This window comes from Notamacropus eugenii, chromosome 2 (assembly GCF_028372415.1).
Source record: "Notamacropus eugenii isolate mMacEug1 chromosome 2, mMacEug1.pri_v2, whole genome shotgun sequence".
Taxonomy (NCBI): domain Eukaryota; kingdom Metazoa; phylum Chordata; class Mammalia; order Diprotodontia; family Macropodidae; genus Notamacropus; species Notamacropus eugenii.
Window position 1 is genome coordinate 417,594,356 of NC_092873.1, and position 144,179 is coordinate 417,738,534.

At 37.1% G+C, this 144,179-nt stretch overlaps 1 long non-coding RNA gene across 1 annotated transcript; it reads left to right on the forward strand.

Annotated features, from left to right (window-relative positions):
• Positions 1–27,949: 27,949 nt before the first annotated feature.
• LOC140524124 (uncharacterized) lies at positions 27,950–104,506 on the forward strand. The gene is made up of 4 exons (XR_011973573.1): positions 27,950–27,992; positions 61,795–62,016; positions 97,731–97,938; positions 104,222–104,506. It is a non-coding gene; the product is annotated as an uncharacterized lncRNA (long non-coding RNA).
• Positions 104,507–144,179: the final 39,673 nt, after the last annotated feature.

The window sequence follows — 144,179 nt, forward strand, 5'->3', positions numbered from 1 at the left end:
TGACCTAACTGTTCTCTTGATACTTTTTCTGGGAGGTAATTGTTTCAGAGGGGGTAAAATCACAGGAGTCTGACAGTCCATCAGAAGTTCAAATTGCACCAAATGAAGGCTCAGCCAAGTTTGGGCTATTTGATTGCTTAACACATTAGTGGACTCACTCCAGTTCCCAGTGGTCAGGGATCCACATCACAAAGTCCCTATCCCATCTGGTACTAATTGGAACCCTTGTTGGTAGTTTCTAAAGGCAGAACAGGGAAAACGGGAGTTGTCTCTTCTTAGGAACAAAGACCCTGACACTAAAATGACAAGCATTGGACTCTGTCCCTTCCTTGTGATAGCCTTTGGTTTTGGTAATAATGACAGTAACAATAACAAATAACCATAATGATAATAATTGTTGGGATTAATGTGACACCTTAAAATTTTCAAAGTGCCTTATTAGTATTACCTTATTTCATCCTCACAATAACTGGGGAAGGTAGGGGCTCTTATTATTCACATTTTGTAGATGAAGAAACTGAGGGACATTGTCATTTGTCCAGGGTCACACAGCTAGTGTCTGAGGCAGGTTTTGAACTGAGGTTTTCCTGAATCTATAGCTAACACTTTTATCCATTGTACCATATAACTTTTTCTATGGCAGTTCTGAACTGATTACCTAGTGTGATACAGTGGAAAGGGAACTCATGTTTAATTGAGGGCATACCTGGGTTCAAAGGGCAGCTAGATGGTGCAGTAGATTGATGGTAAGGCCTGGAGTTAGGAAGTTTCATCTTTGTGAGTTCAAATGCAGATGCAGAAACTTATGAACTGGGTAACCCTGAGTAAATCATTCAACCCTATTTACCTCAGTTCTCCTTCTGTAAAATGAGCTGGAGAAGGAAATGGCAAACCATTCCTGTATCTCTCCCAAGAAAGCTCAAAATGAGGTTGAAACAACTGAAAAACAGCAACACAACTGAATTCCAATCCTAGCTCTGACACTTAGCCGTGTGACAGTTATTTTAACTCTCGGAGGCTCATTTTTCTGCTATGTAAAGTGGGAGTGGTTATGATAGTGCCACTGTACTTAAATGGCCTAAAAGATCCCTTTGGTCAGACCACATCCAGAATATTGTGCCATTTTTTGGAAGGACACAGATAAGTTGGAGAGCATTCAGAAGAAAGCAATAAGTGTCATAACCAATCATCTTTAAACTGAATAGGCTGCCTCAGGAAAGAGTGGGCTCCCCTTCAGAGGAGAGCCTCAAGCAAAACCCAAAAAATCACCTGCTGAAGTGGAGATTATTTTTTTTAGATACAAGTTGGACTAAATAGCCCCACCTCCCCTAACACTCATCTATCTGCTATGGGGCCATGCTGCACAAGTGCTCTGATCGGCAGTTATATAAGCGACTTTCTGTCCCCCCAACCCCTTTACTATCCCATCCCCCATGCCATCTGCTTCCATAGCCTGGTTATTTGCTTTTGTACTCTCTATGTCATACTAAAGTGTGATTGACAGACACATTACTCCCCACTTGCTGCCATCATGGTCTTTCTTAGTGAATATTAGCAAAAAACAAGTGTCCCTGCCCCCTGCTCAAACCAGAGGGATCACCTTACAGTCCCATTCCCTTAGTCATAAACTGAGAGTGTTATAAGCTATCTAGCCACCCCTATTTCAGAACAGTCTGGATATAAGTGGAAAGTAAGTATGGAGAGCTGAACTTAATGTTTCCTCCCAGGAGATTTTTCCTTTTTTTCTGGGTAGTAGTAAATTAACTAATCATTCCATAAATTAATTCGCAATTCATCTTCCCTGACCATCATATCATTCCTCCTCTGAAGTCTTATAATAGTTACTGTCTGTAGCACTCTCTAGTATTGCCTTCATTTCTAAGTTTATATACACATGAATATATGCTATGTGGAGTATTAAGGAAATCTATATTCAGATGCATGGATGAATATGATTGTAACGGTAATTTAAATGGGAAGATCTTTCCCATTCATTAATAGGCCCATGTGATCTGCTTAAATCACATGGAAGCCTAAGTCATGTGTGGTGGGAGGAACTTGTTGAATGAGTGGAACAGGAAGGGCAGAGCAGAAGCAGAAGAAAGTTGGTGAGAGAAATTGGAGTGGAGGAGAGAGGATGCAGGCAGGCACAGCAAGGCTCTTGAGTATTTGTTTGCTTGGGGGAAGACTCTATCAGGGGTGGGAAGACTTGGGAATGGCTCTGTCCCCTGCAGTGATAATGTATATTATCTTCTTGGTTACTATGATGGATTTGGCTTTCTGGTGTTGGGATTTGACTTTCTTGTGTCTGAATAAATATTCTGCTTCTTTCTTCTATATGGAGAGTCTGTCATAGTCTGTAATGCAGAACGACACCATCAAGTTCATAGTTGCCCTCAGTGCTGTGAATATTGCCTTGGCAATACAATGATATGGATGCATAGTTGTTCTATGCATAGCAGAATGTACCGTACATAGTAGACTCTTATTAAGCATGCATTTCCGATGATGGAATCTTTAAAGGCAATTAGCCCATTAAGGCTGTCTGGGGCAGTGAAAAGGATACTGGCTTCAGTACAGAATGATTCAGAAGACCTGAGCTGCAACCTGTTTAACTATGAAAAAGTCACTTAATGCTTAAGTTTCAGTTTCCACGTCTGTAAAATGGGAATAATAATATGTGTATTTCACTTATTCTATTTCACTACCAATGATAAAATACCATATTCTCTGAAGAATAAAAATTTTATATCAACCAAAGGGCAATGGAAGGACAACTAGGGGAAATAATCAGACTTCAACATATTCCCATTGATGATTTGTGCCCACAAAAATTTTTAAGAGTAGTAGATCCCTTATGGGGTTTTATTGGGGAAACTAGCTGGCACAATGGATAGAGTCCTGAAACCAGTGTGAGGAAGACCTGAATTTAAATCCAGTCTCAGACATTTACTAACTGTATGACCCTGGGCAAGTCATTTAACCTATTTGCCTCAGTTTCCTCACCTGTACAATGGGGATAATAATAGCACCTTTCTAGGTGCTATTGTTGTGAAGGATTGTTGTCAAGATCAAATGATATAATAATTGCAAAGGGCTTAGCACAGTGCTTGGTCCATAGTAGGTGCTATATAAATAGTAATTATTCTTAAAGGAGGTTCAGAAGCCTTGCAAAAGCGATGCAGAGGATGGAATGTTGGTATGGGTTGCCATTTATATCAGGTCACAGATCTACTAAAATGTAATACAAGTATTAATTACCTACCCATCTTAATCTGCTTGGAAGAAACAGTTTGTGCTCATCAAAACCATTTAATGGACATTCATTGTATGCAGAGTTCTATCAGGTATATTAGACAGGGAGGGAAAGATTCAACAGAAATAGAAGTCATAGTTCCTCTCCTTGAAGAGATTTCTTTTGCGTATAGATAACAGTCTATTCAACAAGAAACAATCTAAGAATATTTACAAGGGCAAATTCTCCAATAGTCAAATGGATCTGGAATCTTTTGGATATGGGTATTCCCTTGGAAGATACAGATTGTAACCTTCTCAGAAATTCAGCATGGGTAGGAGGAGAAGGGAGTTCTTCAGTTGTGCTGGGAAGGTCATTCGCTTTAAAACAGACATACACATTTTGATGATCCCAGTAGAGTAGGGCTGTCCATTTGTTAGACCCCACCCTTGCTTACATGACCAGCTCATCTTTTGGAATATAAATTTCTTCAGTGACATTCTTTACACTCTTCCACAATTCCTTGACATAAACAATGCAGAACCAAGACTGAGCACAAATTAATATAGTGCAAAGGATACTAAAAAAGTGCAGAAGGGAGAGGCTGGAGTAGATTTAATTATGGAAGCCTTCCTGGAGGAAGTAAAAATTTGAACGAAGTTTTAAAGAAATAAACCAGCACTCAGATAAAAATATACTAGTGTGTTGCGTTTATGTTCAACGTATTTAATGGCCTTAATCTATTTTCAGAATGAAACTTCACTACCATGATAATAGAACATGGCATTTACTTGATTTTCCTCCCCGATTTGTGGAAGAATCCTATAAATTCCGATATAAATAACCAAGAAAATTTTCCTGTAACTTAGCAGCCTAAAGCCAGTAACCTCTAATAACAGTCTGAGTGGCTGTTGAATCAGCAGGATGGCGCAGTTCCTCATGGTAAGCAAGCAGCTCTGCTCTTGCCATTGAGAATGGACATAAGCTTCTTCATTTTCGTGCTTCTCTTAAACCCTTTCTGGTAGTACATTTAGGGATCTAATAAACACACAAAATCCTTCCTACGGCAATTTTAAAGCTTTTCAGTAAATGTATCTAGCAGAGCCCCCGAGATTAGTGAAAACATTGTCCAGTTCTTCTAGAAGACTATTTAAAATATGATAATTGAGACCTATATGGGACATAATACCCAAATGTCCAGCTGTTCATACACATAAGCAGTGGAAAAAATGACCACAAAACCATGGCTTTCATCTTTGATGACTGCAAGCTTTTGGCTCCTGAAATTCATGGGAGCTTTAGGGTAAAAGGATATGAAGCTATTTTATCCTATGATGGGATGTAGGTGGGCTTAGGAGGGAGTTGAACATGAAAATGGATCACCCAGACAAGAGGATATTTCTTCAGTTTTGTCTTAACTTCATTTTACAAATCAGGTACTGCAGTTAACTTTTTGTGACCTCTTGGGGACTAACCATCTTAATTTTCTTACTTTCTCTGTCTACTACTTGGTGGATCCCAGGAGTAAGCAAAAAAGAACAGGATGTCAGCCTTCAATCTGGGCATGGAAGGAGAATCCATCTAAGATTTTGAGTACCTTCTAACATTTAGATTATTTCTGTTTTGGGTTTGATTGTTTTAATTATTCAAACTTCTTGCTTTTAGAATCATGAGGTGAATGCTCATGATAAGAGATTTCAAAGAAGGATCTAGCACAGCCTAAATTACTTGTTCTCTAGTAAATGTAGATGCCCAAAGAGAAATCCTGAGTGTAAAATGTGAATCCTCCCTGCAACCCCTTCATTTTGGCCATCTGAATAACTGTATACTAGGGCTGGGGGAAAGGAATAGGAAGAGAGCACAATGCCACATTTCCTTCATTCAGACTAGGAAAGCTTGAGCCTGCAGGCTGAGGATTTCCATGGTCTGTTACGCCCATTGATTCAGGAATAGTCTATCCCCACCCCTTCACCCCCACCCCCAAAGTGGCCCAGTCTTCACCATTCTGTGGAAATATTGACTAATAGCGTCAAATGGAAACTTGTCAATAAAACTCCCATGTTCAGGGAATAGTCTTCCCAAGGATCAAAAATAATGCAGCCAGTGAGTCAGGAATATAGTCATTTTAAATCCAGCTCTAAAAATAAAGTGAAAACTCTTGTTTCACTCTTAATCCACAGGAGCAATATCACAGGTTAGAGTCTAAAAAAAGCACATTGGGATTGGAGCAAGTAGTATTTTCCCATTTGGCCTCTATAAAAGTTCTTGGTCTGGGTGCCAAACCAGGAAATTTTATTTGATCCATAATGAAAACCAGTTAAAAGCAATATCAGGGAGAGTTGATAATGTGGCATGAGTTTTTCTATCACTTAAGACTCCATTTAAAGAACAAGGAAATCTTGGAGAGATGCTCCAGTTGGAAGTGAGAGAGAGGGTCAGTGGTGGTTGTGGGGAGAATTGTTTTCAGAGGCCTAGGTCAGCAGAATCTTGTTGTGCTGGCATGGGACAGTCTCTGTTTTATTAAACAGAGGAAAATTTATCACCCAGGACTTGGGGAAGATGTTTATAATGTCCTTAGGCACAATGCTGTTGGCTTTCTGAAATGTCAATTAACCTCTCCTGCAGATGAAAGGCTGCAGCTGCTGAGACTAGGGGACTGAATGAAAATTTCAAAACAAGATTGATGTGTTTAAAATGGAGCTATGCTATGGAGCACATTTTCTTTGCTTTTTACTTTTTCTTTCTCTCTCTCTCTCTTTCTTTCTTTCTCTCCTTTCTTTCTTTCTCTCCTTTCTTTCTTTCTTTCTTTCCCTTTCTTTCTCTCCTTTCTTTCTTTCTTTCTCTCTTTCTTTCTTTCTTTCTTTCTTTCTTTCTTTCTTTCTTTCTTTCTTTCTTTCTTTCTTCTTTCTTTCTTTCTTTCTCTCTTTCTTTCTTTCTTTCTTTCTTTCTTTCTTTCTTTCTTTCTTTCTTTCTTTCTTTCTTTCTTTCTTTCTTTCTTTCTTTCTTTCTCTGTCTCTCTCTCTTTTAACGTTATGAACAGGTATAGGAGGAGAGTCAGAAGGTCTCTGCAGCAAAGGGGCAAAAACAGGCCTTTTTGAAGTGGACCATTACAAACTCCCTGTCAGGAGACTATGTTGCCTCTCAATTTGACTGCTTTGTTAAAATAATAAGAATAGTCATTAAAATATTTATTTTATTTTTAATTGGTGGGATAAAACAAGCATTTCTATAACATAATATAATTTTTAAAATGCACATGAAACTACAAATCTATTATGTACAATTTGTTATTCCTTTTTCTGTGATTATGTAAATTTCTTCTTTTTCTTTTCCCCCTTTTTTTCCTCTCTTCCCTCCCCTCCCCAGAGATGGCTACTATTGAGCAAATAAGTCATTTTACTGTTACAATAACCATTTTATTATTTTAAGTTTTAAAGTATTTACAAAAAGATTGAACTGAAGGAAGAAAATAAAAGAACTTTGTTTTATGAAAATTGTTAGCCTTTGACTTTTATATTTGTTATGGTTGTAGCAATAAAATTAGAGAATTGAGAAGAAAAAGGTATCTTAAAGAACATCAAGTTTGATCCTTTCCTTTTAAAGAGAAGCAGCCATTTAGAGAAATTAAATGACTCATTAAAGGTGGTAGATCAGGTGGGTGGCAGAACTGAGACCAACATCCAGATCTCCTGACTCCCAGGCCAGTACTTCATGAACACCAACTCACTAAAACCACATAGTGTCATTTACAATGACTCTTCTTGGCAGCCTGTTGAGTTGGCTCTCCAGCTGTCAAGCCAGATGTCTTTGACAGCTGGTGGGTATTTAGACCTTTAAATCCCTAACTCAAGCAAAGAGATGGTGAGACACGGAGCATCTGACCTGCAGATTGCTCATTCTTTAGTTGTGTCAGAACTTTGAAGTTCAAAGATAAAAATCTGAGTCAATCACAACCCTTTTCTTTGGCTATGAGGCAAGACACCTACTCCTTACCCCCTCCCTGGAACCATCAGACCAAGAGGCAGTGAATGAGACTGAACCAGTCTGTGGTTATAGTCATGACACATTAATTCTTTCATATCACTGGGTCTTGTTCTGTGTACTTGGGATAGGGGGTAGGGAGGGAGGAGGAAAGTCAAATGAAAGTCCCTTCGTTTAATCAGCTAATTGGTTTTGAGTCAGTCTCACCGCATGTCCCACCTCATCTTCATCTTTCTTTGGTTATATGTATACAAGGAGAGGTGATTTTTTTTCTTGTTATATTTTCCCCCTTTAGGAGGGAGCAAAGTCCAGAATTTTGAGAGAATAGGGTTTTGGAAGCTTTATCCAGTGGAGTAAATGTCTATCATGATGATCAAAGACTGGAGATCTTGGTACATGTGGGAATGCTTGTACACCTCCTCTGTGTCTGTGGCAGATGTAAATTTCCAGAGGGTAATTTCTTCTCCAGCTTAACCAGGTGCACAAGGAGAGCCAAGAGGATATGGAAACATTTTGACTATAAAACTTACAAACACTATGCCAGCTTCTTGGTACCTTCAGACAAATGGATGTCTTTATGAGGGCTGGCTCAATTTCATAAAGCAGGCTAGATAAATCCCCATAGTAAAGCAGTGGCTATCACTTAAAGCCCCCCTTTGCTTGGGAAATTTCTAGAATAATTGATTTAGAGTTAAAAGAGATCTTAAAGACCTTTGAGTCCAATCCTTTTGTTTTACTGATGAGAAAACTAAGGTAGAGCACATAGCAAAATATTTAAGGTAGATTTTGAACCCAAGTCTTCCTGCATTCAAGTTTAGTGCCCTAAATATCAAGCCATGCTGCTTCTCATTCCAATTCATTCTATTTAATGCAATTCATTTTAATTTAATTCAGTCACTATTAGTTTAGGCCTTTGTGTTGCACTGATTAAAGGTTTGCATTTGATATTTCATCTCTCAACTTTGGCATTTTTTTTGCTGACTATATCCTATGCCTAGAATGTTCCTCCTCCTTACCTCTTCCTTTCTGGCTTTAAGACTCAACTTAAATGCTACTTTCTACAAGAGACCTTTCCTGATTTTCCTCCACCTCCACTCATACTTACCCCCTACACTCCCCACTACTGGTTCTTTCCCTCTGAGATTATCTTCTATGTACATGATTATCTATCTATCTATCTATCTATCTATCTATCTATCTATCTATCTATCTATGTGTTGTCTTCCTAATAAATATGAACTTCTTGTCATCAGGGATTATATTTTTGCCTTTATTTCTATTTCAATTGTTTGTCCTTCATTCTCAAAAATGACCAAAGTACATGATGGGAGGATGATGTCTTGCTTTGCAAGTGAATTGAATTTAAGTGAGGCAGAGATATTCAAAGTCATCAGTTTCTCTCCTCCACAGTCTTTGGATTCCAGTGGCAAGACATAGGTCAGGATGACCAGTGATGGCCCCAGATGCAGTGGGATACCTTGGCCTTTTTAAGCTAAGATTTTTTACCAGATCTGTTTGTCAGAGACAACACTTGTTCAATAGTTAAAGACGAGGTAAGAATAGAGGCAAAAGATGTTCTAATTTGCCTTCGTAAAAGAATCAGACTGGGAGGGGGAAGACCCTTGGAGTTTTTGACCAGAACAGAAAATTGCTATTTATACTCACCATGAGCCATCAAAACCCAAACAGTGAGTAAGCTTGGGCTAGGACCTATTATTGGCCAATTAATATAAGCTTGAGTGATTTGGATTTAAAAGCATTTTCAAGTAGCTCAATTTGAATCACAATGGACTTTAACAGAGTTGGGATTTTTGGAGCTATATATCTAGAAATCATAAATGAAAACTACAAGAGACAAAAGAGTTAATTTTCCCAGTTCATGGAAAATGTTTTGGCATAGTGCCTGATACTTACTAACTGCCTGTAGACTAAGTACCTAATAAATGCTTTTCAATGAGCTAGTCATTGTATTAGATATGAAAAAATGATATGAGACAACACTCCTGTCTTCAAGAAGCTTATGTTTTTGTTGAAGAGACACAATTAAAACTCAGAAAGTGATCACAGAACTATGTAATGGTAGTATAAGGTTATGGGTTGCTCCTGCCACAATAAGACTCTCAGGGATACATATGAACAGATGTCTCCAGACTCTCTCCCATTCTTCTCCAAGGGAGACTTTGATTCCTGCCTGGAGAGGTTGGGGACACTGTTGGCTCACTTTCCTTTCCTTAGAAAGAGAACACCAGGCAAAAATTATATTTATCTGCCTTCCCTTAAATAAAGTTAGCCTGGGGGAAATGATTTTTAGGTTCAGGTCACTGTTGTAGCCACTTTCACTTAATGAGAAAGCAATGCCACAAACTATATCTGAAGACTTAACTCCTTTCTCACCAAATACTAATTATACAAAGACCATTACAAATGTGGACTAGTGAAAAAAAATCACTTAGCCCAGTTGATAGAAAACAGAGCTCAAGGAATTTATACAGATAAGAATATTCCAAAGTTTTTATTCCTGTTCAGTTGTTCACCAACTCTCTGTGACCCCATATGGAATTTTCTTGTTAAGTTTTCTTGGTAAGATATTGTAGTGGTTTGCCATTTCCTTCCCCCAATTCATTTTAAAGATGAGGAAACTGAGGCAGAGTTAAGTGACTTGCCCAGGGAACAAAGCTAGTAAGTGTCCGAGGCCAGATTTGAACTCAGAAAGATGAGTCATCCTGACTCCAGACTGGACACTACCAACTGCGCCACGTAGCTGCCCTATTCCAGAGAATACGCAGAGTAAATGAACTCTTCCACTGGGAGTGATATATCTCAGCTGGAGTGAGAGACAGATTTTTAGATCTTGCCAAAGGAAAACTCAAAGGCTCTAGGTTAGCAAACTGGAAATCAGAGACAAGTATAGAAAGCAGGTAGTCTATATGTTAACTTCCCCTCCAGAGAGCCTAGAACCACGTGTCCTCTTTCACCAGAATCCAGAAGGATCTCTCATCTCCCAAGCTTTCTCCAACTCTGTCCTTCACATAAGAAATAAGGGGTCCAATTTCTCTCTATTGTGGTCTAGCGGTGCTGGAACCCCAGAATCCAAAGGCAAAAGATACGTGTCCTGCCTCAAATTAATTCAACCCAAGCCTTCTTTCAGTCAGAGACAAGGATTATTAAAGCACCAGTTGGGGTGGGCAAGATTTTAAGTCTCCATTTTTGGCCAGATTTTAAGAGTCTGAGCATTTGTATCACTAATGCAAGCAAGCCAGATTCCTAAAGAATCTGAGCCCTTTAATGGAGGCAAGATGGACCTTTTATACAGTGAGACTGTGGGAAGATCTGGATGTGATCTAGGAGTGGCCAAGTGGTCTGGGGTGACTGGGAGGTAACAGATCCAGAGGAAACAGAGCAGGGGGTCTAGATGAAATCAATAAGTGACAATCACTGCTGGGGCCAGGTGCAGCAGATGAGGACCACAATGAAAGGGCAGTTGAAAGGACTCAGTGAGAAGGGCCAGGTGCCCCAGGAGAATGCCAGGGATGCGTGCCATGTGGGAAAGATCAGGGCTTTTTAGGGGTCCATCGTTAATGCCTCATCATTTCCATCAAAGAGGATTAGGAGAAGCTTGTTTCCTATGAAGGCTCACATCTTTTGCTGATTGCTTATGAGGCCCTTGGTTATGAGTTGTGCCCTCTGGCTCTGAAAAGACTATATATACTCTGAAGGGAGGTTTTGCTTTGGGGTTCAGTTTTGGAAGAAGCTTTGTGTACCAGATGAGACTCTGGGAAGCTGCTAAGAAGCCTTTGAAAACCTTTGAAGCTTTGAAAACCCAGATGTTGGTGTTTCCCTCTCTGGTAGCTATGTGTATGTGTATGTAATGGTCAGACAATGGGCAGAATGTCTGTTTGTGTCTGTATGTTGAATGTAATTAAAGTGATTGTTGACCCCTCAAACGTTGCTTTTCCTTTTATAAATGCCGATCTAAGAACCTGTGATAGCAGGTCCACCCATGTATGTTAGGGTGCTTACTGAGAGTAATATGCAAATGCCCAGGCTTGAACAGCAAATTATAGCAGACAATAATTGTAGGAATTTGTTCAGGAAGGCTTTTTGGTCAACTTCATGAGTTTACAGGGCACTGATTCTTTGGGATTTTTGTGAGCTTCTCCCTGCAGATGATATAGACATGTCCTTAGGTGACTCCCATAGGCTAGGTTTTAATTATGACAGACTGTGGATCAGTTATACATTATTATACCCCTTTCTGCCAGCCTATAAAAGGGAGTCAATGGATGCTTTTGACCTTCCCCCCTCCCTTTCTGGGTTATTTCATCTTGTCTGTGTGATTTTGAGAGAATAGGAGAATTAAGAACAGTTGTATCCTAAAAACCACCCACACTCCAGGGGACATTGACAGCTGTTTTGGGAGTAGGCACACATGCATTTTCCCATATAATATAGTTGATAGACTATAGACACCCAGGTCTTGAGATCCTGGAGATTGTAGTTGAAGTTCTGCCTCTGACACATACTAACTTTGTGATGTGACCACAAGGAGGAATTCTGCACATTTAGAAAAAAAATAACTCTTCCATTACTCAGGATTGCATATTGCTCAATTTTTTACACTTTTTTAAATAACAAAGACTGCCACTGAACTCTAAGGCAATTTAAAGAATTCACGTGATGTGTGAACTCTTTGTAGACAAAAAAAAAAGATCACAAAAGATTTTGGAGGTGACTTAAGGGGCCATATAATTCAGATGTGTAATATTTTAAGATGCAATTACAATATGAATGTGTATTGTATAAGGTTACAATATAAATCTGTGGTAATGTAGAACCAGTCACACATTTTGATAATAACTTTTGAGTTTATATATGAGTTTCTGGAATGTTTCAAAATAAAGTCCCCTAAATAAAAATAATCCACCCAAAATTAAAACGGGTTCTTATACTGTTCAATTCATATGGTTGTCAAATAGTCTCACTTTCTATGAAAGGGACAAGAGGAAGATGAAGGTGCTTTAAAAGCAACATTATATATAATATTTACAAAGTAAGTAAATGGAATTACACAGAATAAAGATTGTAAAACACAAATAGCTTTGAAGGTTTCCAAATGCCCATTGAGCAAAAATTTGAATGTCCGTTTGACTGGTATTCAAATGTCTCTACAATTTGGCACCAATAAATCAATCAACAAATCAGCAAGCAACACTAGAATCAGCCATAAGGCAAGAGAAAGGAATTAAAGGAATAAAGATAGGTAAAGAGGAGATAAAACTGACCCTGTTTGCTGCTGACATGACGGTTATCTGAAAAATCTGAAGAATCAACTAAGATATTAATTGAACCAATTAACAACTTCTACAAAGTTGTAACTGCAAAACAAAGCCTCAAAAATCCAGATTTCTATGTAATAATAACAAAACACAGGAAACAATATTAAAAAAGGAAATCTATCCCAAATAAGTACAAAATACATAAAGTATCAGAAGAATCAACCTCCTAAACCATATAAAAGACTCTAGATTTAATTACATCCTACTGTTCCTAAGGAGCAACATAAATGGTTGTATTTCTATCCAGGGCTCATGGATAGTCTATGCAGATAAAATAAAAATGGCAATATGGCACATATCAATTAACACTTTTGATGCTATACCAATCAAATTACCCAGGAGATACTTTATAAAAATTGATAAAATAATAACAAGATTCATTTAAAAAACTAAAAGATGTAAAAAAATATCAATGAAAATGATGAAATGAGGAATGAAGGGAGTATGGTACTTCCAGACCTCAAACTATATTATAAAACAAACTCATTAAAACCGTTGGTTATTGGTTAAACAATAGGCAGATAAGTGGCACAGAACAGACACGAGACATTCAGAAACAAAAGAACTCAATAACACAGTGTTCGATGAAGTAGAGAGCATAAATTACCTACTGGAAAAAACTCTTGGGAAAACTCAAAAGAAGTGTGACATAAAGTAGGTTTATACCAATGTTTCACACCACATTCTATAATACATTCTAAATGGATATATGACCTTAATATTAAAGATTATATTATAAAAAAATGGAAAGAGTAATATATCTCTCTCACAATTATAGGTAAAAGATGCATTTTTAACCAAACAAGAGAGGCAATTACAAAATATAAAATAGACAACTGATTATTTGAAACTGAAAAACATTCTGTATAGACAGCATTAATTCATCTATGAAAAGAAGGAAAATTGTTGAGTGGGAAAAATTTTTGTATTAAATTTCTCCAATAAAGTTTTGGTATCCTAGATAGATGAACAATATTCTGAATATATATTAATACACATATATGTGCATGTGTAATAACATCCATGTATGTATGTGTATATATATACATGTGTGTTATCGTATAAACATATGTTATATATAATGTGTGTGTATATATATACACATATATGACAAATAGCTATTCTCCAGAAGATAATCAAACACTATATACAAATAGTTCTCAAAAGAAGAGCTGCAAAATATTCACAAATACATGAAAAAATACTCCAGATCACTAATAATAAAAGAAATGGAGATCAAAATAATCCTGAGGTTTCAGTTTATACCTTGAAAATTGGCAAAAATGACAAAAATACCAACAGTCAATTTAGAAGGAGTTGTTGATAGACACTTAGGTGGAGCTGTGGAAAGGTAAAACCATTCTGGAAAACAATTTAGAATTATGCAAGTAAAGTGATTATATATTTGAACTGTATATTTGAACCAGAATCCCCAATATTGGGTTTATGACCAAGGAGGTCATCAATAAGAAAAAGTTCCCCAGAAACTCCAAAATATTTATAAGAGCACCTTTTGCTAAGAATTGGAAACAGAGTAGATGCCTATCAATAGGGAATGGTTAAATAAATTATGGAATGGAATATTACTGTTCTATAAGAAATGATATGTGTGTGACATATACAGTGTTATATGGAACAATCTATAGGAATTGATGAAGAGTGAAATAAGCAGTGCCAAGGAAATAACATACACATAAATACAAAAATGAAAATTAAAAGAACCACCTGCCCAAAACATCAAACTTAAATGTAACAAAGTTATAAAGATCAATTGGGATTTGAGTGAAGAGGCATGAGAAGCTAAACCCTATTTACCCCTTTGTGGAGATGAGAGGTCCACAGGTCTTACACACTTCACATGTTTTTGAACTTATTCAAAGTATTGATGTTTGCTAATTTTAAAACTAATGTTTTTTAGCTTTTAAAGAATTAATGTTATTTTTATTGGTAGAAGGATAAAAAGGTCCCAGAATCTCTGAACCACATCACTCAGAAATCTGTTCATGAATCGGTAGCTTGCAATATGCCCTATTTCAGAGAAGGAAGACTTTCACAAGAATGCTAGAGAAAAAGATACGTTCATTCCACAAACATTTTCAAGCTCCTACTCTATCCCAGGAAGTGTCATAGACTCTGGGGATATGGAGACATGGAAACCATCCGTGCATATAAGTAAACGCAAACTTTATATAGAGCAATAGTGAGGTGGTCCATGACCTCAAGAATGATCACATTTGGAGAGTTTTCATGTTGAAACTGGTCCTCCAGCTGTGCCTTGAAGGAAGCTAGGGAATCAGGTCAGGATGGAGGATATTCCTAGGAATGGGAAACCAGTGTTTGAAAGACAGAGAGCAAGACATATAATGCCACTTTGGTGGAACTGAAAGTGGATGGAACAGAATGGAATGACCTCTTTAAAATCAAGTTACTAAAAAGTGTCTAATTTCACACTTGAACTCATTTTCTGTGCCAGTTTGTTCTTTCCACTGAAATACACCCCCTCTTTTGCCTTCTCTGTAACTTCCTTATTCAAAAAGATTTTGAACATCTTTGTGGTTTTGGTGTCATGTGGAACTCTTTATTCACCTCCATGTTGTTGTTGAGTCATTTTTCAGTTGTGTCTGATCCCATTTGGGATTTTGCTGGCAAAGATGCTGGAGTGATTTGCTATTTCCTTCTCCAGCTCATTTTACAAATGAGGAAACCGAGGCAAACAGGATGAAGTAACTTGCCCAGGGTCACACAGCTGGCCTGAGACCAGATTTGAACTCATGAAGTTGAATCTTCCTGAATTTAGGTCTGGCACTCTATGTGCTGTACCACCCGTGATAATAACATTGTGGGTGTGCCTACAGTAGTGAATGTAAGTCTTATCCTAGAGCAAAAACAAGGTGGGATCCAGGCAAACTGAATCCAGCTCTCTCTTTGTTTTACCTAATCCTTAGCAAAATATCTTATTAGATAACAGCAGGCTTGAAACCATAGATGAGATCTTTATTCTTTTCCTTATGTAGAAAGTGATAACTATTTCCATCCTGCCCCTTCCTCAGCTCTCCTCCAATAGCTTTCCTGACTCTTACTCTTTTTATCAGTCATCACAACTATCTATCATGCCCAGAAACATCTGTGCAAAAAAGTTAATCTGCTGCTAAGCTTGAAGAGTGTTGATAAGTAGGATCTAAGAATCGTAAAGCAGCTGATTGTTGAAGGATTTTACATACCTCAGGTGCAGGGATAGACTGAAGTCTAAGGCCAAGGGACTTCAGTTACCCGAGGACAACAATAATCTCTCAGAAAGACATTAGCTGGGAGAGACCAGCAAATATTTTTGTTTTATGGAAATTCTGAAAAGAGTTCACCAGCCCCTGTTCTCTTACATAAGCAGAAAGCAGAAATAAGATTCATTCTCACTGTGATCATGTGGTAGCCTACGGAGTCTAAAGTTCCAAAACTTGTCCAGTAAATCCACAAAGTTCTGAGTGTGTTTATGGGACTTAAAGGATGAAAATTATTTTAAAAATCAAGTCTTGAAGAGGAATTGAAGAAATAGTGTACCCAGGTAATACTGCTTCTTTATAAATTTATCCTCCATTCCAATTATTTCAGAATGTAAGCACTGAATAAGTCATTCTCCAATCACTGACTCTCCCTTTCTATTTTCTGAACATGATATAGATTGGCATGGTAGGAAAAGAATTGGACTTGAACCCTGAAGACCTGAGTTTGAGTACCAATTTTGATATTGTGTGATTTGAGGGGTATCAATTAGCCACCCTGATGCTCAGTTTCTTTTTTGCAAGATGGTAGTGAAAATAAAAAAAATACTTATGTTACCTACATAGCTGGGCACAGTGAATAAAGTACCATACCTGGAATCAGGTAGACAGCGCAAATCCAGTCTTGGATACTTATTAACTGCATGACCCTGGGTAAGTCATTTAGTTTCCTTATGAATAAAACGGAGATAGGAAAGCACCTGCCTCCCAGGATTGTTGTGAGGATCATATAAGATAATAATTGTAAAGAACTTAGCACAATGTGTACTACATAGTAAGGGCTATATAAGTATTATGGTTATTATCATTATTCATTAAAGGACTATTATGAAGATCCAGAAGTGATTCAAGAATGATCCATGAGATGTCAGGTTTGTTATTATTTATAAAAGTGCAGTAACTCTAAGGTATTATTTATATGCTAACATATATATGTATATATACATATGTAATTATCTTTGCTTATCATAAAAATGATTAAACTAAAACCTCTTTTTAATTATTTTGTAGAGATATAATGGCAAAATCCTTTCTCCCAGACAGTGAGAAAGTTCTACTAAATATCATTTGATGAATGAATGAAAAAGTACTGATTGAGTGCTTACTATGTGCCAAGCACAAAGCTAAGTTCTGGCAATACTATATTCATACAAAAGTACTTAAAAAAAGAAACAATAAATCTAAGAAAAACACACCGAGGTGGGGTAGATTCTGTGCTATGTTCCTCTTTCCTTGAGCTTGTTTCTTTCTCTGCTCCCACTCTGAGGCAAGTAAGAGCCAGAGCTAAATCAGGTACCTCTCAGCTTGTCTGTTCAGATGGAGGTCCTCTTTCATAGTCTTATAGAATGGAATTGCAGATGTGATGAGTGTCAGCTGCAGTTTCCGAATGCTATGAGATAACCCTTTTTTTCAGTCTTTTCAAGTATCTCCCCAAACTATTGTCATTTCTGAAAAGAGCACCACCAACAACCCTCTGCTCTATGCTCTTTCCCCAAAGTCTTGCTTGAGAGCAGATCTTACATTTTTGTTGTGGTTGAGTTGTTTTCAACTATGTCCAACTCTTCAAGATTCCATTTGGGGTTTTCTTAGCAAAGATACTGGGATAGTTTGCCATTTCCTTCTCCAGCTCATTTTACAGATGAACAAACTGAGGTAGACAGTGTTAAGTGACTTGGCCAGTGTCACTAGTAAGCTAGTAAATGTCTGAAGCTTGATTTGAACTTAGTTCTTCCTGACTCCAGACCCCTTACTCTATCCACTGAGCAGCCTGGCTTCCCTTGTAGAGGCAGTAGGGAGTAACTAAAAAATTTTGAATATTATCATATCTGTCCTTTAGAAATATCAATTTGGCAGCCATATGCAGAATGGATTAGGAATGGCAGCGAGCAGAGGCAGGGAACCAGTGTGAAGGGAAATGGTCAAGTGCATAGATATATGAAGTAGCCTTTAGAAAGAAAAGAAAAAGGAGTTCTTTCATCTGGTCTTAGAAACTTGAGAAAAGGATACAAATTTGTGTAAAAATGGAGAGGACTTTTGCGATATGAAGTCTAGGGTTAAAAAAAAAGGGGAGGTAAGGTCACAAGCATTTCTTAAGAACCTGCTATATGCAATTAGGTGACACAGTGGATAGAGTGCCAGACCTGGAGTCAGGAAAACTCTTTGCAAGTTCAAATCCAGCCCCAGACACTTACTAGCTGTGTGACCCTGGGCAAGACTTTTAATCCTGTTTGTCTCAGTTTTCTCATCTGTAAAATGAGCTGGAGAAGGAAGTGGCAAATCAATTCAGTATCTTTACCTAGAAAACAACAGATGGGGTCATGAAGAGTTGGATATGACTGAAACAACTGAAAAACAAATATGCAGGCAGACACTGTGTTTAGCATTTTACAGATATTATCTCATATGACCCTTATAACAACCCCAGGAGACAGTGTCTGAGGTTGGATTTCTGTTCAGGACTTTCTGACTCTAATGGTAGATGGGAGGATTGCCAAGTGACAGAGGTCTGGTTCTGGACAAAGGCTGTCATGTCACTCCACTGTCCCTTTCTTTTGCAATCTTAGTGAGGAGTCACAGCCATAGCTGAGACCAGGCAGTGGTAACAGCGTAACTCTTCTCTATGCCCTTGATATTCCTGGAGGGTTGAGGTGGCCTTGATTTAACACATATTAATTTTTCCTTGGACTTCCATGGGCAACCGTCTTAGTATAAGTCCCAGTCATGGAATAGATGAAATGTCTTTTCTTCTTTATCTATTTTCATGAAATACATTGTTGGTTTGGGGTTTATGATTTTAAAAATTGAGAATATTTTCCTAGAGAAAGCCCTTTGATTTTTCATTTGAACCCTGAAAACTTGCAAAAAATGGAAAGAAATGATTTGTACAACTTCTACATTCCCAAGGAGAGTTTTCAATCTTTTGGGGCCAGTTAATCCTTCTCCCCAATCCCTCAAACCGTCTCATCTTCCAGACATAATTGGGTGGCATCATCTTGATCTTTATAGACAAAGGAATCAGTAAAGTTCTTGACTGGAGTTAGTCATCTAGCCACCAACTGAGAAGACTTGGCACCCTGAAACTCTGGGGTTTCAAAGTTACTATTTAGCCCTTGAGTCATGATGCCTCCCTAGTTTGAGCACAAAATCCCAGTATAAAGAAGTTATTCCTCTTCTCTCTGACTTACCTTTTGATTTCATTTCAGAGGAATGTACAAAGATCCTCTAAAGCCTAAAGGAATGCTGGGCCCAGTGAAGTTCAGTGTGGTTAAGAAAGTAAATGATCTGTTGGAAAAATTCCATTAGAAGCAGTGATGGACATCAAAGAGATTGATGAATCCACATTTCATAAAACAAACTGGGGGGAATATTTTAGTGTACCACACATTTTTTCCTCTTAGTTTTCAAACTAGCCTCTCACTGCCACTAATGTGTCTTCCTGAATGTGTGTAGAATGCTGATGAAGCTGATTCTGGGAAAGGAAGGACTGTGAAAATTGTCTCTGTCTTTCTAAGTCACAAGAGTCCTATTGTACAAAGTAGTCAATTAAAAGCTGAATACATTATCTTTCCTCTGAAATCCTACCCTCTTCCTAGCTTGTCTATTACTGTGGAGGGCACCACCATCTTCTCAGTCACCCAGGTTCACAACCTAAGTGTCAGTCTTTACTTTTCACTCTCTCACACCCCCTTCCCCATTACCAATCTGCTCCCAAGACCTGTTGATTTCACCTTTGCATAATCTCTTGAATACTCTTCCTTCTCTCCTCTGACATTGCCACCATCCTGGTCTAAGCCCTCATCACTTCATCCACCATTCCTGGTCTATTATGATAGCCTGCCGGTGCATTTGCCGGCCTTACAGTGTCTTTCCACTCCAATCCATTTTCAATTTAACTATCAAATTGGTCTTCCAAAAAGCAAGTTCAACCACGTCACTTCCCAATTCAATCACTCCAGGATCAAATATAAACTCCTCCTTTTGACTTTTAGAGCCCTACATAAAGTGGTTTCTTCTTACCTTTGTGGCCATCTTCCTTCTTACACCTCTACCCCTTTCCACCCCCATTCTCCTTGATCCAGTGATTCCTTGTCCAACTTGTCCCAACTGGTTCCTTGTAGCTCCTCATACTAGACACTTCATTTCTTGATTTCTGGCATTTTAACCAGTTGTCACTCATTCTTGGAATTTTTTTCCCTCTTCATTTATGCCTCCTAACTTTCATGGCTTCCTGCAAATCCTAGCTAATATCCGTCTTCTGCAAGAAGTCTTTCCTGATCCCTCTTAATCTTAATATCTTCTCTTTGTGGATTATCTCTAATTTTATCTTGTCCATAGTTTGTACATGTTTATTTGCATGTTGTTTCCTCCACTAGACTGTGAACTTCTAGGAACTATCTTTTGCCTTTCTTTGTATCCACAGTGTTTATCAGAGTGGCTGGTATATAGTAGGTGCTTAATAAATGCATGTTTACTGATTCAACTGATAAACATTTGAGTTGAATGTTGTTGTCGTTCAGTCATTCAGTCATGTCCAACTTTTGTGATCCCATGGACCATAGCATGCTAGGTCCTTCTATCTTCCACTATCTCTCAAAGTCTATCCAAGTGCATGTTCATCGTTTTCATGATACTATTTATCCATTTCATCCTTTGCCATCCCCTTTGCTTTCACCTTCATTCTTTCCCAACATTAGGGTCTTTTCTAATAAGTCCTTTCATGATAGGGCCAAAATATTTAAATTCAGTTTTGGTATTTGACCTTCCAAGGAATAAGCTGAATTAATTTCTTTAAGTAATGACTGATTTGATTTCTTTGATGTCCAAGGGACTTTCAAAAGTCTTCTCCAGCATCACAATTCAAAGGTGTTGATTTTAAGGGTACTCAGCTTTCCTTATAGCCCAACTCTCATAGCCACACATTGCTACTGGAAAAACCATAGCTTTATCTAAATGGAACTTTGTGGGCAAGGTGATGTCTCTGCTTTTCAGTATGCTATCTAGATTTGCCATAGCTTTCCTTCCAAGGAGCAAGTGAGCTGAATTTATTTGAATTTAAATCAAGGAACCTCCAAGAAGCAGGGCCCTTTGACTAATTAGCTACAGCCTCCAAGTGTTTGCCATCTCCTGAATTCTGCTTTCTATCCCCTGATTTTTGCCTTTGTATAGTTTTCCCCACATTCATGATCTCCCTCCATACCTTGTCCTTTGAGAATCCTTAGCTTCCTTTAAGGCTCAACTCAGGTATCACCTTCTATGGGGAGCTTTGTCGGATCTTCCTGGATGGTACAGTTATCTCTCTCTTAAATTATATTGCAGAGGAACTGTGGAAACTGAGGAGAGTATGAAACCACAACAAACTATTCCTGAGTGGATTAAAAGAGAAATGAGAGTTATGAGAACTGAATTTATGACCTGTACAGAAGAAATAATTGATACAATAGAAAACCTTGAATCTGTGATAGCAAGTCTCACTAAAGAAACAAATGAGAGGACAATGATTAGGAATGCAAATATACAAAAATGAAGGGCAATCCAGAAGAAGAAAAGCAAAAAGTAATAACTTTAAAGAATACACCCTCAATTAAAGCAAAACATATTGATCTTAAAGACAGGATGCATAGAGAAAACTTAAAAATTTTAAGACCTCCAGAAGAACATGTTAAGTCAATAAACCTGAACAAAGTAATGCAAAAAATAAAAAAAAACTGGAAAAACTTCTGAACACAGAAAAGTATACACCAAATAAAAACTGCACAGAATACCTCCGGAAGGAAAAGTAGCCCAAGCCTACAAACTCCAAGATATGTAGTCATTAGATTTAACAATTAAATTTAGAAATAACAATAACAAGTGATCAAGAGAAAGATAATTAAATATAAAAGAAAGGAAATTTGAATAACTGAAGACTATTCTGCACACACCAGAAAATAGATGAGGAAGTAGAATAATGTGTTCCAAAGAGCAATGGAGCTCAGGATGCAATCCAGGTTGACTTACCCTACAAATCTGAGATTAATCACAAATGGAAAAGTGAATGTTTAATAACAAAGAAGAATTCAAAATATTCACAGAAAGAAGACCAGACTGGGAAGAGAGGATTTACTTCTTGAATATGTTAGCAAGTGAACTGTAGGAAGGATGAATGAATGTAGCAACTGAAGGCAGCATCAGCAACAGTGATACCAGAGAGGTCAACAAGGAGACTTCTTTGTAAATGAACACAAAAAGGGAGGCAAAGATAGAAGTCAGGTACAAATGATTATTCTCAAAATGTGAGAAAGTAAGCACCCTGTCAGAACAATTTTATTGGACAAATATCAGCCAAGAAAGGATAAAACTGAGAAGGAAAACTATACACCAATATCATAAATGAATATTGACTCAAAACTGTTCAACAATATCCTGTCAGACTATACAATTTATCCAAGACATCATGTATTATGACCAGTGGTAATTATACCAGGATGCAAGAATGGTTCAATATTAGGAAAACAATGAATACTATCATATTAAAAGTCAAAATATTACAAATCACATATGATTATCACAATAGCTGAAGAAAAATTCTTTGACAAAATTCAACACTAAAAATGCTAAAAATTCTACAAGCATACAGTCACATTTTTAGTATCATAGAGACCATCTATCTAAAACAAGAAATATAAATATCATATGGAATAGGGATACACTAGGACTTTATGAATAAATACTGGAGGAAAGCAAGGATGCCTATTCTCTTGGCTATTACTTCACATACTTCTGGAAATGCTCACAAAATGACAAGGACAAGAGATAAAGACAGGTAAAACAAGAGATGTTATCTTATTTGCTCACACCTGGAAAATCCTGGGTAATCAGCAGAGATGCCATCTGAGACAATTAATAGCTTCATCAAAGTTTCAGGCTACAAAATAAGCTCTGCAAAATCACTTGTATTTCTCTGTGATAATAACAAAACCCAAGAAACAAAAATAGAAATGGATATCCCATTCCAAACAACTAAAAAGTGCATAAAATATCTGAAGATCCATCTAGAAAACCACACAAAAGACATATAAATTCAGTTACAAAATGCTGCTTAAAATAAGAAAGAACAACTTAAATAGCTGAGGGAATATTCAATGCTTGTGGTTAGGCAATGCCAATATTAAAAAAATTGAAAATACATTTGCATTGTCATACCATACTATACATACTATACATATACATACATACCATACATACCATACAAACTACCAAAGAAACATTTTTTTTACAAGTTGATAAAACAATAACAAAATTCATTTTGAGAAAAAATATCTAGAATAGAGGTGTCAGACAAGAGGTCTCCCGACTGTTTGCGTAATTCTACCCAATGTAACCTGAACCAAATTAAATTGCAATTGGGAAATACTTAATACAATATAAAGAAATACAATAAAAATAGACATTACATCTAAAAATTGTCAATATGTGGTCTGCAGGGATCTTAATGGATGAATTGGTGGTCTTGCTTCCATTTGAGTTTGATCATTAGGTTTAGAGAAGCAGAGCTTTTGACCTAACTGTCACATAATTCCTAGACTGTTCACTTGTCTTGCTAATTAATCATGTCGGACTGGATATACTTGACCCACTATGGTCACTATTGCTTATTATGCTCTTATGAAACCTTTGTTGGAGTAAGGATGTTGGGCTATACTATCTCCTTCTACTCTGATATCTTTTCTTATTCTCAGTTTTCTGATTTTTAGAGTCATCTGAACAGCTGAATTTCATAATATGGACAATTTAATTTAAGAAAAACATGCATGATGACTATAGTGAAAACGTACTCAATAGGAAAGTATATGTAGAATCTATACAGAATTGTATGCAGTCGTGGGGAGGGAGGGGGGTAGTGGGGGTAGGTGTGAGGGGGATAAAATCTTAATTTTATGGCAGTGATTGTAGAACATTAAAAAATAATAATAATTAAATTAAAAAAAAGAATAACATGCATGGGCAAAGCAAAGGCAAGCAAATGGAGCAGTTCACCAGTGTGAGCATTTGCGTTCTACTGGGCTTAATGGATGCATTACAGTGGTAAAAGGGGAAGGTCTTTGTAGCTTCCTTTTTCTTGGTCAATCCTTGTAAGTTTATTTTCTTCCCAGTTCTGTTTCATCAACTGGATCCATTGTCCATCCTACCTCAGGTCATTCCCTAAACTCATATAGTCTTGTTTTGTTATTTCCCCTTTGTTACTACATGGAGGCCATAATTCTTCCTAAGCAGCAGTTTCTTGTTGTCAAATACTCAAGTGGTGGCCCTAGAAGGTGTGATAACTGTATTTTGCTGATGTCTACTAGATGAGACAAAGAAAACACATATAAAAAAATTTATGGAGTAATTATTTGTCTGAATATCATCATATAATTGGGAAGGAATGCCGATATGCTTAGTGCAAAACTGACATCTATAAAAATAATAAATGGCATAATACTAGTGCTGATTATGTTAATGTTATTGGTGGTGATGGTGACGACGATGATGAGGATGATGACGATGATGATAATCATCCTCCATGGTAAAACCCTTTTGTGCCTCATTATGGAATGCAGATGAGCCTGATTTCTGAAAAGAAAATGAAATTTTGTCACATCCTATCAAACTAGAAAGACTTCAATTATATCTACAGACCACAAATTCAAGAGGTTAAGGAAAACTACAAGTACATAAGATGGTCTCCTTGTATTGAACTTCTGGGAAGACATAATTGCACAGTATGGGTAGGCAATGGGATGATTGCAATCTGTATTATTGAAGAGAATTTCCAAATTGATGAAATCACTGATGCCTTTGAAAACTTTAGTAAGGTCTCTCCTTTCTAACCAGGCTGGTTTTTACTCAAGAAGAATGTAAAACCTTAAAGGACTTTGAACAATGTAATGACAGCAAGAAAACTCCCTAAATACATTTGCTCGTATGATAACAGAGGAAGTAGGTACAATGACAGAAAATCAATAGAAGTGAAGCAATTTCTTTATTTAATGTTTTATTGAATTCTTATTTATTTTCCTAAACATTTCCCAATTATTTCCCATTTACCTTTAAACTTTTTAAAATATCATTTAAAAAATTGTGTTCAAAATTTCCACCTTTCCTGTCCAACCCCTACATACTGAGAAGGCAAGAAATATGATATTAATTATGATGAGATATATAATTCAATGAAAAATGTTTCCATATTAGCCATGTTGCAAAAAAGTAAGAAAAATAGAGCAAAAAATTATGCTTCACTCTGCACCTAGTTCGTCAGATTTCTCTCTGGAAGTGAATAATATTTTTCATCAGGGATCACTGGGAATTATCTTGGACCATTGTATTTCTGAAAATAGCTAAGTCATTCACAGTTGATCATTATACAACATTGCTATTGCTGTGCACAAATTTCTTCTGGTTCTGCTCACATCACTTTGTATCAGTTCATATCTTCCCAAGTTTTTCTGAGACCATCCTGCTCATTATTCCTTATAGCACAATAGTATTCCATCAAAATCATATACCACAACTTGTTTAGTCATTCCTCAAATGATGGGCATTCTCTCAATTTCCAAATATTTGCTGTTACAAAAAAAGAGCGGCTATAAACCCTTCTGTATCTATAGGTACTTTTCTTTTTCCTTTGATCTTTTTGGGATACAGACCTAGTAGTGGTATTGCTAGGTCAAATGATATGTATAGTTTTATAACCCTTTAGGGACAGTTCCAAATTGTTTTCCACATTGTTCACAACTCCACCAATAGTACATTAATGTCCCTGTTTTTTCACATCTCCTCCAGCATTTGTTATTTTCTTTTTTTTATCACTTTGGCCATTCTTATTGGAATTAGATGGTACCTGAGAGTTGTTTTAATTTGCATTTCTCTAATCAACAGTGATCTAAAACATTTTAGTGTGTCTATTGATCACTTTGATTTGTTCTTCTGGAAACTTATTCATATCCTTTGATCATTTATCAATTTCAGAATGGTTCTTATTTTTATAAAATGTCTCAGTTCCTCATATAACTGACAAATGAAGTCTTTATCAGAGAAATTCACTACAGTTTTTTCAAGTTTCCTGCTTTCCTTCTGATTTTCACTATTTTGGTTTTGTTGGTATAAAAACTTTTAAAAATTTCATGTAATCAGAATTATCCATTATATTTTCCACAATCCTCTCTATCTCCTGTTTGATCATAAACTCTTCCTTTAGGAATCTAGTATTTCCCTTAGGCCTACCAACATAATTGGCCAGGTCAATTACCAAAAAAAAAAAACAACAAAAAAACAAAAAAAAAATGAAGCAAAAATCATATGATTACTCAATAGATGCAGAAAAGACTTTTGACAAAATACAACATCCATTGTTATTAAAAACATGAGAAAGCACAGGAATAAATAGAGCCTTTCTTAAAGTGACAGATAGTATCTGTTGAAAATCAAGAGCAAGTATCTGTAATGGGATAAAGAAGAAGTCATCCCAATTAAACTGAAATAAAGCATCAGTATCCATTATCATGTCTATATTGTGTCAGAAATACTAGCTATAGTAATAAGACAAGAAAAATAAATTAAAGGAATCAAAATAGGGACGGAGAAATCAATACTATGACTTTTTAAAGATGATAGGATAGTGTACTTAGAGAATATCTTTGTTTCACTCTGATTTAATTGGGAAGGCTTCTAGTTTATCCCCATTACAGATAATACTTATGAAAAATCTTTTTGACATCTATTGAGTAATCATATGATATTTGTTGGGTTTTTTTGTTATTAATATGGTCAGTAATGTTGAGAGGTTTCCTAATATTGAATCAGCCCTGCATTCCTGGTATAAATCCCAGATGCTCATAATGTATGATCTTTGTGACATATTGTTGTGATATCACTGCTAGCATTTTATTTAAAATTTTTGCACCAATATTCATTAGGGAAATTGGGCTACAGTATTCTTTCCCTGTTTTGTCTTTCTCTTACTGCTTTAGGAATCAGCTCTATATATGTCTCATAAAAGAAGTTTGGTAGGACTCTTTCTTTACCTATTTTTTCAAATAATTTATATAGTATTGGAATGAATTATTCCCCAAATATTTAGTAGAATTTACTTGTAAATCCATTTGATCCTGCTTTTTTTGCAAGTTTATTTATGCATTGCTCAATTTATTTTTCTAAGAGGTCATTTTAAATGTATCTTCTATTATTTTACATTTGTATATTTATTTATATTTTATTTATAAATATTTATATATTTGCACACTATATTTATTATATATAACTTGATATTATATAAATGTATTACACTTAATTTATATATAAATATTTTATTTATCTTCTATTATTATTCCTTATTGCATTATATTCTTTATTATTGTTGTATTATATTATTCTTCTATTTTATACATGCATACATATTCTACTTATCTTCTATGATTCTTCATTATTTTTCTTCTTTGAATCTGGACAATTTATATTTTCATGAATATTCATCCAATTCACTTAGATTGTCAGTTTTACTGGCATATAAATAAGTAAAATAACTTAATAATTGCTTTAATTCCATTTTCATTGATGGTGAATTCACTCTTTTCATTTTTGATACTGGTAACTTGTTTTCTTTCGTTTTAAAATCAAATTAATCAGTGGTTTATCTATTTAATTGTTCATTTCATAAAATCAGCTTGTAGGTTTATTTCTTACTTAAATGATTGTCTTTCAATTTTATTAATAATCTCTCCTTTGATTTTCAGAATTTCCAATCTGGTGTTCTATTTGGGATTTTTAATTTGTTCTTTTCCTAGTTTATTTTTTTTAATTTGCATGCCCAATTCATTGATCTGCTCTTTCTCTGTTTGATTGATGTACATATTTAGAGATATGTTTTTCCTTTAAGTATTACTTGGACTTCATCTTACAAATTTTGTTACATTTCATTGTTGCCATTTTCTTTAATGAAATTATTGATTGTTTTTATAGTTTATTCTTTGACCCATTCATTATTTAGGTTCAGATTATTTAGTTTTTAATGTATTTTAATCTATGCTTCCACAGCACTTTATTGGATGTAATATTTTATTGCATTATGGTCTGAAAAGGGTATATTTAATATTTCTACTTTTTTGCAGTTTTGGAGCTTTCAAGTCATAATAGAGGGCCAGTTTTTGGGTAAGTACCATATAAAGCTGAGAAAAAGGCATACTCACTTCTATTTCTATTCAGTTTTCTTCAGAAGTCTATCATATCTAAATTTTCTACAGTTCTATTCATCTCAACTTCTTTCTTATTTATTTTATGGTTAAAATAAACTGACTCTGAAAGGGGAAAGTTTTCTCACTAATATAGCTTTGCTGTGTATTTCCTCCTGTAATTCATTTAACTTTTTCTTTAAGAATTAGGATATTATGTCACTTGTTGCATATATGTTTATGTTGCATATATATATATGTATGTGTATACATACATATATAATTTACTTCATTTTCTATGGTACCTGTTTAGCAAGATTTAGTTTGTCTGCTTCTCTCTTTTAATTAGATCTATTTTTGTTTTTGTTTTGTCTGAGATCATCATTGCTACCCCTGCTTTTTTTACTTGTGCTGAAGCATAACAGACTCTGCTCTGAGCCCTCATTTTTGTTTTGTGTGTTTGTTGTTTCATGTATATTTCAACATATCATTGGATTCTTGTTTCTAATCCCTTCTACTATCTGTGTCTTGTTTATGAGTGATGTTCTCCCATTGATATTCAGTTATGATTACTAACATTGCGTTTCCTTCTATTCAATTTTCTTCTATTCTTCTCTCTCTTATTACCCTGTCTCTCCTCAAAAATCTGTTTTGCTTTTGACCATTGCCTTCCTTAATATGCTCTTTCTTTTGTTACTATCCTCCCTTTTTCATATTTCCTTCCCTTCTATTTCATAAATATTATGTATGTATGTGTATATATACACATATATGTATGTATATATACACATATATGTATATATGCATGTATGTATATCTATATTTCACTCTTGGAACCAATTTTGATGAAAGTGAAGTTCAAGCATTACCCATTCCTTTAATTTTCTCCTCCAGTGCAAAAATTCTTCCTTGTGTACCTCTTTTATGTTAGATAATTTTCTCATTCTTCTTCTCCTTTATCCCTTCTTCCAGTGCATTCCTTTCTCACCCAACCATTTTTCAGATCATTCCAACAAAATCAGTGTGCTCTCTGTCTACATAGCGTTTTTCTAATTGCCTTAATATTGATAAAATTCTTAGCAAGTTACATGTCTTCTTCTCATTTAGAAATGTAAACATTTTAACTTTATTGAGTTTCTTATGATTTCTCTTTCATGTTTACCTTTTTATGCTTCTCTTGGGTTTTTATATTTGAATGTCAGATTTTCCATTAAGCTCTGATCTTTTCATTAGGCATTCTTCAAAGTCCTCTAATTAAATATCAATTTTTTTCCTCTGAAGGATTTTACTCAGTGTTACTGGGTAGTTTGTTCTTGGTTGGAATCCTATCACCCTTGCCTTTTGGAGCATTGCATTCTAAGGCTTGTGTGCTTTTAACACAGTTGCTAAATCTTGTGTGACCTGACTCTAATTCCACAATATTTTATGACTTCTTTCTGACTGGTTGAAGTATTTTCTCTTTTACCTAGGTGCTCTGGAATCTGGCTATAATACTCCTGGGCCTTTTCGTTTTGTCATCTCTTTGAAGATGTGATCAGTGAATTCTTTCAATTACATTTTACCCTCTGGTTCTAGTATATCAGTACAGTTTTCCTTAATAGTTTCTTGAAATAGGATATTTTAGGCTATTTCTTTGATCATGGCTTTCAGAAAGTCCAAAAATTCCTAAATTATCTCTCTTCAATCTATTATTCAGGTCAGTTGTCTTTCCAATGAGATATTTCACCCTTTCTTTTATTCTTTCCTTCTTTTAACCTTGTTTTATTGATACTTGATGTATCATGGAGTTAGTTTTCACTTGATTAATTCTAATTTTTAAGGAATTATTTTCTTCAGTGAGAGTTTGCACTTCTTTTTCCATTTGGCCAATTCTGCCTTTTAAGGAATTATTTTCATCAGTGAAGTTTTTATGTCTTCTAGCATTTGATCAAATTTATTTTTTTAAATTTTCAGTATTTTTGTGCTGCTTTTACAAAACTGTTTATTATCTTTTCATAATTTCTTTCTTCACTCTCCTCTCTTTTCCCAATTTTCTCCTACCACTCTGACTTTAAAAGTCAGATTTTTAGCTCTTTCAGGAATTCTTATTGGGTTTGGGTCCAGTTCATATTTTTTGACACCTTGCTTGTAATTGTTTTTGACATTTTTGTCTTCTTCTGAGTTTGTGTCCAGACCTTCCCTGTCACCATAGTACCTTTTTATTGTCAGGTTCTTTTTTTGTTGTTGTTTCCTCATATTTGTATCATATCTCTTGACTCTGAAATTTATATTTAAGTTGGGTGGTGTTCCCAGGGTGGGGTAGGGCTGGAAGGGGGGGGGGGGCACAATCCCATGCTTCACGCTTTTTTGTACTACTATTTTCAGAGCTAGTTCTGGGTGTTTGGCAGTTTTCGGTGCTTCCAAGTTGGTGTGATCCAGGAAGAGGTGTGGTCATTGCTCTTCTGGTCTGCACTCTGTTCCTTATCCAGTAAGGACCTCAGAATCCTTGCAAGTAACAAGTGATACTGCTCCCCAGGGCCCCTGTTTCCTTTGAATCACAAGAACTTCTCTTTACTCTGAAACTGCAACCTGGAAGTGGGTATGGAAGATGGAGTTGCCAAACAGAGCTTGATTTTGTGCCCAGTGCTACCACAAGAGTCTCCTGGAATTTCTTTTTAACCATTTGCCAGATCCCCTTACCATCACTGGGCTGAATCACAGCTCCTGAATCGGTTGCTAGAGTTGTTGCAGTTGCCTTCAAAGTCCACAGCTGGTGTTGCCACCATGTTGATTATGAGCCAACCCCTATTCTAGTGTCACAGACTTCTCTTTCAGACCTCCTAAGTTGTCTTAGGCTAGAAAATTGTCTCAATCCAATATTTTCTTCAATTTAAGACACTATTTTAAAGTTACATGAAGGGGAATGTTGGAAGAGCTCAACTGTCATGCTTCTTCTACTTTGGATCTTGGCTCCACCCTAGAGCAACTTCTAGGTGGTGGAGTGGGGGGTCCAAGGAAGCAACCAGAAATAAAAATCTTGTTTTTAGATATCTCTATGTAAATGTACCAAAAATGTAGCAAATGAGGGGAACTAGAGATCTTAATGCAAAGAGGAACATTTTAGTTAACTGAGATTCAGTGAGATGAGAGCCATAACTGAGATATGGCTCCAGAAGGTAATACCTTAAGCAAAGGAAAAGAATATGTGAAAGGTATTGGGAGAAGATACAATGAAATCCCTGAATATTAAGCAGATATACTCATGTGAGAAAGTTCAAGAGGGTAGTGGTGGTGGAGAACATTTGGATGAATATAAACAAAGATAGAATCAAAGTAGTATTGTTATCAGATAATTCTAAAGATCACTTGAACAGAAAGAGGACATAATGAGGAATTTAACAAACAAATCACAAATGTGATATATTTTTTTTTCAAGTTTTGGTTCTGAACATAACTTTAACCTTTGGAACATTTTAGAAACACCCTTCTTATTTAAACAGTATCTTGATGAATTAATTGTAAATGGATTAGAAACACATGGATTAAATCTTCCACAGAATTTCCACTGGTTCCCAAGTAAAAGGTCCAAGTTTTCTGACAGGGTGGCATGAGTGGGTTGGCTTTTACTATGTACCCCTGACTTTGGAAATTTAGTTCAAGCACTTCTACAGATGCACATAGCAGCTGAGTTTCCCCAACCCCACTTTAATAGTATCAGAGAGATGCCAAATGCCTTCCAACGATGGCAAGATTAAAGTCTGAAAACCTCATGAAAGCATACCCCTAGGCAAGCTACTTCTTGGATTATGCCTTTTATTGCCAGTACCTGCTTAAGGGGACAAGTTTGCTATGATACGAACCATCCTCCAAGGTTCCAAATTTTGCTAAGGTTGTTCTAATGGAGAATTGGGGCATTTGTGGTTTTCCTGCAACTCCAAATAGTAACTTAAAGAGAAAATACAAACCCTGTAAACGTTAATACTCATGTATAAAAGTAGTCAGAGGAGTACTTTTCCTTAACTTATAGGTAAGACCCTATGAAAGACAAAGGTTGAGGTAGAAATGATGTCTTGTTGCAAGGGAAAGCCCTACATATTAGCCAGAATGCTTTTAGGGTTTCACCAATGTTCTAAACCACCTCAATCTTGAAGAGACACCTCAATTATTTTAAATGATCATGTAACTCCATGAAAATAAGTTATTTTATTTCCAAAATTTCCTATTTAGTTTGATTGTCACAAAGAGACTAGTATAGAATTAAACTTTTCCCCCTTTCTCCTCGCCCATTCTCCAATTTGGATAGCATAACAAGTTCAAAAGCTTGTAGCCTGATCTGGAATCAGAAGTGCTGAGTCAGCAAGCTTGGCCCCAGAAGAAGAAATGAATAATATACCCCTCTCCTTTCTTCCCCCAGTGGTAGGGGACTATAAGTATGGAACATTGTATATACCGTCAGGTTTAGTTGATGTATTGTTTGTTTTCTGAACTGATTTTTCCCCTCCTTTTTTTATTCTTTCTTACAAGAAATGGTTCTCTAGGCTAAGAGAAAGGTGAGATACATTTGGAAATAAAGGTCCTGTAAAAATAAGAGATATAAATGTTTTTCCCCCACAGAAATATTGACTTAGGAAATTTATTTTGGTACTTAGATTATTGATCTGCCCTAAAAGTCATTTTAAATGTAGCTTTGTCCAGTCTCTTAATTTTACAGATAATACAAGGAGTGAGTGAATAGAAGTAGGATTTGCACCCAGGTCTGATAACTCCAAGTCCAGTGCTCTTTCTACTATGCCACATGTGATCATGAGAGTCATCTTGTTTCCTCTCTAGGGGCTACCATCTTGGTCCAGTCTATTGTTCCATTCTTTCAACCTCATGCTGCAACTAATATTCATGAACTTTGAAACCATTTTCTAGTTGGGTTCAACATTTCTGCATCACCAAAGTTACACAATATCACTTGAGTTCTTTTGGCAAGAATCATAGCTGATTTTTTTTCTTCATTGGCCAAATAATTTCAAGATAAATTTTTATGACTAATGGGGAAACCTCAAGGGATTTGAAGATGTAGCAAAAACATTATTTGGATACTGCCTTCCAAGATAATAATGATTTAAAAATATATTCACAGAGCTGAAACAAGGTATGATGGTAATTGGTTAAGTACAAAACAAGTCCTGGGATTTACTCATGGATGGCAGTCTTCCAAAGGAGAATAAAGAGTTTTCTCAGAGAGAGGTCAGGGTTGAACTAGGGTGGGGAAGACAAGTTCTTCTAAAAGGAATACTGATGATTGAAAGTGACATTCTAAAGACTTCCTATTCTGATTCTTCTATTTTGTTCTGAGTACCCATAATTAGCCAGATACTTCAGGTAGAAATAGAAAGGAAGGTGGATGCATCAAACCTCATCATTGCCTCTTGCCTTGTGCTCCCTTTCATCAAACTGAAACCATCTGTAGCTAAACAACAAAACATACTTTGAAAATTTCTAGATAAAGCCTTGCTTATGAACAAGTCTTGCTTATGGTCAGCTGAGGTCAGATTGTTTTTCTCACACCAAAACCTGGGAAAGCCTTCTCTGATCAGAAGTCTAAAAATATAGCTTCCTCCCATCATTTTGTGCCATAACTAAAACGATAAGAAGGAAACTGGTCAGAAAAAGATACTTTTTTGTTTTTAGAAGTAGTAGAGGGATAAAAAGCCTGCCAACATTAGAAAATAGGACATAAACAATCCAGAGATCTCTCCTGAAGCCATGATAGAATTTTCTTTGAACATTCTAAAGAAAAATAGTCCTTATGTAATTTGGCTTTAAGATACATATAGACAAATGAAGTGCCTGGATCAAAGCAAACAATAAATATTTGATTGATTGGTGAGTTTGGGATAAATTATTCTTTTTGGAGTGATAGTAAAACTTGTTTATATTCAATCCAGGCATAATTAACAGCCCAAGATGCACTATTACACAGTGGATAGAGAGATGACCTTGAAACCAGGAAGATATGACTTCAATTCTTGCTTCCATCACATAGCAGAATGTATAACTTCTCAATGCTCTAGGAAACTTTTTAAGAACACAAGTTGTAGAGAAAGTGATAACCTGCGCTGGCAGAGAGAGTTTCCTCATCAAGGAACTTAATCATAAAATTAAAGGTCTAATTTCAGTCCTTATTCCTATAGTGAACATTGTTTCCTCTCTGGTTAGGTGCAGAATTTTTTTGGGGGGGGGGGGGAGGAGAGAGGTAATCAGTTTATTAAGTGCCGTGTGATAATACCTGAGGGCTATCAATTCTTACAGACTGAAGTTTGGCATGCTTTTTTTTTTTAAATAAACCAAATAATTGAACACAAAATACAGGGAAGTATGGTGAATATTCATTGCAGTGTGGTAACCTGGAGAAGATAAATAATATTGCATGCTTAGAATAAGAAGGGAGCAGGAGTTCAGGAAGCCAGATCCATGGACTAGCATGTGGATATGAAATGTAGGGAACCCAGCAATTATAATCATTTTAGGAGATGCCCAGATTATTCTGATTATATTTCTTGTAAGAACTTATTTTTATCTTGATAGCTTATTTCCTAATCTACTTTCTTTCCTTATACATACACGAGTTTCCCTTGACTGGTGGTCTTAAAGCAGAAGATCACTTGTTGGAAATACTTCACAGAGTATAAATGTTCAGATGCAGGTGAGACTGTATGGCCTCCAAGATCTCTGAATCTCTATCAATTCTGAATTTGAGAGTGTGTGGCAGAGAGATTGAAAAGAAGTGAATAGATGCCGGTATTGGTAAACATCACATAGTGGCAATGCTTTGGAATTCAGACAGACATAGTCTTTAGAATGTAGCAAAGGACAGCTTCAGTAAATCAGAAATGGAGATATTTAGAGAATTTAGGCATAGATGACCTTAACAAATGTCCTATTCCATGATGGTTTGGGAATGACTACGGATCCTTGAAGGCTATGCCAGTGATGTGCAAAATCTGGAAGGATCTACCAAGCTTTGGGCAAGAGTCTTTGAGGAGGAGTCTGGTAACATTATTGTTGTTCCATTCCTACAGTTGTGTCTGAGTCTTTGTGATCCCATTTTAGGTTTTCTTGTCAAAGATGCTGGAATGATACATCATTTCTTGTTCCAATTCATTTTAAAGATGAGGAAATTGAGGCAAACAGGGCTATGTGACTTACTCAGGATCACAGAACTAGTGTCAGAGACCAGATTTTAACTCAGGAAGGTGAGTTTCCTGACTTGAAGTCCTATCCTCTATCCACTTTTCATGTCTCTTTAATACCAATATTCTCTCAGTGATTTATTATAGCTGAAAATAATTGAATACTACAATCTTGGAAAAATAATAAGTAACCAAAAATTCAATGAAAAGATATATAAGATAGGCTGTGACATAGTTCCAGGAATGTATGTATGAAGTGACGTAAAATGTGCCACTGATGATACAGCTGACTGGTTATAAAGTGTGATAAGAAACAGATGGACAGCTTAAATGGCATATTGATACACCTTAGATAATAAAAGAACCAAAAGAAGTCCCCCAATACATTAATGGGTATTGAGTATGTGAATGATAGAAATATAGAATGTTAAAACAGGAAGGAAAAAGGTTTTATTAGAGGTGAATTCTCTAGCTGAGCATTCACAGACCAGAGACATTATCTGAAGAATAACTATAGTGTTGCTTGCAATAGTGTAGACACAGTCTCATGGAATCCACCTCACAGCCTGTTCTGCCTTGTTTGAGTAATAAGAAAGCTAGTAGTGAAAATCATTAGCCTTGATTCTCCACACCTGAGCTATTAACATCATTTCATAAATGGAAATAGTTTGGCTCATCATGGAATGAAGTAGTATTTTGGAGTGTGGCAGTTGTGACTCAGTGAGTGACTCCTTTCAAAGTCTAATTTAAATTATAAATTTAACTAAAATTTATAATTTAAAAATAATGAATTATACTCTATTTTAAAATTTTATTTATTTTATTTTTAATTTATGGAATAAAACAAGTATTTCCATAATATAGTATAATTAAAAGGGATGATTAGATATAAAATTTCAACTCTATTATGTACAACTTACTATTCCTTTTAAATATATAATAAAGTTATCTTGCTAGTTTCTTCTCCACCCAGCTCTACAGATAGCTATCATAAGATATAAATGTGTATGTGTATACATATATTATATGTATGTATATATTTTACATACATATATATATAAAATCATTCTAACCCTCTGTTTATCAGTTCTTCCTCTGGATTTAGATATTGTCTTTTTTCATATGTCTTTTATAGTTAATTTGGGTATTCATACTAGTCAAAATGATTTATTTGCTCAAAGTTGCTCTTAAAGCAATATTGCTGTTACTGTATACAACATTCTATTGGTTGTGCTCATTTAACTTTTATTATTCCTTGCAAGTCAATGTATGTTTTTCTAAGATCATGAACTCATCATTTCTTATGGAACTGTGCTATTCCATCACCATCATGTACCAAAAATTGTTTAACCATTCCCCAATTGATAGGCATCCACATAATTTCCAGTGTCACCACACAGAGAGTTCCTATAAATATTTTAGAACATACAGGTTCTTTCCCTTTTCCCTAATCAAATTTGTAAATTGACCTAGTAATGGTATTGCTGGATCAAAGGGCATAAGTGATTTAATAACGCTTTGGTCATAATTCCAGATTGCTCTCCAGAATAGTTGGATGAGTTCAAAATTCCATCAACAATGAATTAGTGTCCCAATTTTTCCACCTCCCCAACATTTGTAGCATTCCTCTTCAATCATTTAATCAATCTGGTAAGTGAAAAACAATATCTCAGTGGTTTTAATTTGCATTTCTCTAATTAATAATGATTTAAAGCATTTTTATATGACTAGGAATTGTTTTGATTTCTTTATCTAAAACTTGCTTGTTCATATCTTTTGACCACTTATCAATTGGGAAATGAATTGTATTCTTTCATATTTTACAAAGTTCTTCGTATATTTGAGATATGAGACCTTTAACTGAGAAACTATAATTTTCCCCTACTTTTCTGCTTTCCTTCTGATCTTAGTTACATTTTTTCATATGTACAAACCATTTGTAATTCAATGAAATTGAAATTTTCCATTTTACACCATACTCTGTTCTCTATCTCTTGTTTATTCATAAATTGTTCACCTATACGTAAGTCTGATAAGTAATATGTTCCATGTTCTTCAAATTTTCTTGTAGTATCTGTCTTTATATCTCAATCATGTATCCATTTTAACTTTATCTGAGTAAATGGTATTCAATATTTATTAAGCATCTATGATATTTATTAAACAGTTATATTTATTTAAAAATCATTTATTAAACAACTACTATACGCCAGGCTCTTTGCTAAGTCTCAGAGATACAAAGAAAGACAAAAATTGTTCTTGTTCTGTGGGAACTCTAATGGAGGTTTCATTATGCAAACATCTATATATGATCAAGATATAGGTATGTGTACATTTGTATATATGGATATGTGTGTATACATAAAGAGACATACATACATACGTAAAGTCTAATTTACTTTCTACACATATAACTATACATATAGAAGCAAGGCACTAGCATTCAGGGGGTATAGAGAAATCTCTTTTTTGGAGGGTGGGATTCTTTTAGTTAGAACCTGAAGGACTCCAGTACAAAGATGAGAAGGAAAATAATTCTAAGAATTTTCAGTGAAAATGCATAGTGTTGAGAGAGAGAGACTGTCTTATACAAGAAATAGCAAGGAGGTAATTTTCACTACATCTCATAGAAATAAGGCCACTTTTCTCACCTTGAAAAACAATCATGCTTTCTTCTGCTGTATAATCAATACAAGTAGAGTACAAATAACTCCCCCCAAATCAATTTGTCATTAAGTCAAAAAACAACTCTCATAAAATCTACAGCAGTATTAATAACCTTGTAACCTCTCAGGGCCATTCAATTCTTTTGGGGTCCCTGCCTTACATCTGTTTTGAGTCATCCCGTTAATCCTACCTTCTTTCTTAGAAATTAGCTCAATGCAATGCCTCCCCCGCCTTTCTACTGTCTGCCGCACTCTCCCTCTTCTCCTCCCCTTCATACACACTACACATGACAAATAACATTCATATATCTTCTGAGAACAATAAAACATCTTTGGATGTATTCCCAGAGCCTTCAGGATGAATAGAGGTTTTAGTTAGAAGTGGGGCTAGGGGGAGAAGGAAAAGGATTTAGGTTTTATTTTGAAATTTTCTCACAACTAATTTAACACATACTGTAAGTTCCTGAAGCAAATCATGACATTGCGAAAAAAACACAAAGAGAATGCAGTAGGGGCTGAGGTGTATCACAAAGAAATGAATGCACCCATTCTTAGCCTAATTTCCGTGTGTTTCTTGATCTCTGGCAAGAAAGCATGGCTTATTTCGCTTATTTCAGGGCCTTCTTTTTGCTTTATCTGGGTATCGTTCAAGTACCTCACTTGGTTTGAAGAAAGAGGGATAATGATGTGCTGTGAATGCCATTGGGCTGGCATTGTCATAGAGAAAAAGGTGGTGTCTATGATCAACAGGCTGACTGAAGACAAACTTCTGGCTAAAAGCAGGAAACTAGGAAAGACCAGAAAAAAATGTGATGTCAAAGTTGCTATAGAAACTTCCTGATCCTTCAAATACCTGAAGATTACATGTCCCTACATTGGGAACCCTACCCAAAGTTACCAAAATAGCTTTTGAATATTATCAGAGAATTTCAGAGTGATAAGAGATTTTAGTGGCTATCTAGGATAATCAGTAATTGGAGGATTGTAGATTTAGAGACAAAAGAGATCTCTGGAGGTCATTTAATCCAACATTCTCATTTTATGGATGAGGATATTAAGGCCTGAAACAGAATACTTTCTATTTTATGACAGAAATGGTCATCTAGTCTTTACTTGAAGAGCTTCAGTGAGGGGAGAACATGCCACCAAACCAGGGTCAATTCACTTTTGTGTAAAGTAATAACTCCTTCAGATTTGGACATTGATTGAAAGGGCATGGGAACCAATAAAATTATGTGAGAAACACTGAAAAAGCAGTTCCACAAAGAAAAAACACTCAGAGTAAAGATAACCTAAGTGTCCTGTTTCTTAATCTCTATAAAGTTTACATATGACTGATGAGGACTTTAAGATTAAAAATAGGGAAATCATGACTTTACTATGAATTTTTGACTATGTCACAATTGTATGTTGCCTACTTATGGTTTGGCTGAAATAATAGATTTTGGTTACTACCCTAAGATAGAGACGAATCATTTCAAATAAGAGACCCTGCTTTGAAGCTACAGAATTGATTAAAACTAGATCTCTGAGAGGCAAGATAAGACCTGTGTGTATGAGAAGAGTCCTCAGAGCTGAATCACAGAAAGACTTCAGAGCTTTCATTTCCACATGATACATTGAAAAGCTAAATGGAGGAAAAGCTTTGATTCATGGAAGAGCTTAGTGGAGGTAGGAGGTTCTATTTTTATGTTTACATGTACTTCTATCTATTACCTGAGAAGTAGAAACCCCTCAGAACCCAGTCAATGGAGCAGATCTGGAGAATCTCTACAGTTTCCAGGCTTAGGATTTCTATTTTGTCTGAGGGTCATACTACTGAGCCTCTCAGAATATGACCCTACTCATACTGTGGTAACTTATAGTGCAGACTCTCCCTGAAGGAAGCCAAGGATAACAAAGCCCGTAGTCCAGAGTTGTGAGTTGTTCTAGGCATATGCATCCACTATTCATATGCTCCAGTGCTATGGTTATGTAAGTTTGTTCCCATTTTTTTCTTTTTTTTTTAAAACTTAAAATTTTTTTAAAATTTTAAAATTTTGTATTTCCTTAAATATACAATAAAGGAGAGAAAAAGAAACATATTATAAACTTAAATTTTGTTTTACAATTTCTTGATTTTTCATAAAGTCATTAGCTTCTATCTGCTCCATTCCAATCTTTAAGGAATTTTCTTCAGTGACCTGCTTTTTCATCTAGTTAGTTCTGCTTTTTTAGGGCATTCTTCTCATTAATGTTTTGGATCTCTTTTGCCATTTGGGTTAATCAATTTTTAAAGTGATATTTTCTTCAGCATTTTTTAGGGTCTCCTTTAGCAAGCAGTTGACTCATTTCTCATGATTTTCTTGCATCACTCTTATTTCTCTTCCCAATTTTTGCTCTATTTCTCTTACTTGATTTTCAAAATCTTTTTTTGAGTTTTTCCATGGCCTGAGACCAATTCATATTTTTATTGGAGGCTTTGGATATGAGACTTTGTTGTTTTCTCTTTGTATGCTTTGATCTGCCTTGTCACCAAAGTGAGATTCTAAGTCAGATTCTTTTTCTGGTTTTTGTTCACTTTCCCAACTATTTACTTGACTTTTGAGCTCTTTGTTAAGGTAGTTCTCTGCTTCCAGTGGGGTTGGGGAGTGAACTCTCAGCCTCTTGATCCCCCCACAATCTGTGGGCCTAGAGCTCCAGAAATAGTTGATGCTGCTGCTGCCACAGGCTCCTTCTCAGAGTGCTCCTCTACCCCTTTGTTGCCCTGGGTCTGGGATCTGACCATTCTACTCTCTCACACAGGTCCCACAGATTTTTTTCTACTGACCTTCCAGTTTGTCCACGGCATTTTGGGATCATAAAGTCTGGAAATCACCACAAGTGCTTATAATTCAGTCCCCTTGGGGCCTGCTCAGGTTCCCTCTGTGCCAGCATGGCTCATACTGGACTGTGCTGTGCTCTGAGCACAGCTCGATAGATGATTCCCAACAACATTCCAAGCTATCTTGGGGTGGAGGTTTGCTTCACTCCATGATTCTGTGGGTTCTGCAGCTCCAGGGTTTGTTTAAAATCATTTTTCACAGGTATTTGGCTGGGTTTGGGGAAGAGTGCTAGCAAGTCTGTGCTGCTACTCCGCCATCTTAGCTCCTCCCTAAACTTAAATTTAGAAAGAATTACAAAATAAGAAAAGGAAGGATTACAAAACAAGGAAAGGGGGAAAAAGCATGTCATGTGCACAACAGAATGTAAAAGAGGATTCAAAATATATAGCAATGTTTGCATTTCAAGAAAGCCTGTATAATAAATATTATTCATTGTGTTGAAGACTGTCCATTTTTTCTTTGCTTCCTTGTAAGTTTTCTTTTGTTCTTTGTTATGCCCTTTTTACTTTGTTTTTTCCTTCTTTCCTCCCCCCAATCTGAAGGCTACAATTAAGCCTGAATATATTTATATAGAGATATATACACACATACATACGTAAATTCATATAGACATATATAGACATATACTTGCCCTAACAAATTCTACTCCTGATCTTTGCCTGTGTGTTTGTGACTATCCTTATTTATTATCCCTCCTGACTTCTCTACTTGGCTTTTATCTGAAATCTCCTATTAACCTGCTCCTTCTCCTCCTCCCTTTCCCATTAATCTAAACACCCTTCTATATTCCCTTTAATCTATTCCCTTACCCTTTCCTCTAGAGATCCCTCTCTTGTCCTCTTCCCCCTCCCTATCCTCTTAATATTTTATTTCTTTGTGAATTTAGAAGACTTTTTCACACACACACACACATACACACACACACACACACACAGTTCCCTCTTGAACCCATTCCTGATGAAAGCAGGTTTCCAGAATTAACAGCCCTCTTCCCCCATCTAATTCCTACATTTCAGTTCTTCCTCTTGTACCTCATTTGTATAAGATAATTACTCTTTTTAGCTGTTCCTAAATGATTTTACTTTTTTAAAGTCCTATCATACTCAGGTCTACCCCAATCTTTCTTATGGACTACCCAATTACTAATAACAATCTTAGACTACATTTTATATTTTACATACATAAAAGGTAAACAGTCTGTCCTTATTGAGTCCCTTGTAATTACTCTTTGGTATGTACATTATATTTTCCTTGACTCTTGTATGTCAAATCTTCTATTAAGTTCAGGTTTTTGTTTTTTTTTTAACAAATCCTGAAAGTCTGACAATTCATTAAATGTGCATTTCTTTTCATTTAAAATTATGCCATGTACCTCCCAAATATTCTCTTGTTCAGGATTAATATCCTTAACTCTTTCAACCCAAAATATGTGTCATTCTTAACTTAAGAATTTTAGTTGTAGGAAACCTATGATAATCAAGCAATATGCTTTGGTTTAAATTCCTCACCTAATTTAGTTGTTTTTCTACTTTTCGATCAATATGATCCCTATTCTTTGTAAAGCTTGACTTTGACCTCCTGGAACCAGAACCTTTTTTTTGTTTAGAACAATTGGTTGGGATGATGACAAAAATAACAACAACGAAAGCATAAACCAAATAACTAGAATTTATGTAATGCTCAGCAGAATGCCTTGCACACAGTAGGCACTTAATAAGTACAAGTTAGCTAACTAAGGTTTGCAAAATGTTTTACAAATATTAATTCATTTTATCTTCACAACAATACTTAGATAGAAGTGCTGTTACTTATTATCCCCTATTTACAGATCAGGAAGCTGAGATAAACAGAAGCTAAGTGACTTTCTTAGGGTCACTAAGTTTGTGATTGTCTGAGACCACATTTGAACTCAGGTCTTCCTGAATCCTCTATCTAGTGCCACCCAGTAAAGATAGTTAAGAAATCTATTTATTTCATCTTACAAAACTAATTGACTATATTTTGATTGACTCTACTGTATTTTCCCATTCACTGGTAACAAGGTCTCCCCTTAAAAATCACAAACAAAGTATTCCACTTTACCTCTGGACTTCAAACCAGAACTTGTACATTCATAGAATGTGGGGTGGAGAGATAGAATATTGCCAAAGTTCAGAAGTTTTATCAAGAAATATGTTGGACACTTTAAAGGACGGTTTATTTAATTCATTAGAGAGAAATTTAATCCTCACCAATGATTCACTTATATTTTTGTTTATCCTGCTTTAAAAAAACTTGTTAAATATTTCAAGTCAGATTGTAACGTACTACTATTTCAAAGACAGAGTTAACAAAACATCAAATTGATTTATTGTCAATCATCCCACCTGGGATTTGAGCTAAAAGCTCTGAATTTCACCTCCCAGAATGGATCTCACAATCAAGATTCCACAGCATGGCTTCTTTAAAATGGACTTCTTTAATGCCTCTTGTATGCTGTAGGTTAAATGCACTCTTATGGAAGAATTGAGACTTCTCAGTGATTTTTCGATTGCCCTGGCTTTTTTATTATGCTACATATCTATTTTTATGAAGCCCACCACTCTACTACTCCCCACCTCCCTCCAAGCTTAAAAACACAGATTGCACTGTAAAAAGGACTTGAGTAGTCAGGAAATAGATGCCAGACTAAGAAAAATATATGATTCTAATCATTATGCTTTTTTTTCCTCACTGAGGTGTAAGTGTTTTTCCCTGACAGTTCAATATTTCTTTTACTGATTGTCAGCAATTTTATTGACAATTGGCAACCCCACTCATACAAAAAGGAGGCAGCCTTACCAAATACTGCAGCAAGGGCATAGGAGAATGAAATATCAAGCCAAGGATATGATACACATGGGATTTGCAAAACCACTGAAAGTTTCAAGTCTTTTGAAAATAAATTATGGATTACAATTTTGGGGGTAGTGGGTGATTTCTCTTTCCAATAACAGCTTCCAATCTGGTTAAGGAACATATGGAAATTGAGACTCTTCTTGCTTTTGCAACACAACATTCATCTTTGCTCTAGATTGTGACAAACCTTAGTATGCAACTGAAGGGCAGTGGGAATCACTTGAATGAATCTCAGCCTGGAAAATTTTGTTCCCAGAGTTGCCTCCCCCAAACTGAAATTTTAAATCTAATTCTGACTTATATGACCTTTAGAATATATCAACTTGTTTGAATTTTCTCCTTTGTCAAATAGAAGTAAATAAATCATTAGTTTATTTTTTTCTTTTTGGCACAGACCTACAATTTCATTGGTATACCAGAACTTCTGGTGAGGAAACTCCCTCTGCCAATGCTAATTTGTACTTTTTCTGAAATATATAATCTTAGAGATCTGTTTGTAGTGCCAGACGGTTGAATGACTTGCCCATTGTCTCAAAGTCACTATGAGTCACAATCAGGTCTTAAATGCAAGTCTTTCTAGGTCCTAAAAATTTCATTATCTCAAGGTCCAATTCTTATCAGATAACCTTTTAACTGAACAAAATGGCCTTTCATCTTTAACATGGATAGAGTCTAAAAACTGGAAAGTTTTGTTTCACAAAATTTTGTTTTAATCAATGGCATCTTTGAGTTTTAATTCCTTCATCTGTAAAATGGGAATAATAACTTTATAACCTACCTCAAAGAAGAGAATAGGTGAAAACTAGGGTCCTCACTAGTTAGTCACTTCTTCTCTTTTCCCTTTTCACTCTACTTTGCATCTGCTGCTTAGCCTGATTTCAACTCCATAGAACAAGAAAGCCACTGGTGTCCTCCTCTCCTACCTTTTCCTGCCTCCTTTTGTATATTGTCTTCCCCTTTAGACTTTGAGCTCCTTGATGGCAGGAACTGGTTTTCTTTTTAATTTTATCAAGAATACCAGGGGAGTACTTGGGCTGTTACTCCTCCCTCGTGCCAGATGACTGGCCCAACTCTTTGTTTAAATGTAAATTTCCCCAATAATATTCCTTTATTGTCAGGGACACACTAGTACTCTGATGCTTCTTTGATCTCATTGATGTGGATATTCCTTCCATTGATGCAAATGACAACTTAGATGTGTTTGCTTGTAGTGCAATTCTTTTTCATGTCTTGTCCAAAATACTGAGGATTTTCATTGCGTTCTTTCTCTCTCTCTCAGTCTCTCTCTTTTTCTGTCTCTCTCTTTCTCTGTCTCTCTGTCTCTGTCTCTCTCTTTCCCTTCCTCCCACTCTAGCTATCACTCTATCTTTGCTATTGGGGTGACTTGCCCAGCTATTAAGTGTCATGTGTCTGAGGCTGGATTTGAATTCAGACTTTCTGACTCCAGGGCTTGTGCTCTATTCATTGAATTACCTAGCTGCCCCATGTTCTTATAACATTATAAACATACCAGGAGACCATTGTCTTTCTCTTACTCCAGGGGTATTGGAAGTTCATAACAACAACAACAACAACATTATTTTTACTAAGGTGGTCTAGTTGGTAGCTATCCAGACTCAAAGTTAGGAAAAACTAGCTTAAAGACCTATCTGCAACATATACTGACTTTGTGATTCTAGACAAGTGGCTTAACCTACCAATGCTCTAGGCCAAAGTTTGGTCTCGAGATCCCTTTACACTCTTAAAAATTGTTGGACACCAACAAATGAGGACCCCAAGGAGATATTATTTATGTGGGTTATATCTCTTAATATTTACTATTTTAAAAAATTAAAGTCATATTATTATAAAATGATTTTGACTTCATGGGCTCCCTACCAACTTAGACTGTATCTTGAGAACCACTGCTCTAGCACTAGGTACCTCTCTATGACTATAACTTACAGAGAAAGTGCCAGCTTGCATTGGTGGAGGGAGTTTTTCATGCAAAATTTACTTATACCAGGGAAAGTAAAGGTCTAGTCCCTATCAATAATAATAATGATAACTGGCACTTATGTTGAGGATTTAGATTTGCAAAGCCCTTTACATTTTCTTAATTTAATAGGAGGTGGTTGTGGTTAAGGAGTTAGCAGCTTCCAAAAGAAGATATTTTGTGAAACTTAAGAACCTCTTGAGAGGTAGAAATGAGTACTAGGAAGATGAGAAAAGTGAAGCCCAGATTAACAAAATTTGCCAGGGCTTAGAAGGGGCACAACTAGCATTTGAAAGAGTTATTTGAAAAAATAATATTGCTCAAAAGAGCTGAAGAGTCTAGCAGTCTAGTCTTGCCTCTTAGACATTGCAGGGGCATTCCAAAGCACAGAGCATGCTAACTTGGAGGATACTCTAGGAGACATCACTTTCACTATCTAAATTGACCATACCCTGTAAAGCTCCCTAACTCATCCATGCCTTTGTCAGTACAAGGGACCACTGGACTATGTTAGTTTTTTCCTAGTAGGGATGATGGAACAAATATTGATTGAGTTTAGGCTACTCATGTTAAGCTCGTTTTCTGTTTTATAAAGTTGTTAGTGTTTGGACCTAAAGGTTGCTAAGATTGGAGTGTCTATGGGCCTGGGGGAAGTGTTTGAAGAAGAAAAGATACGAAAGAGTTGGTGAATGCTCTAGTTGTAGAACAACAGTGGCACAGTGAATAATATGCTGGATTTGGAGACAAAGGACCTGGGTTTGAAGCATGACCACTACGTACTGCATGACCTTGGACCAGTTACTTTACTTCTTAGCCTCCGTCTCTCCATTGGTAAAATGAGGAGGTTTGGCTAGCGTCCAGTTTTCCATCAAAAATTCAAGTTGTAATCACTGCAGTTGAACGCTAACACTGAGATCTCTGTTGTCTTCATTTACACTTCTGTTGGTTTTTGCTCCAGTCTTCCACAGAGATTCAGTGACATTTCTCAGGTCCCTTTACCCTTTCCTGCCACCCATTCATACCAGGAGTCAATGACAGCAAAGGGCAGACCAGATATAGCTGTCTGGGTGTAACAGCAAAGACCCCAGCATGCACAGGAGGGCCTGCTGTACAGGTTCTTAGATCTGTTTTTCTAAAAGGAAAGCAAATTTTGAGACATCTACAATCACTTTAATCAAATACATATACCAAAAGGGAAAATATAAGCAGAGAAATAAAGATCAATAGACAGGGCTTCTAACTGTCTGACCCTAAGCAATACATATATCACAGATCAACAGACAGATCCAACTGTCTGACCTTTACATACACACATAGCTACCAGAGAGGGAAACACTAGCATCTGGGTTTTCAAAGTTGGGGGGTTTCTTAGTAGCTACCCAGAGTCTCATCTGGCATAGGAACCTTCTTCCAAAAAATAAGCCCCAAAGTAAAACTTTACCTTAGAGTATATATACACTTTTCAGAGCTGGAGGGCACAACTCTCATGATCAAGTGCCTCATTGGAAATTAACAAAAAGTATCTAAGGCCTATTAATGGGCGGGGAAGATCTTTAACTTTTCCCCCCACACACCATTTACCTTTACGTTAACATTACAGTAGGTCATACAGTCAAAATGGTTTGTGTTGTGCCAAGGTGAAAGAAGTTATTGAATTTGAATGCCACAGGTAACTTGATTGTCTAGAGAGCTGTGATCAGATCTAGCCCCAGAAAAAATATGAGGCTGACAAAAATTCACCTCTTCCCTCAGGAAGAGTCATACCAGTCATACCAGACAAGCACACAAGGCTTCCCCTAAGTCCAGCTCCCCTTGACTAGACTTACTTGTCTAATTTCCCATTCCCTTAGGTTCTTATTCTCCACAAGGGCAAATCTGACAACATAATTTGCTATGGTATTTTGGTATTATGGTATTTCCTAAGTATTTTATATATTCCTCTTCATTCTTTAGATCTCTACCCACCAGAAACCATGCCTATGAGAGCTTCACCTTTCACACCTAGGGCTCATGCCCTGAAATCCTTATATCCTGATTGGCGGTAGCTTCACTCTCCCAACTCTATGTAGGCCCCATCTAGCTAGTTTCTAGCTATCTTGTCGTCAATCAATGTCTCTGCCTATGTACTTTGTGGCTTTTCCCGATCCTTTCATCTCCATTTTCAGAAGCACATTCTATCCAAATCTGTCATGCTCCACTAATCATTACTGTAACCTTTCAAATTAATATTCTCTCCCTGGCCATTACTCCCCATCAGTGTTATCTCCCTGTATTACATATAATATAAGCCCTTTGATGGCAGGGGTTGCCTTTAGTTTGTATTTGTAACCCTAATCCTTGGCACAATGCTTCTTAAATACTCTTTTACTACAAAGAATATTTTAATTTTAGTGGTGACCTTTGATGTCCAACCCAAAGGTACAAATAACATAGGGAATTTTGAAACTGTGGCAGAGCCAATGGCGATATTTTTTAACAGGGGGCCCATTCTCAGAGCTTTCCAAGTCATGCAATTTAGACCTACTATTTTGCCAGTGGTCAGCCCTGAGTCAAATTTGATAAAATATTCCATGGATGGTTAGATTGTCCATTTGCAAATCCTAAACAGTGTTTTCAATTATTTACTTGAAATAAAAGGGGCCCTCTCTTTTCCCTACTGAAAGACAATATGAGTTATCAGATCCTTTAAGGCCTGCTTTTTAAATTCACTGTCCCAAATGGAACTGGTTTGGAAGGTGTTTTGTTTATCTGGCAAAAGTATCAATAGAAGTCAGGAAAGCCAATACGAAAGAAAAATCAGAATCCCTTATCAGGAAAGAATTTAATTAAAGATAAACATGAAAGCTATTGCTGTTTCAGGATAAGAAGAACCATTCATTTGAATTTAACTTCAACAAGGAAGAAGATGACATCAAACTTTTTCAGTTATAATTTTCTCCTCCAGAACATGGATAAAGCTCAAGTCTGGAGATTAAAAAATAATCTCCAGGTCTTTACATCAGTCAGTCAATAAACGTTTATTGTACACTTACTCTGTTCCAGACATTGTGATAAGCTTTGTAACATCAAACAATTACTTTTCCAAGTGTTCAGCTCTGATAGGCATCTCAATTTTACCCTGCTTTATACACATATTTTTGGTTTCATTTTATTTCAAAAACACTGAAAGCTAGAACTTGCAATCATCACTACTAAAAATAGTTTTGCTGCAAACAAAGGCATAATCAAACATTTTTGTTTATGAGGTCAACTCAATCAAAGGATTGATTGGGTTGAAAAGTTCTCTTGGATATGGGAGGGAGGGAAGAGGAGAGAAAGACAGAGAGAGAGAAAGAGAGACAGAGAAAGAGAGAGAGAGAGAGAGAGAGACAGAGAGAGAGACAGAGAGAGAGACAGAGAGAGACAGAGAGAAAAAGAGAGAGAAAGTACTCCTAGAAGTCAGGAACTATGGCTATTGAATTTCCGTCAGTATAGTTCCATGGACAGATGAGAGGGAGGGGAATAATCAATCATTAATGGCCTGCTATGTGCACAGCGCTGTAGCAGATGCTTGCACTGACTCAAGTCAGAGGACCTAGATTCAAATTCCACTCTGATGCTCACCATCTCTGTGACCTTGGACAGATCACTTAATTTCCTTGGACTTTAGTTTTCTGTAAAGTAGGGTTCAGGTGGATTAAATGACCTCTGAGGCCAGTTCTAATTTTAAATCTATAATAATCTATTATAAATTCTTACTACAGGCACTTCCTGAGTTATAAATATTTACATGGTAGTCTCTGTATCTTGCACATTGCAGAATGTGAGTCACTGAATCTGCATTTGACAAGAATCCCTGAACATGAAACTCTTCTAGATCATATCTGGGAAGTTGCTATATTGGTTGGTTGTTGTCCTTCATCTTCTAAGGGGACTAAAATGACATTACCATGATAAAGTGAAATTTCAGTGTGTCCAACTGTGGGTGATCAGACCAATACAAACTCAGAATGCTCTACCACAGGTTGGGCACAGATAGTCCGTATGAATATTTGGGATGGATATCCCAAATTTACGCATCCTATGTTTACTTTGTGCTATCTCAATTTTGCTTTTCTCAAAGAGCACAGCACCTTCTCTTATGTGAGCATGCCATGCTGAGCAGTCCTGTGACAGTGTCTCCCTTGTTGCACAGTCAAATCCAAAGTTTTTGAGAGAGACTTTGAGAGTGTTCTTGTATCATTTCTTCTGGTCACCATGTGATTGCCTGCCCCATGCAGGTTCTCCATAAAATAGTCTTTTTGGCAAGCATCCATTTTGCATTCGAACAACATGGTCAGCCCATCGTAGTTGCGCTCTCTGAAGCATAGTTTGAATACTTGGCAGTTCAACTTGAGCAAGGACTTCAGTGTCTGGTACCTTATCCTGCCAGGTGATCCTCAGAATCTTCCTAAGAAGGTTCAAATGGAAGCAATTCAGTTTCCTAGTATGGCCAGTAGAGTGTCCATGTTTCACAAGCATATAACCGAGGTCAGCACAACAGCTCTGTAGACCTTCAGTTTGGTAGTCAGTCTAATACCCCGTCTCTCCCAAACCTTTCTTCAGAGCCTCCCAAACACTGACCTAGCTTATATAGGTCATACAGACATTTCCTAAAGGACTTTGATGAGGGGGAAATGATTACTTTATAAAGGAATCCATTCCACTTTTGGATAGCTCTAATTATTAGGAAGCTTTTCCTTACATAAAGTCAGAATTTACCACTTTCCAATTTAGATTATGAATTTAGAGGTGGAAAGAACCCTGTGCATCATTAGTTCCACCTACTAATTTCACAGAGGAGAAAACTAAGGCTAAGGAAAGTTAAGTGATTTTCTCAAAGTCACACAGTAATAAGGGGTAAAGTCAGGATTTGAACTTTGAAACTCTGACTTCAAATCCGGTGTTCTTTCTATGCTAGTCTGTCCAATGGCTCCTTCATCTGCCTTCTTATCCCAAGCAGTGGAAATGTAATCTCTCTTCTACATGGCAGCTCTTCAGACACTTGAAGACAGTTATTGTGTCACACCCTGCCAATGTCTTCTCCAAGCTAAACATTCTCAGTTCTGTCAAACTATGCCCATTTGACATGAATTTGAGGCCTCTCTGCATTATGGTCATTTAGAAATATATGGGAGAAAATGAGAGACAGAGACAGAGAGAGACAGAGACAGAGAGACAGAGAGGAGAAGAAAGAAGACAGAGAGGGAGAGAGACAGAAAGAAGAGAACAGGGTTTATGACAGAGATAGGTACATCTACATTTGAGGATACCATATCAATGATGCAGAAAAGGAAAAGGGAGCAGTCAGAGGGGTAAGAGGAAAACCATCCATGACTCAATCAAAAAGCATTTTAAAATGCTTTTACATATTACACATATATATTTTTATATTATATATGCATAAAGTGTATATAATATGTTCTAAATTTTGATTGATAAAAATTAGTCTTCAAAGGAAAAAAGGTTGCTGAGTTATGAAGGTAAAGAAAGACTAGGAATGACAGTGGGAAGAAAGAAGAATATTACAAAAATCCAGGGAGGAGAAAGTAGTCAAGTGTCAAAATGCTGACAAAAAATCAAGAAGGAAGAGGACTGAGGAAGGGCTGCTAGATTTGGCAGTTAAGAAATCCTTGGTAACTTTGGAGGTTGAAGGAGTTTCAGTTGAGTAATGAGGCCAGTATCCAGACTGTAAAGGGTTGGGAAGGGAAGAAGCATGCTGCATTGCAAAGTTCTGATCTTGGCACACAGAATTTGGAGTTGTAGAACCTGAATTTGAATCCTGGCTCTGTCTTTCACTACATGACTGACAAGTTACTTGGACAAGCTGCTCTCTGATGTTTAGCTTCCTAATCTGTAAAATAGAGGGATTAGGTGAGATTGCCTCTATGATTCCTTTCAGCTCTAAATCTATTATCCTAATAAATGTTCCTTTGCTGATTGATCTACCAGTGCTTAGCACAGTTTCTGGAACATAGTACATGCTTAATAAGTATTTCTTGATTGATATTATGGATAAGCAAGGAAGGTTGTAATCTCTTTGTGATTCAATAATATGATATAAGAACCAAGGAAACTAATGAAATCTTGGGCTGAATTAAGGACAGGCACATTATTAAGGATTATTCCATTAGAACATGAGTTCCTTAAGGACAAGGATTAATTTTGCAGTTTGTTGAATCATCAGCAGTTAACACAGCACCATAGTAAGTTTTTTAACAAATGCTTATTGATTCATGACTGACTGACTAGGGAGGTGATAATACTACAGTACTTTACTCTGCTAAAGCTATATTTAAAATATCATGTCTGATGGATCATATTTTAGGAAGAAATTTGACAAATTAAATATATGACCTGGAGGGATATAATAGAAGAGATTAAAGAGCAGAAACCTGTAGAACTTCACCATAGATCTTCCTGTGTATTGCCATCAACCTGTTTAATCTTTCATCCTTGTCCACAAGGAGAGACATTTAAAATTGACATATTGATAGAACTCATCTTCACCCTGTTAACTACCAAATACATCCTTTATCAAAAATTGCTTCTTTCTTAAAAGGACACTCCCATCCTTCAAATTACCCAAAGTTGCAACATTGGTACATTAACGTTATCTTCAAATTATCATTCTCCCTCTCTTCATACACTCAGCTCACTTGTCCGATGTTCTTGTTCTCTCCTCCATGACAATGGTTACATTCATAATCCTTTCACTACTCATACAACTAATTCCTTCAGTTCAGGGTTTCATCACCTCTGACCTGAGCTATTGCCATGTTCTCCTAATTGGTTGCCCAGGTTTCTCCTTTTTATTCCAATCTATACTTCATATATTTGCTAAAAGTCTTCCTGACTCCAGACACAACCAAGTGTTTGATAAATTCAAAGATCCCAGTTTTGGAGGCAAGAACTCACTATTTGACAGTTTAGCAGAAACTAGGTATATACCAATTTCATAACTACAGCAAGATAAGGTCCAAATGGGCACATGATTTAGACATAAAGTATGATGCCACAAGCAAATTAGGGGAGCATGGAATAGCTTACCTGTCAGATTGAAGGGTAAATAAAGAAGTTATGAACACTACAGGATGTAAAATAGGTCATTTTGATTATATAAAATTAAAAATTTGCAAGGTTTTGCACAAACAAAACTATTGCAACCAAGATTAGAAGGAAAAGAGAGAACTGGGGTAGTTAGGTGGCATAGTGGGTAGAGTGCTTGATCTGGAGTCAGGAAGACTCATCTGGCTTCAGACACTACCTGTCTGATCTGGGAAAGGCACTTAACCCCCTTTGCCTCAGCTTCCTCATCAGTCAAGTAATTTGGTGAAGAAAATGGCAAACCATTCCAGTATCTTTGCCAAGAAAATCCCAAATGATTTTATGGAGAGTTGGATATGACAAACAACAAAAACAACAGAAAACTTGAAAAAAGGGTCAATAGCAACTTTCTCTGATAAAGACTTAATTGCTCAAATATATAGAGAACTGAGTCAAAATTATAAGAATGTGAGTCACTCCCCAGTTGATCAATGAATATAAACAGGCAGTTTTTAGAAGCTATCTAGTCACATAAAAATGCTCTAAATCACTTTTGATTAGGAAAAAATAATATTAAAACTACTCTGAGATACCACCTTACATGTAAAAAAAGTGGATAACATGACAGAAAAGGAAAATAACAAATGTTGAAGGGATGTGGGAAAATCGAGTTGCTAAGGATGGAGGTGTGAACTGATCCAACCATTCCAGAGAGCAATTTGGAACTATGCCTAAAGGAAGATAAAAGTGTGCATACTATTTGACTTAGTAGTTTTTGCCAAATAGTGAATTTTTGTCCTCAAAACTGGGATCTTTGAGTTTATCAAACACTTAGCTGAGTCTGGAGTCAGTAAGACTTTTAGCAAGCGTATGAAGCATAGATTGGAGTAAAGGAGGAACTTGGGCAACCAGTTAGGAGAACATAACAATAGAAATCAATGACTCCTTGAGATAATAAGAAATATTAGAACAATTTGCAAAAGTGATTTTTTTTAAAAAAACCATTGGCACATCTTTAGAAAATGTAGAAGAGAAGAAATTTCAATGACTTGTCTTTCATTGGACATTGATGTTCAATGTGCAGATCTTAAACAGTGTCAAGAAGTTCAGCAGTTAAACCTGATGGAATTAGAGGGTGGTTTGGTTACTGAAGGACTGGTCATGTCCCTGGTGAACACACTCTTCAGATATTCAGTTGAAGTAGCTCCAGTAAGTGTTACCTCTGGCAGCCAAAAACAAAGCTTGCTATGGAGGAAGAACCCAGCTTTTGAGAGGGAATCATTCTTTGCCTTTTGAGTGTGTGTTGGGGAGGATGGGTATTTCTTCCTTCTTCTATCATCATTGGCTATAAGCAGAACCAGTTGATCAATAGGAAATATAACACCCAATCAAACTTGGACAAAAGAGTAAAGGGAGGAGAGAGACTTACATGACCCAGTAGTAAATATGAGAGCTATCTATGGATTTAAGAGCTTTGATGGTTGGGAGTCCAGTTGTAGGCAAGGGCAGGCCTAGTGAGCCCAGTTGAGTGACCTGACTAGCAGAGGCGATGCAATGGGAGATGTGGGAGAGGGGAATATCAGCGTTAGGAAACCTTGAGAAGAGATAGGATATAAGGTCCCTGCAGTGCTTGAGGTATGAGATAAGTTCGTAATGTGCCGCTCAACTAGTGCACTTTATATATGTACTTTCCAATCGATACTGTAGCTATGTCATATTGTACACTCTAGGTTTATGGGGTGGGGGGAGTGTTTGGGTACTATTGTTAAATTCAGTAAATGCTTTTGTTTTGAGCTAATTGTATCTACTAACTGATTATTAAAAGGAAATGCATCTATAAACTCATGCACTAAAGTTTTGGGAGTCTGGACCCAAACTTGTACCTTAAACCTGGATGACAGTCACCACCTGGGTATGTGACCTACAACCCATAAGTGCAAAGTTGGGAAGGTACCATCAGAGGAAGATTTACATATGCATACCTATAGAGACATAAAATTCATAGATGTATGTAGATGATTTATTTTTAACAAAACATTCATAAAATATGCACATTCAATGCACTTAAAAATATACCACAAAATGTCATATCAGTTGCTCAAAATATGCTAATATTAATAATAACATAGCAATTCAGAAACAAAACAGAAATTAAATCTTCATGGTTTTGATCCTTGGTTAATGATCTAGAAAAGTTTTCTATAAAATAGGAGCTCAAAAAATGGAAAATGACTGCATAAATTGTAATCTATATGAATGTAATGGAAGTTTGTACCAAAAGAAAAGATGAATTCAAGGAATTTAGAGAATCATGGGAAAATCTGTTTGAACTGATACAAAGCAGTCTAAGAAGAACAATATACACAAAACATCAAAGTACATTAAAAAAAAAACCCATTAAAAATAGCTGATCCCAGGTTAAATGTAATGACTAATATTAGTTCCAGATGATGAAATGCACCTCCCTCTCCTGAGAAGGTGTCAGATTGCTTGTCGATGTTGCAAATGTCGTCTGATTTTACCTTTTTTTTCTTTACTATATAAAAGGGAGAGGCAGGATATTGCTAAGTGATCATGATGTATAAAACCAATAGCACCAATGAAGCTTTTAAAAATATATATTTTTTTAAATTGTTGGAATAGTAACTTGTCTTTTTATGGTGAGAAGAGGCTTAGTGTGATTAAAAGTTTAAAAAAGAAGCCAAGTGGAGCTCTTCAGAAAGCAGTCAAAGTCAGGCACTGGAGCCTAGTGGCTGGAAATTATTTATCCTGGTTAGTGAAGCGGAAACACCCTTTCCAAATGTGAAGCGGAGTCCTTTGACTCCAACTAGTGCATACCTTAGGATGCAGAGATAAACTGGCTTCAGGCCTGTGGACTATGTTTTTTTAAGCATTAGGGATATGCTCAAAAGGTCAGATTTCAGTCTCACTTTCAAAGTCTTACTGTCTTGCATAGAAGGCTCACTGTTGTTTTAATTTTTAACAAATTAAAATCAGTTAAGATGGCCTGGCCTTCAGTCATGGAATATAGTTTGCTTAACCACTGATTTTTTTATACGAAAAAAATGCCTTATATCCTGATGTATGCAGGCTTCAGCGGAGTTTGATGGGAACAGTATTCTTAGATCTCCTGCTCACTAGATTGTAGCTGGCACATGAAGAGGGAGCAGGGTCTACAAAAGAGCCAGCTTAACCCAATACTAATAAGGCCCTGATAGGCCTGTTGGGAAGAAGCCTTTCAGAATACAATGCCTCATTGCAACTGGACTTAACAAGGCTTTCCAACATTATTTTTCACTATCTCCAAACTACCAAATGCACTAGAGTACTTCAAACATGCTTTTGCTGAATATTTCCCCATACAGGCATTATTTAAAAGGCCTACAACAGAGAAAGGAGCAGGGCAGGCTCTGAACCTAGTAAGAGGTGCTGTAATAGACTGCCCTGAGAAGAACTTTGATGTTGTTTTGTGTACTGTATATGAGCTTTCCACCCTCTCAGTCATTTCCTCTGTGCTTTGGTAGCCCAGCGGGAAACTCGCTTTTAGAAACAAGGTTTATTGCTGCCTTGCAAACATTTATTGGGCAGTATCTAAACCATGGTGTCAGGTTATAGTAATGTGTTGTTCTAGGATCTTTTTTTTTTTTTTTTTTTGGCGCATTTTAGTTTTTTAGAGAAGGGTCCTGGGAGAATTCTTCTGTTCAGAAGCAAAAGGTAGTTCTCTATAGGAAAAGAGAGTGAGAGTTTTATGCATATTGCATACCTCTACACCCACTCATACCTTGGGGTTAGGTTCAGTAGAGATGCACCATTTTTTTTTCTGGAGACAAAAATCCTTTCCTGATACAAAGCATTCTGGAGAATTTCAAGCTATGTGTGGCTCAGAGAGCCCTTTGCACCTCAAATTCAACAATGGAGCCCAGGGAAAATTCTCAGATTTGCTGGAAGAAAGTTTTGGACTGATTTTACACTAGAATAACGTGCTTTTCTAAGAGTCATTTGCTGAAATTCTGCTTATTTTCCATATAACCAAGCTGCATATTTCTCAGTGGCACCCTGGAAACATGCTATCTTAACCTCTAGAACTGTGAGAAGCCACTGCGGATTATAAGAAAGAAAGATTAGAAGTGATAGGAGAGGAAATAACTTCTCCATTCCTTAAATCTGGCTTCTGACCCTCCAAACATTCTGAAAGTGCCATCTGCAAGGTTATCAACCAAGGTGCTCCTAACTGCTCAATCCAATGGCTTTTTCTGAGTCCTAACCTTTCCTGGCCTCTCACACAAGTGTTTGACGTTGTTCACCACCCTCTCCTCCTCCTGGATACCTTCTCCTGCCTTGTTCTCTTCTAGCTCTCCACTTGTCTGTATGACTCCTCCTCAGACCACTTTGCTTGATCATCACCCACGTTGCACTTCCTATGTGTTTGTCTGTGCATGTGTTTGTGTGTGTGCCCCAGAACTCTGTCCTTTTCTTCTTTTCTTCTCTTTCTGTATACTCTCCCAGTGATCTTATCAGTTGATTTATTATCTCAATGCAGACGAATCTTGAATTTCTATTTTTTGTCGCTGTCTCTGTCTCTTTCTCTCTGTCTCCTTCTTTCCCTCCTTCCCTCTCCTCCCTTACCAGCACTAGCACTCGCTCTCACTCTCACTTTCATTCTTTCTCTTCAGCACCCTCTCTCTCTAGGGGCAGCTAGGTAGTGCAGTGGATACAGAACCAGTGCAGGAGTCAGGAGGACCTGAGTTCAAATCTCACTTCAGACACTTGACACTCACTAGCTCTGTGACCTTGGGCAAGTCACTTAACCCCAACTGCCTCATCCTGGGTCATCTCTAGCCATCCTGATGAATATCTGGTCACTGGATTCAGATGGCTCTGGAGGAGAAAGTGCGGCTGGTGACCTGCACAGCCCTCCCTCACTCAAAACAAAGTCAAGTGCAAGTCATGTCATTATTTCTGTGATGGCATGGTCTTCTTCAGCAACAAAGGACGAACACACACACATTCTCTCTCTCTAGCTCCAAGCTCATATCATCAACTGCCTCTTAAGTGTCTCAGCCTAGTCATCATATATATAGCCATTTCACACTCAGCATTTCTAAAAACAGAACTTAATATATTTCTTGTAAAATGTACCCCTCAAAGAGCCTATCCCTCATCCTAATTTCCTATTTCTGTGAAAATACACCCATAACATCTCTCACACCTGTTTCTGTCCCTGTACTCCTATAGTAACCATACTAATTCAAGCTCTCATCACTTCTTGCTTAACATATTGCAATTACCTCCAGATAAATCTCCCAGAGAGAGACTTTTAGTCTATCCCCTTTAGTATCTGTCCTCCACATAGTTGCTAAAGTGATATTCTTCAAGCACACATCTCACGATGTCACTCCACTGTTTCAGAAGCTTCTCTGTTTCTTTTGTCTCTAAGATAAAAGACCAATTCCCTTTTTTATGGGAAGGGAAGGAAAGGGGATGAGCATTAATTAAGAGCTTATTATGTGCCAGGCACTGTGTTAAATGTTTTACGATTATTTCATTTAGCATTTAAAGCTCTTTAAAGTCTAGCTCCAATCTGTCTTTCTAGACTAATTTTACATTTCTCTCCCGACATAATCTAAGTTCTGGACAAATGGGCCTATTTCCACACAGGAAATTCCATCTTCTGCTTCTGTTATCTTTGCACAGCCTGTCTCTGTTGCCTAGAATGCACTCCCTCCTTACCCTTGCCTCATAGAATATTTTTCTTAATTCATGAGGCAGCTAAAACATAAACTAGATGAAGCCTTTCCTGATCCCCTCAAAGGCCAGTGCCCTCAATCTCAGGATACCTTGTATTAAATTTTTTTGTATTTATTTGCTGTATTTATTCCATATATATTCATATATATTCTTCTTGTCTCCTCTATTAGAATGTATACTCTTTTCAAATAAAGATTGTTTCATTGTCTTTGTTTCTCCATGGCCTAGCTCCAGGGCTTGGTACATAGTAGGTGAACTTGCTGATGGATGGATTGATTTCAGAGAAGGGAAGAATATGATGTGTTAGAAGAGCTACCTAAGTATTAATGCTTGTGAAACTGTTTTGTACAATAATGATCCTAAACACAAACCTAAAAGTAAGTTCTATAAGTATTGTTCTCACTTTGTAGTTGTTCAGTCGTTTCAATCACTATTGACTCTTCATGATCCCATTTGGGGTTTTCTTGGCAAAGATACTGGCATGGTTTGACATTTCCTTCTGCAGCTCATTTTATAGATGAGGAACTAAGGCAAGCAGGGTTAAGAGACTTGTCCAGGGTCACACACCTAGGAAGTGTCTGAAGCTGGATTTGAACTCAGAAAGATGAGTCTTCCTGATTCCAAGCCCTCTACTTTATCCACTACTCCAATTAGCTGCCCAATGTCAGATCATAGATCATATATAGATATGATTTAGAATTGGGAACTATTGAAAACTATTATGTAGATAAGGAAATTGTTGCCAAGAGATTTTTAAGTGATTTGTTCAGGTAATATCTAAAGCAGAATTTATGCTTTGTGCTTCCTTATTCCAAGTTCAGTGCTTCATCCATTCTACCATGCTGCCTCAGTAAAAAGGGCTTCATGAAGAGGAGTAGACTTTATCTGAACTATTCATTAAGGATGAGTTAAATGTGAATAGGTAGAGAGGAAAATGGAAGACTTTCTAGATATCTGGATAGAAGGAAGTGAATGAACAACTGGTCTGACTGACATATCCACTAGATTGACTGGATGTACCAGATGATTTGATTTTGTGTAGACACAGCAAATCTAAACAAAGATAAATATTGCATTCCTTTCTCCTACATCTCAAAAAATGCTGAAGGATATTTTTTTCTCTCTTCCTTCCAAATTCCCTCTGTCTGTTTATAATCCAGGGATTTTCATTTGAAAGTTTACTCTTAGGAACTCCGTTTAATGAATGCATTCTGAATCAATTTAGACAGTAAGAAGTTACAGGCTGTCGAACACACCTTCCCAGCTCTGTTTTACCATGCTTCCATAGAGATAATGCAGATCAGGGTAAGGACAGCTTGAAGGTAAACAAGAAGTTACCTTCATTCCTAGATGTTGCCATAGAGCGAAACTCATATGTTTCCACATATCCGCCTTTGTATGGACTCCATGGATTATCTCAGAAATCCTTCCATGTATTACCCTTAGGACTGCCTCATTTTGTAGCAGTTTTCCTTGAGCCTCAGTTGTATTCAGAACTCACTGACTCAAAGATTTTTCAAAAGGGAAGTACATCTTTTTATTGTTGCCTTTGGTGGTGAAGGTCTGATCCCATGGTGACCTTGACATTTCTATAACTGGGTCATATCCAGGACAAAAGACTATAGCTTCAGAAACCAAAGGAACCTTGCCTGGGTTTGAGATAATGGGCAATTTGATCTGTTGCTATCTGGGTTCTGGTTTAGTTGTCTAAATTTGTCTTTCTGGCAAACTAAACAAACTGGAACTCAAAGACAAATTTTTTTAAAGTATGATTTTTTTATAGTGATGACATCATTACATAAAAGATTATTGTTTCACATTTTCTTTTTTTTTAATTTATTTTCAATCTATGGAACAAAACAAGCATTTCTGTAACACAGTACAATAATTTAAAAAAAAAGGATAATTGTACATAAAAGTGCAAATCTACCACATACAACTTGCTATTCCCTCCAAATATCCAACAAAGTTATCATGTGAATTTCTTTTTTTCCCTTATTTTCTTTCCTTTACCCCCCCTCGATGACTACAATTAAGCACAAATTGGTTTTCTATCTGTTTGTCTATCTATCTAATCTATGTGTATACATATGTACATATGTGTATGTATGCACGTAAAATTATTCAACATATATTTCTATTTATAAATTTTTTCTCTGGATGTAGATTGCATCTTTCTTCATATGTCCTTTATTTTTAATTTGTATATTTATAATAGTCAAAATGACTTAGTTGTTCAAATTCATTCTTAAAATAATATTACTGTTACTGTATACAGTGTTTTCTTGGTTCTGCTCACTTTGCACTTCATCATTTTGTGTTTCACATTTTCCAAGAAGAAACTTTAGGAAAGAAACTCCAGATTAAAAATTTAGTTCAAAGATTTAAAGTTGTTTATTTTTTTTTTCCATTTCATTTCTCCCAGTTTTAGCTTTCTAGCTTTAATTTGCATGATGATATGATGAATTTTTCCAAAACTAGGAATGTATCTTCTTTGGAGTACAATTCAATCACACAATGCATAAGAGTGACTATCCACATTATGTCTGTGTTTCAAGCCCCAGTTTATCTTATATACCCCTTGTAGCCTCCTATTCACTTAAAAGGGAGATAATATTTCTAAAGCACTTTATACAGTGCTTGGCGCATAGTAGGTGTTTAATAAATCTTGCTTATTCCGTTTCCATCCCTTCCTTGTTCCCTAATCTTTGATGACATCACCATCACTCTTGCATGGTTATATTACACATGCATGTCACTGGTCAAAATGGGAACTGGATAAAGTAGTATCAATGCTTCTTTGCAAATCCATTCTAATGCCTGGGAGGGTGGGGATAGGAGAAATGGATATATGCTCCACATATAGCAAACGGCATAAAAGGTAACTCATTTAATCTATTGTGTGACCTTGGACGAAACTCTTGTCTTTTTTTGGCTTTAGCTTCCACATTTGTAAAATCAACAAATTGCACTAGGGGACCACTAAGATCCCTCCTAATTCTAAACCCATGGTTTTATTATTATTTTTGAATGGAGATTTCTTGGTTAAATATATTTTCCCATGAATATTATTAATCAGAATACGTAGACCAAAGAAATGTTGTTTTAAATGATTTGGTATAACCTGGTCATAGAAATATTCACTGCAAGTGATCAGGTAGCAGGTCTTAATGATCCATGTGATCCAAATTATAACTGTGAAAGATACCTCCCTGAGTATTTAGCACCACAGGGAGTGTATTAGAGCCAGTAGTAATCAGACTGCAAGAACTAGTGGCTAAATTTTTAATGTGAGCATTTATAACTAAGAAATCTTCAATTCCTACAAATTGAGACTTATTGTTTGTGAATTATTTAGACTTAAGGAAGCATTATTAATGCAGATTAAACTTAAAAGTGCACATACATGCATTTTGTTTTTCAGGGAGCCCAGGTGTCAATCAATTGCCAGATCTCCCCCTGCATTACTCTATAAACACTGCTTGAGCTCAACAGAAGAGCAGTAGAATGTTCAGGTGATGAAGTCATCACCAGACTGAAAGTCTGGGGACTGTAGAACAATGACAACAATGATGATGATGATGATGATGATGATGATGATGATGATGATGAAGATGGAAACTTGACATTCATATAGCACTTCAAGGTTTGCAAAATGTTTTACATGTATTATCTCATTTGAGCCTCACAGTTGAAAGTCCAACCTCCTCTTCCTAATGCAGAAATTCTCTCTATAGCATCCCTGAGGAAATGATCATACAGCTTTTGATGGATTTATTGTTATAGAACCTGTGTTCAAACCCTGACCGTGCAAGTTCCTAACTGTGCGATCTGTGGCAAAGCCCTTAACTTGCTGCTCTCAATTTGCTCATTTTTAAAATAAGGGAGATTAGACTAGATGATCTCTAAGGCTCCTTGCAATTTCCAATTCTCTGGAACTCCCTTCTAAGTGAGTCTGTTTAGTTCTTGGAAGGCTATTATTGGAAGGCAAACCTTCCTTATGCTCACTGAAATCCACCTCCATATTTTCTGCATGCCGTACAAGACAGTCCCTCAGGAGCTATATGGAAATATATTTAATCTTCCTTCCACAGGACAAGCTTTAAATATTCTTGAACAATAATTATACACCCCACCTTAACCCCCAAGACTTCTTTTCCCTATTCTAAACATCAACTATTTCTAGAGAATATGGTATACAGACATATTCAATTCCTAGGTGTCCTCCCATGGATACATTTCAGGTTGTCAGTGCTTCTTTTAAAATGTGGTATCCAGATGTGGTCTTACTTGTGAAGAATGTATTTGGGCAATTACCTCCCTTGTTTTGAATGAATACAATAGATAAAGTTCTATTAATGCAGCGTAAGAGCTCATTCACTTTTATAGCAGGCATGAACCACTGTTATTGACACTATAATCTTGGATGGATCCATGGTTCATAGATGGAGATCATAACTCCTCCATATGTTCCATCATCCTATGTAATTCTTGTTTTTCCTCCCCCCTATAAATTGGTGAATTTATGGAAAACCCAAATTCCTCTTTTCTTTAAATATTTCAGGATACCAATGTCAAGTCAACAAGCACTTATTAAACCCTTACTCTGTGTCAGGCACCATGTGAAACACTAGGAATACAAATACAATCAGAAATACAGTTCTTGCTCTTAAAGGAACTTACTTTCTAATGGCAAAAGACAACACATAGACAGGAAATGAAAAGCTTCGGGATGGGTACAGGGAGGGAGCAATGAGAAAGGAAGATACCAGTGAGAGTCATGGTAGAGGAAGTCCAGAAACTCAGGAGGACAGCCTGGAGAAGAATAAAGACATGGATGAACCAGAGCAGAGGTGGGGAACCTGTGACCTTAAGGCCACATGTGGCCTTCTAGGTCCTTAAGTGTGGCCCTTTGAATGAATCCAAATTTTACAGAATAAATCCTGATTTGTTCTATAAAATTTGGATTCAGTCAAAAGACCACACTTAAGGACCTAGCCACATATGGCCTTCAGCCCACAGATTCCTACCTCTGGACTAGAGTATCCTCCTTCAACTGGAGGTTCTGGGAAGAACTAGATAATCAGAGGGTGAGTTGCAGGGACAGAAGATGCTTCCAATGTGAAAAGTTCAGGGGTGTGGTGATATTTTAGGGAGAAGAGGTTTCTGTAGCATGGTAGAGAAAGTCTGAGAGAATCAGAAGTATGGCTAAGAAAGAAATGTATGCACAGTTGACTCATCACCTCTTGTACCCATTTTGTCTCAGAGTCACATTATTGTCCCACCTTCTTTTTCAGTAATATATGTCTTCTGTGATGTCTTTTATAGTCTCTCACATGCAAACTATTGCTGCTAAGCATGCCGCTGCCTGTTTTTATACATTGTCTTTTGAGTTAACTGTCACTTTAATCCTTCTAAAATCATGGTGTTTTATGATTTATAGCCATATAGCATCACTGGGAGAATACTCATGTTAAAGAGCTGGGTTTTGCAATGGTCAGCAGTTTAAAATTATTAAAAACAATGCAATTTTCTCAGTGCAATTCAGGTGGTTTTCCTATATAATTCTAGGCCCACTGCACTATTCATCATAGAAATTATCCAATACACTCATGTCAATGAACTAATTCAATGGTTTTCTTGTACAGCTGCATGCTATAATCTAGTATTTTAGTTCCTTCCAAAGAAATCAATCACAACCCATCCATGCTTATTAATGTTGTGTGACACTTGTCCATGTGCTGCCCTAAGTTTCACCATGTTGTTGTGTTTGTCCTTCGTTCTCGAAGAGGACCATGACATCAGGATGATGACATGACTTGCAGCTGACTTTGATTTGAGTGAGGGAGGCTGTGCAAGGTCACCAACCTCATTTCTTCTCCTGAGCCATCTGGGTCCAGTGGTCTGATATTCATCAGAATGACTGAAGATGACCCAGGATGCAATGGGAGACCCTGGTCCTTTCAGGCTAAGGTCCTATAGCATTCTCACTTTGAATGAGATACACCCATTCAATGGATAGGCTTCAATAAGTAGTTGCTCAAGGGATGGCCCCTTTAATCAAAAAAAAAAAAAAAACACAAAAAACCGAATAAAACTGGGAGGAGAAGACCCTCAGGATTCCTGGGTAAAAGAGAAACAATTACAGTTTAGTATTTAAATCCACTCTGTGCTAGGTGGGTGGGGACTTGCTGTCCAGTCTACGAGCTCCAGAGTGAATTGGATTTGAGGCTTGATCTTTGAGCAAGAAATGTAGCCAGTAAACCCAGAGGAAAAAAGGGCAGCTTTTGGGGGTAGAACACTGGAGAAGGAGGAGGAGGAGGAGAGCTGCTATTCAGTCACAAGTTGTGTTTGTCCTTCATTCTCAAAGAGGACCATGACATCAAGAGGATGACATGACTTGCAGTTGAAAATACTAAATTTCACCATGAAAGTTTCACTCAATGTACTAGAGGCCTTCCTTGATTTCTCTTGAGATTACAAGGGTACCAGCGGTACACCCAGGATCCCCATCAGGTAACCTTTACTCTCATTATATGGACAAGTCATCTTTCCTTCCCAACAAACATCCCTTGATGACATTATTTTACTATTGCTTTTAAAGTCCCTCATTGGTTATATGTTACAGCCTGGTCACAACCACCATGTCTCCACTGTGATATTCATGTTCCCTGTCATTCAGCAGCATCAGTATAATGTTAGTATCGAAAAGATAGGGTTTTGTTTCCATGGGAAGTTTGGAGTCATCAAAAGTGGTTTGTAATTTTCCAAAGGAAATTCACCTCATCTGTATGTGAGGTTGTTATGGAAAGTACTAAAGTAAATGTTGTAACCAGAGGCTTGCAAGAAGTTAATCCTGTATTTCAACTAGGAGCTGTGGGATCAGTATTCACTAATTCAGTTTTCACAGCAGTTTTATAGAACATGACCATATACTTATCTAAATTATAGATATCTATCTATCTATCCATCTAAAACACATTCTAGATACACACATGTATATATGCAGATATAAATGTGTTCATCTAGTACATATGTAAATATACACATACACACATATACGTACAAACATATAATAAGTGTTTTATATTTGTTTGTGTTTTGTTTTCAAAGAGACTGATGACATCACAGGGTGAGCTAGAATTGTTCATAAATTGGATTTAAATGAGGCAGAGTTGCACAAAGTCATCAGCCTCACTCTCTCTTCTAGAATCATCAGTGTCCAGCAGCAACAAACAAGACACTTGTCAATAACCCAGGATGCCGTGGATGACATTTGCATCCTTGATATCTGACTAAGCTCTAAGTGCTTCATAGTCCTTTCTTCAGCTGTCTTCAAGGCTGTTGGAACAAATTATTCTCGTCTTCCATTCCACTGAAGGAAGTTTTCACATGCTTGGGGTAGACATAGCCCTAACTCAATGATGGGTTTGAGGCCTCTTGGTTACCCTCCATCTGGTTTAGCCTGTCTCCTGAGAGGGTTTTGCTGGGGTGTGATCATTGGACATGCTACAGTTTCTTGGAGCCACAGGTGAGAGTTGGGTGATAGGTGGAGACCAAAGGTGGATGAGCAGTCCTTGAAAAGGGCTCAGCAAACCCTCACACCAGAGGTGCTAGTAAACCTTGAGTACCCCATACACCCTATATGTATCATATATATATATTTATATATATGCATATATATACATAGACACGTATGTATATATATATATATATATATAGCAAGCAGATTGAGACTCTATCTGAGCCTTTATCTAATATGAATATAGTATTTATTATCTATAAAGAATTAATGCACATAATTTACATGTATATTATATCTTACTTTAGACAGCTGGGAGGTTCAGTGGATAGAGCACCAGGTCTGGATTCAGGAAGAAGTACTAAGTTCAAATCTGGTCTTAAACACATAATATCGATGAGGCCTGGAACAAAGTCGCCTAAGATTGTTTGACTGTTTCTTCATCTCTAAAGTGAGAACAATAACAGGAGCAACGTCCCAGGATTGCTATGAAGACCAAATGAAATAATATTTGAAAAATGCTTAACAAAGTATCTGGCACGTAGTAGGTACTATATAAATGTTAGCAATAATAATAATAATGTATTTATAATTCTTCAGTATATACAGGCATATATTTTTTTCCATTCCAAAGAGATTTCCTTTTAAGAGTACAAACTAGATTTTAGGATAAACAATTTTGGCCAGTTTAGGATTCTGTCTGCCAGTGTCTTTTTAAACAAATTGCCTTTCTTATTTAGGTTTCCTTCCGCTTTATTTTTTTAGGTCTTGATGGGACAGCACATTTCCCAGGAATCAGACAGAATTCAGGGATGGCTTTCAGTTCTCTGTTTGATTAATCTGGTCTCTTATGACTTAGAGGCCCTGATTTTAAAAAAAAATCATTCTGCTACTCTCTTGAAAATTCTATATATGAAATTGTTCAAGAATTATTTGTCTATGAGAAACAAAAAATAAATCCGTCTTTGTTCTGGGCTTATCACCCTGTTATTCCTATGTTGTTATTGCTGTTCATTTGTTTCAGTCATGTCCAACTCTTCATGACCCCATTTGGGGTTTTCTTGGAAAAAATACTGGGGTGGCTTACCATTTTCCTTTTCCAGTTCATTTTACAGATAAGGGAACTGGGGCAAGCAGGGTGAAGTGACTTGCCCAGGGTCACACAGCTAGTAAGTGACTGAGGCCCAATTTAAACCCAGATCTTCCTGACTTCAGGCCCAGTGCTCTACCCACTGTGCCATATAGCTGCCCTAGTGGCTAACTACTTACTGACAATGGGCCAGAAGGAATTTCTTTTCAAATATAAAAGTCTCAGAGGCACCTTTAAACCCTGAGATTCTACAATTTTGCAAAATCCTGCAAATGGAGGGCTTCCATCTATTTGCCACAGTTTGACCTATGAGCCACAGACCAGAAAAGCAAACTGATTGTTTAATATAATTACAGGTTTTGCTATTTCCAGGAATGGTTAATGCCTATTTTCCAGATCCTGACAGGCTGGATTTAACCCTTATGCTTTATACATGAAATGTGACAGACATATGACTGTTATAATTCTCCAGCTGGACTTAGGAAAAGTTAGAGAACATCAAAGTCAACGTAAAAACGACTGTACAGGATATTCCTAGGGCCAAAAGCAGGTGATGACTACCACATTTCTTATTGGAGAGTAAAGAAATATCTTGTCAACAGGTCTGGAGACACAGAGTTCTTCCTCATATGAATCAAAATTTAGACAAGAGGAACAGTTGAAATCCTACCTTTCTATTTTTGCTGGGGCTCATCCTTCATTGTAGCAGCATCTAATGGTCTTGCTCCCATCTGGAAAGAGAGATCTTAGAATTTCAGTGGCTGCGTTGTTGGTGGTGACTCCAACTTTTTTCTGTTCAGAAAGTTGCTAGCTACCTACGTGGCAAGGAATGCATGGTGGCTTGGAGGATTTAATTTGTTTTGTCTTCAAATGCTATTTGGGGGAAAAGCTTTCAGGGTTTATTGATTTTGATAAGATCTTTTGAAAGGGTCAAAGGATCTCTACACCTACTTTACAGAGGAGTTATTGGAACATAAGAGCAGAGACTCAGCGATAGCCCTGGAACCAGGAGAGACTTCAGAGGCCATCTGGTCCACCTCCTCATTTTATAGATGAGTAAATTGAAGTCTATGGAGGTTAAGTGAATTGCTAAGGTCACACAACCATTAGGGACATTTGATGTTTGTCAATCAGTAACCTCTCTGTATCACTGAATTCTGAGCTGTGCAACAGTCAGGAAGTACATATTAAGCACCTACCATGTGCCAAACTGTCCCTACTCTCAAGAAGATCACTATCTATCACAAGGAAATATAAAGGAAAGAGAAGCCTCCAGAGACTTTTAATTGAATTGAAAATTCAAAACAAACATACACTAAACTCAAATGTTAGTACATCTTCTGAAAATCAGCTGCAAGAATTATCAGTCATTATAGATATCTTTCAGGTTTAGATGTTATTAGCTCTGTCCACAGCTTTGTGGAATAGAGAAAGAAATTGTGTCTATAGTAGGACAAATGAGAATGTGGCATGACAAACAAAAGGAGATAGGAGGCAGAATCAGAGAATTGGAAGGGAATCAGAACTCATCTTGTGTAACTCATTCCCGAACAGGAATGTCTTCCATGACATGTAGATTCCATTAGATGCATAAGCCTCAAGTGCTCCTGGCCACCACCAGGTCCTAATCACCAGGAAGGTGGCAGTTTATAGAAGAAGTCTAAGAGCCCTGCATCAGCATGTCTCCAAAGCTGTTTCAGCAATACTGTCTATTTTTTTTCCTCCAGTTGGGTCATACAATGGAGTTAGTGTTAGAAAAGCTGACTAGGAAAAAATAGATGAAGTGATTGTATTTCCCTGAGCTGGGAGATATTTTTCTGAATGTATATAATTTACACAGGTTGGCAACTTAGAAGATCCTCTGGTAACATGTAATAGAGATCATTATTCACTAACTCTGTTTCTCTTTGGGTTTTTTTGTTTTATTTTTACCAGCTCTCTCTCCTTTGACTACAACACCCACTAAGTCACCTCCTATACTTTCATTTTTCTTCCCTTTCCTTGCAAAGGACAGAAGCCTGTAAGAAATATAAATGAAAGGCAGGGGAATCATAGTAAATCAAATGATAAAGTCTTTCCCTTCTTTTCTTTCTTCTAACTTTCCTTCCCCTGCTCTCCCTTCTCTTTCCTTCTCTCCCCTTTGGATTTATTTATTTTTTCTAATTTGGCCTGAAGTCTTATTCTTTTCAAAAGAACAATAAGCTCTGATCAGTATATTGATATACAAAAGAGAGTTGTCCCAAAATTATAAAAACTCCCAAATGGAGACATTGACCTTGGACCATGCCTCATTTGCTTATCCCTTCCCTTCCCTTTCTTTCCTCCCCTTCTCTCCCCTCTCCTCCCCTCCCCTTCCCTTCCCTCTTGCTCCCTTTCCCTTCTCTTGCCTTGCTTTGCCTTGCCTTCCCTTCCCTTTCTTCCCTCCCCTTCTCTCCCCTCTCCTCCCCTTCCCTTCCCTCTTGCTCCCTTTCCCTTCTCTTGCCTTGCTTTGCCTTGCCTTCCCTTTCTTTCCCTTTTTCTTTTACAGTTTTTTTTTTTACCAGATAAATGGTCCTTACAGAATATAAACTTTCTGAAAACAAACTCAAAGTTTCATTCGGTGTTAGATAACTATAGGGGCTTAAAAAGGCTAATTGTCTAAGGACAGATCTGAAAGTACAAATATCTGGAAACTGCAATCTGAAGATTCCATAGAGATCCATATGTCACTCTGATATTTCTGGAGTACACATTTTGTTCAGAAAACTCCTGGGATTGTGGCAAGTCAAGTTGACAAGTATTTGTTAAACACTATTATGTTCCAGGTATGGCACTAAGCACTAGGAATACAAATGCAAGCAGAAAGACAAAATAAAACGTTAGCCTAATCTTGAGGCAGCTGGGCGCCGTAATGGTTAAAGCACTAGGTCTGGAGACAGGAAGACTGAATTTATATCTAGCCTTAGGCATTTATTAGCTGTGTGACTACAAGCAAGTTACTTAACTACTATCTGCCTCAGTTTCCTCAATTGTAAAATGGGGATAATAACAGCACTCACCTCACAGGGTTTTAAGGATCCAATGAGATATTTGTACAGATAGCAGTGCTTAGAACATGGTTGGTGGTTGTTGTCCTTTGCCCTCAAAGAAGACCAAAATGTGTCACTGTGTACAACTGTGACTGATCAGACCAATACGAGCTTGGAATGCTCTACTACATGTTGGGCACAGACAGTCCATGTGAACATTTGGGGTGGATACTCTAAATTTGCTCATCCTATGTTTCCTTTGTGCTGTTTCAATTCTACTTTACTCATAGAGCACAGCACCTTTTCTGATATGGGCATGCCATGCTGAGAGGTCCTGTGTCTGTGTCTCTCCCATGTTGCACAGTCAAATCCAAAATTCTTGAGAGAGACCTTGAGAGTGTTCTTGTATCACTTCTTCTGGCCACCATGTGATCACCTGCCCCAGGGGAGTTCTCCCATAAAATAGTTTTTTTGGCAAGTGCACATTTGGCATTCGAACAACGTGACCAGCCCATTGGAGTTGTGCTCTCTGAAGCATAGTCTGAATGTTTGGCAGTTTAGTTCGAGTAAGGACCTCAGTGTCTGGTACCTTATCCTCTCAGGTGATCCTCAGAATCTTCCTAAGACAGTTTAAATGGAAGTGATCCAGTTTCCTGGCATGGCGCTGGTAGACAGTCCATGCTTCACAGGCATACAACAATGAGGTCAGCACAACAGCTCTGTAGACCTGCAGTTTGGTAGTCAGTCTAATAATACCTCTTCTCTCCCAAACTTTTCTTCTGAGCCTCCCAGACACTGAGCTAGCTCTGGCAATGCGTGTGTCAACCTCATTGTCAATGTGTACATCCCTAGAAAATACACTACCAAGTTAAGTGAACTTATCCACAATATTCAAAACTTCTTCATTTGTTGTAACCAATGGTTCCGTGTATGGATGGTGTGGTGATGGCTGATAGAGCATCTGTGTTTCTTGGTGTTAATTATTAGGCCAAAATTAGCACAGGCAGCAGAGAATGGATTCATACCTTGTTGCATCTCAGCTTCAGAGGCTGCATTGAATGCACAGTCATCTGCAAACAGAAAATCATGGACCAACACTCCTTCACTTTGGTCTTGGAATGTAGCCTTTCCAAGTTGAAGAACTTACCATCACTATGGTAGTTGATCTCGAAGTCATGTTCATCCTCATTGAAAGCATTTGACAACATGGCTGAAAACATCACACTCAAAGCATCAGAGCAAGTACACAGCCCTGTTTCACTCCCTTAGTGACTGGGAAGGCATGAGAGCATTGTCCATTATCCAGAACCTGGGCAAACATGCCATCATGAAATTGATGTACAATACTGATGAACTTCTCTAAGCAACCAAATTTTGACATAATTTTTCATAAGACCTCACAACTAACAGTGTCAAAGACCTTGGTCAGTTCTACAAACCTTGTGTACAGACCTCTGTTCTGCTCCTGCCATTTTTGCAGGAGTTGTCAGGTAGCAAACATCATATTGACTGTTCCTTGGCCCTTTCTGAAGCCACACTGGTTCTCAGGTATATGACCATCTTCCAGGTGAAGGATCAACCTATTAAGGACCTGGACTCTAGCAAGAATCTTGCCAGCAATGACTAAGAGAGAGACCCCCCCTGTGATTGTCACAGGACAGTTTATTCCCTTTACCTTTATAGAGATAGACAATGGAGGCCTCTTTGAATTCCTGGGGGATAACCTCCTCTTGTGGTGCAACCTGAAAAATTTTAGTCACCTTAGCTGGAATAGAATCAGCATCAGGTGCTTTGCCACACGAAAGGAGCCTAATGGCCCTCAAAACCTCTTATTCAGTTGGAAGTTCAGCTAAGGAGGGATTCACTTCAACCCGAGAGAAATGGTCAAGGGTCTCAGGATTGATTGATGATGATCTGTTGAGAACACTATGAAAGTGTTCGGCCCATCTCTCTAGGATCATGTTCTTATCACTATTCAATGTGGCTCCATCAACACTGAGTAGTTGAGGTGCACTATAGATTTTTGGTCCATAAATAGCTTTCAGGGAATCATAAAATCTCTTTGGATTGTTACTAACAGCATAAAACTGAACTTCATCTGCCTTCTTACTGAGCCAAGAATCCTGCATTTCTCTAAGCTTTGCTTGTATTTTACTTTTGATGGAATTAAATGCTGCCTTCTTAGAGGTGGATAAACTATCCTGCTGGTAAATCATGTGGAGTTCTCATTTTCCATTTTGCAGCTTCTGAATTTCCCCATCATTTTCATCAAACCAGTCTTGGTGTTTGTGAGTGTTCTGACTCAGATGAGCAAATGTAGTGCTGTTCACCAAATCTCTGAAAGCTGCCTACTCCTTTTCTGCTCCACTGTTGCCAACTGTGTGTTGGCTCAACTTTCCCTCCAAGTTAGCAACAAACTGTTCACACTCAGAGAAGAGCTCTAATTTGTTGACATCAATTCTTCTGGCAGTCATTTTGACTTGGGGGTGGCACTTTTGATGAATGCGAATATTTAGCTTGGAAAGTATAAGTCTATGATCAGTCCAGCACTCTGTACCACACATTGCCTTTGTCACTCTCACATCTTGTCTGTCTCTTCTCCTTGCAATTACATGGTCTATTAGATGCCAATATTTGCTGCGAGGGTGCATCTATGAAGTTTTATTGCATTTAGGTAAATGGAAAACAGTGTTGGTGATGAGGTCATGTGATGCACAAGTCTTTAGCAGTAAATGACCATTGCTGTTGCTGTTTCCAACTCTATTCCTGTCTAGGAGCCCCAGCCAAGTCTGGTAGTCTGAACCTCCTCTAGCATTAAAGTCACCCAGAATTTTAAGAGTTATAATTATAATTAGAACATGGTAGGTGCTGAGTAAATGTTTGTTCCCTTTTCCCTCCTAATTAATCCTCAGGGGAAAAAGATCCTCAGAGGAACATGGGAACAGGTGGGGTTGTTGTTGATTTCTCTATAGCGTGCCACAGAATTCTTGAAAGAGAAAGAAGTGAGAAAATCTCTGAAATATAAACTGCTACCTATTATCATGAAGAAAAAATGCTTGTCATGGTTAAAACAATATAAAGACTGGAATACTGAGGAGTAGAAATAAAGGTAATTTTTACAGATGAAATTCATTTTTTCAATACAAACTAAACCAAAATCATTGTCAGAGGTCCAGGTGGGCCTGTGAGATATAGGCATTTTCATCAGAATGTAAAGGATTTACCCACCATTCTAAAAGAAGTTTTGAAGATTTTTTTTCCCTATTTGGCATAGAAGTCTTATTCTTCTTGGGAGAATAATAAGCTCTGATTACTGATATACCGAAAAGAGAATTGTTCCAGAATTATAAAATTCCCAAATGGAGATACTGCATCATGACCAACAGTCACAAGAGGTGACTCCTTTATTTATTTGTTTATCCAAGAAGTGGAGACAAACGTGTTTCAAAGGCTTGCAAACTGACCTAACTTAAACTCCACTATAAATCCATGGGCTAAAACCAAGGCTAGACATGGAAAAAATGGACTATTTGGTAATAGTACTTTTAAGATCCTTTGTGATAAAAGTGTGTTTCCAATATAAAAAAATTGAAGAAAATGTCAAAATCTTTTGGACTCAGTGCCAAATCATGTAAAACAAATGATTATAGCAAAGGGAGGTCACATGGCGTATTGTTTCTTTGTTTAATATAGGAAACAGTTGGAAGGTTAATAGCATGTCAAGAAATTTATTTTTCTTTGTTTCAATTATTTTGCATACCCTTGTTGGTACTTCCTCAAAAGGTTCACATTGCATCTTAACTATGTCTTTTTATCTTACACATATAACATTTCCCATTTTTTCTTATAAATCCTCCAAGTGGGGTCTACTCAATATGCTGGGCATCTTCTGTATTTCCTTAAATTGTATCAATACTAATGGAGGATATGCATTGCAATTATCTTTTGTTCTCTCCACATGACTGACCCACCTCCTTTCCTAATCATACAGGTTTCTGATGGCGTATTTTACTATGCCGGAAATGTGTTGAGTCCAATAACAAACTATATCTGCTTTTTCAAGGACCACCCTAACTTAGTAGGAATAGTCTCATCACCAGTAGTCCAGCCACATAGCAAATTCTTTGGCCATAACAACTAATGAAACAAAGTTGTATCATGCATAAAACCACACATACACTTTAAAATGTACATCTCTGTGTTAAAGGGAATAGCTGGGATCCAAAAGAGTGAGACCTACATCCCTTTTCTTATTCTCCACTAGTATTTTTGCATGCCAGTTGTTGGGACTGGAAGCTCAATTCCGTGTGGACAGTCTCGGGCAGGTAAAAGTGGGACTTCTAAATCTTAGAGTCTTACGAGGCCCTCCATGAACAGCGGGGGTTCGAGAAGGTCAGACCGAGCTAGCTCGGCTAGCTCGGGTATTTCCGCCTCTCCCCCGGAGATACCTGATGGGTGGAGTCTCCCTGCCCTCGAGGTCGTCCCGGATTGGAGCACACCTAGTTACCTAACAGCATGGTATTGAGATGCAAACTGTGTGGCTGAAGATTAAGTAGGATTGAGGAAGCCAGAAAGCTCTTAGCACGTGTGGAGCCAAAGAGAAAAGTAGGGCTCCGCTTCTTTTCTTTCCTCTCTCCCCTCCCCCTCTCTCCCAGCTTGTACTTCTACTTCCATTCCCTTAAGCTTAGCCTTCTTAGGAAATCTCCCCCTCTTCGTCCTAAGAAAGAAGACCCCCTGCACTTGTAACCGAAACCCTGTAATAAAGCTCAACCCCTGTTTGACTCTGGAACGTCCTTTCTCTCATACGTGCATCCGGCGTGGCCAGCCGAAGACCTGGACAGGTAAGAAAGACTCGGGTAGCCCAATACAGGCCTCTAGGCTTGGCAGCCAGTCAAAGTTAGATTTATGTCATTTACACAGATACATATCATTGTATCACTTTAGCCTAATTTAGTTCTTTGTAGTTTAGTTTTAAGGAAATATCTGTACATGTAAAAGATGTATAGACTGTGAAAGTGCTTGTTTGTCTGTATCTATATGTCAGAATTGGGGTAGAGGTAAAGGAATGAGGGAAGGGGAGAGTAAGGCTCAACTCTACCTCCCCACTTAAAGAATGTGCTCTGTTCCTAACAGAAAATGAATCATATGTAAACAGAAATGACATCATAAACCATTTTTCATTTTTACTAATTTATAAAGCCACTGTGTATGTATATCATTTCATCTATTCCAAATCAGTTCACAATGATTATTTTACCCTCATGACCATGTCAAAGGATAAGACGGAAACAGAAGATAAATACAAATTGATTTGGGCAGTAGAATATAGGCTATCACCAGAGATAAAAAGATTGAAAGAGACAATGAGAATGAGGCAACTTGGGGACAGTAATAAACTGTGGAGTTATACCATTTATAATTCTTGTAGTGTTCCCATTAAATATTATGTATAGATCCTTATGTTAGGTCCAATTTTAATGTTATGGTGAACTACTGACTGAGCAGATCTGTTTGCCATGTGGGTTGTAGGCATCTGTTGAATATCAGGGAATGTAATCAAATGATTTGCCAAGAACTCCATCACAGATGGGTCCTGTGCATTTTTCTGAGTTGAGAACACTACCTAAAATAAATGACCTACAGTATAGTAATGAATCTGAACTGGAAGCACAATGATCAGACCAAGCAATTAAAGTGTCATAAATAGACAGCTAAAATTCTCATTTTTCATAACCCCAATTTATCTTTCCATGTCCTAGCCATCTACTTTGAAAATTCTCTGCATTGGGACCCCAAACCCAAACTATCTCAGAACCTATTCTCTTTCATGTGTTATCACCTAAGGAACCAACAATATTCTCTGTGTAGTAAAGTCATTCCATTCAATTTAACAAATATTTCTCAATATTTATTATGTTCGATAATTACACTGTGCTAGGGACTTTGGGGAATACAAGTTAACAAAGAGGACATATTCTCTGTCCTGATAGAATTAATAGTTTCTTATGAAATAGGTAAGTCAATCACAAAAATAAGAGAGCTGAACTCAAGAGTCATAAAGATCTCAGGTCAAATCCTGCTAAAGGTACTTACAAAGTATTTAATTCTTCTCAAATCACTTAACCTCTGTGAGACTCAGTTTCTTTATCTGTAAAATGAGGGAATTGCTCTTGACAGTTTCTTCTAAGGTCTCTTATAGCTCTCAACCTGTATTTACATTTTATAAAGTACAACATAAATATTCGAGAGTTCGTAGTTTATGCCAAAGTTTTTTGGGGGAGAGTTTAGAAGATGGAGAGATTATCTCTGTTTTTTAAATAGCATTTTCTTTTTTTTAAATTATATGTGAAGACAATTTTGAACATTAATTTAAATTATTTTTGAGTTCCAAATTCTTTTCTTCTTTCCCTCAACTTCTTCCTCCTCAAGACAGTGAGAATTTTTAATAGGTTATATGTATTCAACCATGTAAAACATATAAAGCCATGAAAAACATAAAGAAAGTGAAAATATTATGCTTCAATGTGCATTCAGAGTCCATCAGTTCTTTCTCTGGGTGTGGATAGCATTTTCCATTATTAGTCCTTTGGAATTGTCTCGGATCATTGTATTACTGAGAAGAGCTAAGTCATTCATAATATAATGTTGCTGTTTCTGTGTACAATGTTCTTGCTCTACTCACTTCATTTTGTATTGGTTCATGTAAATAAGTGACAGGGCAAAAGGAGAGAAAAAAGTATAAATGGGGGAAAATAGGATGGAGAGAAATACACAATTAGTAATCAAAACTGTGAATGTGAATGGGATGAATTCTCTCATAAAACAGAAGCAGATGGCAGAGTGGATTAAAAGACAACATTCTACAATATGTTGTTTACAAGAAACATTTGAAGCAGAGAGATACATAGCGAGTAAAGGTAAAAGGCTGGAGCAGAAAATATTAAACTTCAGCTGAAGTTTAAAAAAAAGCAGGGGTAGTAATCCTGATCTCACATAAAATAAAAGCAAAAATATATCTAATTAAGAGAAATAAGGAAGGAAACTGCATCTTACTAAAAGGTACCACAGACTATGAAGTAGTAAGAATCATAAACATATATGCACCAAATAGTATAGCATCCAAATTCTTAGAGAAGTTGAGTTATACAAAGAGATAGTACACTATATGAGTGGGGGATTTTAACTTCCCCATCTCAGAACTAGACAAATCTAAGCACAAAATAAGCAAGAAAGAAGTTAAGGAGGTGAAGAGAATTTTAGAAAAGTTAGGTATGATAGACCTCTGAAGAAAAATGAATGGGGATAGAAAGGAATATACCTTTTTTCTCAGTGGTACATGACACCTACACAAAATAAAGACCATGTATTGGGGCATAAAAACCACATAATCAAATGCAGAAAGGCAGAAATATTAAATGTATCCTTTTCAGATCATGATACATAAAAATAAAGATCCATGGAAAGATAGATTAAAATTAATTGGAAACAAAATAATCTAATCCTAAAGAATGAGTGGGTCAAACAGCTAATCATAGAAAAAAATCAAGTTTCATCAATGAGAATAACAGTAATGAGGAAACATACTAAAATTTATGGGATGAAGCCAAAGCAATTCATGGGGGAAATTTTATGTCTCTAAATGTTTACATGAATAGTAGAGTAGATCAATAAATTGGGCATGCAATTTAAAAAGCTAGGAAAAAACAAATTAAAAATCCCCAATCAAATACAAATTAAAAATTCTGAAAATCAAAAGAGAGATTAATAAAATTGAAAGTAAGAAAACTGTTGAACTAATACGTAAAACTAAGAACTGGTTTTATGAAAAAAAACATAAAGTAGATAACCCTTGGTTAATTTGATTTAAAAAAAAAGAAAGAAGAAAACCAAATTACCAGTATCAAAAATGAGAAGGGTGAATTCACTACTAATGAAAAGGAAATTAAAAGAATAATTAGGAGCTATTTTGTCCAATTCATTATGCCAATGAATCTGATAACCTAAGGTAAATGGATGAATATTTATGAAATATATAAATTGCCCTGATTAAAAGAAGAGGAAACAAGTACTTAAGCCTATTTTAGAAGAAGACATGAATGTCATCAATGAACTCCCTAAATAAAAATCTCTGGGGCCAGATGCATTTACAAATGAATTCTACCACACAAGTAAAGAACAATTGTTTCCAATACTATATAAACTATTTGGAAAAATAGATGAAGAAGTCCTCCCAAATTCCTTTTATGACACAAATATTGTGCTGACACCTAAACCAGGAAGAGCTAAAACAAAGAAAATTATAGACAATTTCCCTAATGAATATTAATGCAAAAGTTTTAAATAAAATATTATCAAAGAGCTTATAGCAATTTATCATGAGGATAATACATTACATACATTACAACCAGGTAATGCAGGTCTAGTTTAGTATCAGGAAGACCATCAGAATAATACCATATCACTTACAAAACTAAGAGAAGTTATAAGATTATCTCAATAGAAACAGAAAAACTTTTGACAAAATACAGTACCCATTTCTACTAAAAACCACTAGAATGCATACAAACACAGGGAATTTTTCTTAAAATGATAAGTAGTATCTATCTAAGACCATCAGTAAGCTTTATGTATAATGGGGATAATCTAGAAGCTCTCCCAAAGAGATCAGGGGTGAAGCGAGTATGCCCATTATCACCATCATTATTCAGTATTGTACTAGAAATAGCACTTTAGCAATAAGAGAAGAAAAAGAAATTGAAGGAACTGGAACAAGCAGTGAGGAAACAAAATTACCACTCTTTGCCAATGATGTGATGAAATATTTAGAGAATCACAGATAATCAACTAAAAAACTACTTGAAAAAATAATCAACTTTAGTAAAGTTTCAGGATATAAAATAAACCCACATAAATCATCAATATTTCTATATATTACCAACGAAGTTCAGTGGCAAGAAATAGAGAAAATTCATGTAAAATAACTGTAAACAATATAAAATATTTGGGAGTCTACCTGCCAAGACAAACCCAGGAACTATATATATATGAACACAATTTCAAAACACTTTTCACACAAAGAAAGTCAGATCTAAGCAACTGAAAAAATAGTAATTGTTCTTGGGTAGGCCAAGCTAATGTAACAAAAATGAGAATTCTACCTAAAATAATTTGCTTGTTCAGTGCTATACCAATCAAACTACCAACAATTATCTTATAGAATTACAAAAGAATAATAACAAAATTCATCTGGAAGAACAAAAAGTCAAGAGCATCAAGGAAATTAATGGGAAAAAATGCAAAGGAAAGTGGTCTAGCCATACCAGATCTAAAACTACCTGATAAAGCAGGAATGATCAAAACTATTTGGTAGAGTCTAAGAAATTGAGTGGTAGATCAGTGGAATAGGTTAGATACACAGGGTACAGTAGTCAATAATTATAGTAATCTATTGTTTGATAAACCCAAAGACTCCAGCTTCTAGGATAAGAACTCACTATTTGACAAATACTGCTAGGAAAACTGGAAAATAATATGGCAGAAATTAGGCCTAGACCAACATCTCACACCCTATACCAAGACAAGGTCTAAATGGATACATGATTTAGGCATAAAGGGTGACACCATAAGCGAACTAGGAGAGCAAGTAAATATTTTTCTTGTCAGATCTATGAAGAAGAGAAGATTTTATGAGCAAACAAGAGATAGAGAACATTATGAAATGCAAAATGGATCATTTTGATTACATTAAATTAAAAAGTTTTTGCACAAACAAAGCTAATGCAACCAAGCTTAAAAGGAAAGCAGAAAACTGGGAAACATTTTTTTACTGACAATGTTTCTTTCTGGTAAAGGCCTCATTTCTCAAATATAGAGAGAACTGAGTCAAATTTATAAGAATACAAGTCATTCCTCAATGGATAAATGGTCAAAGGATATGACCAGGCAATTTTCAGTTGAAGAAATTAAAGTTATCTATAGTCATATAAAAATGCTCTAAATCACTACTGATTAGAGAAATGCAAATTAAAACAACTCTAAGGTAACTCATAACTATCAGATTGGCTAATATGATAGAAAAAGAAAATGGCAAATATTGGAGAAGAAGTTGGAAAACTATAACACTAATGCATTGTTGGTGGAGTTGTGAACTGATCTAAACACTTTGGAGAGCAATTTGGAACTATGCCCAAAGGGCTACAAAACTATGTATACTCTTTGATCCACCAATACCTACTAGGTCTACTAGAGATCATTAAAAAAGGAAAAAGGACTCACATGTACAAAAAATATTTATAGCAGCTCTTTTTGTGGTGGCAAAAACTGGAAATTGAGAGGATACTAATCAACTGAGAAATAACTGAACAAATTGTAGTATATGAATACAATGGAATACTATTGTTTTTTTAAGAAATGAAGAGCAGGCAGATTTCAGAAAACCTTGAAAAACTTACAGGAACTGATGCTGAGTGAAATGAGACAAATCAGGACAACCTCATACACGGTAGCATTAAGATCAGCTATGAATGACACATTTCTTCTTTACAATACAAGGATCCAAGACAATTCCAAAAGACTTATGATGGAAAATGCTATCTGCATCCAGAGCAAGAACTATGGTGTCTGAATTCAGATCAAAGTATACTATTTTCACTTTTTTAGTTAGTTTTTTCTTTCTTGTGATTTTCCCCTTTTGTTCTGATTCTTCATTCACAACTTGACTACTGTGGAAATATGTTTAACATAACTGCACATGAATAATCTGTATGAGATTGCTTTGATGTCTTGGGGAGGGGGGATTGGGAGGAAAGGAGAGTAAAAAATTTGAAACTAAAAATCTTATACAAATGAATGCTGAAAATTATCTTTACATGTAATTGAAAAAATAAAATACTATTAAGTGGGAAGAAAATAAACTAAATTGGTCCTTGGACAGCAGACTCATTCTGTCACACAGATCATCATTTCACTCAAGGGTTCTTAACTTCCTTTTAGCAATCTGGTGAAGCAAATGGACACATTCTCAGAAAAAAATGTTTTTAAATACACAAAAAATATAGAGAGCATTACAAAGGAAACAGTTCTATTGAAATAAAGTAACCAAAGTATTTTAAAATTGAAAAAAATTGAAAATGAAATCAAACCAGTGTCAAATCATGGAGAGTCTCAAATGGAGGTTGGAATACAGTATTTATTTACAAATTTATAAATAGATAATGAAGTAGCTATTAAGGAGGCAAATTAGTGGAAAAGAGCTGTTATTTTACAGAAACTTTCCTGGATCAGAAATTGACAATGTCATTGTCTGAAAATTGAGGCTGTTTGTATGACTTTGGGTATCTGGATGGGAATTATAAAATTCAGCTAAAGATCCAGATAGTTTCCTTAGATATACAAATTTGAAAACATCTGTATAATTCGATCATTACTCCTACCACACTGCTGCCAAATTTTAGAAGTTTTCTGACCCATCACAAGTCTGTAGTAGCAAGCAAAAAGCTTTCACTTAATTAGCACAGGCACTTCTGAGCTACCTTTTACACTGATTGTCCTTTCAAAATGGTGCTAAATGAAGCAAACAAAGAAAACTCTAGATTCATGTTCAGTGGCCTTTTACGTGGCATTAAAATAATCATATACATATTAGCACAATACAACTGATGACAAATATAACATATGCATATATACATATGTGTGTGCATACACATATGCATATTTTAAAAATTGAAGGCATCAACTTTCAAAACTTAAATTAAGAAACATATTCAGTCTTTAATGAGCCTGGTTCTTCTTTCTGCCACAGGGCATGGGAGCCCATGAACTGTCATAAAGCCAAAGACAGATGCACATCCATGTTCTTCCTCAAGTTTACGAAGAAGGGAGTGAGAAGTCTCTGTCTTACACATAGAGAGCTACTGAAAGTTAATACAAAATTAGAGCATTCCCTGATGACATAGACTGTGAATGGAACCTGTTGGGGGGTAGAATCAGGTGACCATGGATCACCTTTAGCAAATTGTGAAGATGAAAAGTTAGCTTCTGTATTCTCTACCTCTTTCTCACTCTCCCTTTGCATCCTGTCTTCATGTCGTCCAACCCAAGCACCTGGGACTTTCTTGCTTTTCTTACAAAGAATGAGTGATCTAATTGATGAATTCACACTAAGTTCTAATAGCAAAGATATATGGATTTCTTTGCTTTCCAAAGTTCTGGGCAGTTTTCTTAGATAATTATAGCCTTATAGCCAGGGTTTTGGATATGTCCTATTTTTGCAGAGACTTGCAATCCTTAAGTCATCTCTGTGTAGTCTGTCTTCAAAGTCAGTCATTTTGTGTTATGTAGAATTCATTTTAAAGGTGCTTCCATTTGCACGTCTGTCAAATTTTCATCCACTTCAATGTTTTTACATTTCTGTTTTTATTTCTCACTTTGTACTTCTTTGGAGAGATTCTCCATATTCAGATTTTCCTATTTTGCTTATGCTGTTTTTAAATTCTGAATTGATAGCTTTCATTTTAGTATTAAGAACTTTATTTTCTGGAACAAATCCATATACAACATTTTCTTTATGAATTTTGGTTCTCATTTGAGCTATCCTAGTGGTTTTCTGTTATTTCAACATCTTTGGGTGTGTGTGTGTATGTGTGCATGTGTGTGTGTGTGTGTATGTGTGTGTGTAAGAGTTGTACAGAATTCTCTATTTTTTTCAGGAATATTAATTCACTTTTCTTCATATTTTAGTTCAGGGGTGGGGAACCTGTGGCCTTGAGGCCACATGTGACCTTCTAGGTCCTTAAATGCAGCCCTTTGACTTCCTAGGTTTGGATTTTGTCAAAGGCCACACTTGAGGACCTAGAGGGCCACATGTGGCCCCAAGGTCACGGGTTCCCCACCTCAGTTAATTATATTATTTGTTTTAAAGTACTTTGATTTTGTCTGGTATTTTATTCACTTTTCTTTCTGTTTTGGGATATTCTCTATTGGTTTATCTACTTGTGGACTGTATTTTTATTGATGTTTTTCTCTGGTTGTTTTTGATTGTTTCATCAATTGTCCTGTAATCCCCCTTCATTAATTCTTTTACCCTGTCCTCTGCACTGCTCAGTCAGTCAGTCAGTCAACAAGTATTTATTAAGTTCCTGCAATGTTCTAGGCACTGTACTAAGCCCTGGACCCAGGGAGTCCACAATCTACTGGGGGAGCCAATAAGCAAACATATATACAAACAAGCTATGTACAGGATAAATGGAAAATAATTTTAAAAAAGAAAACATTAGAATTAAGATGTTTGAGGAAAAGCTTCCTTTAGATGTTAAAATTTTAGCTGGGGCTTGAAGGAAGACTAGGAAGCCAGAGAGCAGAGATGAAGAAGGAGAGCATTGCAGCATAGGGAACCATCAGAGAAAGTGCTGGGAGCAAGGAGAAGGAGTGTCTTGTTCATGGAACAGCAAGGGGACCAGTGTCACTGGATCAAAGAGTACAATTGTAGAGGGTAAGTTGGAAAAAGACTGGAATGGGGAAGGGGGTAGGCTAGTAAGGGCTTTGAATGCCAAATAGAGATTTTGCATTTGATCTTGGAGGTGATAGGGAGTGACTAGAATTTTTGAGGGGTGAGGAGTAACATGGTTAGGCTGCTTTAGGAAAATCACTTTGGCAACTGAGTGGAGGATGAATTGGGAAGACTTGAGATGGGGAGACCAAGCAGTAGTCTATTGTAATAGTCCTAGTGTGGGGTGATGGGAGCCTGTACCAGAACAGGAGCAGGGTCAGAGAGGAGAAGGGAGGAAATACATGAGAGATGTTATGAAGGTAAAATTGACAAGCCTTGGCAACATATTGGATATGGGAGGTCAGGGAGAGCACTCAATGATGACCTCTAGTTTGTAAGCCTGGATAGCTAGGTAATGTCCTTGGTAGTGAGATAGAAGTTAGGAAGAGTAGAGGGCTTAGGGCAAGGATGGGGAAGCTGTGACTTCAAGGCCACATGTGGCCCTCTAGGTCCTCAAGTGCAGCTCTTTGAATCCAAACTTTGCAGCACAAACCCTCTTATTAAGGAGATTTGTAGCTAGCAATGATTGATGGATCAAGTTTGTTTTTTATTTAGTTCTTTTATTTTGAGGATGAAGGAGATATAAGCATGTTTGTAGGCAGTAACCAAGTAGTTAGTAGACAAGGAGAAATTGAAGATAAGTGAGAGAATGAGGGTGAAGATGGGAATAATCGATGGGAGAAAATAAGATGGAATGGGATCACTTGTGCATGTAGAGGGGTTTGCCTTGGCAAAGAGAAAGACTACCTCATTCATGTGAAATGGGAAGAAGATAGAAATAGTGGCATAAGGTATATGGAAGAAGCAAGATGAGGAAGAGGGACTCTTCAGGGCAGCCTCACCCTTCTGATGATGGGGGATGTCAGTCCCTCCCCTGAGTAACCATCAGGAAGAGACCAGCCCATTCTTCTTTCTATCAGATCCAAGACCATCTTGGGGGTTAACAGTAAGTTGTTAATGACATCACAGAGTATTTTCAAGAACAGAGTACAGGGGAATGAAGCACTGTATTTATAGTGAGAAAATGGGCTTATATTCCAGCTCTGGTCTTACTATCAGTGTAACTTTAAGGAAGTCATTTAACATCTCTAGGCTCCAGTATCTCATATGTAAATGAGACAATTAGGATTCTATGAACTAAAATTCTACAAAGGAAGTCAGTTCCTGAGAGTTAGGAAGCTCTCAGGAATGAGTTTCTGAAGGCAAAAACAGAAAAACCATTCCAATGAGGAGGAAAATGGGGCATCTGTCTAAAGAGACTTATGGGGATGTACAAGGAACATTTCCATAACAAGGCCATCTTAGATTTTTAAAAGACATGTAGAAATGATGGAAACAAAGACAGATAATAGAATATGAGTATAAATGCATGGCAACTCCAACAGCAGGCATCCTTTGAGACTTAGGTCAATCCTACTTATTACAACAGGACTTTTTCAGTTCCTCTCTCTCCATTCCCCCACTTTCAGTGCTTTCCCTTCGAGATGACTCCCATTTACATTGTATATATCTTGCCTTGCCATTGGAAAAGGGAGAAGGGACCACATTTTTGCTTTTCTTTGTGTACACAATGTTTAGCACAGTGCTTGGAACACAGCAATTGCTTAATAAACTTTTGTTGACTAACTGCCACAGCACTGCAAGAAGTATTACGAATGTAAAAGGTCAGAATGGATAGAGGATAATGAGGAAAGCTAAGAACAAAAAGTATTTTGTTTTTGTTTCTATTTCTTAATTATATCGAGGAAAAGCAAATTCTCAAAGAATTGATACGATCACAACTTGGGGTATATGATATGAGCAATGATAATCAATGACTGAAGACAGGAAAAAGAACCAGCCCCAGTAGTACTTGACCCTATTTTGCTTCTATTTTCTCTGCCAAGGAGAATGACATTTAGACCAGAAGGTGCACAGTGAAAAGGGGCAAATAGGAATTTGCTACTTCAGAGGGGTAAGGAAATAGAGTACCTGGTGCTAAGTTCAAGATCTCAGCTCTAAGTGAACAATATCCTTGGGTGCTGTAGGAACCGACAGATATTATTAAGACATTATCGTTGACCTTCAAAAGGCTGGGGGAGGGACGTGGCAAAGGATGTATAAAGTCTGCAAAGTGTGGACTAGTGAACTTGACCTCTTTTTCTGGGAAAATTCTAGAACATATTCAATTCAATTCGAAATTTACTAGGCACAAAGCTGGCATGAAAAGACTAAACCCAAACAATCTTCAAAGAGAATCCATTCCACTGGAAAGTACAGCATATATAGGCAAGTAAAATACAGTAGTTTGAAGAAAAAGAGAACATTATCTATGTCCACTCTTAACCAGGTCAGGGAAAAATTCAAGAAAAAAACAGACGAGTGTTTTTACTTGTCAAAATGTTTTGTACTCTTTGAGGGAAGACAACCTAAAACACAAAAATCCAGATGTGAAAAACACATATAAACAAGAGAAGAGTGATTATTTGCATTACAAATGGATTCTTTGTTTTATAAGGAGTGATCCTGAGTTCCCTTTAATAATTGCAGTTCCTTAGTCTAACTGAACTATGATGAGAGTTACAGACACTATGGAATATAGTTGTTGCTGGTTTTCTCCAGAACACATCCTCCTTATAAAAGCAGGTAATGTGCATTGGTAAAGTTAGTAAATTATCTGTGAGTTTCGTTTATCTAGGCTTATTCATCTTGTACTTGAACCTGGATAACTGAGAGCTGGCAATTTTCTAAGATGTTACCCAGTTGCATTCTTCAAGTCATGATCAACATGAACCAAAAGCATCTGAATTTCCTTTATTGCAAATGTCTAAACTTGAGATGAATCCTTTGTCCCCCTAGCTTACTGCCTAACCAGAGTAATATATTTCTTAACACCCCACCCCCATCCCTACCCCCTTCACTCTAGTTTATTGTGCTTTGTCTTGTCTAATTTAGTTGACACAAGTGATAGGACTTACGTCACTTTTCCTTGGATAGTTATTACACCGTCTGGTCGATCTCACCCTTTGGAAGCTTTTTCCCATTCTCCATTTAGTTGAGAGACATTGAGGTTCAAACACCATAACATGCTTTCCCACCCCCCTCTCCCTTACCCCCCATGCTGCCTGGATGGGTCATGAGAAACTCTCACCCATGGCTGATATAAACGCTCCTCGGTGATATTTCTAATAATGATTATGTGTAGTTGGTAGTTACGCAGCTGGAAAACATAAAGATTCAGCATCTCTCTGCCAACTAGATTTTAATGACCAAACCACAGAGGTTTGGACTATTTAAAACAGGACGAATGGAAGAAAAACCCAGTATCACTACAAAAAAACCATGTGATTTGTAATCGGCAGCATTGTAAAACCAACATTGTATCTTGAGAAGAAAAAGTGGAAACAGCTCTTGGATAGGCACAGAAGATACTATTTGTAGTTTGAGTACTTGAACCAATAAACTGTATTATTAAAAATTTGCAGGCAGACTTCTTTTTTTTTCCTTTTGGGGGTTTGTTTGTTTTTTTTTTTTTTAGTTGACTTCCAAAAGGAATTCCAATGTTTTTTTGACAATTTTATCATTTCTGCCTTAAGCCAGTTGCAAATCTCTTTGAAACAACTAGACCCAAGGGTGGCTCAGGCAGCTGCCTGAATTCCACGCAAATATAAAAAGCCCGTTCCATTTTGAGTGCTATACTTTGTCATGATGGAATCCAGATGCTTAAACCATTCAAAGATTACCTTTTACAGTGTGAACAGAAGCATGGATGTAAGTGTTATGTTAAAATGTAGTTAGAGTCCAATTGTTGCTAAGCTTTTTGAGCATAACTTCTGAAGAAATACTGAGGCAATGAAGTCCAGGGAACAGAGAGTAGAAAAATGGGCCTGGGAATGTCTTATCACACCATCACCAGAGAAAGTAATAATTAGATTAGACTGCTGCAGAGTGCAAATAATTAATGGCAAAGAGACCAGAGGACCCCTTCTGAGACTGGTGTAATAACTCAGCAAGCAAGAGCCAGGTTTCCAACCTAATGTAATGCGAAGGGAATTCCCATTATAATGGAGAATCTAGCCCCCAGCAGACAAGACTGTGTCAGTCACTGCAGACAGACTTTTCTTCACAATAGAGTGATGATGAAGAGATCCCCCTGCTACTCAAATGCTGCACATCTGGCCTTAAAGATCTCTCTATGGGTCATTGAGTATATTTAACCTATTTTTGAATAAACTGATGAACCCCCAGATTTCATTTCCATGCTCAAGATGGCAACATCTATGTATACGGTCAACTGAACGATAAAATACACAAGTGGCATTGATTCGTTTTCCCTCCAGCCATGATAGCGATTGATGCTTTTGCATAATGGACCACTTAGTGTAGAATCTAAGGAGTTTGGTTATTTGGATGACACGAGTGAGTAAATAGGGAGTAAGTTTCTTGAGGGAAGGGATTGTTCCATTTTTGTTTTGTTTTTGTTGTAGCATAATTCTCAGCATGTGGTAAATGCATGATAAATATTTGTAGAAATTATTCCTGCCATTAAAATAATTCTGTTGAATTATTTGTAAACGCTTAGTGATCAATCTACATAGCATTAAGCCAACCGATCTTTGTAAAACTGGACAGTGTCCAAAAGTTCTATTATTTTATTTCTTCAGGCATCATCAAATAATTCAAATATATCTCAAGGTTCATGAAACCATTCTAGAAATCCTAGAAAGTAAATGCTTTAGAGTTCTAGCCTTTAAGATAGGGTGGATCTATACAGCAAATGTGCACATAGAAACAAAAAGTAGCTGTTTACATGTAGTTATATGAGAAACATTAAAAGATTGGTCTGCTCTCAAAAGAGCGTCTCCACCAATTTGCCAGGTTGCTTGAAATTTCCACCAAATGAATCATTCCTTTTATCTAAAGTATCACATCTGTAGAAGGTCCCTCTTAAAATACATAAGTAATAAAATGTAAGCTCCTTGAGGGAAGGAATTGTTTCTTTTTTTGCTTTTATATACAGAGCTCTGGCACAATGCCCTGCACTAGTATATGCTAAATAAATAGTGGAAGAAATACCACACCCCCCAAAGGGGGAGGTAGCATATTAATTCACTTATGTCTATGAACCCATTACCATAAGCTAGTTTATCACATTACCTGAGAGAATAGCCCAACAACATAGAGTACTGGGTAGACATGTTTGGATGGAGGTGAAGGGTAGGTGAGGAAAAACTTGAAGTGTGAAATACTATTGGAAAGGCCAGATCTTAAGAACTATAGTTGGAATGGGTGAGGCTCAACTTCCAAATGGGAATTTGTATTAGGGAAAGGAGGGAAAGCTAGAAAAGTCAGGAAGTCACTGAAGAATTACTTCACTTAATTGTTTTGCTTTTATCATGTCTTCTTCTTTGGGGAAAGGTGAAGTGGTGGCCTGGTCCTGTGACTTTACTATGAGGGTCTATTGATATACTCTATTAGTATAATGTACTATATACTACTCAGAAAATCATCTTTATTTTATAGACTGAGTATTGCTTGGAGCACAGAAAGGTTAAATACACTCTCCATCTATGACCCTTGGATGATGTAGCCTGCTGCATTAAGCCAAGCAACTTCCTAGCTTTGCCTGTTTCTTTCAAAATGGTTCCAGAAAAAGCAAAGGTTTGTTTGGATTATAGGGGAAAAATACTTGGACTATGGTTGTACATGGAAGAAGAATGGTATCCCACCCCCTTAAAGCCAAATGAGTGTAATGTTTCCATATTTCCCATAACTTCCCCTATTTCCCACTCCCTTTCTAAGAAAGAACACTCAGCCTCCTTCTGTCTGAAGAATCTACCCACTCGTGTTTGGTGCTTGGTCAAAGCTCTGTGTGCCCCACACTACCTAAGACTTTATCTGTAACCTATTCACGGATCAAGTGTGTTTTCATCTGCAGTATAATCAGATTCTTCCTGGTCCCAGTCTGTGTCTAAAAGCTGGCACTCCTCTTGGTTGCACTCCGCTTGCTTGACTAACATTTCATAAATCAGTTTAAAGTTTTGTTACATGGCCCTAACAAGGAGACTAAGTAGGACTCTCACAGCATATTTTTATTTCCTTTTCTTTATTCTGAAGAGATGAAGGCAGAGTGCTGATGTGGCACGTTATAACTGAATCTGGTCTCCCAAGAGTTCCTAAGCTTAAATTCCATACACAATCGCATCTACTATTGGCGTGGTTACATAAGGAAAACAAAAAGAAGTTTGAAATAGTACCATTATATTTGATATAATTATTTTGAGGGCTTTCTTGCCCATCCTGGTTCCAAGTTTAATTTAAAAGGAACAGACTTTCTACTCTTCTTAGAAAACTTTTGCTTTAAGGTCAGAATTGTACCAACAAAAAGAAATGTTGAATTGAAGTAGTTCTCTAGATTTTCAAAGTCCAAATGCCCTTATAATATTTACTTCAAGACAGTGTGGCATACATGCACACATCACATATATGTCCTGTGTATGCACACATATATGTATATATTCATACATATATACATACACACTATATATATATGTGTGTGTGTGTGTGTGTGTGTGTGTGTGTATGGAGAGAGTTGAGGAGTGGAGCTGATGTTTTCTGTAATTGTTTTGTATCTATTTTTCTCCTTGAATGTAGAAGTTTGGACTTTACTAACATCTAATGTGTACTTGATCAGTTAGTCTATGACCCATCTGTGCCTGTTTATTTGGTATAACTCTTGTTCATATCCATATAAAAATCCTTCGCATGAGGTCTAACCAACATGGGGGCATGGGGGGTCTTCTATATCATCTGACCTATCGATGCCATAACAGAATAGGTGAGCTGCCCATTGTTTAATTTCTTGCTCTCATGTATCAGTAAGCACCCCGACATACACAAGGGAATTTGCTATCACAGGTTCTTAGACCTGTGTTCATAAAAGGAAGGGCAACTTTTGAAGGGTTAACAATCACTTTAATCAAGCACGTGTTATCATTCCTTTAACCAAGCACATATAGAATTCACCTAGTTCAGAGAAGTCAACACCCTGAACCCCTAAGTAATGAACAGACATAGTTTCCTCTGCCTGACCATAATTCAACAGAAAGACAGCTGTCTGACCATAATTACCAGAGAGGAAAGCACTAACATCTGGGTTCTCAAAGTCAAGAGGTGGGGAGGGGGGCTCTTTAGCAGCTTCCCAGAGTCCTCATCTGGCACTCAAACCTTCTTACTAAAAACTAAGCCCCAAAGTAAAACCTCACCCTCAGAGTCTTTATACACTTTTTAGAGCCAGAGGACATCACATCCCTTGAGAACCAACCAGTGCCTCATTTGTACCTTCTTACAAAGCTTGCCAGGTTCCAAAATGGGTGGGAAAGATCCTCTTAATTACATTCTAATAGAGGCATTATACTTCTTGATTATAGAAAAACAAAAACAACAAAAGATCCTACTTTATTTGACATTACATAACACTATACAACTGACCCGTAAAACCTTTTGTGAGGTCCTGTGGTAGGATGGAGAAAGACACTCTGCTGGTCTGAGAAAAGCTTAATATCCTGAAGGAGATGACAAAAGCAATGTGTGAAGAAATTTATAAAGCAACTATCAAGAAGTACAACTTGAGATGGAAAACTGTATGAGAAGTGAAAAGAGCGCTGGATTTGTAATCGGGGACCTGAATTCAAATCTCAGCATGGCCCTTACTATAGGTGCCACTCTGAATAAGTCATTTAACTCTTCTGGACCTTAGTCTGTCATGTGTACAATGAGAAGGCTAGACTGGATGACCTCAAGGAGTCCTCTGAGCTACAAATATGCTTGTTTGATTCTGTGAAACAATACTGGGTACAAAAACAAGGTAAAGTGTGGATTGTGGTTTATCCTTTGTTCTCAAGGAGGACCATGACATCAGGGAGGTGCCATGATATACAGGTGAATTGGATTTAAGTGAGAGAAGGCTATGCAAAGTCACTAGCCTCACTTTCCCCTCCGGAGCCAATGGCCAGATAAAAAATCCGGACAACTGGAGATGGCCCAGCAATGGCAAGGGTGCTGAGCCAAACAGAGCCTGCCAAGTTCTTTCATGAATCAAATCAACTTATTTGACCTAATTAAAAGTCTATGGCTTGCATGATGACCACTCAACAAAAATTCAACCCAACCAGTTATTTGTTGTTGGATGATTATAGACCTACAGCAGGAATGAATTTCAGAAACCACTTAGACCAACTTTTCCATTTCACAGATGTGAAAACTGAGACCCTAAATGACTTGTCTAAAGTCACGCAGATAATAAGTGATAAAGAAATAGAATTTGAGCCCAAGTTTCAAGTCATCTGATAGGACTTTTCCCATTGTACAATTCATCTTATATCAATCACCATGCTTCCACTCCCCACAGGAATTGCCTCAATGAATTTTACTTAAAAAATCATTCCAAACTGACTATAGCTGAGCTGATTGGTGTGCATAAATACACCCTCAAGTACAAATAAGTGCTAAGGAATTGGATTTGTTTTTCTTGGGTCTGGAATAGAGAGATTCACAAACCACTGTTCTCTGGAGGTCAAGAGAACAGTGTTGCCTCATTCTCTGACCTTGAGGTGGCAGTCTTGTTGCTTTGCAGAAGATGCTATTTCTGGGGCTCCTGATGTTTTCTCCACGTTTATCCTCCCTTCTCTTATCTCTCAACCTTTTTATCATCTTTCTAACTCCTTTCTACAAACAAAATTTATCACTAGCAAAACTACAGCACAGACCATGTGTCTAAAACCTCCCATGTTGCCTGCCTGTTCCCCTCACTCAACCGTGTTCAGAATGCTCACACTATTTCACACTGTCTTCTCATCTTTTTTCTCCTGCATGTGATGCATATTTCTGGATATAGCTTTCACATTTTTGCCATGAAGATAGTTAACTGTCCAAATCAAGAGGCATAATGATTTGGCCTAGTAGTGGACAGAGAGGAATCAGTAAAAACTGGATGGAAGTTCCACTTCTAACACGTTAGCTATTTGAGCCCAAGAAAATCACTTAACCCAGCGGTTCTCAGAGCATAGCCTAGAGAACCCCGGGGCATCTCCCAGACCTTTTCAGTGAGTCACTGAGGTCAAATCTATTTTTATAATGCAGCTAGATCTTGATTAGTGTGAAAAATGAATTCCCTTGGAGTGGACATGTATATTCAAATTCACACTATTTGAAATTATACTTATAAAAATATGGCCATTGGTTCCAGCCCAATGAAATGAGAAATGAGAATTTGAATAATCCTACTATTTCAGGGGATTCACTATTCATACTAATCAGGACCTAGCTATAATTGATATTTTCATTTCTAATATGATAAATATAACCCATATAAACAAAAACCCTTCAGCAGATGGAGAATTTTCAATAAATTTTAAGAGTATAAATGTATCCTGTCAGTTTCCCCAGAAACATCTCTAAGATTGCAAGTTGTAGAACAGGTACAATCTGCACTGAAAAAGGTAGTTTGCTCAACAAGAGGGTCTTATACCAAAAAAAAAAAAAAATCATAGTTTAGGTTCCCCAGAGGTTCAAAGCATTAGAGAATTAGTTAAACTTGTTCAGTCAGCATTCTTGTCATCTTTCTAACTTTTTTCTACAAATGATATTTATCACTAGAAAAATTACAGCACCGACCTTGTGTATAAAATCTACCTTCTTACCTGCCCATTACTTTCATTGTACTATATTCAAAATGCCCATGCAGTTTAAAATTGTCTTCTCATCAATTTTTTTCCTGCACGTGAAGCATGCTTTGGGATATGGCTTTCATATTTTTGCTATGAGAATAGTTTACTGTACAAATTGAGGCACATAATGATTAAGGTAAATTGGCCTTCTCCACCTGCCCCACAAATGATTTTCTGCAAGTAACACTCCATTTCCAAGTAAAAGGTTCACTGTTATCCTAGGAAGTGCTGGTCCTGTTCTTGTTTACAATGAGTACATCTGTTCTTCTGACTTGTCTGATTTCTCTTCCCCTGTGGCAGTATGAATGAAAGGCATTCTGATCTTGTGGAATGCTGGAAGGAAAGAGAATTGGGCTCAATCTTGGCCCCATTCCCAACTCTAAGTTTTCCTGAGGTATCCAGGGAGGAGGCATTAGTTACTGACATTAACTGTCAATTCATGATGATCCCCCTAATCATCCAGGTGGTGTATAATTCAGGCTCTTTCATCCTCTTCCTGCTCTTACTAAAGCTTGCTTTTGGTCACTTGACTCTCCATTTACAGTACCACCAGAGAAAGGGAGATAGGAACCTGAATCAGGCAATACAGTCTTTGGTCAGTAGCTCCCTTGTTTTATTTAGTCATGGAAAGGGACAATTAGCTTTACATAATTAGCAATTTGATTCACGCTTCCAAGTACACAGATAAGAGAGGCAACATGGGAGTTGGGTTTGGAGTAAACACACACACACACACACACACACACACACACACACAGAACAAAATATGAAGTACACTAGATCACCATCCAAAAAAGATTTTAGATCACAGCTCGGACTCTCAAAAGGACTGCATCCTCCCTTACCACCTTCATTGCTGAATTAACCTCTATCCGCAAAATGACAAAACTTTACAATCTAGTCAGTCAATTTGCTACAAGTTTTTCTCTGGAAAAAGAGCTCCTTTCAGGCACATTGCTTAGAAAAAAGCCATATAACTACTAGTCTGAATTTTTCAACTTTCAAGACATAAAGTCTTTTCTGATCTCCCTTACTGTTAGTGCCTTCCCTTTAAGATTATCTCCAATTTATCCTGTATGTATCTTGTTTACAGATACTTCTTTACATGTCCTCCCCTTCATTAGACTAGACCTTCTTTGAGAGAAGGGACTAAGTTTTTTATTTCATTTTTGTTTGTTTTAACTGTCTTTCTATCTTTAGTGCTTAACAAATGCCTGACACATGGCAGGCACTTGATATTTCTTGATTTAATTTGATTTTCATCCTTATAGTTGATTGTGCTGCTTATGAAGATTCACCAAATTTCAGATCTTGGGGAAGATCATGGAGATAATATCTTAGCAACTGCTAAAAGATGTAGATTAAGCATCTTTGAACCACATGGAACCATTGCATATTTCCATGTTCAACAATTCTTGTGACATGCCTTTTTTCCTGTTCTTTACAGAAGCAAGGGTCACACAGCTTATCTAAATGTGGCAACTTTATTATCTTTCATTTCTGTCTTTCTCTCTCCTTCCATTCATGTAGGAATGCATGTGTTAGTGTGTGTGAAAATTAAAACAAAACAAATTTAAAAAAAACTTCTGTGTTTATAGCTAGTCAGTTGGATTCTACTAATGGAACTGGAGTATTGTACTCTCTTAACACTTTTCAAATTTCCAGTAGTGAGTGGGCAGAAACTTCATTTGACACCAACTCTCAAAGCCAATTAGGGTTGTACGATATCCAAGGAAGAATATTAAAAGAAATATTCCTAAAGTAACTGAGGAAATCCAGAGTATAAAAGTAGCATTCCTATTCTAGCCCATTTCCCCCTTTATTTTTTTTTTTTTTTACAAAGAAATCACTGGGCTGAGGAGGGTGAATGAGAAAGCCTTCTCATAATAAAATTAATTGAAGGAGATGGTGGCCAAATGCAGACAAGTAGCACTTTAAGGACTGAGGTCAAGTGTAGCCCTCAGAACATGAATCTGTAATCCTAAAGCTATTATGCTTAATATATTCTTAGCCGTCTCCAAGGTATTCTTTCATTCAAAAATATTTACATAGTGCCTACTCTTTTTGGCATTGTTGGAATCAATAAGACATTGTGTCTTACCTTGAGTAAGTCCCATTCTATTCCAGGGAGGTAAGGCACAAATGCCTATACCATAAGGCCATATGCTTAGGGAAGTCATAGAAATGGTACAGAAATATAGGAGCTCAGTCAAGAGGGAGCCATTTTTAGCAGGGGCAATCTGGGAAGGATTCAGGAGTCATTTTGGTTCGGGTGAACTGGGAAGGCTTCAAAGAAGGAATAGCAAAACTGGATTTTCAGGAAGTATCTCAATAGGCAAATATGTGGCAGCAGGGATGGTATTCTAGGTTTAAGGAGCAATATGAGCATGAAGTAGGAAAGTATAAAACATGTATAAAGAATGACAGGTAGTCTGGTGTAAGCAGACTGTACAATAGCTGTGAGGCAGAAGCAGAGTATAGATCTGCAAAAGATAATAGGAGAGAATGGATTTCATGTATTTCCCAATGGGGAGTTTTTGGAGGTTTTTACGGGAGGTGGGTGTGGGGGGGGGTGGTGGGACACAATCTGGGAAGTAATATGAAAGTTATATTAGAAATATTAATCTGACAAATTATATAGGATGGACTGGGGGGAGAAGGACCTAGAAATTGGAAAGTATCCCATTTTCATTATCTTACTCCTAGGTCTTTGTTTCATATCAAAGAAGGATTTCCTGTAGTTCAAAAAAACAGGGAATTACAGAATTTAGAATCTCTAAGTACCTTAGAAGTCCTCTATTTCAACCCATATATGAAAAGAATACCCACTATAAAATACGCAAGTAGTTATCTGGTCTCCAAGTGAAGATCTACAATGATGAAGAGTCCACCAACTCCCAAAGTGGTATATTCCACTCTTAAATAGCTTAAATATTATTTTTAGGATGTTTTTTCCTGATGTCAAGTCAAAATTTGCTTCTTTGCTGTTTCCAACCATTGTTCTTGGTACCACCCATGCAGGAAAACAGAACAAGTAGGGGCTAGACTTGGATTCAGGAAGACATGGGCTACAATCCTGTCTCAGAAACTTACTGGCTGCATGGTCCTGGACAAGTGTCTTACCTTCTATTTGCCTCAGTTTCCTCAACTCTAAAATGAGGATAATAATAGCACCTACTTTACAGGCTTGTTGTAAGGATCAAATGATAAAGTACTGGTAAAGGGCTTAGCACAGTGGTGGGTACATAATAAATGCTTAATAAATATTTATTCCCTTCCTTCTTCAATCAATTATCATATGACATGGGCTCAATACCCTTATCATCTTGGGAGCCCTTTTCTGAATACTAACTCAAGGGTGAGGAACCTACGCCTTTGAGGCTATATGTGGCCCTCTGGGTCCTCAAGTGTGGCCATAGAGTAAGATTTGTTTTGTGAAATTTGAATTCAGTCAAAGGGCCACACTTGAGGACATAGAGGGCCACATGTGGCCTCAAGGCCACAGGTTTCTCCCTCTGGCTAACTAATCAGTATCCATCTTTAATTACATTGTTCAAAAGATAGATGGTGAGGTGTTTTAACTGCTTCTATTTGTAGATAGACATTCTATCAAGACGTTGGACATTGCAAAGTCTCCTAACATCAACTATTGACTCAAAAGAGTTTGGTATAACTATCCACATAGGAAGAACCAAATGGAAGAAGAATGCTTATTATGCAAACTAAGATATGCAGTTGGATGGACAACCCATAGAGCTCATTCATAAGTACTTGTATTTCAGAAATGTACTGCAAATGGACAGTGAGGTGGCCCTGAGTTGAAATGGAGAGTAGAGTGATCTAGATTACCTTCAAAAAATCCACAGTTCTTTTAATGACTAAAATTTTTCCAGACATGACCTATTTTTTTTTAAGATTCATACTATTCTGATGATTCTGGATAGCTCTGGGTCATAGAATTCTATAGTCTTTGAAGAACTGCAGTTGACAATTGCTGAAAGAGCTATGGAGAGGCACATGGGTGTACCTAAGTAGGCTAGAATACAATACAAATGAGAAGTCACACAAAAATGAAGTAAAAGATGTCATCAAAGAATGACATGACTGGAAAAATGATAGACTGAAAAAATGCCTAGAAATCTCTCATTTCCATTTCTTAGAGTTTTTTGCTTGCTTCAAGATTCTGCTAAACGACCAGCTTCTACAGGGAAATCTTTCCATGTTCCCTTCAATGCTAGTGTCTTCTTTCTGAGATTACCTCCAATTCATCCTGTATTTATCTTGCTTGTACATACTTGTCTTCCCCATTAGACTGTGAGCTCTATCAGGGCAGGGACTGGTTTTCTCTTTCTTTGCATCCTCAGCTTAGCATAGCGTTTGGTACACAGTAGACACTTAAATGTTTGCTGATTTGACTTGATTTAGATCAGTAAGGTAATCAAAATAAAGGACAATTTGATTATTTCATGTATTTAATTGCCATCCAGCTATTGTAAAGACAAACTGAAGAATTCCCCCAGCTTATTTGGTGAACATCCTGTGACTAATTTCTGGGAGGATGTAGAAAAGAGCCCATAGATGACTGAGAAGACATGAGTTACAATCTGCACCATTGGAGGCAATACCTACATGAATGAGATCACAGAATCTTTGGAGTATTGACATCTCCAGGTCTACCATAGCAAATTGTATTTGGTAAGTTTTTAATAAACAATTCTTGGTTGAACTGAAATTCAATAATCCACCAGAGGGATAAGGAAATTAAAAGGAAAGATTGATACGAGAAATATTCCTAAGAAAAAATTAATATAAATTAGCTGGCCCGAGCCATTAAAATCCAACTTATTTCTGGAATGCCAGTGCTGTCTACATTACATTTTGTTCTCTAGAGTTTCCAAGAACTAAAGCATATATATCCTGAAGGTATAAATTATTCGAATTGTTAAACTCAGCACACTTGCATTACCTTCCTTTCAGGGTTGGGGCAAGGAAAGCACTTGGTAGAGTTGAAAGCACTATAAAAATGAGAGCTGCCATGACTACCAAAGTGTCAATATGGACATAGAGTAACACCTCATTTGTATGGCTTTGTGGTAATGAGATTTTTCCCATGTTAATTCTGCAAATAAATGACTCTTGTCCTCTTCATTAAATTTTTAAAAAGAAGAAAAATGGTTGATTACATGAATGATCCAAATGACTGTATCAGTTACTAAATCGGTTACTAAATTATTTGACTGATTCAGGAAGTGTAATTTATGCGTATACAAGGAGAGAGCAGAGAAAGAGTAAAAGACAAAGAAGGAGAAGCAAAAGTAAATAGAAGAGAGAAGAGACAAATAAGAGAAAATTTTGGAGGAGACAAACCTTCCAGATAGATATTATATATAGTATATTACTGGATTGAGAAAACTGGGTAAAATGGAAAATAAAATAACCTACCATATATGTCCTTAAATAATGAAGATATTTGATGTTTTAAAAGAATATGGTCTTATTTTTTTTTAATGCAAGAATTAAGTATGAATGACTATGTTTTGCCAAAATAGAACTTTGTGGGCATAGAGGTTTCTGCCAAGTTAAATCCCTTTACGATTCAAGTTCTTCTTTTTCCTCATTATTGTAATAAATAATATGAATAATAATTTGTCCTTAATAACACCTTTTATTTGCAGGAGTAAAAGTGTTTTACTTTTGGCAAAGTATAGTTTCCTGTTTCTAATGAAAAAGCTCATAAGGCCCTTTAGATATCAAACTAGCACATTATTGAGAGAAAAGGAGAGAGAGAGAGAGAAAGAGAGAGAGAGAGACAGAGACAGAGACAGAGACAGAGAGATATACAGAGACAGAGAGAGATACAGAGACAGAGATAGAGAGGGGCAGACAGAGATAGAGACAGAGAAAAAGAAGGAGGAGAAAAACAAAAAAAAAAGAAAGAAAATGTTGATAGATTTAGAAGAGCTACAATTTAAGAAATGAGGAGAAAGTACTTATAAAAAAAAAAAAACCAGATTCTTGTTCTTGGATTTTCTAAACCCCAGACATTTGAAAAATACTTTGAGAAGTGCAATGAACCTGAAACACACACACATTCACTCATCCTCTCCAACACATAAAGCCTTGCTGTTACAAGGTTTAAAGGAAAAAGCTGGTCCTGACATTTCCCACAGATTGGTGGGTGCTCCCAATGATAGCAAAAACACATTACAGATAAGTTATATTTCACAGGGCTAGAAGACCTAGAGGTCTTCTTATCCATCCTCCTGTCTCTAAGCAGGACTTTTCCTGAACAATATCTCAATATATGAGAATCTATCTCCCATAATGGGGATTATATAATCTTTCTGATTCTACAGGTTCTATAGTCTAATTCTTTGTCCCTCTGCCCAGAGGTCTGGCTATGTTACAGTAAATTTATGAGAGGAAATCCTCTTGAGGGTCATTCAGGGATTGGAGAACTATCTTCCTCTCCACTATAACATGGGTGAGAGGCAGGGGAGGGGGTTTCTCTGGAGGATATGCTGCTGTTCCATAGAATAGAAGGTTCTGGGCTTCAGGGCTCAAAAACTCTCATATATAAATCTATTCTTTTTTAAAATACATTTTCAGCGATGTCTTTGGTTTTATACATCGTCATAGTTTTCTCCAGTATTTCTCTCCTTCCTTCTCCTAGAGAACCATCCTAAATAACAAATAATATTTTTAAAAGCAAAAAAAGAGGAATTAATAGGTTTAAAAAGTCCAAATTATGCGTGATGCACAACACCTATGAACTTCAAATCCCATGACTGTGTGTTGGAAGTAGCATCTCAATATTTCTTAATCTGAGCAGTGCTTTATCTTTATAATTTAGCTATGCTCACTTTCAATTTTTGTGTATGATTGCTCCATTTACATGGTTGTAGTCATTGTATGTTGCTTTTTTTCCTGCTTATTTCACTCTCTGTTCATGTAGATCTTTCCTTACTTCTCTGTGTTCATCACATTTATCACTTCTTATGGCCCAACAATATTCCATTATATTCATATACCACAATGTGTTTAACCATTCCCCAATCCATGGGCATCAACTTTGTTTCCAATTCTCTGCCATGACAAAAAGTACTACAATGAATTTATTTGTGTGTACAGGAACTTGCTTCCTACTTTCCTTGGGCTATAAGCCCAGTAATGGTTCAGAAGGCATGGACATTTTCTTAGGAAGGGGGGAAGTAAGGGATGGAGGAAGAAAATTTGAAACTCAAATTTTTTTTAGAAAATGAATATTAAAATATGTCTTTACATGTAATTGAGAAAAAATAAAATATTATTTTAAAAAGAAGAAAGAAGTATGGATGGTTTATATAATTCCAAATTGCTTTCTAAAATATTTGTGTAATTGCCTAGCCACACCAACAATGTATTAATATGCCTATCATTCCATCATCCCTCCAACATTGAATACTGTCATTTTTTGGTTATCTTTGCCAATTTTCATGGTGTGAGATGAAAACTCAAGGTTGTTTTGATTTGCACATTTTTTATTACTAGTGGTTTGGAATATTCTTTCATGTGGTTGTGAATACTTCGCAAATCTTCTGTTGAGAATGGTTTATTCATATCCTTTGACCACTTATTTGTAGGGAAATGGCTATTGGTATACATACGAATGCATACATGTACTGATTGTTTACATATCTGGGATGGTAGACCCTTATCAGAGAAATTGGATACAAAGATTTTTTCCCCACTTGACTACTTCCCTTCTTATCCTAAATGCATTAATTTTGTCTATGGAGAAGCTTTTCAGATTCATATAATTCAAGTTTTTTCTTTTATCTTTTGTAATTATCTCTTGTTTGGTTAAGAATCCATCAAAATATGTTCTTTTAATCCAAAGTCTTGATTTTTAGTTTAATTATCTTTGTCCATCTCCTGGATCCTTTTCAAGTTCTCCAGTCAGTCAGTCAATAAGCATTTATTAAACACTTACTATGTTCTAGACGCTGCCAAGTGCTGGGGATGTCCTCGAAAAAGGTAAAAAAAAAAAAAAGAAAGAAAGGCTCTAACATCATTTCAGTGGAAGAGGAGTAAACAACGACGTAGCTATGATAGATACAGAGTAGATGGAAGATAACCCAGAATGGAAAGTGCTTGCAGCTAGAGAATTGCAAAAGCCTTTTGTAGGATTAAAGCTCAGTCTTAGAAAAGCCATGAGGGACTAAGAGGTAGATGTGAGAAGGGAGATCATTCCAAGTCTAGAGTTCATTATAGTGAGGGCAAAACCATGGAGATAGGAAATGAAGTGTCATGTGTAAGGAACAGCAAATAGGTCCAGTTTAGCTGGATTGCAGAATGTAGATTGTAGGATGCTTGGAGAACAGTAAATTATAAAAAGAATAGACATGCAGAAAGGGCATAGGCAGGGAATAACAAACAGAGGATTTTATATTTGCTTCTAGAGGTTTATAGAGACCCAATGGAGTTTATTGAGGAGGGGAATGAGATGATCATATCTTCATTTTAGGGGAAGAAAAATAGGAATGAAGGCAGCCATTTTTAATGGGTCTAACATGGATAACAATTTAGCAAACGAGACTACAGGGTGGTCAGACAGGCAGGAGAAGAATCAGGAGAAAACTTAGAGAGCAAGGAATATCTGAGAATATTCAATGATCAAAGGTATCAAATGGTTCTGATATGTTAATGAGATGGAAAAAGCCATTAAATTTGTCAATTGAGAGATCTTTGGTGAGTTTGGAGAGATGTTTCATTAAAGACGTCAGAAGTCAAACTGCAGAGAGATTAGAAAAAAGTTAGTGGAGAGGAAATGGAGGCACCATTTGAGGATGATCTTCTCAAGGAATTTAGCTAGAAGGAATAGTATGACAATGAGACAAAAGATACAGTTTACCCACAAAAGATACAGTTTACCCAGTTTATGGGTAAACTGCATACAGTTTACAGTAAAACATGCCAGCAAATAAATGCATCTTTGTTTTACCTGCTGAGTGTTTACCAGTCTTCATTTTTCCTGGAGACCAAGTAGTTCTATGTTTAAAGCAGGGATATACCATGAGCTCGTAGACACATGGAGTGGAGTGAAATGGCAAATTTCCTCAGGGTTAAATTTCACTAATTTTCTCACTTATAAGTTCTCCAAGGGAGTGAAGCAGTTCTAACACTTATGATTTGTTTGTTTTTTTAAACTTGAAAAATCTGATTTGAAAGTGTTTTATCATTTACTTTTCATTATCTATCTTCTTTCAAGGAATTGAAAGAAGTCTGGGGAGAAATTTGATACTTATTCAAAACAGACACACACAGAAGATGCTTTATTTATATAAAAATATAATTGTTGATATATATACAAACATATATATGTATATGCCACTTCATATAACACTATAAGTGCTGATATATGTGTGTATATATATGCATATATATGTCACATGCATATAGTACTGTAAGAATTACAAGAAGCTTTCCCCATAATAACTGTGTCCATAAATTATCAACCCATTTTGCAAGTTAATTAATTGAAGTTCAGAAGAGCTATACAATCTGATAAGTATTCAAAAGTTTCTGAATTTGAACTCACTGTGATCTACCATCCTACATCACTATGCAAAATTTTGAAATTAGCATCCCACAGGGGTATTGTTGAAGATTGTTAATTTAACCATACCTCGTCATTTCTGGTGGCTTTTATTTTCCTTACGGTAAAATCCTCAATTCAGGCTGATCTCACCCCCCTGAGAGAACCTATGGCACCAAAGCTCTGTGTTCAGTGTCCCTGAATCAATTCACCTACAAACTCCTGGTTTTCCCCCCTATGCATTTTATAACAGAATGCCTTCCCCATGTCCAGACATTAAAACTTTTCATAACTAGTCCTTTTATATATTGTGAGAGGCTTGAGTTGCTAATAAAGCCCTCTTTGACTTCTATACCATAGAAAAGAAAGTTTGCTTTCCAGTTGTGTTTGGCAATCGAAGATTCCGGACTTGCATTTTTTTCTTTACAATCAGTTTATGTCCCTTCGGTGACATTTTCATTGCCTTTGTGTGTGTGGATTTTTCTCACCCATGAACATGGCACATTCTTTGTTATGCACTCAATGTTTATATTAAGAAACCGGATCATTAAACCTCCATCCTATGTTTTTAATCGAATGACCTTCAGGTAGAAAATGAGGTGAATGCTGTTATTTTTGAGAAGAAAGGAAAGCTTTGTGAAGGGGCATGCTGTGGGACTCTGGCAGGAGATGTGGTGTCTGCTCTGGTCTCTGTATTGTTCGCTAGAAAGCGACTTGTCTGTTCTCAAAAGGATTAGCCATTTTATGCTCTATAGGAGCCCAAGTCCCCTATTAATGAAGCTGATGTAACATCAGGCATAATCAAAAGGAAGTAAATGTTTTATATTCAAAAACACAGGTAGTACTGTATGTCTTCCACAAGTTTAGGTCTGTTGTGATCCTTGGAGGTATTTTCTTCCTTGCTGAGGTTAGCAAGGCATTTTAGAGTGTGTCTGTGGTACACCCAGGGTGATTAGTAATTAGTCTGAAATGAAATTGGTAGCTCAGCAAATCTCTTTATTATATTAAGAGCCCCATGTAATTGCTGGGATTTGGTTCTGTTTTTTGCTTGCTTAGGTATGATGTAAGGCATCTCTGCCTCAAAATCCTTTATTTACTGACTTCTCTGGATTTTGTAATAGTGTCAGAGCTTTGGATTTATTCTCCAAGGGACTTGAGCCTGTGATGAATTCACTTTTATAAATATAGTTCTCATCTTGTGACTGTGGGGGTGACACAGCACAGTCCCCTCCCTCACTCCCTCCATCACTTCTGAACAAACTGCCCTGATTCGCTGAGTTCATGAAGCAACCTACAGCATCCTGGGTTTGATGCTGAGCAGAGCCCCCAGCTGACAGACTCTTTCAAAAGAACAAAGAGAATCTGGCCTCTAATGATTATATTTTCTATTCCTTTCTCCAGAAACTGAAACATGCTACACAATTGACTGTACTTGGTGGGTAATGAAGATGAACATGGAAGCTCTGCCCATATACCTCAAAGACTGGCACTGGAATGAGAATGAGGACTGGTTGGAACAAGAAAAAAAGATGATAGCCAGTCAAATGTTGTATCTAGGATCCTGAGACTTCGGGGTTAGATTGGACTCTAGAGATTGCCTAGTACACTACCTCTCTGATTTTATAGACATGGAAACTGAGGCTCATAAAAATCATATTATTTGACCATGATCACAGAAATAGTAAATAGTATGGAAAAATTCTATTATTAAAATTCAAAATAAAGTGTTTTACATATTTTTGTGGAGAGGTTTCTTTCTCTTTATTTGGCAATTCTTTGAGTCTACTGTACTTGTTAAAATGTGGGGGAGGGGGCAAGTAACATCTTCCCAGAGAAGAGAAAATACAACTTTCTGGTCTTTGCCCATTCTCTAGGTTCAACTAGGCTGAAGATTGCATGCCCTGGGAGTACCAAAAAAGTCCTAAGCCATTATCATTATTTAACCTCACATTCCTGGTGGCATCACAAACATTTTCCAATAAATTCAAGTTGGGAAAACTAATCCAGGCAATCCAATTCAACAAACACTTATTAAGTTCCTAATATAGTCAATAATCACTTTGTATGTGGCAAGGACAGTAATAAGCACTGGGCATATGAAGAAAGGCAAAAGACAGTTTCTGGCCTCAAGAAATTCACAGTCCAATGAGGGAAGTGGCATACAAACAACTTTGTGCAAATAAGTTGTATAGAGGATAAATTGGAGATAATCAATGGGGGGGGGGGGGGCATTTGAATTGAAGGGTGGTAACATAGGCTTCTTGTCAAAAGTGAGATTTTAGCTGGAACTTGAAAAAAGCTAGAGAAGTCAAGAGTTAAGAGATGAAGGGGAACAGAGTAAAATTATGGGAGGAGAGTTATAAGCACAGAATTACATACTGTGAAAATATCTGGAGTCAGGAAGTAGAGCACCACGTGTTGGGGAAAGAGGACAAATCACTGGATTACAGACTATATGGTAGGGGTAAGGTATAAGGCCTGTGTATGTAGAACACTGTGCTGGGGGAGATTATAAATTTTGGCAAGAACTGATGTGAGTGTCCTCTTGGTGAGAAGTCCTATACATAGGTCACAGTTAAGAAAAGGAGACCACACAATTTAGAGGCAAAAGATCAGAGCTTAGCACTCATTATCATCCAATGCCCTTGTTTTCAGATGAGGAAACTAACGTCCAAGGAGTTGATCTGACACAACTAAGATTACAAATATAGCAAGTAACAGGGCTGGCATTCAAACCCCTAACTTATGACTACAAATCCAGTACCCTTTTCTAAAAGGTTCCAGTTCTATTAATGAGGGACTTGCAATCTATTTGAGATGAAATAGCAAGTCATTGTTAGTCTAGGTTGTTTTTTTTAAAACAAATAATAGGTCAACAGATGCACAAACCATATATAGAATGTGTTTAATAAAATTATAACCATTTATCTGCTATATTTATGTGTGCACACCTATATAAATATGACAATATGACATTACAGTGACTACCTTAACAAATACGACAGTAAAGATTTTATGGACTTGATGAAGAAAAGTATTTGTTAACCAAGAGATATATTTTAATAATTTAGGGCCTAAACAGTTTTCTCTTCTACCTGTAGCTTCTTGTGATGTTTCTGGGTGACATGAACTCATACTACTAAAATGACTTCTGACCCACTGGGCACCTTACCTTCCTACAAGAGCTCTGCCAGATGTCAGTTTCCACTACAAAAGCCAGAAGATGGGTCAGCCTCTTCTTTTTCATCCCTGAGTAGCAAAGCTACAGATGTTATTCATATTAATCACAATGTCCAGCCCTTTGACAAATGTTACAAAGTCCTTTGGCTCAATAAAAAAAATCATGTGTCTTTGAGTTCCCTGGGTTAAGTGCATGCTACTTAAAAACATTTCCCTTTGTCCATTTGTTTCCTGTTTGATGAGATATTTGGGGACCTCCAACATCTGCACTGAAGTCACAGTATCTTTGCCAAATGCCCTTTTGTTATTATTTTTTCTTTCTTTGGTGATGTTCACTCATTGATCACCAATCCACTTTCCAAACTTCTGGCAGCTAAGGATTACTTCCAGGGGCCTGGTAGATTACGGATGCTCTCTGACACCAGGGTGTAGGATACTAGGAGGTAAGGGAGGAGGTTTCACATAGCCTTATGATTTCCTGTTCTGATCCCATCTCAAAAGCTGAAGATTGTTTCCAAATGTTTTCCAAAGCCAATTCCATCATTACATGGGTATTAGGCATTACAACTAAGTATTGTGGCTAAAACATCTCTCTCCCCTGAGACTGTGCCTTTGGGTTAGGTTTTGACTTTGAGGAGAAAAAGCGACAACTTCTTAGTTTTGATCAAAAACATGTACAGTGTTATAAGACAAGCAAGATGATCTTAGCCCATGGCTCCAACCATTTGAACAGAAAACAACAAGAGTATTATGGACTCAAGACATTTAGAATCATCAGAATAATAGATTTGAGGGGTGATGTTCATAATCTCCTTCTTCTTCTGAGACACAGGATCCTAGGTCTAGAGACAGAAGGGACTTCAGAAGTTACTGAAGCCAGACACCTCATTTTACATATGAGGAAACTAAAGCTGAGAGACAGATTAAATGTTTTGCTGAAAGCCTCACAGGTAGCATGAGGCAGAGCTGCTATGTGACCCTGAGTATTCTGGGTCCAAAATACTAAGAGACCAGTTTGAAAAGTGAGGTTGGATTTAATTAACCATCAGGCTTCTGCATTTAAACATGATTAAGGAAAGCCCTAACTTGTTTTCATTAGATAATAAGACCTCCCTATCACACTGGTCAAAAGTTCCATGTAGTTTCCCAGTCAGGCTTCATTGTATAAGGTCACCTTCCACTAAAGGAAAGCCTAATTGTGGACTATACTGGGTCAGGGGAGGGCACTTTCAGGATTGTATTTATCTTCATTTCTTTGGAAATTCAAGTAAAGCAGCAAAAAGGAGGCTGTTGACTATGATCAAAGGCAATAAACAGAATGACCATATGTCTTAATGCCTTCCTTCCCAGCTCTATGAACCCATGAAATTTTGGTCATCTCCCAAATCACAATCTTGTAAGTGTGCTGGAGATCTGAATTTGGAGAGTCAGTCAGTCAACAAACATTTATAAATCACTTATTATGGACCCAGCTCTACATTATAGGCTAACAGCAGAAAGAAAATTCAAAGCATTTTCCCTGCCTCCAAGGAACTCATCCTTGAATGGGGGAGATGATTCAAAAACTAGGCACATATGAGATGTATACAGAGTAAATAAAAAATAATTTGAGAGAGTAAGAAACTGTATCTGAGGGAAAGATCTCCTGGTGAAGGTATAATTTGAAATGAATTATGAAGGAAACTAAAGAAATTAAGAGGTAGATGTTAGAAATTAAGGTTACACTAAGGTTAGAAATTAAGAGGCAGAAGTTAAAAATTAAGGTTAGATATTAATGAAGGTTAGAAATTGAGAAATAGAAGAGAGAATTCCAGTTGTGGTACGCGTGTGTATGTGTTGAGAGAGAGACAAAATGAGAGAGAGAGAGGGAGGGAAGGAGGGAAGAAGAGAGAGAGAGAGAGAGAGAGAGAGAGAGAGAGAGAGAATAAAGGAACAGAGACATGATAGGGACTGTGTGATTAACAGTCACACAGTAACAGCTGGATCACAGAATGAGTGGAAAAAGTAAAGTGTAAGACTGGAAGGGTAGGAAAAGGCCAGGTTGAGAAGAGCTTTCCATGCCAACAGCTGATTTCATATTTGGTCATGGAGATAGTAGGGAGCTCCTAGAGTTAGATGAGGAGTTTATTGAGGACATCCTGGCCATATCTGAACTTTAGGGAAGTCACATTGGCCGCTGAGTGGAAAATGCATTCGAGTGGAGAGAGACTTCAAGCACAGAGACTAACTGGACTCCAACTAGACTATTGAGATAATCTGGGAGAGAACTGAAGGGAGCTTTTACTATGGTATTGACTATTTGAATTGAAAGGAGGGGCTGCATATAAAAGATTTTGTGAAGGTATTAATGACAGGCTATAGCAACAGATTGTATATGTGGGGTACATAAGGGGGGAGAAATCAAGGAGGAACCTGGAGCTCTTAATAGCAATTGGAAGAGTAAATATTCAAGGGGGTAGAGTGATTTGCATCCCATGCTATTAGTATGAATTGAGCTCAAACTATGAATAAGCCTTGTTTTCAAAGGTGATGCTAGCAAAGTATGATATGTTTTCTTAGCTATTTTTTTTTTAGTAATAGTGAGAGTTAGTTTACTTATGCGTACACTCTTACATTTGTGAAACAACAGGATGGGATTCAGTTTGTGACCAGAGAACATGTAGACTCAAAGTCCATATTATTGCATAATTCTCTAAACAGTCCCATGAGTTAATTAAGCAACTTTTTTTTTTTTTTGGAGGAGGGAGGCAAGGCAATCAGTGTTAAGTGATTTGCCTAAGGTCACATAGCTAGTAAGTGTCAAGTGTCTGAGGCCAGATGTGAACTCAAGTCCTCCTGACTCCAGGGCTGGTTTTCTATTCACTGCACCACCTAGTTGCCCCTAATTGTGCATCTTTATCTAGAAAAGGACAAAGGAGATAATTTAGTAGACAATATTGAGAGATACAAAGTGATCTCTCCCAGAGGCATTTCAGAGCAGGATATGTCCATCGATATGTCTTTGCATTGACCTTGATGACACCTGCCTACCAGTCAGGGAATGTTCTAAATAATATTTTGGATTTCCTTCGATCCTTGTGTTCTGAGGAATAAACCATATGATTCTACTAAAGTCTCTGCTTCATTGTGGCCTAGAGGTCACCTTAGATTCTCAGTGGCTGTGCTAATGGAATACAAGGTTGGACAAATCCCACTGGCCTGAAAAAATTCCTCAAAAACTTCAAGAACAGGCAGAGGGATAGTCTGAAATCTAGACTACCTAAATTTGGAGAATTAGATCAAGAGACATAAAGATGGTGAACTCGACTATGGTCATTGTGGGAGTTTATTTATTTAATTACGCTTGTTTGTTGCAATGGACAGATGTACTGATGTACAGAGAGATGTAAAGTTGGAGGTAGGAATGAAAGAAAATATTCTTGTTATTAAAAACCTTTCATTTAAAAAGAGAAAAGATTGACCACTAGGTGCTGATTTTAAGGGAAAATGGAGGGGGTGGGGAGCCCAGCAACTCATGAAGATAGTATACTAAAGCTTTAGAGGTTTATTTTCTAGCACAAGAGAAGAAAATATCCATGTTATCAGAGTCATATATATCTAAAATATGAAAAAACGTAGTCTGTCTGGCCAACACTAAGTATCTTAAATGTCTTCCCTCTGATTATCTCCAATTTATCTTATATAGAGCTTGTTCATATACAATTGTTGGTATAATGTCTCCCATAGTGGACCATGAGATCCCTGAGGACAGGGACTATCTTTTGCCCTTCTTTGTACCCTCAGCACTTATATCAGGACCTGGAATACAGTAGACAGTATTTGTAGGTAAATATATGGTAGGTAAATATTTGTTGACTGATGGGTCTCAGATTCAATTTTTAAGACTTCAATTTCCCCCATCCAATCAAATCTAATAAGCAATTATTAAGTGCCTACTATACAGAAGGGGAAGCTAGATGACTCAACAGATAAAGTGCTGGGCCTGAAATCAGGAAGACGTTCTTCTGAGTTTCAACTGTGGCCTCAGATACTTACCTGTGACCCTGGGCAAGTCACCTCACCCTCTTTGCCTTAGTTCCTCATCTGTAAAATGAGCTGGAGAGGGAAATGGCCAACCATTCTAGTATCTTTGCCAAGAAAACCCCTAATGGGATCAGGGAGAGCTGACTGAAAAGTGATTAAACAGTGAGGATATACGAGACACCAGACATACAAAAATACAATGAAAACTAGTCTTTGTTCTTGAGGAGTTTATATTCTATTGGGTCAATCCAACATGTAAATAGATGGGTTCACATAGGATTATCTGAGAAGGAAGAGAAATAATAACTGTATTATTGTTCATGTAAAACTTCTGGAAAATGGCTATCTCTGAGCTGACCTGTTGAAAGGAGTTCAAAATTCTAAGAAGCACAGGGACCAGCTTGGACAAAAGTAAAGAGGTGAAAGATGATTCACTGATTTCTAGGAAGACCACTTTGACCTGAAAAGAGAATATTAGAAAGGAGAACAATATGTGATCATCTTGGAACAGGGTGGCTCAAGACTGATCGTGAAGGCCTTTCAATGCCACGCTGATGCCTGTATGTTCCTCACTCTGATGTTGACTTAAAAAGACTCATTCAGCACAGTCATTTCTTCTCAGCCCATTTCCCTGGCTCTCTGCGATGCTGGAGTTAACTACCAGGAGTTAACTGGAATACATGAGGAGTCACAAACCAGCAGGTGCAACCTGCCTGAGTCATACAAGAAGGCAATAGTCAGAGGGAGTGTTACCAAGCTTGCTTTATGGGCTGGTCTCTCCTATGAAGTTTGACTTTCTCCTCTTTGCTGACACTGCCTGTTTAAAAGTGGTTGCCACTGAATCATGTGAAGCACACACTTCTCCAAATGTCTCTCTAGAGACCCACATGGCCCTCCACTGAGCAATAATCCAGATTCCTTATTTTTCCCCCTATGGGAAGGAGAAGGACTTTCTGCCAAAGGACATATTTTAGACTTTTCTTTCAGCTTTTCTCAGGGGAAAACTTAAGGGCCTGGTGATTTTTTATTAAACACCAGTGGGAAGCTTAAGCCATGTGCAAAAAAGAGAAAAAAAACTTACAGAGGAGGGGAAATATGCCTCATGTACCTAATCACTCTGTCTTCTTTAGTGAACCAGGCCTCAGGGATGAAGCTGCCTCCATGAGCTGACTTCAGAGAAGACAGCAGGACATCTGAGAGGAGAGGGTAATGGGGTCTTTGAATCATTCTAACCACACCTCTGATTTAGAAAAAAATAAATTCTCTGTGCAAATACTTGGTGGATCATCACATCTACTGGCAGTCAGACTCTGCTATTCATTGTGTACAAAAGAGAAAATAAAATCTGGCAAGGCTTCTGGGGGTGGATATGTATGTCAGTTCTAATGAGGAGAAAAGCCCGAATATCAGTCAGTGTCTCAGAGATGTAGCCGAGGTGATTTTGTAAGCAAAGACCTGAAATCCATAATGTTTTCCCCATCTTAAAGACACAAGTGGTCGAGTAAAGAGAGAAAGGGTATAGGAAGTCTGGTTTATAGTATGTAGATTTGTGTAACATTTTTGTTCAGTTAAGGAAAAACATAAAAAGTAAGCTTTTTTACAAAAAATAAGATTCAAAATTAAGAGCATCTAAAAGGGAAAAAATGTTAGATGGCATAAGGTAAAAAATAAAAGCTAAAGAACTCATGATAGAAAATGACATCCCTATCTAGACAAAAAACTGATAGAATCTGAATGCAGATTGCAGCATATTACTTTCACTTTTTTGTGTTTTTTTCTTTTGCTCTGTTTCTTCTTTTACCACATGACCAGTATGTAAATATGTCTTGTATGATTGTACATATATAACCTGTATCAAATTGTTTAGCATCTTAGGGAGAGAAGAGTAGAGGGGGGGAGAAAATGTGGAACTCCAAATTTTTTAAATGAAGGTTAAAAATTTTCTATATGTAATTGGAAGGAATAAAACACTGTATAAAAATAAAAATTACAAAAAAAGAATGAATGCTATTACCATAGACAGGACTGAAGGCAAAAAAGGTAAAATGATGTACATAGAAGATGAAGAAATAGAAATATGTGGAGGCCTTGGAACTGAGAAGAGAAGGATCATAGATATTGGGGAAAGGAGACCAGAAAGACAAAAGAAAGGACAGGTAACTGGAAACAAGGGAGGTGAAAGAAGAACACACTATAGCTAGGCAACTAGAGTAGCTGAACCAGAAACGAAAAAAAAAGGGGAGGCAGAACACTATGGGAACATATGAAAGATGGAGAACAAGGCTAAGAGGACTAGGGCTATATCAATGAAGAAGCATTTATTAAGTGCTGACCAAGTGCCAGGTACTTTTAGATGCTAAAGATGCAAAACCAAAGACCAAAACAGTCCCTGCCCTCAAGGAGAATGCATTCTATAAGGAGAGACAACATCTTATACATTTATAGGAGTGTATGTGTGCAAAGAATAGGTTTTTTTTTCCTTAACTTCCTGTAATTTGATTTCCCTCTCAGGTTTGCCTGGTTTATAGCATATAGATTTGTGTAACATTTTTTTACAGTTAAGGAAAACCATAAAAAGTAAGCTTTTTTTTTAAAAAAAATAAGATTCAAAATTAAGAGCATCTAAAAGGGAAAAAGTATCAGATGGTATGAGGTGAAGAATAAATGGAAAGAATATTCAATATTCACTTTCACACATTCTATTTTCCAGTCGCTCTGCTTCTCCTTTTGTACATATGAAAATTTCATCTTCCACCTTTGTGCCTTTGCATAGGCAACAGCAGTTCCACGCAGTTAGCATTTCCTCCCTCTTCCCTTTGCATCATAGAAATCTGAACTTCTTTCCAAGCTCAGGTCAAGTTCTGCCTCCTACAAGAAGCCAGTCTTGTAGGGCAAGGCACTGAAGATCTATTAATCTCCCCTGACTTGAGGTATTTACTAGTTGAGTGACCTTCAACAAGTCATCTTGGTAACTATTTTGTATTTATTCTGTACATGTGTCTTTGCACATATTTCCATCCTCAATAACTTAAGCTTCTTGAGGACAGGGATTGTTTTTGGCTCTGTATTTCTAGCACCAAAAAATGTCTGCTATACAATAGGTAATAAATGCCCATGAAAGTGAATTTGAAGAATACAAGGAAGCATAGGAAGACATATGACGCGATGAAAACTGAAGCAAGCAGAACCAGGAAAAGAATATAGAGGATGGTGACAATGATAGTAATGAAAAAGAAATGAAACAATTACTTTTATTGACCAAATTGGTCCCAAGGAAGAGCTATAAAAATGCAACTCCCTCCCTTTGTGGAAGGGAGAGGCAAAATTGATGTGGAACACTGTATAAAATAGTGGACTTGGTTGCTAGATTGGTTGGTTTAGCTGAATGCTGCTGTTTCTTTTTCTGTTTTATTCTTTGTTAGGAAAATGATTCAAGATAGGTAGGAAGATGGGACCTTGAGGTAGATAGGTGCAGAATGGGTAGAGTGCTATACCTGGAGTCAGTTGGTTCAAATATGACTTCAGATACTATCTGTGTGATACTGAGCAGCTCACTTAACCTCAGTTTCCTGATGTGTAAAATGGGGATAATTGCACCTAACTTTCAGAGTTGTTATAATGATCAAATGAAATAATATTTGTACAAAGGCTGGAATATAATAAGTATTAAGTAAATGCTAGCTATTTTCAATTAATCAAACATTTACTAGATACCTATTATTGTTTTTATTATATCGGGAAGTGAAGGTATTGTAAAACAAAGGATATGACTAGAAATTGTAAAGAATGCTTGTTGAATTGCATTGAATAGATAAAAATTGGATAGGTGAAGACATAAGCAAAACCAGAAAATATAATACATTTTCAGGAGTTAGAAAGCAGTCAATATTCAGTGGGATTTGAGGTACCTGAAGTAGAATGATACAACATAAAGCTAAAAAATTAGGTCAAGAAAAATTTATGATGGACCTTGATTTTTAAGATAAGGAATTTATACTTAATTTAGCAAGTGAAAAGAAGACTTTAAAGATAATCAAACAGCAAAATGACACGATCATGTTTACTTGTCTGCTTTTAAATTCTCACAAACCATACCCTTAAGACATCATGGAGATTTTAGAATAATAGAAGACACATGTTTGAGCTTATAATTTGCAGATTTTTAACACTTTTCACTTAAAAAATATTGGAACAATTGTCCTTATTCAGTCCTGGAGCATCTTTCACCTTCTCTACAATCTTTCAGAGATGATTGTGGCTCAACAATCAATCCAGTATTCTAGGATGAAATTCTTGCAGAACTTCTCATAGATTGTAGATTCTGAACTTGAAGGGATCTTAGAGGTCATCTAATCAACTCACTCCTTTAACTTATGATGAAACTAAGGATCACAAAGGTGAAATCATTTGCCCATACTCATGTAGATATTAAGCTGCACATCTGGAATTTGAATGCTTATCTTCTTGATTCCAAGTCTAGGGCTCAATCTGCTACACAGAACTAGTGATCTGAACTTACTGAGGGCAGTTAGGTTTTTTGTCATCTCATTCTTCACCAGTTTCATTTTGCTAATCATTTTCATTTTATCTTGCACTATCTGACCAAAAGAGTTAAGAGAAACCCAATTCTTCTCCCAGTCGGGATCTTTATCTAAAACATAGGCTTGGTGTAGCAAAGCTAGACCGAAAGCATCCAGCTCCAAAATCTAATCAACATTTTATTGCCTCAGCTTATGAACTCATTTAAGTTGGATTTGGATTCTGAGATAAATGCTCAGATTCCTTTTTATTATAAATTTTACATAAAACTAAAGCAAGCAGATCATCATTCACACACAGTCCTACAATAACAAACTCTTATGAATCCATCCAACAGGACAAAAAAAAGTATGATAAGTGTATTCTCAAACAATAGCTCTTTGTGAGCTTTGTTTTCATTAGGTTTTTAATAAGGAAGAGGTCACTTGGTTCAAGACAGAGGAGTATAATAAATGTTGTACATTAAAACAAAATAAAGCATCCGTTATCCAACTGTCTTGTACTGAATCTCACCATTTATCAAGCTGACCCACAGTAACAAACCTTGAGAAGCTAGGTAGTGCAATGGATAGGATGCCAGACCTAGAGTCAGGAAGCCTTGGACTCAATTTGTGCCTTAGAGATTTTAGCTAGATGATTCTAGGCAAGTCATTTGACTCTGAAATCTCTGTTTTCTCATCTGTAAAATGGAAAAAGTAATAGTACCTGTCCCCCAGAATTTTTGTGAGGGTCAAATGAAATAATACACATGAAGCACTTTGCAAACTTTATCCTTTAAAATTATATGTGAATGCTAGCTCTTATTATTGTTAAAAGAGTTGTTCGTCTTTCATTTCAGTTGTGTTTGACTTTTTGTGATCCCATTTGGGGTTTTCTTGGCAAAGGTAATGGAGTGGTTTGTCATTTCCTTCTCCAGCTCATTTTATAGATGTAGAAACTGAGGTAAATAGGGTTTAGTGATGTGCCCATGGTGATACTGCTAAGTAAGTGTCTGAGATCTGATTTGAACTCATGAAGATGAATATTTCTCCCTGCAGGCTCCACTATGCCACCTAACTGACCGTTATTAGAATATAGTAAGCATCAAATTAGAGCAGCCTTGAAAGAATAGAAGTGTTCTCTTACAGGATGTCACTTCCATTTTACCCTTTAAAATATATAATATTAATTAATTTTTGTATTTTATTGGAATATATTCATATATATGTATATATAAATATGAAAAATGAATAGCATTTCAGAATAAAGGGAAGAAATGTTTGGTAGCATGTATTGCCTACATCTCAAAGGCTTGTTTTAATAATTGTTTTATAGTACTTTAGAGTTTGCAAACTGTTTTTTGAATATCATTTCATTTGACCTCCACAATAGCCTTCTCAAGGAGGTAAATACTACAGTGTAATGTTAATTAGGTCTTCCCTACCCATTTATAAGCCTCAAGTACTTCTTGTAAATTTCTAATGAGGCACTGGTTCTCAAGGGTTGTGAAGCCCTCTGGCTCTGAAAAGTGTATAAATACTCTGAGGTGACATTTTACATTGGAATTGACTCATTGGATGTGTTTGTTTGGCCTGAGGAGATTCTGGGTGGCCTCTAAGGGTCACCCCCCACCCCACCTCTGGCTTTGAAAACCCAGATGTTGGTGCTTCTCTCTCTGGTAACTATGTATGTATTGCTTACAGTCAGACAGTTGGAAGCCCTGTCCGTTGATCTTTGTTTCTCTGTTTGTATTTTCTCTGAAGTTTATGGTGCTGAATTTTTCCCCTGAACTAAGTGATGATATATGTGCTTGATTAAAATTATTGTTGACCCCTCAAAAGTTGCTTTCCTTTTAGAAAAGCAGATCTAAGGACCTCCTGTGTATGCTGGGGTGCTTGCTTTTACATACAGGCATTATTGTTCTCATTTTATAGATGAGGAAACTGAAGCTGAGGAGGTTTAAGAGAAATATACATGATCACACAGCTGGTAATTAGGAAAGATGGCATTTAAACTCAGATTTCCCCTAACTCCAAGTTCAGAAGTCTTTTTCCTATACCACACTTTCCTGCTAGGAAAATGATACAATCAATTGTAGGGTTGCAGGTTGTGTACACAATACATTCAAAGTTAAAAGTTATTCTTTAATTAATTTAGTTTTATTCAATGAAAGATGACTCAACAAGAGATATCTCAAACTGATAATCATTATCTAGACAACTTGGATAAACCAAATATTCAATACTTGTTAAGTACCTATCATGTACAAGACATTGTGCTAAGTATTAGGAATATTAAGAAAGATACAACAGAAATGCTGGTTTTAAAAAGTTCATAGTCCAAAGAGGAAAGAGGGAAATGTGTATACAAATAACTATGATTTAAAGGAAAATGAAGGAAAGTTTGATTAGAGTATGATGAAGTGGACCAGGCAAAGCCACTGGAAAAATCTGAGAGGGAAGAAGATACTTTCACCTAGCTGGAGAGTGGAGTGGGAAGAACAGTAGTGGCCTTCGTAGTGATGGCACCAAGTTTGACTTTAAAGGAAAGGAAGAGCTATAACAAACAGAGGCATGGGAGTTATAGGGGAATGTTAGTTCCAAATATGGGAAATGGTATGAAGAAAAGCACGAGAATGAGTGAGAGCAAAATGAGAAAAGAAGACAGAGATTGGTATAACTTGGCTGAAATGAGTGTTGGGTGTGCAGCTAGGTGGCATAGTGGATAGAGCACTAGGCCTGGAGACAGGAAGACTTGAGTTCAAATCTGTCCTCAGATACTTTCTACCTATTGTCCCTGGGCAAGTCACTTAAACCCTATTTACTTCAGTTTCTTCATCTGTAAAATGGCAAACCACTCCAATATCTTTACCAAGAAAACCCCAACAGGGGTCACAAAGAGTCTGAAACAACTTAACAATAGCAATGAACAATATGTTCTCTAGAACATGCTATAAACTCTTCTGCTTCAAATTTAAAGTCCTTCCTAATCTGTTTGGAGTTTAGGAAGGACAAGGAGCAAGCATTTATTAAGTGCCTACTATGTACCAGGTTTTGTGCTAAGCAGTTAATCTTGTTTAATTTGGCATTTAAAACCCTTTACAAGTGGCTGCAGATTACCTTTCCAGAAATGTCATATTTCTTCTCTTTGTACTAGGATGTTCAGTCCAGCCAAGGTTACCTATTTGTGATTCCTCTAACTTGATCTTCAATCTCCCACCTTCATTCCTTTTCCTTGTCTTCACCATCCCTGGAATGCATTCTCTCCTCACCTCCACCTCTGAATACAATCCTTTTCTTCATTCCAGGTTCAGATTAGGTGCCATCTCTCACAGAAGCCTTCACTGATCTCCATCGTTGATGTTCTCACACACCCCAAATTACCTTGCATTGATTGATATGTTTTCATAACTTATACTCCAGTAGAATTTAAGCTCCTTGAGGTCTTAGACTGTTTTCTACCTTTGTATTCCCAGAACCTAGCCCATTGCATTACCTACAGCATACATTTAACATGTATATGAGGAATTGAACTGAACGTATAATAGAAGGAATGGAGCGGTATAAAATAAAGCTAAAAAAGTAGGCTGAAGTCATATTATGATGGATGGGCTTGGAATGCTAGGTTTAGCAGTTTATACTTTATTTGGTATCAAATAAATCCAAACAAACCACAAGCCTTTCTTGAGAATCCCTATGTGCCTGACACACGAACTCAAAGCCAGAAACATTTGCTGCCTTCTATCATAATCGATAACACATACACATATAAATATAGACAGAATATATTTGTGCACACTTAATACAGGGCAAATAACAAAAATAATAAACTTAATGTTGTTTGGGAGCTAAGTGAACATATAAGTGACTACTATATGCTAGTTGCAGTTAAGTTGTTTTTCAGTCATCCCCGTTTGATGTTTTCTTGGCAGAGATACTGGAGTGGTTCGCCATCTCTTTCTCCAGCTCATTTTACAGATGAAGAAACTGAGGCAAACAGGATTAAGTGACCTGTGCAGGGTCACACAGTTAGTAAGTATCTGAAGCTGTATTTGAACTCAGGTCTTCCTGACTCCAGGTGCTCTAGCTGCCTGCGTAGTACTCATTTCAACCACACTGTACTATTCTCTGCTTTCTTTTCTCATTTCAGATTTGAACTCACAAAGATAAATCTTCCTGACTCCAGGTTGTTGTTGTTTGTTCTTCCTTCTGGGAAAGGACCGATGGTATCACAAGGGTGATGTCTTGACTCACATGTGGCTCTATGCTAGACATAGTACTAAATGTAGGGGGTAATAGCAGTGGGAAGAGGAGGTAAATGAAGAAGGCTTCAGTTAGAAGGTCATACTTAGTTGAACAAAGTAATGGATTCTTTGAATTGAGGTAGAGGAAGGAGGGCCTTCCAGGCACCACTGACAGATGGAGTATATATACGTGAGGAACAATGCAAAGGCCAGTTTGGCTGAACTATAGAATGCTGGAAAGGGAGTTAATGCATAACAAAGATGGAAAGTTGTTCTTGCGCCAGGCTAAGTAGAATTTAAAAAGACGAACAGAGGAGTTTCTATTTGATCCTAGAGGCAACAGGGACCCGCTGGAGTTTATTGAATAGAGGACTGAGAAGGCTATAGACACACTTAAGAAAAATCATTTTGACAGGTGTTTGTCAGATGAATTGGAGAGACCTGAGACAGGGAGACCAAGAAGTAGACCACTGCCATAACTGAGGTGAGAAGTTATGAGTGCCTGAACTCAGGCTATAGCTGTGTAGATAGCAGAGATACTGTGAAGGGAAAAACTAGCAAGATTTGGCAACTGATTATAGAGGGGGTTCCAAAAGTCTTAGAGAAATTTTAAGTTTACAATTGCACTAAGATTTTTGGAATGTCCTTTATATATGGGGTACAGGAGAGTGAAGAATCTATACTAAGGATAAACCTAGGAAACTAGAAAAATGATGGTATCCTTAATATAGAAATGGCAAAATTTGGGAGCAGGATAGAATGGATAAAGTTGTTGTTGACCCAAACAGCATGATTTCTCCATTTCTTCTGAAATATTTCAATATTAAAGAGTAGCAAGGGCTTGGTGGGCTACAATGAGTTGCTGAGTATTTGTTGCTGTTCAATTGTTTCAGTCATGTATAAACTTTTGTGACCCCATTTGGGATTTTCTTGGCAAAGATACTGGAATGGTTTGCCACTTCCTTCTCTAGTTCATTTTACAGATGAGGAAACTAAGGCAGACAGGATTAGGTGACTTGCTCAAGATCACACAACTAATAAGTATCTGAGGCCAGATTTGAACTCAGGAAGAGTCTTCCTGATTCCCAGGCCAGTGCTCTATCCAGTGTGCCATAGCAGGGTAGGACTGAGGGAAGGTCAAGGGGAGAAAGAAGTCAATGGTAGAAGAAAGTGCACTATTAAAATGGCTAACCATAGAGTGAAGACTGGGTAAGGAGAAGAATTATACCAGATTATGGTTCCTCGAGTAGTAAAAGAAGGAAGAATTAAGAAGTTAAAGATCCCAATGAAAATAAACAAGTATGGGAAGAGGAAGGGATTGGGAAAGGTGGGAGACAGCATGGGTTCTGCAGTCACGTGATCCAAACTCAAATCTCATCTCTGATGCTGACCTCTTATGTCAAATCACTTAAATTCCCTAGGATTCAGTTTCCTCCTCTACAAAATGAGATGGGTGATTAGGTGGCCTCTGAAGTCCCACTCCCTCTTCCCCAGCTTTAGATCTTTGCTCCTGTAATGGAACATTATGTCCAGAGAGGAGAATTCCAGAGGTCAGTATTTTGGAGGTAGAACAATTGAAAGTCATCATTCCTTCTTGAATACAACCATCATGTCTGTGGCTGAAAAAGAGTAGAAATAGTAGTCACTGGAAGTAGACAGTTTAATAGAACGCCAGGATGATGTTAGTAAGGTCATTAAGGTGAATTGTGAAGTCTTGGGGATGTGATGGGAGTCAATGGAAGGATATTAAGAAAGACTTTACTTGGCACCAAATTTATGGATATAAATGGGAGAGTATCCAACAGGTTGATAGTTGACAACAGGCACCAGAAGAGGGAGGAAGACTTGAATGGTCTGAGGTGAAGAAGTTGTTAAATAATAATGGCAGATTAAATGTGTGGGAGTGACAGAAGCTAGGTGGTGCAATGGCTAGACCTGGCCAGGAAGACCTGAGTTCAAATGTAACCTCAGACATTTATTAGAGGTATGACCCTGAGCAAACCACATAACTTCTTTGCCTCAATTTCCTTATCTGTAAAATAAGGATAAGAATAGCACCCACCTTTCTGGGTTGCTGTGAGGACCAAATGATACAATAATTATAAAGCATTTAGCACAGTGCTTGGTACATAGTGACTGCTACATAAATGTTGGCTATTATTATTAGCATCATTCTGGGTAATATGGGATGGGAAGGGTAGAAAATTGGAACACTATGTATTAGAGAGGGCTGTTAGAGATTCTCAGGGAAAAGTTGGTTTTTGTTTATTCTAATTGGTTAGATGGAGTGTAAGAGGATGAAATCAAGCCTAGATGGGAAGTTTTAACAAGGAAAGGGGAATTCCTATGACAAGTATCTTTCCAAATACAGAGATTTATTGCTTCCCTACTGTGTACCAGCCATTTTGGTGGATATGGTAATGAAAAAAGAAATAAAGTCTTTCCTTTCAGAAAACTTAAAATCTAGTTGACTGGACATACCTGAAAAGTTAAATAGCAATTTTGGGTAGCTTAATGATAAAGGAATGGAGAGACATATTACATTGGTTCTAGGTCAAGTGGAATCATTGTGGGTTTTAGTTTTGGGAAAAAACTTTATGAAAAAGGTATCAGATGAATATATGATTTTTTAAAATTTACTCAGCTGGCTCTTTCAGAGTTTTCAGTAGGTCAGTCAAAAAACATTTACTAAGTACCAACTATGTGCTGCCAACACTGAAGATACAAACATAGAGGGTATTCTTTATTCTCAAGGAATTCATGGTCTAATGGTGGAGACAACAAACACAAATACACAAATAAGCTATATAAAAGACAAATTGGAAATAGTCAACAGAGGTAAAGCTATAATTATATTCTATATAATTATATATTACATGTAATATATAATTATATATTATAATATAATAATAATATAATATATTGTAGTATAATATGTAATAATTATAAAATATAAAATAATTATATAATTAAGGTGATTAATTTCAGTTATTAATATATTTAAGGGATATATTCAGCTTGCTATTTAATTAAGTAATTATAGAGAAAGATGAACTTGGAAAGGTGTGAATTTTGATTCTAGTCCCAGCATTGATTAACCAGCTCATAACAATCCTCTCTATGATTTTTTTCACTACAATACAGATCATCAAGTCAAAAGAAATAAGTTTGTCATGTTGAATGAAAGATAAGTGGAAAAACCAAGAGGAGCTACTGATCTTCTGGCCATTTTAATTTATACATCTAAATCAATCATTATTTCAGCCTCTAGAAGAAAGAGATTAGTTAGCCAAAAGGAAGATGCTTCTGATAATAAGCATTATTTCATATTTGTTACAGATTGTAGAATTCCCCCACTCTCTGGAGAATCAGTTGGTTGATTCCTCATTTGGGGTATTCTCTCAATCAATACATTCTCTATACCAGTAGATTGCTATCTTGCTCAAATCTTCCTTTCATCTCTTATTCTTTCTCATTTTCCTATCTTTCCTATTCTTCTGGGATACTCTAGCCTGGACCTAGAGAATAAAATATGGATTTGGGAAGGGGAAGTGTGATGCTAAAGGGTCTTGAGTATATTTTGTAACACTTTATGCAGCTCCAACTTTACTCTAGAAATAGAATAATCAAGGTTTTGATAATGAAAATTATTTCACATTAACTTTTTAATATTATCTCCTTAAGGAATCAATTGTTGAAGGTTAGACAGAGCTTAGAAACCTTATCCTTTTAATACTTTTAAATGCTAACCTCCAGCTCAACAAGGCTCAATTTCCTGTTTTCTCTAGGTTAAGGTTAAATAGAAATTTCTCAACCAGAAATTTAAACAACTCCATCTATTTGGCTCTGCCCTATCCTAATGATATGACCTTGCTCTATGTGTTCTCTTCCAGTTAAATCTGTTTATTAGTTATTTCATCTTTTCTACATTTATTTATACAAGCCTGTCCTGGGTACTATGCATTCTAAGCTTTCTCTCTTTCAGTGTCTCAGAATACTTATCTTCCTTTAAAGTCACTCAGGTGACTTCTCTGCTGTGAAGGCTCTCCTGATTCAATAGTGGTTAGTGTTCTTTCTTTTATTAAAATTACACTTATTTGTGTAAAAAAAATGGAATGTTCAATTTCCAGTTGACTTGAGGCAGGGATCATATGTTCTCTTAGATGACTACCTGTCACCATAAATCTCTGTTTCTAGGTTGAAACACTAAAAATAAACCAAGAGTTAAGAGGGTTTTATAATTTTAATGACTCAAAATATGGACATATCAGAGGTTAAGATGGGATAATCTGACCTACTATTGCCAGGTTATGATTAAAGTTAGATCTTTCCCTCTCTCAGAGAAAATGAGTTCCTGATTTCCCTTCCAACACAAGAGAATTTGTGATTGCAGCTCTTATTAACTCAGGATAAAAATAAAACTTTTTGGAGAAATAATTTGGTAGCTGATTAAAAATCTTTCTGGCAAACATTTTTTTAAATGCAATTTAATGGTTTCTTTATGTGACTTTGAGTTGTTCTAAATTGACCCAAATTACTTTGGTCACTGAAAACTTATAGCTTTGAAATGTATTGATAGAACCCATAAAATCTGATTCCAGGTGGTTGGGTATCTGGGAGTAGGAAATACACTAGAGTATTAGCAGGAGCTGTTAAACCAGGGCCATTGGAATTCGACATGTGCCAAAGAAGTACTAGGTGTATGTCTGAATCAAGCTCAACCACTAGGTGGGGCTGATAATCCCTAACCTGATCCTATTCAATGGGAAAGATCAAGGGGATGGAGTTCTGTGGTCTCTCCTTGGCAGTTATGGTGTCTTACTCCATGGAAGAGAATTGCTGGAGAAGAGCCAATCTCACTGTGGATCTCAGAGAATGGGAGATCTTTTAATCTTTTCTGGGTGATACTAACTTGCTTTTCTAGGGCTTGTGGTTTTATTGATTTTGCCAGCAAAAATCAGCTCTGAGTTCCCATCCTTATCAAATATTAATGGACTATTATGCTTATTTGAAACTGATAAGCTTGAATTGATTATTAAATTTCATCATACAAATCACTTATGGTCAATGAATGGCACCATCCTTTTTGGCTTTCTGTTTTGCAACTTCCAGTCTTGCTAGGGATCGTTCAGATCCAACCCTCCTTAATTCCAGATGAGCAAAGATTCTGTATATTTGGAGTTACAAATTAGAAACTCATAACTTACCCACTTTTAACCACCTGAGATCATCATAAGATTATTCATTCAGAGTTGGAAGGGACATGAGAAATCATCTAGAGTCCAATCTTTTCATTCCAGAGATGGAGAAAGTGAGTCCCAGAAATTGAATTTCTGAATACTGAATTTCTGAAGATTATATAATTAGTGGTAAAATAGGGACATGAATGTAAGTCTTCTTGCAGAGTCAGCATTTTCTCCACTACACTATGCTGTCTCCTTCTCAGGTTCCTCAACTTCAAATTCTCTCTACTCCCCTCAAAATAAAAAGGTTTTGTCTCCACTGAAATTTACTCAGATCTTCTCCACTGGTCTTCCTACTCCTTCCTGAATTTCTTCATATGAAAATATTTATTCCAATTCCATTCCTTTTAAAATTAGAATAATACTTTTGAATAAGTTTTATCCTCCCAGATTCATATTACAATCAGTGGGTCTCATCACACCAAGTCTAAGTGATATCTATAAAGTTTCATCTTATATGTTACCTACACTTCAAGCATGTGGATATAAACATTCAAAGTCATGAGATTTATTTAAGCAACTCAGTGTCATTGTTGATAGAGTACTGGACTTGGAGTTAGGAAGACCTGAATTCTAAATTGATTCTCAGGTACTTAGTCCAGCTGTCCCTTCGATGTTGTGACAGTTAATGGTGTGCAATATGGAAAATCAGTGTAAAAATTTTTGGCCCTCCATTCCAGAGAAGTCTGAGTTATTATGTCAATAACAGATATAATATATTGATATTATACTATACATATATATTTTATGCATCTCTGAGTTTCTAAACTGTGTCATCTGTGTTTTCTGTGTCATCTGCTGGCTTCTGTGTGTCATCTGCAGCTTCTGCAAAACTCCCCCCAAATTCCCATTTAATTTCTCATGCCAATCAGTGATATAGCAAAACGATGATGGAGAAAGTTGTGATGTGGAAAAGATAATTGTAGTTGTGTGATTCTTTGTAAAGGCACTCAACTTCTACTGTCATTGATTTCCTCATTGGTAAAATAGGGATAATAATAGCACCTCCCAGGGCTCTTGTGAGGACAACATTCACAAAGCACTTTTGAACCTTAAAGAACTATATAAATGCTAGCTAGCATCATCCTCACTAGATTCTTTCTTGATTTTTGTATCCCGAGAATTTTTGAGGGTGTCTGTTGCCTTCTCTTCTAGTCTACTTATATATTACCTACCCTTTCTTCACTCTAAAACCCAGTCAAATCGTCCTCATTCCTCATACACAACATTTCATCTCCCATCACCATATTTTTACATCCAGGGGGTACCTGGATCACACCCCCTTCTAACCTCTAAATCATAGAATCTCTCCAATCCTTCAAGACAACTAAAATATTATCCTTTACAGTGAAGCCTTTCCTGATCCCTTCAACTACTAGTGTCCTATCTCTCAAACTTTCTTAATTTAACTACTTTCTATTTGTTTGACAGAGTAGAAAGATGCATATTCTCTAGAGCTTCCCCCACAGCCCACAAAATACCTGTAAAAAATGACTCTCAACAAATTCTAGAGCAGCAGAAGTCACAGAACAACAGAGTGAAAGAGGCTTACAGCCAAAGGAAACCTGGAAGGTTGACAGGAAAGGTCTATCTCATGGGATGCTGAGCAGAGTGAAGCCCAGCCCTGGCCACGTGGCACTGGGAGGAGCAGGATCTGAACAGACCTCTGGGGCAGAATTCCCAGGAGGGAAGATTCCCAGATCCCTCAACCCAAAAGTGACAAAGAAAACTCCAAAGGTCAGTGTAGGAGGGCTTTCCCAGCTGGGCAAGAAGGGAGCAGGGTCCCCCCAGCAGTGGCCCCAGGCAGTGGCAGAGGCAACAGCAGCAGCAGCAGCAGGTGGTGGGCGGCTACAGTGGCTACTGAAGCATCCTGGGTCCATCATCCAGGTAGCTCAGCTTAAAACCTCTGGGGGAATTGAGCAGCTGATCTCAACCACAGCCCTCAGTGTTGGCCCCACCCCCCCACCCAAAGTCTCTGGGGGAAACAAGTAGCTGATCTGAATCTCAGCCTTGAACAAAGTACTGAGGGGAGGAGGAACACTAGGACTCTCCCCTTGACAAAGGATTCAGAAGTCAAGTAATTGACTGGGAAAATGCCCAAGAAAGGGAAAAAAAAAATAAGGCCATAGAAGGTTCCTTTCTTGGTGAACAGGTGTTTCCTTCCAACCTTTCAGATGAGGAAGAACAAGACATACTGTCAGAGGAAGTCAAGGCTTCTGCCTCCTGTACCTCCCAAATGAATACGAAATGGGCCCAGGTCATAGAAGAGCTTGAAAAGTGAGTCAGTAGCTTGCTAAAGGATTACCAAAAAAATACTGAGGAAAATAACATCTTTAAAAATAGGCTAACTCAATTGGAAAAAGAGGTCCAAAAAGCCAATGAGGAGAGGAGGCTTTAAAAAGCAGAATTAGCCAAATGGAAAATAAGGTTCAAAAGCTCACTGAACAAAATAGTTCTTTAAAAGAGAGTAGAGTTCAGGGAATCTAATGACTATAAGATAAACCAAGAAATTACAAAACAAAACCGAAAGATTGAAAAAATAGAAGATAAAGTAAAACATCTCATTGGAAAAACAACTGACCTGGAAAATAGATCCAGGAGAGACAATTTAAAAATTATGGGACTACCTGAAAGCCATGATCAAAAAAAGAGCCTAGACATCATCTTTCATGAAATTATCAAGGAAAACTGCCCTGATATTCTAGAACCAGAGGTCAAAATAAATATTGAAAAAATCTACAAATCACCTCCTGAAAGAGACCTGAAAAAGAGAAACTCTAGGAATATTGTGGCCAAATTTCAGAGTTCCCAGGTCAAGGAGAAAATATTGCAAGCAGCTAGAAAGAAACAATTCTAGTATTGTGGAAATAAAATCAGGATAACACAAGATCTGGCAGCTTCTACATTAAGGGACTGAAGGGCTTGGAATAGGATATTCCAGAAGTAAAAGGAACTGGGATTAAAACCAAGAATCACCTATCCAGCAAAACTGAATATAATATTTCAGAGGAATAAATGGTTATTCAATTATATAGAGGACTTTCAAGCATTCGTGATGAAAGGACCAGAAATGAATAGAAAATTTGACTTTCAAACACAAGAATCAAGAGAAACATAAAAAGGTAAATAGGAAAGAGAAATCATAAAGGACTTTCTAAAGCTGAACTGTTTACATTCCTGTATGGAAATATAATATTTGTAACTCCTGAGACTTTTCTCAGTATTTGCATAGGTGGAGGGATTATACACACACACACACACACACACACACACACACACACAGACAGTACAGGTTGAGTGGAATCAGAAGAGATGATGTCCATAAAAAATAAAATAAAATTAAGTGGTGAGAGAGGTAAATATTGGAAGAAGAAAGGGAGAAATGGAATAGGGCAGGCTATCACTCATAAAAGAGATAAGAAAAATTTTATTCAATGAAGGAGAGAAGGGAAGAGGTGAGAGGGGAAAAATAAAGCTTACTGTCTTCACATTTGGCTTACGAAGGGAATAACATGCTCACTGAATTTGGTATGAAAATCTATCTTATACTACAGGAAAGTAGGGGAGAAGGGGACAAGTGGGATGAAAGGGATGATAGAAGGGAGGACAAATGGGAGAAGGGAGAAACTAGAAGTGAACACTTTGGGGAAGAGACAAAGTCAAATGAGAGAATAGAAAAAAGGGGGGGACACAACATGACTATTATGCAAGTCTTTTGCAAAACGATGCATATATAGCCTGTATTGAATCGCTTGCCTTCTCAGTGGGGATGGGGAGGGAGGGAGGGAGGAGAGAAATTGCAATTCAAAGTATTAGAAACGTATGTTGAGAATTATTATTGCATATAACTGGGAAATAAGAAACACAGGTAATGGGATATAGAAATTTATCTTGCCCTACAAGAAGATGGGGATAAGAGAAGCGTGGGGTGTGAAAGAAGGGAGGGTACACTGAGGGAAGGAGTAATCAGAATGCAAGGTATTGGGGGGGCAAGGGGAGAGATGGGGAGAAAAATTGGAACTCAAAATTTTTTGGAAATGAATGTCGAAATCTAAAAATAAATAAATAAATAAAACCAAAACAACAACAACAAAAGAATTATATCTTACAACCCTTTCCAATCCATGTCTTCTAACTAATAATTTTGGTTTTAGATATTCAAAAGAGTGATTAAAGACATTAATAACTCTTAGGGCTGCTAAGTTTCTGTGTAATGGACAAATCTTGGCCACTAAAGTGTAACAACTAAAGATTTTTGTCTTTCCAGGTGTCAAAGTTGTCACAGAACTTTGTCCAGGTTCCTCCCATTCTAGACTGCATGCAACTCATCTCTTCTCTCTCCAAGACAAGAACTTTCTTCCAATTTGGTTATAGTATTCGGAGTTGGAGGACCATTCCTGAACATATAGGGGCAACTTGATCAAACTCTCAAAGGGAGTTCATCTGTGCGTGTATGGTGGCAGAGGGTTTATTACAGAAACAATGTGAATTGCTGAATGCAAAGAGAAAATGATCTCCAATATACTTTTTTCTTTCTTCCTCCTCTTCCTCCTGGATTCTCCCCCTTGTTCAGAAACTTGGGACTTCAGTAACTGACAGTATTGACATTGTTAATTTTTTCTACCTATGCTAAAACCCCAGGTGTACCACATACTAGGACTACACTGAGTGTGATCACCCTTCCCAGCCCTAACACTTTCCTCACCCCACCCCAGAGTACTTCTTTAATCATAAAAGGGAAGAGAAATTATCATTCTTTCCCTAAATGGTAAATCCTTCCAGTTCAGCTTGAATTAATCTTTAATCAATCTGTTTAACCTTTCTGTCCCTGGGGAGTTCAGGAGCTGTTTCTTGTCTTGTTTTATATCTGCCAAACTTAGCACAATGCCTTGTATGTAGTAGACAATAAATGTTTACTGAATGAAAGAAATTCTTGGTTCCCCATCCCCACCTCCTTGCTAGAAGCCCGAGGGAAAAAAAAAACCCACTGGATTTGTCTCAAAAAAAAAAAAGTACCTAATTCCCCTCAGTTCTTCTTATGGTCCAGTGAGTGTTCTGCTCCTCCTGACTACATGGCCAAAAATCTTCAACACAATCCTTCACTCCCTGGGTACCCTGGGGACCAGTCAGAAATTTCTGTGTCTTCCCAGCAAAGTACTTGGGTCCATATCCTGCTCTATTGGAGATTTTATAGACCAGGAAATCAGGAATTCCCCTGCTCATCCTGACTATAAATACATCAATTAATTCATTTTGTCCCTTGCTAGCTTTTGACATTGGAAAAGTCACTTAATCTCTCACTTTAAGATCAGTTGTTTAATCAATAAACATTAATTGAACACCTACCATATTCCAGGCCCTGTGCTAAACTCTGGGCATACAAATGAAGGCAAAAGAGTCCCTTTCCTCAAGGATCTCACAGTATATATTTTAAACAAGATATACAGGACAATCTGGATCATTAATAGAGGGATTGCGTGTCCTTCATTGCCAAAGAAGACTATGCCATCAGAGAAATGATGATATGACTTGCCCTTGACTTTGTTTTGAGTGAGGAAGGGCTGTGCAGGTCACCAGCCTCACTTTTCCTCTCTAACAGAGGGAAGATATAAGGATTAAGGGGAAATTGGGAAAGGCTTCTCATAGAAGGTGGAGTTCCAGGCATGGAGGGAAAACCAATGAAAATTCCCAGAGTCTGGAGATGGAGAGTTGTGTTTGAAGAATGAGGCCAGTGATACTGAAATGTAGAGTAGGGGGAAAAGGGAGGAATAAGGTATAAAAAACACTGGAAAGGTAGGAATGGATCAGATTCCTTATCTGTTCTCAACCCAGCATCGTATTGAACATACTTATTAATCTCAGATTGGGAAATAAATGAGAATTTCTGTATTATATATGTGCAGTTTGCCAGTACTAAAATATACATCTATATGTGTTTAGACACATATGTATATGCATACATATACATGTATATATGTGTATATATATATATACATATATATATACACACATACATCCATATGTATATATACATATGGGTGTGTGTATATATGTGCCATGGGGATGTTTGTCGGGGTTTTTTCCTATTTGCCATATAAGTTTTGGTCCCTGAGAACCCTGCCAAGTGCAAGGCTATACTTGTATACTATGTATTCTCCTGGAAGAGAAGAGAAAGTAACTGATTTGAAGCCTAGAGTCTCATGTTTTACCAATGGCCCCTGGAAGGGAGTGATCAGACTGAAGACTTTGCCAAATATATACTGTGAAACTTAGCCTTGTGTTGGGTTAGTCAAATTTCCCTAGCTAACCTTCAAAAGTGCTGGGTAGAGCCATGTGCTTTTTCTTCCTTAATTTTTCAACCCTAGTGTATTTTCAAGAAAATTTGATCCATATGTTTCTAATTCATTTACTTGAACTCATCAAATGTTGTTTTGTAAGAGCTAGGCTCTGCCCAAGAAGCTTCTAAGTTTCTTAAGAAAGCCTTTAAATTAGACATGGGAAGCAGAGCATGCAATGACCCATTGCCAACTCTAAATTTCCTGACCCCTCAGAGAAGTCTATTTTTATACTTGGTGAGGCATATTCAACAAGTCAGCTGTTGAATTAAACAAAGGAGAGAATAATTAGCTGTTGGCTATGCTAATTAGACATTAAATTGTAACAGTCCTCTTAGCTACACCCAGGTTCACCATGTTGTTTTGCAGCGATAATTATTGTAGCTTCAGACCAAACTCTCACCCAGGGCATCACCCTATTGCTAGGCATACCAGAGATACAGAAATCCAATTGGGAAAAAATATTTAATTCAAATATAAGATAATAATAATGGGGAAGTGAATCAAATAGAAAAACATTCTTCACACACATGCACGCACGCACATTCTGGGGTGTAAATTCCCTTCACCTCCAGGAAAATGATTATTTAATTCTCTTTCAATTCCTCCAGCTTTTCAAAATAATGTGAGATTGTAGTCACTTTGAACTCACAGGTCAAAGGGTAGTCACTTGGCATACATTGCGGTCTGCATCTTGAAATCTTTCCCTTGGGAAAGGATGAGAAATATTCATAGCTTTCATCTCAGTTATATACTCATTGATAGGGTCCAGACTCAAAGTTCAGAACACTGTGGCCAACGTGCATGTGGTCATTTCTTCCAGTTACCTCTCGATGATCATTGATTCTGTCCATACAAACCTGACAGTTCTCACAGCTTCCCTCCCTGCCTTTGAATCTCCTGCTCTGGTGTCTCCTCACCCAAATAAAGGCTTCATGCGATGATGTCATTATGAGCCAGAGTTATGCATAGCCTTCTGAGTAATGTAATCCAGAAAATTTCCCCCATAAATGAGGATCTCTTGGTCCAAAGCATCATGGGAAATGGAATAGATGAACATATATTTAAAAACAAAATGGTGATAATTTTTTATCTGAAAAGAGGTATTGGGAGGATGGTGGGGCAATCAATCCATCAGTAAGTATTTATTAAGAAATGATTTTGTGTCTGGCACCTTGCTAGGCATTTAGGATTCCATGATAAAAAGGAAACAACCCCTGCCTTTGAGGAGTTTACATTCTATTGGAATAAACAAAATGCAAATATTTAAGTTTTTACAACATAAATGAAAGAAAATATGAGTTAATGGAAGAAGTTGCAACTAGTGGGATCATGAAAAAGGTGAAATATGAATTGATCATTAAAAGAGGCTAAGAATTATACTGTTAAATATTTAAATTTTTTTCAGGGATCAAACATTTAGTTTTTTCTTTCTCTCACCTTTCTCCCCTGGGTGGGGAGGAGCTCTTATAAGAAATATGAACAATCAAAAAGAACGTAATGGCCATGTCCAAATAATGTGTCTCTCTGCATAATTAGTCTATCACCTTTCTGGCAGGAGATGAGTAGCATGCTTCAGCATCACTCTCTGGAATCCTGGCTGATCATGGCATTAATTGGAACTCAAGTCTTTCAAAATGATTTTTTTTTCATCATTTTGTCATAGTATAAGTTGCTCATCTGGTTCTGCTCATTTCACTCTGCATCAGTTTTCCCAGGTTTCTCTGAAACCATCCCTTTTATCATTCTTATAACAAAATAGTATTCTTTTATGATAATAAACCATAATTTGTTCCTTATTTGATGGGTACCCACTTCATTTCCAGTTCTTGGCTATATAAAAAAGGAGCTGCTACAAATAGTTTTATACTCATGAAGAAATCAAATCAGCAAGTATTCAACTGCTGACTTACTATGTGCTAGGCACTATGCCAAGCACTGAGCATACAAAGGTACAAAATAATCACTATTCTCATGGAGTTCATCATTTAAAGGTTCCATTTTCTCTTTGTTTGCTTCATTCAAGATATCAGCCTCATAGTAGAATTGTTAGATCAAAGGATATGTACAGTGTAGTAACTTTGGGACATAGTTCCAAATTACTTTCCAAAATGGCTTTATCTGACATGTATCTGCTTTCATTTCTGCCTTTTAGCATTCCTAGTCTCTTCAAATTACAATTAATTCAAATAATTCACAAACTGTTTGAAAAGGGCTTCTAACAAATTCCTTCTATGCTACAGATATGATCCTGATACCTAAGCAAGAGAGATTCAAAACAGAGAAAGAAAACTGTAGACTAATATTTCTCACAAATATTAATGCAAAAATTTGAAATAGAATATTAGCAAAACTTACTCATTCAGTGTCATACCAATTAAACTACCAAAAGATTGCCTTATTGAACTAGAAATAATAATAGTTAAATTCATTTGAAGAAATATGGAGTAACACAGAAGATCAAGAATCTCATGGAAAAGGTGGATTTTTGCAGGACCAAATAACAAACTATTCTAAAATAAATATTATTCACTGAGATGATCTGACATTGATTAAAAACAGAGAGTTCTGTGATTTCCGGGGCTTTGATGTAATCAGCACAATATCATCAGGAAATAAAAGCATGTGGAAGGCCTCTCCACAAACAGAGAATCCAAGCATTCATTAAGCCAAGCTTCAGGCACTGGGGGCCAAGTGTTAAGAAGTTACATCAAGACAGCACCTTCCTCCAAGGAGTTTACATTTTAATGGGGGGATGAATAAAGGGGAATTAGTAAGAGGAAGGAGGAAAGAGCATATGAGTATAGCAGAGAACTTCGAAAATGGTGGCTGGGAAGGGTTGTAGAGATCTACAAAAGCTCACCTGTAAGAGTCTAGAGTGGTTCCAGGGCATAGAGTCCAGAATGTCCATCCGAAATCTCCACTGGATCTCCTCCATCACAGTAGCACGTACATTTCCTTGTTTTATACTTCCTCTGATGTTATTATTTGAAGGTCATCAAACAGGATTGTTTTGGTTCTTACATTTTCAAAGGAATCTTGGATGATCTTGACATACAGATGGGAGGTATCTTGTTGTAAAAGAGCCCGTATGTAAGTCAGTATTTTCTTCTAACCTGACAAATAGTTTTACATAGTTAACAAATGAGCAGGATGTGGTCTTGTAATTTCTTCATTTTTCAGTCAATTGTGAGATATTAAAGACTTGGCCATCTATTGAAAATTGTTTGAGAAAGTATGATTCTTCCCTACTAAAGCCCTCATTGAGAGATGCTTTTCCCATCCTTAGTATCATATCTAGTTCATTAGGCACTTCAGTGACTATGATTTTATAATCCAAATGTGATAGTTTCATATCTTTGATCGAAAAAAAGTTTATTGTACTCATTTTTGCAAATCCTCTCTACTTCCCTTCTATTTGTAATTCTCTTCCATTTTCATTCTTAAATGACTTTGAGATAACTTGCAAGATAGGACCACTATCCACCCCCTTCAATATGGATTACACTAGCTTTTCCCTGAAAGGTGACAATACTGTATTTAGGATTTGATTGACCCATGGAACTAAAGCTCAAACTATTCCTTCCTTGGTGTAGCTTCTTGGTAGCCTTTGTCTATATTGATATGACTTTCTGGTCACCCATGGGCATAAAAAGGGCTCATCTACATGGAATCAGGACACTTCAACTTGATGGCTATTCCAAGACCACAGAGTCACCCCACACTTTGTAAGCACACTTATTTCCACATAGAATTGCTACACAATTTCTATATGGAAAGGGAGGGAGAGCATGTATACCCAAGCTAAGTGTTAGACTGTACTTATTAAATGTCTTTTCTATGCTACGGCAAAACAAAAGGAGGAAAAAAAAAACAAAACACCTTTCTTTTCTTAGCTGATAAATGACCTGCAAGTGTCTCATTTGTTCTGACATCAAACCTACACTGACAGCATACTGGCCTGAAGCAGGCCAACCCATAACATATGGCAAAACAAGATCACAAACACATAAGAAGCCTTCCAAGTCAAAATAATGTGTTTCCCTGTAAAAGTATGCAAGAAGGGCAGAAGAAACTCAGAAGATATACATGTCAGGGCTGACATTATCCGTGGCTTAAGTAGGGAAATTCCTAACTGGTGAAATTTGGTCAATGATGCAGAAGGTCAAAAGGCTCCCATTACCTTAGCTGTTTCTCATGTGGCCCATCAGAACAGGAACTCCCACAGGATTCCCATGCAGTGGTCACCACTCTCTTTATACTCCTCTCTTTTTGCTATTAGGAGACAGCTCTGTTTTCCAGAGCAAAGGCCCAGCAAGCAAGCTGTGTCCTGAGCTTGGCATACCAACAACCCTTGGCACCCACCCTCTGGATGAACTCTGCTGCAACATAATCACAGGACTGATGGTCCCTGACCTCATGCAAGCACCAACAGGCCCAGATGTGGAGCCCTGCTCTGAATAGACTTTTTGTCATTAGGCAGTCTTGCCTTACTGTTGCTGTTGTGCCACTGTTGCTATACCACATTGGTGATTCTTTGTCTACCCACAACTGCATGTGTGAGTGAGGCTCAGCTTCACTGCCTTGGGCCTCCTCCTAGAGGAGATCCTGGCACACGTATTTAGTTTCTTTCCACCAAAGAAATAAAGAGTATGTTTTGTCTATAACTTCTGTGATCTCTTTGGTTGTTTTTATTTTATTTTTCAGAGTTAATGGTTGAGACATTACCTCTTTGAGCACTTTGGTATTTTTTGGAGTTAATAGCAGTTGGGTAAGCTCTGTGATTCTTCAGTCATTTATTTTCAGAGTCAACAGTCTCCAGGCACTGTGTTAAGTGCTAGGGAGGTAAAAGAAGGCACAAGCAGTTCCTTCCCTCAAGCAGCTCAGAATCTAGTTGGGGATAGGGGAGACAGCTTTCAAAAACTGTATACAAACAAGATGTATACAAGATAAATTGGAGAAGCCATCATCGTTAAGTGGGGATGGAAAACTTCTTACAGATGGTGGGATTTTAGCTAATGGTTCAAGGAAGCCAGAGAAACTGGGAAGTGGAGGTGAGGAGGTAGAAAATTCCAGGCGTAGGGACAGCTAGTGAAAATGCCTAGAGTCAGTAGGTGGAGTGTTTTGTGCAAGAAGCAGCAAAAAAGCCACTGGATTCCAGAGGACATGGAGGGGAACAAGAAGCCAGGAAAGGTAGGAAGGGACTAGGTTACACAGGGGCTTTAAAAGCCAAACAGAGGATTTTATATGTCATCCTGGAGGTAACAGGGAAACATATTGGAGATCTGAGACATGATATGGTCAGACTTGTGCTTTAGGAAGATCATTTTGATGGCTAAGTTGGTTAGGGAGAGACCAAGCAGGGAGGCCACCCAAAAGTCTATTGTGATAGTCTAGGTGTGAGGTGATGGAGGAGTGCCTGACCCGGGATGGTAACAGTGTCATATATGCATAGAACAGTCAGTAGTAATGATATCCTCTAATACTAAGAACAAGAAAACACAGCTTTTGTGTGAATAAACAAAAAAGATGCCAGTGACCAAAGTCATCATTTTTCTTGTCCTTCATTGAAGTATGTATTATAAAAGCATGTCTATGTTTATCTACTTGTGTATCTACCTGGTTGAAGATTTTGCGTACACATATCTGTGAAATCATTGGACTGAGCCAAATATATATATACATACATATATTCAAACACACATGTATATATATTATATGTGCATATATATAATATATATAAACAAAAATATATTCATACAAACACACATGTTTATATCTTTGTCCATGAGTTCACAGATTTTACCATTTATCATCATTTGGATACACATCCCAAGGGATATGTATCCTTTTCTTTCCTGTCCTCTGGTCTATCCCAAAACCTTAAACCTACTACACTCTGAAACTGGGACTCCAAGGGGCCCCTGCCAAGGTCTCCTGGACCCCCACTAGCTTTAGAGTGATTATCAATAGTAACTGTTGCTGTTTCCCACCCAGCCTGACGTCTTTCTTTGTCTTGACCTCATTAAAGCGGCCATGCCCTGGCAACTTCTTAAAATGCCTATTCAATGAATGGGTGTTGCCTCACCCTTAGTGAGTACCTGCAAAAACCTTGGCCTAAAGGGCCCAAGGTCTCCCAGTGCATCCTGGGCCATCTCCAGTCATCCTGATGAATATCTGGTCACTGGATTCAGATGGCTCTGGAAGAGAAGTGAGGCTGGTGACCTGCACATCCCTCCCTCACTCAAAACAAAGTCAAGTGCAAGTCATGGCATCATTTCTCTGATGGCATGGTCTTCTTTGGCAAGGAAGGACAAACAGGAGGATCGCAAAGGAGATCTCAGTTACTGTGTATTCTATGAGACATAATTGAGAATTATTTGAGATTTCTTTTATGAGTAACAAAGAGGATATAAACACAGTCTACCACTCTGTTTTTATGCTAAACACCAGCTAACATCAGCTAAACACAACAATTAAATGGTTGATAAGAAAAGTTACAATTGTATCTTTGTCGTCTATAACAGGATTATCTCTCCAAGCTGGGTCTTCATTGTGGTGTATAACCTCTTTTGTTTGTGCAGCCACCTTAAAGATATCCTCTGTGGTATCTCATCCTTTCTTGATTGGTTATGTCAATATAAAAATTTTGAAAGTGATGTCAATGAAACATGAAGTTAATTTTGTATGGCTTACTAATTTTGCCAAAACAGCAGTCAAAGTGGTTGCTGAAAATTCAGCTGTTTTCTTTTGATGGAAAGTTTAATTTTTCTCCTAGGATTTCGGGTTTAGATTTTGTGTGTGTGTGCAAGAAACAGCAAAAAAGCCACTGGATTCCAGAGGACATGGAGGGGAATAAGAAGCCAGGAGAGGTAGGAAGGGACTAGGTTATATAGGGGCTTTAATCCTCTGTTTATATAGGGGTTATGTAGGGTCTTATGACCGCCTCATACAACCAGAGGATATCAAAGCCCACATATTCTCATGGCATTTTGTGTCCAAGAGATTGTTTGGTCTGTTCCCAGGTGGGAGCCCACAGTAAGTCTAACCATGTATCTGCTGCATAAAGAGCAACTTAATGCTTTTTATGGGCAGAGAAAGATATAGTAATAGATCAATAGAGGAGGAGGGGGAGGAGATTCCAGGAATGCTTCTTAGGAGTCGAGGGTGGGAAGACATTTAACCCACTCCAACATTACAAGTTCTGATGTTGCTTTCCCTTACTCTGAATATCAGAGTATATCAGGAAAGAAAGAGACAGAGGGAAAGGGAAGGGAAGGGAAGGCAAGGGAAGGCAAAGGAAGGGAAGGGAAGGCAAAGGAAGGGAAGGGAAGGCAAAGGAAGGGAAGGGAAGGCAAGGGAAGGCAAAGAAAGGGAAGGGAAGGCAAGGAAAGGCAAGGCAAGGGAAGGGAAGGCAAGGGAAGGCAGGGGAAGGCAAGGGAAGGGAAGGCAAGGGAAGGGAAGGGAAGGCAAGGCAAGGGAAGGGAAGGCAAGGGAAGGCAAGGGAAGGGGAAAAGAGAGACATCCCTTAAGTCTTCTAATGGATCTTATTGGTCTCCCTGTTTGGCAGTGAAGAGAGCACCTGCTCTGGGGTCAGGAAAGGTTGAGTTGAAATTCTGCCCCAGACACTAATCATGTGACCCTAGCAAGTCATTTAACCTCTGTCTCAGTTTTAGTAAGTGCTATTTAAATATTAGCCATTATAATAATAATTATTATTATCGTTATTGTTATTATTATTATTATTTCCTCTCCCTGTAGATAGTTTCAAATCTCTCACTAGATAGTTGATGGAGCATGGGACCTGGAGTCAGGAAGTCTCAGATACTTACTAGCTATATAACTTTAAGCATGTCATTTAAACTCAATCTTTGTTTTCTTAAATGTAAAATGGTCATAATAAGAGCACCTAGCTTAAGGGGTTATTGTAAGGATCAAATGAGACAATATTTGTAAAAAGTACTTAGTACAGTGTCTGCTGCATAGATGTTATATAAATGCTATGCCCCTCACCCTCATACACTAATCTATCCTCCACATATTTGCCAAAGTAATTTATTTTTCCTAAACGGTAGTTCTGATCATGTCCCTCTTGCCCCCTCTCCCCCCTCACCCCACCCCCCATCCTTTCCAGCTCCTGTCAGTAAACTTCACTGGCTCCCCATTATATCTTTAATCAAATATAGAGTCCTTGTTTTTTAGCATATAAAGTGCTTCACAACAGGCTTTTTCCTTCCCTTCCAGTTTTCTTAAATTCTCTTTTTCTCCATGTGCTCTGTTATCCATCCATACTGGACAATTTGCTGTTCTTCATTTCATCTGCTGTCTTTGTGCCTTGAATGCTCTCTCCTTACTTCCTCCTTTTAGAATCTTCACTCTCCTCCAACACATGACTTAAATGTTACCTTCTTCCTGATCTCTCCAGTTTCTTCTCTAAGGTTGCTTTCAGTTACTCTGCATGTATCTTGCATATACCTATTCATTTACATGTTATCTCCTCTATTAGAAGGAAAGTTCCTTGAGGGCAGACGTTGTTTTTGCCTTTGAGGGTATAGGATATGTATGTGGGAGAAGACTGTATACATACACACATACATACACACAGAGTTAGAGTTTGTCTTGGAAAGATATTTACCTTGAATGAGTGGCAGGCAGAGCCTATGACCTTCAAGATTGGATATTATTTCCTACAGTCTCTAAGAGTGTTATTGGGCTAAAACTAATAATTATCTGTCCCACCTCAAATATCTAGGTTCAGAACAAAAGCCATGTCCTTGATTGCTTTTGAGGGGGAGGGGGATATTAAGTTTATAATCACCACCCTTAGCCCCTTCTCACCAAAAGATGGTCACCCAAAGGATCATCATAAAAAGCAACAGTGAATAAACACATTTATCCAAGCAAAAGGGCAAACAGAAATTGGAGAAACTCTATAGATTAGAATATACCAAGGAATGCACAAGAGTAACAGCCCTTTAGCTGGGAATGAGATAACATCTTAGCTCAAACCAGGAGAGAGAATGATCTCACCAAGCAGACCACTCTCAGTAGTTGCTAGAATTTCAAGACTTGAAAGTCAAAGAACATGATGTCACCATCTCCCATACATGTCTGCAGCTCTAGTGGTTACAATTCTCCATCCAAAAGTTTGAGTCATCTGAAAGTCTATACAAATACATATAGATATTTGTATAGAAATATTTACGTATATTTATATGCATATTCATATTGTATTTATATATTTATATAATATGTATATGTAATATTTATGCATATTTATATACATTTATATGCATATGGTCACACTGGAGGGGGGAAACTTGTAGCTGAGATTTGGGAGATTCAGAAAAGACTTCGTATAAAATGTATTGCTTGAATTGAGCTTTGAAAGAACCTGCACAACCATGTGGCATCCCTGGAAGAATATTGATGTGAAAAGGATGGTCATTTATTCAAGGGAGAAGTTTGTATTATTAAAAGAATAATGCAGTTTTCCAAAAGCAATGCAACTGACTCTCTTCTTATTCAATTCTGAGCCCTGCCCAGTGTTCATCTACAGGTACTATCCCCTACATATTTACCAATGTCATTAGCTCTGTGGGTTACCATTCAATCACCTCCTATCTGTGAAAGAGTTATTTTTCATTTGTGTGTTTTCTAAGTCAAACCTTAGGCCAAGATACTTTGAGCAAGTATAACCTCATTTAGTAGGCTCTGCAATGTTCCATATTGAATGCAATTAAGGCAATTATACCTGTGAATAGGAACATCTAGATGAGATCACAATATTCGTTAGTTCTGGAATCAAAAGACTTGGTTCAAATCCCATATCTGATATTTACTCTCTATGTGACCTTGAGTAAGTCTCTTGAGCTCCCTGAGTCTTTATTTCCTCATCTGTAAAATGATGAAGTTAGAACAGATAGACTCTGATGTTCTTTGCAGCTGTAAATCCATGATCCTATATAGAAGATTCCTCTTGATTTTGGCCTTTGTGAGACTCTTCTTCCATGAGGCTGGCAAACACCTTGGATGAGCATAGGTCTCCCTTTTTTATACATCAGTATTGATAATCAGGTTCCTCAAAGTGTTATCACAGTTGTTCCATTATGCAAGGCAGTTTGAATAATTTAAACATACAAAGGAAGCATCTAATTGGACGAGGTCCTTGAAGGAAGCCTTTTTGCTATACTAAATCAAAAACTTTTTATATAGTCAAAAAAATGTAGCAATTAGGGGCAGCTGATGGCTCAGTGGACAGAGTGCTGGTTCTAGAGTCAGGAAGGCTTGAATTCAAATTCAACCTCAAAGACGTGCTAGCTATGTGACCCTGGGCAAATCATTTAACCTCTGGTTACTTTAATCCACTGGAGAAGGAAGTGGCCAACTGCTTCAGTATCTTTGCCAAGAAAACCCCATGGACAGTTTGGCCCACCAGGTCATGAAGAGTCAGATTATAAATGGACCACAGTAAGTGGCAGAGGACTAAGAACCCGTATTCTGATTCTAATCCAACATCTTCTCTCTGCCCTCCAACCTCGCACCCACTGTAACATGATACTTTTAAAATTTAAAGCAAAACAAAACAAAAACTTTGTTTTTCCTTTCATTACTCTTATTGTTTTATGAGGTGAGACTCTTTATACTCTCTCACTATTGGCCTCGATGTAATTTTACAATCTAGTTGTCCTATCTCTTCTTTTGGTAAAGAGATTATTTGATCATTTAGGTCATTTCTAACGTATTTTGGTCTGGTGGTGGTAATTAACATAGGTTTAAATTCTTCAGGAAATGACAATAGCTTATGTTGATGTTCTTTGGTTAATTTCCCATTTTTTTTAACATGGTTTGTTGAAATTGATCAGGATGGAGCTGTCTTAGTTTCTAGTCATCTTTTCTCACATTTGTTATTCTTAATTGTGATTTGTTTTGATCACTGATAATTGAGTGGTCTGATTATACATAGCTAATTCAGTTACTTCAATAACTAGATGTATTATGACTTAGAATAAATTGAATTTCCTTTTATGATATTTAGTGTTCAATATATCAAGCATTTCTTGATTGTCTTCTCGAAGAATGTAATTATGTTATATAGCTGTGGATTTGCTCTATAGTCTACAGGCCTTTAGCCTGTCTCGTTTCTTACTCTTGAACTATATTTTCCAATATGTATTTTCTTTGTTCTCTCTTATTCCCACCTTTTCATTAACATTACCAGGGATTAAATTAATTAGGATTAATTAATTGTCAAGTTTTTCACAGAATTTTTTTAATGTCCTTTTCCCCTGAAATGCATGTTGATATATTGGCTATAATTATCTTCATGGTGGTCTCTTTGTTCAGTATTAAGATTTGCATTTACAATGAGCATGAGATTATTAGATGTTCCATGAAACAATGGTTCTTGTTGCCTTTTCACACACAATAAAACCAGCTCTCCCTACTTCATCTTCCCATTCAAAGGGAACTTAGGAGCCTTCCTTCTACTAATCTGTAATTTCATTTTGTCTTTTGGTTTCATTTATACAGAGAATGACAATTTATAATTTCTTCCTATGCTTAGCACATTGCTTGGCACTTAGAAGATACTTATTGAGTATTTGTTGATTTAATTGGCTCCAATAGTATGTCAACTTATTGATCCCAATGGCTAGGATGTCATAGTTATAGTACCAAGAGTTAAGAAGCTATTTATAGAAGCTAAAAAAATCTGTGACCATAGATCATAGATTTAGAACTGAGAGGGATTTTAGAAGATATCAAATCTAGCTCTCTAATTTTATATCTGAGGAAACTGGGGTACAGAGAAATTAAGTAATAACCTAGGTCACAGCTACAAAATATGTAAGGTAGGATTTGGACACAGCAGATCTTCCTGACTTCAATTCCAACTCTACTACACAATCTAACTTCTTTATTGTTCTTCCATGACTATGGAAACAGAAATGGGTATACCAGGAATGAGTGCTATTTTGTATTTTTCTTTCTTTCATGGTTGTTAAGGCCAAATAATTCATCATCAAGTCACCAGCCTATTGGTAATAAACCTCTACATATTTCACCAGGCTGGGCTTTGGAAAGCAGACTTAGTCTAGTTCCAAGACCGTACCTGAAGACTTTCCAATATAATAAATCCTTCCAGAGTTTGCACTCTTCTTACAAACTCTTGAAGATCCTAGGGTCACTATCCTGCCATGATGATGTAAGGAAAATGGTCTCAACAACCACTGACCACCAACACCTACACTAAAACTGAGCAGATAATAGTTTATCTAAGATTTATGCCAAGCAAGTCAAGAAGTCAAATGATTTCATTCCTTAAGTAGTATGTCTCTGATGGGGGAAGTTGTGGTAGGTGGGTGGAGAAGGTAGTGAAACTGATAAAAACATGTGTGAGGTTGTTTAAATGTCTAGTTGAATTCATTTACAAGGCTATAACCTCTACTTTCTTTACTATTCATTGGTCCTTAAACACTTGGAATGTGCCTGAAGAAGAGTTCTATGTAAGCACAAAGTGATAGTGATAGCATTACTGTTTCCATTATTACTTGGCTTAGCATAATGCCTTTCATGAGTGCTTCATGCCTTTCTTAGCAGAAAAACCTTCAAAAGCAGCTACCAAAGATCAAGAAGGATTTTTCTAAGCAATCTCTCCAAATTTCTTTTTCAGAAGCCAAGACTTAACAGTGCTATAGCAGAAAGAAAAGAAATGAAATGAAATGAAAGTTTAAAAATGAATCTATATGACAAATCTTGTAGTATAATTTTTGTGGTTAACCGAGAAACACGTTCTGAGTCAAGTCTTTGGAAAGAGGTTAGTAATTAAAGACAAATGCTATGACATAATCATTTAAATGCAGCAGAAAGATTTTAGATTAAATCTGGCCTGACCCACAGCTCAGCAAGTGTTATCGTGGATTCTTGAAAGTCATTCATTTATTTACATTCTAATTTGGCCCACATGTTTTATTAAAAACAAAGCAAAAAAAGCTTGCATTTCTCATAGGAACTAGTTGGACTGCAACACTGGTTAATGAGACTGGTGGATTTGGGAATAGATCTCTGGTGTGTATGCACACAGCCACTGAACAACATTTCAGCTTTAAAACACCTCATCTGAAAAAGGGGGAAAAAAGACTTCATACTCAGACAAATGCTTTAAGGGACTAAGTTTTCTTGAATTTTGTCAGTTCACTGCCTAGGTCTAGGCAATGCCAAAAGAGTTGGTCAATTCAGTGGGGACAAAAAAGTGTGTTAAATAAGGGTTAGGTTTTTTTAATCATTCAGAGTTTTAGAGAGGGAGCAAAAAAAAAAAAAGTTGTTAAATTGAAGTGTTTTAACTTCTCAAGACATTTTCTTTTCTTTTGCATCGTATGGTCATAACCTCCACCACCATTCAAAGCTGCTTGACCTAGAGAGAGACCAACTTTTGGAGAGAGAAGCTGTTCTCCAGTTCCCATCCTTTGCTGTGTAATATGAAACATGCCATACAAGCCCAAGAGAAGGCCCCTTGGTTTTCCAAATGCTATTAAATTTTAGATGCTGCCTTTATTAAAAGCATGAAACAGTGGGGGAATAGTGGAGATGGTCCCAGACATCCACTTTTGTTCTGAAGAATGGTAGAATTGTTAAGGTAAGACAAGAGAAGCTTTTTAAAGAAAAAGCACATAATGTAATAATGGTATCTGCAATTTGATTAGTTAGCCGGATTTCTGTAAGGCTTATAAGCCATTCTGCCAGGGAATTATCTACTTGTCTTCTGAAAGGAAGAGACACTGAGTCCAAGGTTCCTTCCAGCTATAATAGTCTATGAT